Consider the following 115400-nt stretch of genomic DNA (forward strand, 5'->3'; position numbering starts at 1 on the left):
TGCCATGGTGACAGTGCTCATCCAGCACTTTGTCCTGTATGAATTATGACTTAACTTCAGACAGAAAGTGAAACAGCATACAACGCATTTGCACAATAGAATGAATGAGCATGATTGATAACGGACTGCTGTGCAAAACCTCAAACCATCTTCGCTTTTTGGAAAGTTTGATTAAAACTATTTTAAGACTATTTTTTTCTACAATATCTGAGAATGGCAACTGTGGTTAAAGGTGCCGCTTCCTGGAACATTCTGAAACTTGCATTGTTTACTAGCAAGCAGTCTTGTTTGCTGTCTCTTCTTCCCTGTTTATGTTGCACTACAGCAGATCTTCATCTTTATTCAATAACAAAACTGCTCCATAGGGCCACAAGAGGTCACAAACTGTACAGCGAACCTTTAAGTTTAGGGAAAGATTGCGTAACAAACAATGGTTAAGGTGGTTAAAACACCTGTTTAAGGTTAGGGAACAATCATGGTTATTGTTCCAAACTGGTTCATATGAACTTGGTTCGGTCTGCAGCGGGACAATGGTCTCACGCCCACCCACCTCTGACCTCCATTTCCTTTCTTTCCATGTCTCGACATAACGGGAACACCATTTACTGCACTGAACTTCAGTCTTTGACCTGCACTGGCACCGTTTGTTCGCTGTATTAGACGCGGGATCATCTCAGCCTTTCAAAGAGCACAGAGTGTATCTATTGTGCAAGCAGTGCTGAGAAAATGCTGTTTAAGTTATCAGCGAAACCTCAGTGGATTCCTGCATTTTATTCATTCAAGACAGTCTCAGCTCTGGAGCTGCCACGAGACTAAAGGTAACGCTCAAAGAACCTCCTGTAATTCTGCGGGAGATATTTGGAAATCGCATCAAGCCTAAGCCTGAGGATGACTCACTGTAAGAGCACGACTCTGAATCACTTGAGGAGCAATAAGCAAAGGAGAGGAGATGAAAACTTGGAAAGGCTTTTTCCGCGTGTTATAAGATTGCAGATGAACAGAGATGATGAGAGATGGGGTTTTCTCATGGGTCCTTTTAGGACACTGTATTTTATTCTAACCTGTTATCAAAGTTAATTGTGTCATATTAGGACTTAGTCTCACCCTGGAAAGCAATTTCCTCCAGAGACCGGGAACATTAGGAGGGGAAATTTTGTAAAAATTTGATCTGCATACCTTAAATTGCTTGTAATCCATCTTGTTAAACAATACCTCATTGAAATTTTCAAGAGGTCCAGAGTGTCTCAAGTTGAAAAAGTTTTGGCTGGTGTGTCCCTGTGTGTGTGCGTGTGTGTTTGTTTTAATCCATGCATGAATCCCATTAAGAGCACGCATGTGGTGCAGAGCTGTGAATATTCATAGGGAGCTATAAGTGGTTATGAATGTGTTGAAAGTGATTTTCAATGGCCACATTATGAATCATGCCCAGCAAAGGAGCTCATTCAGAAGCATCTGTTGCCTGATGCTGTCGCTGCCAAATGAGTGTGTGTGCATATGTGTGTGTGTGTGTGTGTGTGTGTGTGTGTGTGTGTGTGTGTGTGTGTGTGTGTGCGTGTGTTCTTCTATATATTGTATTCATTGTGCCAAAGTGTGGGGAGTGTTCTGTGTAAGTAGATGTGTGCCAAAAGGGGCCCGAAACCCTGTAGGAGACCCTTATCTGTGCTCTATGTTGTGTGTGTGTGTGTGTGTGTGTGTGTGTGTGTGTGTGTGTGTGTGTGTGTGTGTGTGTGTGTGTTTGTGTGGGTGCGCGTGTGCATGGGAGACTTTCTGCATTGCAGAGGTTCGAAGCAAATGTCACTTTTTGATTTAGGGAAACTGTCGGTTCTCCATTCCCATGAAGTGTGTGTGTGTGTGTGTGTGTGTGTGTGTGTGTGTGTGTGTGTGTGTGTGTGTGTTTCCATGCATCAAAAGAAGAGGATATAAAAGGTGAATGTCAGTCTTTGATGTAAAGCTTCCCACTGTTAAACTTCAGCTTCAATCAACATCTTAACTGCAATACACACACACACACACACACACACGCACACACACACACACACACACACACACCAGCGCAGCCACTGTTTCACATTAAAGACTTCACAATGAGAATTTAAAAAGATCGAGACTGAAGAGACAAAGATGAGTCGGAGAGAAAATGATCCAATTTAGATCGATGGTGACAGAGCGGTGATCATCCCACTCACCTGTTTCTTTCTCTCTACAGGTGTCTGCATATGTGTGTGTGTGTGTGTGTGTGTGTGTGTGTGTGCCCTTATATGTTTGTTTATGTCTTAGTGTACAACTCTAGTTGCAGGAGTGTTTGTGTTGCTTTAGTGTGGGTGTGCATGTGATCATTTACATGATCACACAGTGAATTTGGCAACAGACCACCAGCCTACCATCTGCTACTAACCGAGCATGCAGACTGCTCGTGAGCTCACGCGCCCGCGCGCACACACACACGCACACACACCTGTCAATCTATTCTGTTTTGTGTGCACAGTGCTTCGATACGCCACACTGACTTGTTGGATTAATTGTGTGATTTATTCAGTTGGTTCCTGATTTTGGGTGAGGCAGGCTTTTCCAAAGGGTGGAAACCATCATTAAATCTGACATCACCCCCCAGACACACACACACACACACACACACACACACACACACACACACACACACACACACACACACACACTCACACACATGCACACACTTACTCTCTCTCTCAAATGCATACACACTCTAACAATGCAGCTGTTGCATAGCATAACACTGAAAATGAGGAGTCTTGAGCATTTCCTGTGTCTTGAAATTTTCATCATTTTGCACAGAGAATCGTGTGTGTGTGTGTGTGTGTGTGTGTGTGTGTGTGTGTGTGTGTGTGTGTGTGTGTGTGTGTGTGTTTGTGTGACCTCTTAGCAAAGGTGTCATAATAGCCCCCTGCTGTTCAGACCTCAATTAACCCCCTGCAACTGCGCAGCAGAGAGACAGAGCACGGAGGAGGGCAGAGGGAGGGAAGGATAAAAGAAGTGATTGGATGATGGTGGCAGAGGAGTGATAGAGAGATGGAGAAAAGTGGATTTCGTGACTGGTAAATTTCACTGTCTCTGAGGAGTTGTATTTTTCCTGTCTGCGCTTTCATCTATCCATCTACCCCCTTCGCCCCCCTGTCAGTCTGAGAGGCGCCTGGGGGCAGATGGAGAAACTGAATTCAGGAGTGGGACTTGGACAATGGCGGGTTGAGCCAGCTTTACAGACCCCGAACGTCGAGTGGACGGCCTGTGAAAGCCGCTAGCCTTGAGGCTCGCTAAAATACTAACCATTCACACACACACACACACACACATACGTACACAGGGAGAAGAGGGTAGAGAGCAAAGGAGATCTTTGTTCTCTATATTGATAATAATAATAGCTATCAAAGCGAGGACGTTTCACAAAAAGTAGCTCGGGGACAATCTGAGAAAATCTGGCCCACAGCCTGTGGCTTGTGAGTGAATGTGACCCCCTAGATGGCGGTGACATAGATGGAGTTAGTGAGGAAAGTGACTGCGAGCGACCGTAAGCAACAATCAACACATTCAGTGCCAGTTAAAGCCGGTAGAGCGTCCATCTGCGGATGTGACAGCCTCATCCTATTTCAACTTTGCTCAGAGTGTTTGTTCGATCTGTCCTCTCTCATAAAGTTGATCGAGGGAGAGTAATGAACTTTTATCCCATTAGCTTCCCTGGCATCGTTCTCCTGCCCCTCAGCAGTCATGCCAATAAAACATATTTGAGCTGAGGACAGCAAACACAAGAGGAGAAAGACACACACACACACACACACACACACACACACACACACACACACACACACACACACACACACACACACACACACACACACACACATATGATTCCAGCCACACATGTCTGGCTGTACATATTGACGCACAAATCTGCGCCAGCTCAAAATCAATGCGCAGGCATGTTGCTTACAAACACATACAGGCATCTGAGAATTAAATGCATGTACACACAAACATACACACACACGCAGTCGCGAGCACACACTCACACACACACACACGCTGACACCAAGGGGAGACGAGGGTCAGACAGGACTGATTGTCTCTTCCAGTCGCTCCAGAGAGCATATTGATTTTTCCCACACTCCTCTTTCTACACACCTCCCTCTCCGTCTCTCGCCTCCTCCGTTTCTCTCTCTTCCTCTCCAAAGGACCCTTCATATTTTTCTTTCTTTCCTTTCTCTGCCCTGTTGTCCTTTCCTCAAACCTGACTTTTTCTTCCCAAACTCCCCTCTATCACCCCTCCCACTTTCTCTCCCTCCATCCATCCCACTCTCCGCACTCCCCCTCTCTGTTTTCTGCTGTTTTTCAGCCTCCCCTCAGCATTGAATGGACCTGACCCCTCACTCTCGGGATAACTCAGAAACAGACTTTGATTTCTGTACAACGGTGTAACAATGAAACACATCTCCAAGGTGCTGCGGATACATACGCTACTGCGAAGGAAGATCTTTCAAGCTTCAAATGATTTACTTGTACACCTTATACTCCTTATATAAACTCCACTCTCACAGGACGCAGGAATCCGCGCATCATTCCTTGCATCTGACACAAAGCAGGCCTCTCCTATAAAGCCCCATCTGCAACAAGATCCCTGTCCTTGTCAGCTGATCATATACTGTCAGTATTTAAGGCCCATTTCTTCAGCACAGCTTACAACCCACTATAACTCACTCACTCACTTCTCCTTCTGCGGCACTGCCGGGGCCTTATTTCACCGTGTTTGTGACGCACAGCGCTCCTTCTGCCTCTAGCTTTTGTTAGCGGTTTTGCTCTGTGGCAGATTAGGTGAAAAAAAGGTATGAGCAAATCCTCAGACAAATTCCTGGATTATGCACAGCGTGATAAACAGATGAAATATCTCCTGCATATTGCTAAAGTATGTGTGTGTGTGTGAATTTGAGAGTGTGTCAGGACGCAGTGTTTTATGGCGCAAGTTATTAACTCCATGTGGCTTTTCTCTGATTCAGCATGCAGGAAAAACAACGACAGAAAGGAGAGAAAAGAAGCGAAGAGAGTGAGCGTTTGTTGGTCTTTTCTCTGATTTATCTCAGCGAGGGAAAAGAGAAGAATTTCCTTTGTTTTTATCTGTAATCTGTCTGCTTCTACTCGCTCGCTGTCACCTAGACTGCATCTTCCCCAATTTGGCGAGACAAGGGATCTATGGGATATATTCTATTTCCCTTCTAATCTCAATTTGGGTTCAGCAATAGGTTCAGACAGATGTTTAATCTGTTGTCACAACAATGCTCCTCAACAAGCCAGCTCTGCACAACGCACAATTAGTTTCACACACATGTTTATCTTGTACTTACAGGCTATTTTAGGATAATGGCGGTTGAGTTGTTTTGGTTCACGTCCATGGAAAAGCCACAGTCAGAGTAGCTGTGCTTAAACACACAAACACTGAGGGATAATTGTGTAAAAGGATTAGAGTGGCGGAGACTCTATTGTTGCGCCATGAGGGGAAAAATGCAAGACTATCATGTCTGGTTGGATACCTTCTTCTTCTATCGTTGCTAAACACACATTCAAATGAACCAGCTGCCCTGCTGGAGCACACACTCACAGGTGCAAAAAACATTTTTAACAGGAAAATGCAAAATAAAACTATTTAAAAAACAAATCAGTTTAAGTTGAAGTAAGTTCAAGGAGATGCTGAGAGTTTAGAAAAAACAAGGCCTTCTTGCGACAAGCACAACATAATAAACTTTAGGTTGTATAAAGTGAAGGGAAAATGGGGTAAACAGACATTCTGCTTGTTTCAGAGGAGGCTGGAAGTCAGATAATAGAGCAGATTGGTCTTTAAGGGGACTAAAATTTAAGTCACTCATAGTGTAATGGTTTCACGAGTGGGTCCCCATTGAGTTTATTTGTTTTGTGCATTAGCATGTAGGTGACAAAATACACAGTCCCACCAATTATTTCATGCTCTTCTACTGATTTACAGGTGGTGGTAATGTGCCAAGAAATGCAAGATGGAAAGAGATCATGCATCTAAACAACACAATAAAAATCTGCTCTTTAAACTTCCACGTGATGAGGTCAGCAAGAGCGAGACAGCAGAGCTCCTCATGTGTTTGTGCAAGTAGATAAAATGCATGTGGACAAAACATCCGCCAAATGTCTGCAATGTAATGATTATGCCCCAGAATGCCTCAAAATAATTTAGTTAATCGTGAAAGAAGTTAAATTGTAAATTTTTTAATCACATTTTCTACCGTTTGCTAATTTTCAAATAATTACCGATAAATACCTACTTTTTTTAAAAAAAACAAAAAACAAAAGTGAAATAATGAGTGCTGTCTAGCTTTTGGATCTCTTCTGTCTTTGTTTCTCATGTCATATAATGATGAATCCTTTTCCCCTGCTACACACACACACACAAACAGCAATATACACACACCTGACAGTGAAACCAGACACACCTATCTGCAGCAGCAGACGAGTGGAGCGTTTCCAACATACCAGTCCCTTCATGAGATCCTATTTACCTTCTCAGCATCTCCCCGGCCCTTGGCGACTGGGTGTGGGAGACACACAACAGCCTCTCAGTCCCATCACAACAAAGGCAGGCAGCCACCTCCACACCTCAGGGCCTCAATCCAGTTTCCATGCACCTCATGGACGGATCACATCAGCACGAAACTGACAGCTGGGAGTGAATGGAATCCGAGACGGGAGGAGGAGTTTTTGTTTTTTTAATGTCGCTGTTTGTGTATTTTGGTGTGGCACTGTGTGTTTATCCCTGTGTGTGTGTGTGTGTGTGTGTGTGTGTGTGTGTGTGTGTGTGTGTGTCTCAGTGCAGCTGTGTAACCAGCCTCTGTGTTGACAGTGCCAGTCCAAACACAAACATCATTGGTTTTTAATAATGTGATTATCAGGCAAAACACACACACACACACACACACACACACACACACACACACACACACACACACACACACACACACACACACACAAGGAAACTCACAATATATTTGATTAATGTGGTTAATTAATACATTGATGGAATAAACTGTTTGAAATGCTCTCGCTCTCTCTCACTCTGTGTGTGTGTGTGTGTGTGTGTGTGTGTGCGCGTGTGTGTGCGTGTGTGTGTGTGTGTGTGTGTGTGTGTACAGTAGGACGAGCTCTGTGCAGCATGTGTTTCAGTAGCAGCTGTCTAGAGGCCAGGTGGCTGAACTGACCTAACTCTCTCTCTCTCACACACACACACACAGACACACACACTGACCCCCACACCTTCAGCTTTACTGCATGGCCATAAACCAAAGATAACACAAACAGCTCCTAAATCAACAGGCCGGATTGAGCCGTACCAACATCACAGCCGTCAGACAGATTCACTTCTCATTAGCAGCTCTGCAGCCCTCCTAACCTGCCAAATCCAGCATCCATGGCTATTCTTTAAAGTTGACTTCATAATGACCGCATGCTTCTAGATGTCTTTATTTGTATGTGGTATCATTGGGAGACATTAAGTCCTCTGTGGGATGAGACGTTTAAATGGTATGACATAAATGAAAATTGAAATCTCCATTCATTCATTATTTGTACAGTGAACAAAGACGACTCAGTGTAAAATGAAAAGGGATTGGATTTACCACAGCTCACCTGCTCGCTGGTGCAGATACCTGTTGTTGTTATTGTCTGAGCCCTGCAGGTGGCCTTCATTTAGGCTCATTTGTTTTATGCCTTTAGCACAAAAGATCGTTTTTAACACAAACTGAGAGCTTGGCGGGGTCTAACGGCTGAAAGGGCTTTGCTTCGATGATGATACATTATGTGCTGTTTTTTAACACTCAGATGCGTTTAAAGAATTTGAGGAAAAATCACATATTTCTATCTGTTGGTGTGGTGCAGTGAGCTAAAGCGTTACGTAGCGCTGTGGCTGAAGATGTTCTCTGTGCTCCCCTTGTGAGAAATCAAGTTACTCAAGTTGCACCCGTCTTCAGTGGCAATGCTATCTGACTTCCTGAGCTCTGAAAGTACTAGATCTTTGTTCATGTTGCCTGCAGGCTTAATCACATTTTCATTTCATGAGAACAACAGCAACATAATGACAAAACACAATAGATGCTGCGCTGTTCACTTATTTAGCATATTTTCCACAATCCAAACAGAAAAACAAATGTTGTGCAGATGCAGACTCTAATGTAACATGCACACTTCCTAATTTTTTTCTACTCTGTAGAAATGGAATCAATTGTCGGTTCACCAGCCCTGTGAGGGGATCCGTCCTCTGTTGCTCTTTGTTCTTTCTTTGTTTTTGCATTAAATATTTGGGGTTTTTTTTGTTTGTTATGTTGTTATTTTGCTTTTTTCTTATCTGAATCAAGGATCTAAGGACTGAGGGGGCGTGCAAACGGACCCAAATGCTATAACTCAGACAGAGGAGGCTGAAGTCGAGTAAAAAGTCAATAGATCGTTTCAGATGATTCACAAAACACTGGAGAGATGACTGAGGGGGAAGAGGCCGGAAGAGTGCCCAAATCCAGTAACTCAGACAGACAGGGCATGGACTGAAACAGGTGACGGTTTGAAAAGGAAGGAAGACAGGTAAGGTTATTACACGGATAAACTGACGATTCGACGAATACTGGGTGGAAACACCGGTGCTTATATTCTGCGGCAGCAGGTGAGTCTTGATAGTGCGATTGAGAGCAGATGTGCTCAGGAGAGGAGGAGGCCGGACCAAACCTGTCAGCTGCACCCTGCAGCGAAACATACCCATACAGGGGGGAGACAGACAGGAGACAGAGGTAGGGGGAAACACAAAGACACAACAGGAAAAGGAGGGGAAAACTGCAGCTCCCCACAGGGTGTACAGATTGGCAAGCTCTTTGGAGCAAATTTGTGATTTTAAGTTATATATATATATATATATATATATATAAAACTGGACTGCTTTGTCATTAAATTAACTGCGAAAAATTCAAATATTGTTGACAATTGGGAGAAAATATTACTTGCAAACCAATCCCACAGGCTGCACTGCCCTCAACAACATTTAAACAATCCTGTAGCTTGACCTGGACTTTAGGTGTAATCTGAGGCAATCTGAGTGTGTGTGTGTGTGTGTGTGTGTGTGTGTGTGTGTGTGTGTGTGTGTGTGTGTGTGTGTGTGTGTGTGTGTGTGTGTGTGTGTGTGTGTGTGTGTGTGGAAGAGGAGGGCAGGTCAGGGTAGCTGTGTCTAAACAGGCTGTGTGCCCTGAAGCCTCGTTGTATTGCAGGAGATAGGGGTCGCCCTCCTTCCTCCTCCCCTTTGCTTCCTTCCGTCTTTTCTCTCTTTCCTCACTTCAGCCGTGATACACCGCCATCAACGACTGGCCTCTGCCCTCCTCCTCCTCCTCTTCCACATGTCTGCTGTCATGCTCCTCTGTCTCCTCCCCTTTGATCAGCAGAGTTCTCTTACCCACCACCCACAAAAAAGAAGCCGAAAAAAAGATTTTAGATTTGCTGTGGGATATTTCTCTGAGTAGACTGTGTGTGGGTGTGTGTGTGAGGGGTGGAATGGGGGATGCAGGGGAGGGGGGGGGGGGGGGGGGCAGTATAAAAAGCACACACACACGGCCTTTGAGGCAGGACATAAATGTTTCAATGTCGGAGTCTGTCATAAATTAAGAGGCTGTTCTGCGATGTTGGAGTCACAACATGACCGTCAGCTCCAACTGTGGAACAGCCAGCAGCTTCAGATCAGACGACCTCAGAGACCTGGAGGAGGCTTGGGCCTTCAAACGGTCTGATGTATGAGACTGGGTCACCTCAATGAGTGCAAACCTATTATACTGATATATGGCATATTCCTAAATGTTTTCACAATCTTGCTATAGCAAATGATATTCCAAATTGAATGTGACTGAGGCAGTTATCGGTCCTGAGTGACAGCTCTCGGCTTGTCAAACAGCGGGGCGGCGACTGCATGAAGGGCACACGTTGAATGGTGCTGAGAGACCGGATATTCACCGCGGAGAGTGTAGACTTTAAGTAAAATCTATAATGAAACATCAGACAGAAAACAGTCAAGCCGAGTTAACTTTATCTGTATTGCCCAACATCCAAAGAGACTGTACAACTGACCTGTTGAGTAAAACAATGACTGAAATTGTGATGTAATTATATTTTAAGCAACTGTGATATAGTAAACACCACATCATACTTCTACTTTGGAAGAAGTACTCAGCAGTACCACAGAGCAGAAAGGCATTCAACATTTTATTCATTTTATTAAGCAATAGTACAAAAGCATTGGCATGAACACATAAAGTACAAAAAGCAAAATGTCAAATGGCCCAATACAGAAAAATGATTAAATCTTTGAATTACAGTTCTAATTATAGTTGAGGCATTCATATGTAGATGACTTTAATCTTGCTAATAAGACATCTAAACCTCTAATAATGCCTTACAATTTATTTCTATCGTGCATTTTCTATTATTAATCTGAATCTGCAAATTAACTAAGAAATGTGAAGTAAAAAGTGCAACATGTGCCTCTTAGTTGCAGTGGAGTAGAAATATAAAGTGGCAGAAAATCGAAAGTAAACTACAAGTACTTCAAAATGTACTTGAGTAAATGTAATTAGTTACTCTCCACCTCTGGTATAAAGCTCTGGGTTCACTTCATTTACTCCATGGATTCCCGCCAGTCCAGAGCATTATGCACACACTGTCATTATCAAACGTCAGTAGAAATCAGAGGGTTAATCCTTTGTTTTGTTTTGTATTTAACATTTACTGATCTTCATCCAAAGAGAGGAAGGAAAAGTTTCTGACAGTTTGGTATGAGAGCTGGAAAGTCTACAGGCTTTCAGTGTCTCTCTAGTTTTCTGACAGAGAAACTAATTTACTATATCAAAGAAACTCATAATTCTTTATTTATGAAGCTACCGTTTGATAACTGAAGCTGGACGCTCATTCTGTTTACAATGATTAAAGATAACTTCATCTCACATCCACAGCTGGACATGAAAGTCGCAGAGCATCAACAAGTGTGTGTGTGTTGATAATGGGACGGGATGGTGAACGTTTAAATGTGTCTTTTGAAACTGGGCACTGAAGCTTTAGCCTGCAAAAATAGACGTGGAAATGTAAGAATGAGAAGGGTTTTTCCCATTTCGTCCGCGTTAGGTTTTCACCGGGAAGCTCTGTCGCCTTCCTGAGGCCAGATAAATAAGGCATCAGGTGACCGGGACACTGCAGTGAGAATGAAAGTCCCCTTCCGAGGTCAAACTGTTGCTGTTTGACTGACGGCCAGTTGGAAACCTGCTGCTACCTTGAGGGAAAACGCAGTGCGTGTGTGTTTGTGTGTATGTGTGAAAGAGACAGAGTTGCCTGGACAGACGCAGTAACAGACGTGCCCGCTCCCGTCTCTCTCTCTCTCTCTCTCTCTCTCTCTCTCTCTCTCTCTCTCTCTCTCTCTCTCTCCCCACACACACACTCTCTCTCACACACACTCTCGGGAGCAGCGCTTTGACGCACCACGCAGAGTTGGATTATAGTATTGCGCGCTGGTCTTTCACGGGTTTTTTCCCCCCTCCCTTACATTGCCTACACCTTTGCCTCTGACTGGCAATTGATATATGATCGGAATCAATATCTCCACCACGGTGACCTCTGCTGAGCTTTTGGGAAAACCGAGCGCCGCCGCTGCTCCCTCTCCGGACGCGTGTTGTGAATTAATAACCAAGACAGCCTCACCTGGAGTGTGTGAGTGTGTGTATGTGTGTGCACTAAAGTGTGTGTGAGAGTGTGTTTCTCTGTATCAGATCAAGGATCGAGGTGTTTCACTGGCTTGGTTCCGCAGGCGCACGTATACATACACTGACACAACACAAACCGGGGGGAATTGGGCACCGCATGCCGGGGACATGTGGAAGTTTGCGCCGCTGTAGCGCAGCCAGAGAGCCGGTCCATCGCCTCGTCGACCTCCCCTCTTCCTGCCCAGGGGGAACAAATTCCCGGTTCACAGCCTTCACACATCGAAACCCCTCTAAGAGGACCCAAATGTAAATTCAGAACGAGAAATATCAGAAGCACACGTCTGAAAACGGAGGACAACGAAAAGCAGGACGGCATCCCGTTGCGTGCAGAGTTTGGTGAGCTCTTTCGGGGATTTCAGGGCTTTTATTTTTGAACGCCCTTGTATTTTCTCAGTATTTTGTGGGTCTCATATTGGCCCCCACTTGCCGCAGTGATGGTGGGAGCTGTGAGCCCCGATGGCCGCTCCCCGGCGTCTGCGCCGGGGCTGCTGGCGGCTGTTCTGGTTCTGGTCCTGTCCAGCGGAGCGGACGGCCAGCCCTGTCCGGCCCAGTGCTCCTGCACCGGGACTACAGTGGACTGTCACGGCCAAGGGCTCCGCAGCGTGCCCAGGAACATACCCCGCAACGCGGAGAGACTGTAAGTACCGACAGCGCAGTTTGTGCTTTAATCTGCGCACAACATTTCTCAACAACACTTGACAGGGAACAAACCAGAATGTGACGCGTTTCATCGTGTGTCAGAGATGTTGATTAACAAGTGACCTTCTCTTACTTATGGCATTTTTAATGGAATATTTAATAAAACTGTGCTTCTCCTAAAGACTTTACGCCAATCTTATCACACTTTCAGGTACCTGATAGCCCAAATGATATCGCCACCTGTGCTTTTATGACGATAGAGGCTAATGTTTCTGTTTTCTTAATTAACGCTCTAGTTAGATTTGCATATTCCGTCCTTTTAAACTGCATGTCGGTGGCGTTATTAGGGGCTTTGCCTGAGGGACTAGATCTTAATAGCGCAGGGGCTTCACATTTGAACTATACTCAAAAACTGCACCTCAGGATCTGTGCACGCTGCCAAGTCCAGTCCGTTTAAATTCTGGTTTGTCATGTAAACTGCACAAACACTTATTGCTCGTGTTCCATGTGGGGAAGCGCTATTGCTGATCGCGGAGCTGAAGTTGGGGGCACTGCTGTGGTTGTGTTGGTGGTTTCGCACTGTTGCATTAGCGCAGCCTCCGTAGACCGCATCGGTTTGTCTGGAGACCAGCAAGTTAATCAAAAACGGATTTGGACGAGTGGGCTTTGAGTTAAACAGGCCGTATTTTATTAGTCAGAGACCTCTTGATGAAATCCATTCCCCGTTTCTCTGACGCTCAAATGACAATTCTGCAGTGGCCACGGCACACCAAGTTTCAACAAAGAAAAACCCAGTCAGCCGACCTGCTCACCTGCTCTGCCTTTGTTTTATTAACAGATCATATCTCATGTACTTACAGTCCCTTCTCTCTCTCCCCCCCCCCCCCCCCCCCCCCCTTCTCTGTCCAGGGATCTCAATGCAAACAACCTCACTAAAATCACCAAGGCGGATTTTGCAGGACTGAGACATCTGCGAGTGTTGTAAGTTTTCACCTATTTTAATTTCTCCTTTCTTTTTCTCTCCTCTTTTGCAAAACGCCAAATAAATACATACTCTAACGCACAGCTCTGACAGGCTGGTGACAACTTTCTCCCCCAAATGCAAACAACACACACACACACACACACACACACACACACACACACACACACACACACACACACACACACACACACACACACACACACACACACACTGAAGTGTTCCCAGTCCTGTCTCAGCATCAGACTCATCCAGCCCTGGAGCTGCCGCATGCAGCACTGCGTCTACAGCCGCGAGAAGCGGCGGTTTCACTGAGTCTGGAGTCCGTATGTGTGTCTAAACAGACTACCAGTGGCACCTGTTAATGCTGTCGTGTTAATCTGCCAGTGGAAGTGTCAGGAGGGGCTTATTTTAACCACCGGGCAACGGGGGAAAGAGATAGCGGTCATTAGGTGGAACCGCGGAGGGAGGAATGCAGCTGGAAGGGAGGGAGGAAGGAAAGGAAAGGATAGAGTCATGTAAGAACAGGTTTCCTACCTGGGATGGATCCAGGTTAACAGTGGGACAGGGATAGCCTGCTCTCCTGTGCGCGCGCGCGCACGTGTGCCTGTGCGCTATTCAGCTGCAAAAAGTGAATGGCAGGGAATACACATTGTTGGAATTCCTCCAGAGATTATGTCCTTAATTGAGTGTGTGTGTGTGTTCCACTCTTCATCCTCGCTGTTTCCTGTGTGTTCATGTCATTAGCAGATCTAAAAAACATTTTTTGGGGGGGAAACTCTCTTGGTAATCAATTTATCATTTTTGTAATTTTTGGAGCAGAAATGATAAAAAAAAAAAAAAAAAAAAAAAAACTAGATTAAAAACTCTGCTCCAGCTACTCACCTGTGTATGATATACTTTTTTTTTTGGCATGTATGATTGCCAATTATATATCTTTGGGTTTTGGCCTGTTGGCTGGTCAAAACAAGCCGTCTGTTCAGGCGTAAATATTAGCTGCAGCCTTAATTTCAATGCACAAACCTGTTATATGTGCTTATCCTGAGTGTCCATCCAGCCTGTAAAACTCTGTGTGTGTGTGTGTGTGTGTGTGTGTGTGTGTGTGTGTGTGTGTGTGTGTGTGTGTGTGTGTGTGTGTGTGTGTGTGTGTGTGTGTGTGTGTGTGTGGCTGCTTGGCTTGGTCAGCACAGTGCTCCTGCGGGAGTTGTGCTAGTGTAAGTGAATGAGTAGTCACAGCTATGTGGTTAGATAGAGAGTAAATTGGATGATAGATGAGTCGCTGTCCGACTGATGGGCCAGTTTTAAAGTCAATTCTGGGTCTCTATCGACCCGCCGCTGATTGTCCTCTCTCCCTCTCTTGCTGTTTCATCAGTCTATCACTTTCCGTCTCCACCAATCCGTTTTTCTTCTTCTTTTTTCACACCCTCTGCCACCTATCTTCCCCATCTCTCCCTCCCTCTCCTCTCCAATGTCAAATCTCTTCGCCTCTCTCGTGCCCCGTCTCACCTCCTCTTCCTCCTCTCTCTCTCGTATCTGTGGCCCCATCTTTCTCCTTTTCTTTGGCCTCTCGCGGTGTCATCGAACAAATCGCTCTGTCAGCTCTCACACTCTCTGCGTCTGTTTTTCTCCCTTTCGTCGGCCTTTCTGTCCAGTTTCTTATTGTCTCACTCTCTCCTGGTGTCTCTCCTTCAGGCAGCTAATGGAGAATAAAATCACCACCATCGAGAGAGGAGCCTTCCAGGACCTGAAGGAGCTGGAAAGACTGTGAGTAACAATTTGTAGTCGAAGCAGCCGCCATTTTATGCCTTGACACATTTTCTTTATAGATACATGTTTCGGGATCCTTGAAAACGTAAGCACACCAAGCAGACACTCCTTTCATACATGTGGGAATGCACAGATAGTAAGGGGGCCTCTTTTGTAGGGGTGGGCATCATGGTCTGTCTAAAGGCCCTGACACACTGTGCCTTAACAGCGATGCTGCAGGCATATCAATATTGATTGATCAGATTGTGCTCTGAATACCTGGTGAATCGCTGTGGAGGAATGTTATCAACTTGTGTCATCCATCTGCATTGATTACAATGTCACGCCGGTCGGTGTTTCACGGCTTTCTTTGATTGGTTGGTTTGAATTTGGTCCTGAATTTCGGACACTACCAGTATTTTGACCCAGGATGTCTTGGCTGATCGAAGCCCTCAGTTGGCCTCTCTCACGGTGCAATTTAGGATGATTGATTTGGCTTCAAGACCAAAGATTTCATCGCGTCTCTCTCATGTTTTTTGCTGTTTTGTACAGCAAGAAAATACGCAGAAAAAAACCTTAATGTGTTGGTCTCTTAAAGGGGTTCAATTAGGTTGACACCTGGTGATTTTGAGTCAAATTGCCCCCCCCCCCCCCCCATCCTTCTGTATGTCTCCATAAGCGTTTAACCTGATCATCATGACATGCGGCTGCCGTCGTCTCAGTCCAAGAGGAAAATTTAGAAAATGAGCCACAGGGCAGCGACTGATGATCAGCCAAAGGTTGTTATGGCGCTGGCCTGGAATCACTGGTATTCAGCATCCAACCCTAAGGCAGTTATGGCATAATTAAGTCCTGGTAGTGTGTGAGAGAGCAAGACAGAAGGGGGATGTGGACCCCTGACTGCTGATATGTCCATTGTGGCGACTGTCGACTTTGCTTGATGTGGGAGCTGTCCATATACGTGGGTGTGTGTGTGTGTTATGTGGCCCGACTGCCAGCCAATGACACACTGGAATGCAGCAGACTGTGACAGAGTCTGAGCAGGTTTAGACACAAGCTTTTAATTAAAGACACATAAAAATCCTCACCGCTTACGCACACATTTTCAAAAACACAGACATACCTGCAAACACACAGAGATATCCACCTGTACACACTCACAGACACACATACGGTGCACAGTCAGATGAAGGTGGTTAATCTTTTTGATGGCTGTTTTGGATAAATTCCTCAGGAGTCATCGGGATGAAAAGGATGAAATATCGTGATTCCCCGGCTGCTCTGGTGTCGGGCGTGTCGTGCCTGCGTTTCCTCCGCTCTCTGCTGCACTATGGCTGCTCTTTGTTGACAGAGAGAGAAGCTCTGTGGACCACTATAGGGAAGCTGTTAGTGTTTCTCATGCAACCAACGGTGGGGTCTGTGTGGGTTAGCAGATCTGGGAATTCCTGCCCAGAGCTGCAGACAAAGAGGGCAATATTTAACTGCGTATGGTCCGGCTTTGACTGTAACTACTCTATACAAAGAGATGGCATATGCTGCTTAATACAGTCTTTCACGTGCATGTGAGCAAACAGGCTTCAGCACACACTTGCGCTTGCAATATAGGCAAGTCCACAGGAATAGCAAATAAAGTCTGTTTCGCTCCGTCTTGTGTCTGATTGCAATGAACACCTTTGACAGCGGCTTACTTTCTGACACAACATGGCTGTTTTCTGTTGTCCTCGTGAGGGTTTTCTCAACTGTAATTCAGCGTCTCTGGCGTGGCATGTTCACAAACACAAAGATGGAGTCAGTCATCAATGCCCCCCCGCGGTCGCCGGACAAAAGCACGTCTCCGGAGTCTGGAGTCTGGTGGCTCATTTCAAAGGCCCCTGTCCTCTGGGGGGCTAGAGGGGGCCTGCTGGGCACCACTGCCCAGAGGAGAGGGCCCTAAGCTGGGCTGACTGATCCACAGTGACTGCCCCCCACAGGGGTGGAAAACGGTTCCCCTTCTCATCCCCTTTTTTTTGCGACAGGCCCTGCAGGGATGGGCAGGGTGGGGTCAGGTGTGGGGCAGTAGCTGGGGGGCATGGAGGAGGGGTAGGTGGTCCAAGGAGGTGTGGAGGAGATTGGCATGTCACAGCACACACGTGCACATACACAAACACAAGCACGGGTATGGTTACACTCATGCATGCGCATTAACTTCCACAAGGCTGCTCCGTCAGTACTGGTTTTATCTTGATTTTGCCCCCACCTCTTACACCCGCTCACACCTTCTTCCATTCAGTCTTTAACCTCTCCTCATGTTTTTCATCCATACCCACCCATCTCGTTCTCGCTCTCCCTCTATTGTCCCTTGCATACAGGAATGTCATACATCCTTCCCTCCCTGCCTCTGTGAATGAAGAATAGGACAGAGAGGAGCTCCTGATCCTCTTATTTGACTGGTTTACAGCCCCTGTCCAATTCAAAGTCTGTGAGATAACAGCCACAGATATGCAGAGAGGAACAAAACAGTAATTACAGGCATTGAGACAATGATTTCAGAGAGCAGCAATGAGATAAAGCCTCAGATAATTAGCCTGTAATTGAGTGATCACATTGTCAGAGATAATTTTAACAGCGATGAATAATTGTAAAACTGATTACAGGTAGTGATATGTGTGTATCAACAATGGTTTCAAACTAGATAATTAAACTGCAAACTAAGCAGCGGACCAGCAGAAGGTAATTGTAACAGCGATCCCACATAGCAGAATATGGATGTCAAAGAAAAGCACTGGATTAGTGCTGAATGATTAGCTCTAAAGCCGCTGAGCGATAACGCTCTCGATGATCATTTCAGGGAAACGTTTCAAATGCTTTCTTTTTTTTTTTATTCTTTCATTTTTATTGAGCAGCAGAGCTTGAAATGATCTGCTCTGCGAAGACACACACAAAAAAAGCCATTTTCACGACAGCAGTTGTGTCTGAAAAGTAATTTGTGATAGATTTTCCTGGGTCCCTGCCTGTCTGTGCTGCACTCTGTGGCAGCCAACATTTGTTATATTTGTTGGTAAACACCAGTTGGAAGAAGAGACCGGGGCAAAGCTCTCCAAAACTGCTGGATGTGAATGATTTTTGGGTGAGAGTGAAGGAATTCTCAGGTCAGGGGAGAAGACTGAATTTCTGCTTTGCTGCTTTTATAGGGCAGACCCGGTACCTGTCATTAGTGTTTAAAAACCGTTTAGAGTGTGTAAATCTTTGGTGGACAATGGCTCACTTCAGATGAACTAACTGTGACTCCAATACAGGACATGTCGGAGTGGATACACTCACATAAACACACACACTCAGTCTGGTCAGTTTGAAGTGGTGTCGGAGTAAAGACGGTTTCTCTGGCTCATGGGAATGTCCCCGAGGTTTCAGTTATAACTATGGTAACAACAGAGTTTGTGTATGTGTGTGTCTGCCTGTGTATTTCTCACATTGTGGGGACATAAATCAGCGTGCTCAGTCACATTGCAGGGACTCGTCTTCCTTGTGGGAACAAAACACAAGTCTCCCTAATGTAAATGTCATTAAAATTTAGGATGAAGGCTTGAGTTAAAGTTAGAGTAAGGTTAGGTTGAGGTGGTGGTCTGGTTATGGTAAGTCTCCGGGAAATGAATGCAAGTCTATGTAATATCCCCAGAAGTGATGGAAATGCGCCTGTTTATGTGTTTGTGTGTGTGCATGTGCATGTGCGTGTGTGTGTGTGTGAGACAGATTGTCAGTGTGAAAAGTGTATTATGGCAGCGGTGGCATCGCTGGAGTAATAATTGGTTTCTGAGGTGGTTTGTTATTTCCTTCCCAGCCAGAGTGTGTAAGCCTGTAGTGCTGCACATCTACAAGCCTCTGAGGTGTTAGGACTGTGTGTGTGTGTGTGTGTGTGTGTGTGTGTGTACGCATGCATGTATGTATAAAGATTTGGCACACTGTATGTGTTTGTGGGACTGTGTGTGTGTGTGTGTGTGTGTGTGTGTGTGTTTCGGCTACTGTGTGGTTTGTGGCCCTCTAGCATCTGTTTATGACTGCAGGGATTATCACCATGCGGCGGTGTGACATTAGCTCGTTGGAGTGACTCTCGCACCTCAGACTGCTCACTACTCAATCCTCGTTCACTTCCAGCCAGACTTTGACTAATGAAACGCGACTGTGGAAGCACTTCAAGGGTGTTTATATGCATGCACTCACACACGTTCGTATTTCTATTCTTGTGAGGACTCATTGACATAATGTGTTCCCTAGCCTCCTACCCTAACCTTAACCATCACAACTAAATGCTCCAACCCTGAGCCGAACCCTAGCATAAACCTGATTCTAACTTAACCCTTAAAACCAAGTCTGAACCCTGAGATAGCCCTTGGAAAGTGAAGGCTGACCAAAATGTCCTTGCTGCCAAAGTGTAAAACTCAAATTGGTTCCAACAAACATAGCTGTACAAGTACACACACACACGGATACATTCCTTCTGGTCCAGTAAAAAAAACCACAAAACCGCTCCAGGCGACTAAATTATTTGAGTCAGAAGCAGTCGGTGCTCTTAGATGGACAGATAGAGGTGTTCAGTACATGTATGAGCGAACCTATAACTCAGCTGACTCTTCAGGCTTTTCTTCATTTCTGACATTTTAAGTATGAAATGATTAATTGAAAAAAGAATCAGTAGATCAGTAGAAGTCTAGCATTAGCAGAGGAAGCTGCAAAATGAGTGCCGTTTCGCTGTCCCTCAGAGGGAATAAAAGACATGTCTGCCTCCAGTTTACTCCGTGTCCTTTGTGTTGCATTGACAGAATTAAAGCATGAAAACAATGCAGTGAACATGACAAGGCCCATTCATAAAATCCATGAATAATCCAGTTTTCTCATGTTACATTCATGACCTAACCTGAGCGAGATATGATGGTTCAGGCGTTCACATGATAGAATCATGGTATAGAATCAAGTTGAAACAATCAGACTCGAGCTACGAGCACAACAGTTAAAAGCATTTAAATGCGCAACACCTGAGAGGAACCAGACTGGTTTTGATCGTCCACCATCTTCACTTCATTCTCTCAGTCTCCTAGTCTGACAGCATTGCATCTATTTTAAGAGGATGAGCTCATACCCCCTCTCTGTCCTCCTTCCTCCTCCCCACCTCCAGCACCAGCCAGTGCACTCACCCAGGGGAGGTCTAGCCCACTAACGGGTGCTCATGGCTGGGCAGGACCTGCAGGAGGAGCGGGCCTCTCCGCGGGACCACGTGGGGCTCTTAGCCGCCAGAGCCCGGCGTTAACGGAAGAGGAGTGAATAATTTAGAAACATCATTTCTGCGGGATGTTAAATATTTAAGCGGCTTCTGATGTAACTGTGGGGTGTGAATGTGCGTGCGTGTGCGCATTCATATATTTGCGCGCTTGTGGGCGGAAGATGGACACAGAAGGGGTGACGTTATTTCAGGAGAGTCCACAGCGGCTTATAGTGGAGCTAAAAGAGGTGTAAGAGGAAGACTTTAGGAGTTTTCAATGGAGTTGGTGACATTTTTGGAGTGTTTGTTTGAGTAAAGTCTTCTGGGATTAATATGTGTTTGTGTGTAAATCATGCAAACTGTGGATTATCAGTCAGGGTTTTTGCACTTTTCTTAATGTTTGAAGTCATTCTTTCTCCACTCTGCCTCCACCACTCATGTTCTTCTTCCCTCTCTTCATTCTCCTCCAGTAGCAGCCAGCACAGCATCCGTCGCTGGGCCTGTCAATGTGTGTGTGTGTGTGTGTGTGTGTGTGTGTGTGTGTGTGTGTGTGTGTGTGTGTGTGTGTCAGGGTTAAACTGTTTCAGCAGCCTGTCTCTCTTTGTGTCACTCAGTTGCCTCGCTCTCCTCTGACTCACATCAAGGCACAATCACACACACACACACACACACACACACACACACACACACACACACACACACACACACACACACACACACAGTGGCACACAAACCTCTTCACTCCACTCAACCAGGGTTAAATGATCGCACCCAGATTATTAAACTCACCCGAGTTCTCTCGACTCCTCTGTTTGTGTGTGTGTGCGTGTGTGTTTGTGCGTGTGATGACGGGTTGTTGTGAGCTCTTCCCCTGTGAGGGCCTTGTTTACTCAGTGGGGTCCTTTTCACACATTCGGTAGTCCGGCCAGACTGCCTGTTTGTTTTTCCCACATCATCTCCTCTCCTCCGCTTTTGTGGTAAAAAAAAAAAAAAAGCCCCCCCTTCATCCGAACCCTTTCTCTCGTCTTCCTCCCCCTGCCTTCCCTTCTCCTTCTCGAGTTCACTGTTTGTCTGGCAGCCATGTTGCACCCCTTAAATCAGGGGTAACCCGGAGTCTGTTTTTTGTGTATGTGTCCATGAACATGTGTGTGCGTGTTCTTGTTTTTTTTTGTTTTTTTGTTTTTTTTTTTAATTAAAGTATCTCCATCAATCTCCTTAATCTTTCATAGTTCCTCTGACTGCACTGGATTGTATTACAATCAAAATAGCGTAACATAATTTGATATGGTGATCAGGAAACACAAATCTCACTTTAAAAGGCTAATTATACACACATGTAACCGCTTCGCCCACACTGTCTGGAAGGGTCTAGGTAAAGCTTATTCCCTAATTTATGCTGTGTTTTTCCAGGCGCCTGAATCGGAATAATCTGGCCGTCTTCCCCGAGCTGCTTTTCCTGGGAACGACGAAGCTCTACAGACTGTAAGTCCCATTTTCATTTCTCTTTTCCGATCCGTCATTCAATTTCTCTGCTTTGGGAACCGAAATATTGTTCATTTTCTCATGTGTTGAGATCAATCAGCTGCATTGTTTCAATGCTGTGTGTGTGTATGTCACCCGAAGCTCACACAGGTCATTGGTTATGACTTAAAATGACATGAAATATGTTACAGACGTTGTAAAGAAGAGAAAAAAAATGACGCAGCTGTGGTGTTTCACTGGGATGAAGGAGTGAGAGAGCAGCTTTTACATGGGCCTCTCCATAGAAGCCAGTTCAGTAGCTAATGGAGATTAGCGCTGAAACAGCTGCTGCCCACTGGGAGAGATATGTATGTGTGTGTGTGCGTGCGTGTGTGTGAGGATGGAGAGGAGAAACTGAGCAAGACGGTGCGAGGGAGGTAGAAGCAGTGAAACACAGAAACAGGTTTCTCTTCTAAAGTTACGCTGTGTTTCACAGTTAGTTTCAGTTACAGAACATAAATGTTCAAACCAGTGAACCGCTGTTTGTTGTCATCAAGCACCTTCCTCCCTTCACTCACAGCCTGATCGTCTGTACTGTACACCAAGCTGTGGATTTCCAGTACTGTAGGGCTGGGCTGCAACGCTGCTGAAACTGTGGGAACTAACTTCCCGTCATGGTCATTTGTGGTCTCGGGGAATAATTATGGTTGCTTATATTTATATGTGCGGCTGAATATATTTATCTAAAACAATATTGAAATGCTCAGATGATTCAGAGAGTGTGTGAAAGTTGTTTATGTTCTGCGGCCGCTACGGTGGTTGGCTGGGCTTGACCTGTCGTGTCTAAGGGTGTGTGTCTGCATGTGCATCTGTCTTTCTGCAAGTGTGTGTGTGTGTGTGTGCGTGCCTGTGTGAGTTTCTCAAGGCCGAGAGTTGGCATATTGCTCAGCGTGTGGGCCGAGGTAAAAATACAACTCGGATATACTCCTCTCTACTCTGTTGTTGCAGACAAGCGGCCTCTGTGTGTGTGTGTGTGTGTGTGTGTGTGTGTGTGTGTGTGTGTGTGTGTGTGTGTGTGTGTGTGTGTGTGTGTGTGTGTGTGTGTGCATCAGCTCTATCTGTAAGGTGTATCCGTTTAGCAGAGGGTCCCCTGTTGGCTGCACCAGCGCACTTCATTCAACAATATGGTATGAAATTAGATCCACAGACAAAGAAAGAAAACTCTGAGAATCAACAGAAAGTTGCGAAGTGACTGGATTGAATTTCTGGCGCTGTCGCAGCCACAAAGTTTCGAGCATATTTGTCAGATGTATGGAAGCCGTTCAAGACGAACGACAACCACGGAGGCGAAGCCAGCGGTATTTAAGGGCTGTTTGGTCAATATTAAATCTTATGTCTCCTTCTGCACCCCCTACAGTGTATTTTTATTTTTAGAAAACACAACAAGAAACCCTTGAGAACCTCTGAAGTGGAATCTTGTTAAGTTTTATATAGAGGTCAGAAGGCATGTGCGAACTGGGCCGACGTTGGTTCTTGCAACAGTACGGCTATAAATGAACACTTGCTCAACCTGCTATTATGAAAATTATGTTTTCACTTTTTTGGGGCTTGGAAAATCTGTGTATGTATGTGTGCGTCTGTGTATGAGAGTATTTACTGGATGTGTTTAACCTTTGCTCAGCACCGTGGTTTAGAGCTTTGACGGCTAAATTCAACCGGGCTGAGGTCAGGTGTGAGATATATTTAGAGAAAACGTGAGAAAACACAGATTTCTGCCTGCAGTGTGCTTACATTTGTTTTCAAACCAGTAATGGCGCATTTCCATTACACAGTTCCAGCTCTACTCGACTCGGTTCTACTCTACTCTACTTGGTTTGGTTGAGTTTCCATTACAATTGAGTACTTCATAGTACCTCCCCAACGTAGGCGGGGTCGTCATACCACGACTGCGCGAAACTGCCATGACGTCAATTTGTACGCGACGCAAACAGAGCCGACAAACAATGGAGGACATCGAGGCGATGTTGTATTTGCTGCTCGGTTTGTGGCTTTTTGTCACACGCAAACCCAGAAAAGTCTGGACCTCGTCGACGGACCACGGTGATATTTTACGAGCAGCCATTTCCCTCGAGTGAGAATAAAGAATAAAGTCAGCAGTTGCTGTTGCCCGGCGTTACAATGGAGGGGGCGGGATTGTTTTTCCGGTGTTGGACGTCGCAGACCAGTGACGACACTCTCCGGCCAATCAGTGGCCGACAGGCTGTTGACGTCACACATATAGTATCGCTTCTACTCGCTTGGAACCTCGCCAGAGCAGGTACTAAAAATAGTATCGGATACCAGGTACTATCCCTAATAGAAACACAAAACAACCGGGTAGAGTAGAGTCGAGTCGAGTCGAGCCGCGCTAGTGGAAATGTGGCATAAGTGTGACATATTTACTGCAGCTTCAAGGCTTTAACACTGGGCAGCTGGGATTGCATCCTGCATGTGTTGAGAAAACCGAATGACTTTCAGATTAGGAAAAAGTCCCAGGGTTGAAAAAGACAACACAGCCGATCTTGAACTTCAGCTCAGTGTTGATTTTCTTCTAAATGAACCAAAATCCCAATCTTTTAGTTTAGTTTAGCTCAGTTCAGTTCATTTGATATTATGAAAATGAGAGCATGACGTCACACATAACCACAGAAATGTGAAGGAAAACACAGTCGAGGCCAGATCTGTTCCCAAAATGACTCCTCGTTTACTACAGCGCACTTTATTTCCCTCCACCATTTTATTTGAGTGTGAAGTGTCAGCGGCACGAGCACTACTTTCTTCTAACCTCTCACAGTGCAATACGATGCCTTTAATAGATGTGGAAATTAACATCCTGTGACTGTACACCTGTTCTTGATGACGCAACATGTCAGTGACTCATAACTGTCTGAAACCTCAATTTATTGCTCACAACAGAGTAAATTATTCAGCAGTGAATGAGTGAACAAGGGAGTGATTTTAGACACAGCTGGAGACAGTTGATCAGGTGACGTCATACATCACCATCATAAACCAACACAATAAATTATACTCAGTTGCCAGTTTATTAGGTACACCTAGCTAAAACTAATGCACACTGATAGAACAGTTCTGCATTAAGTCCTGCCTGTATGAAGCTATATATATATATATATATATATATATATATATATATATATATATATATATATATATATATATATATATATATATATATATATATATATATATATATATATATATATATATATATATATATATATAGCTATATGCCAGCTATATATATATAGCAATGGAAGACAGCATCTCAGACTGTAACAAACTTTCTGATCATCATAACTGAACTTCCAGTTTATTAAGCTTTAAATCAGTATCTTGTTTACTCTGCTATACTTTCCATTTGGCTCTATTTATGTGTTTTGTTCCTGTATTGTCACTGTATTAGCACTCGTCTGCAAAAGGCTTTCCTTTCTTTTGTTCTATTCATTTTCTTGCCTGATGTCTACGTGGTTTTCGTGCCTTTGTGAACAGTCAGCCGCTTTAGCATTTTGCAAAAGGTGAACAAATACCGTACGTCCGTGCAGCATTTCCTCTCCTCTCTTCTCCCTTTTCCCTGCCAGCCCTTTCTCTCTTCCCTCTTTGCTGGACAGAAATCAGATGAAAGCGGGAGAGATGAAAGAAGGGTTGATGAAGGGATGGGGTGATGGGAGGATAAGAGAATGGGTCACTGCTCCCACAGCTGAGAAGTCTGGTTATGCTTCACTATGAGGTTAGATTTATGGCACAGTGTTTGTTTATGTGTTTATTTTGCTGCTTGGTCTCTTCCGGCTCAGCAGCAGTTTTCCAGGTGACTTTATCACTTTCGGTGTGTTTTGAGGTGCTTTGTTAATTAAAAGAAAGTTAGCCTCAGTCCGTCATCATCATCCTACGGAGAAGGAGAGTCAACATGGGCGAGTTGAAGAAGAGTTGAATGAGTCAACTTCAGGCCTCTCTCTCTCTCTCTCTCTCTCTCTCTCTCTCTCTCTCTCTCTCTCTCTCTCTCTCTCACACACACACACACACACACACACACACACACACACACACACACACACACACACACACACACAAACACACACTTTAAATCTGAGTTAAATCAGAATGGGGTTTGAATTAATGAGTTGATGAGGCTTCGTTTTTACTGTGTGTGTGTTTATGTGTGTGTAATAGTCCCTAATCCTTTGCTAAACGGTGCCCTGATGAGGCTTTACCAGGCAGCATTGTTGCTTAGCAGCCTCGAAGGTTGTGGCTTTGTCTTCTGTGAGAGCTTAACCCTGCTGCACACACACACACACACACACACACACACACACACACACACACACACATGCGTACCACCTCAGCCGAGACGACAGGCGCAGCACAATGCGTCATAAGAGCGCAGAAGATGTGGGCTTTCCCAGCGTGTCGACTGTTAACCGACACAGAGGGAGGAGGACGAGGACGAGAAAGGAAGAGGAAGAGAGGGGTCAGAGGTAGAGAAAATGAAATTTTCTCTGAGTAAATAATGCTTTTTAATTAAGACAGAGAGCGCTGAGCGTTTTTAGTTGCCACAGTGACGATGACCTCTGGGTCCCACACAGGTCAAAGGTGAAGAATTTTCCAGTCAAGAGATCTAAGCAGGAGGTGATCTATGAGAGGGAGGAGGGGGAAATCTCCTCCCTCTCATTAACAGGAATCATGATAGATTTAACTTGTAACAGCTGTTATTTGAAGGGAGATTTTTTTTTTTTTGTTGTGACATCAAATTATTGTAGTATTTAGGACAATTTGGTCTCCGTCAGGGTCGTCACACAACACTTTGCAAAGAACCTTTAAATGAGACAAATAGAATACATGAAACTCTTCCAGTCACATGTACACAGAGGTTCACTGAGCAGTAAGTCCTTGTATTGTTTACTGTAATTGAGGAAAAGACCCCCTTGCATGCACTAACAAGTGCTAATTTGTTATGTTTTTAGAGAAATGTATTCGCTACTAGGATGATTCAGTTCAGTGTTCATTTTTCAACATTGTCGATACAAAACATTGATAAAACAATGCGCATTTGGCAGCATTATGTTCCTCTCAAAATGCATTTGCAAGTCCAAATTGGCTGCATATAAACACTATTTTGAGGAGATATGGTTGGTCAATATAGCATATTGATGGTGGTGAATATGCTAGATGTAAAAATGTGCTTTTCAGTTGTGGTATACTTTAAAAATCCCTATTTAAAAAATAGAAATAGAAATAGAAATTAAATGCTTACTCTACTGGCTGATGTGTGCAACTAGAACTTTTTTCTTCTACTTTGCATTGCAGAATTATTCAGATACTCTTTGCAAAGTGTTGAATGACAAAACTGATGAAAGCCAAAACATGTCCGTCTTACGATGAAGGCGGTCTCAAAACTACAATTAAAGAAAGTCCTGCAGGAAGTTTTGGTTGCAGTCTCCATGCCAGAACCCATACTGTCAGTTTTTGTAATGATCTTTTTTGGGCCATACTGTCCTATCCTTCACGATATTCCAGGGCAGAGAAACAGCACAAACAAAAACACAGCCTCTAGTTATTCCATCGTATGTTGAAGGGGATTATTGGGCTTTAAAAAGATCAGTATCTGCTGGCAGCAAGGTTAGTTGCAATATTTTGGATGAGAAGATATTCGGCCACTGACTTTGTGTACATAGGATATGCAAATATCTGCCATTATGTCTGTCCAAGGAAATGAAGTTAAGTCTTTGCAGCCCGAGGCGTCTGTGGATGGGCCTCTCTCTCTCCCCCCGTTCCCTCTCCCTGTCTGTTCCTCTCTCTCTCTTTCTTTCTCTCTATCTAACAAACACAGACACTGGCACAAACACACCGCTTTACCATTCAGCAATATTTCCTGCCCCCTCCTGTTTCTCTGAATGCACTTTAACAGATATAAAAACCCTCACACACACATGCACATCAGTGCACACATACACAAGAGAAAATAGCTCTTTTCAACATATACAAAGACATATTGTCCAAGAAATGTTTTCATTAGGACTCTTGGATGGCGCAGATTGCGTCCAGCCAAACAGGAAAAAGCGAATAGCGTTTTTATTTTTCTTTCTTGTGGTCGAGTTTGTGTGTTTTCAGATATTTCCATGTCATCTGTGTACACATTATGAATCACTTTGAGTGCGAACAGCTACAACAGTGTGTCGAGGTGTTGAGTGTCAGTGACTCACTCGCTTGCCATCGTATGAATCACATGACCGCCTATCTGAATTGCTCAAGGCCACTCATTCCTAAGAAGTGATTTGGCCATTCAGATCCCAACACAATGCTGTAATTCATTCTCAAGTGATTCGGAGAGGGCTTGCCAAAAGCCGAACTGGCATTATTCAGAGGGCACCAGTACAAAAGATTATGCTATACAGACAGAATGTAAAGATATGAAACGCCCTGCTTGACTTTTACCACGGCCAGAGCTAACTTGTTTCTGAGCGGAGCCGGGAAAGTGTGTGTGTCTGTGTGTGTGTGTTTATGGATTTTGCTGAGGCGCCCCACGCAGCTTTATTTTTTTTTTTTACTTTAACTTGACTGATCTAATTTAACTGCAAACAGTTGTACATAGACGAGCAGAATAATATACAACTGAAGCAATGGAAGACAGCATCTCAGACTGTAAACATATAATATTATAAAGAGCGCGGTGTACACCTGCTCTATATGAAAAGCGCACTGAGACAGCTGGCTTCTGTTATGGTTGGTGCTATAGAAATAAAATCGACTTGACTTGACCCAGCTAAACCATAGACAGCATTAACATGGACGCAGTTCTCAAGAGCCATTGTGAGGCTCAGTGACAGCTGTCGCCATCTTCTTCGAACTCCTGGCTCATCCAGAAATGGACAAAGAGGTGGAGTGTGGCTGGAGCTGACATGGGCCAAATGAAGCCTGCTTGTTGAAACCTAGGAGTTAGCTGTTATGCCCGTAATGATGCATAATTCTTAGCCTTAATATAATTTAAATGAGCGAGTTGTATAAAAATTTACCCCTTAAAGTCGTCAAGAAATTAGCTTTAGAGTCCAAAACCTTAATTTGTACCAACCTGTTTGTTTCTGCTGTAAAGTATATTAATATGGGGGTCTATGGGAATTAACTCGTCTTTGAAGCTAACCTCCAGTGTTCACATGAGGAACTGCACTTCTTGGCTCTGGCTTCATTTTTCAGCTCCGGAAGTTGCAGATTGGTTAAAACTAATACAATAAATCCTCCTGTCATGGAGGTTAAAATGTTTGCTTTTTGTTTAAACTGTTACACAGAGGTGTTGATTAGTTTGTATGATTATTTTGGAAGCTCTAGTTTCAGATGCTTTTGAGTTGCGTCGTTTCAAGGTCTTTGTAATATTGTCCTCCCAGTTTTAATCAAAGGATGGATTTCAACTTATGTAAAGAGTCTGAAGTCCAGCCTCCATTCTCCTCGCTGAACAAAGACTTCAGACATATCACAGCTGTGCTTTGACAAAAACATTGTCAACATGACATAAAAAAGAACATTAAATCATAAACTTTTATTTATTCAAGGGGGAAACATAAATATACTCCCACATAAATCTTTGCTGTCTCTCTTTTGTTCTTTGCTCCAAGTTAAGGATGTTCCCCTCCATTTGTTTGTACTGGAACTAACTCACTTTGTTGCACATTGTCAACAAAGTCGAATCTAATCTGATGTCATCTTTGGAAAGTGAGATTCTTTTGTGCAGGAAACAAACTCTTAATATTTACCATACATGACTTTAAAGGTGGTGCCATCCTGCCTAACTTTTGGGCACATATTAAGGAAAATATTTTACAAACTCTGTTATTTTTGTTGCTATTGCAGTGAATATGAATTGGCTGTAACTCAACTTATAAACTGATAAAAACACTTCAACAAAAAATACTTTATACATGTTTGAAAATGAAATGCTTTCAAAATACTACTGATGAACGGTTCTTTCAGTTTCAGTTTTACCTCTAAACCTAAAAGCTAAAACTTCACAAACAAATTCACGTTTTATATGTTGCTCAGTTTGGTTTTCTGAATGCAGCTCAATTAATCACCTGTCGCCCAGGGTGAGTGAGTGTCAGAGGTCAGAGCTCACAGGTGAAAGGTCAGGGAGCATCGGTGTCAGCCAATGAGATGTCCAGGATAATGGACATGCCAGCAGTGACGCGCTGCTCTGCCCATCAGATTACAGCAAGAGCGAGAGTCACGCCTGGAAAAACGAGACAGGGAGCGAGAGAGGAGGGGCGGATACGGGCAGAATGAATGAAGGGTATTTAAAGGAAAGATTAGAGATGTGTTTGCTCTCTTAAATGGTGTGGAAAAAAAAGGAGGAATTTACTGAGGTGAAGACAGAAGTGTTTTCTTCGTTGTGAGCTAGCTGTGAAAAGGGAGAAGAAAAAAGCTGAGCAGAGGTAGAAAGAGAGCGACAGAGAAAGTAAAGAAAAGAGGAGAGTTATGGGGGAGAGTCATGTGGAAAGGAGAGGAGAGGAGAGGTATGTCAGTGCTTACTGTAGATGGCAGGTAGCCTGAAGCCTGGAGCCAGCATGTCTGTCAGAAAGAAGTGCCCAGGTGTGTGTGTGTGTGTGTATGTACCGTAACCTGAGTGCGTATTATTGGGGGGGGGGGGGGGGGGGGTTACATACCTATCCAACGCCAGGAAGAGCTTACCTGGAAGCAGGTAGTTACGATAGCAGCGTGTGTGTGAATCTGTGTGTGTGCGTGTGAGGTCTTCTCGATCATCAAAGCGTTTCCTCGCCTTGCTTGTGTGTGATTAAGGGTCACCGTGTGCGGTAATACCTCCCAACAAAGCAGCTAAGTCATCCTGCATCCTCTCCACTTCCCTCGTGTCTTTGTAAGTCTGCTTCCTCTCCTCACCTCATTCACGTTAACCCTCAGTGCTTAACTTAATAATATGACGTTAGCGCCGGCGTTACGCAGATCAGAACCAGCAGGATGTTGTTTTCTTCCTCCTCTCTCCTCTCACTCTTCGTCGCCCTCCTTCTCCCTCTGCGGCGGTGCATCTCTCCAGGGTATCTACAGGTATGGATCCAGGCCCTGTATTGATGGATGAGTCGGCCTGGCCAGTGAATTATGGCAGGGATTACGGAGTAATCAGGTCAATTCATCATGCAACGCTCTTCTACTCACCCCAATCACAGCTACTCAGCAATATTGACCCCTGCTTGCTGTGTGCATCCATGTAGAGGAGTGCTGTTGTGTGTGTGTGCATGTTTTGTGTAAAGCAGTGAGAAGGCAAGTTATGAAGAATGAACCCGTTCACAAGCAGAGGTGGGCCAGCTCAGATTGTGCAGCCAAAGATTGTTTATATCATCATACAAACTTTATTTATACATAACACTAATTTGAGTAAATAAGAAACATCAGTAAAAAAAAAAAAAAAAGAAAGCCTTCATTATGGGCAAAGACTGTGTAAAAGAAGTCGACATCACCACCATGACATCAAGCATAGGTTTGTGAACTCGAGTTTGGCATCATGGCCGTCGCCATCTTGGTTCATCAGAGCCAGAAGTGACCATATTTGGATGAGAGGGTGGAGCTGGTGAGGGTCATAGACTTTATAACAGAAGGTTTACATTAACATTGCATTCATGCATGGGCTAAGGCCCCCACAGTACATGATTAACACATAGCAAACACTAAGTTATTGACTAACACAACCACTAGCTAGCTACTTTGGTTAGCAAGGTGCATCTAATATAATTATGGTGTTAATTGGAATACTAACGTGGGTCATAAAAAACAGGTTTAAAACAAAATACAAGGCTACAACCAGAAAAAAATCAGCAGGTGACTCTTTAATGTCATTTAGTACAACTGAACAGTCAAAAAGTCATTTTCAGGCAACCAAAATGTTAGAATTAACTTTCATGAACTGAAAACAGTGTGAAAGGGCCAAAAACACAGACGACACAAACAAGTTCGCAGCTATTTCAATGTTCACACTGCTATAGATATGCATTGCTATGTCTCTATTCTAATTGACAGGTCGCCATAGTAACAACTTGTCAATCACAAGGGAGCCACACGCTAAATCATACCCAGCTTTTACATCTTTTTTTTCTCTAAATGGGACCATAAAATACAAAAAGAACATCATGCTGTATTGAAGAAGACTTGAAACCAGCTATTGAGATTCTAAACTTACCAGGAAAATGTTCACTGAGGTAAAAAAAAACAAGTGATAAGTAGAGTCATTTTCTCATAGACTTCTATATGACTGGACCTCTTTCTGCTACCAGTGAAGTCGCCCCCTGCTGACCGTTAGAAAAAAATGCAGGTTTAAAACACTTCTACTTTGGCTTCACTTTTGAGACCTGGAATCGATGGTGAAAAATGCACAAGACATCTAGTGTATGTCCACTTGTGTCTTGTGTTTGAAATGTTGCTCACTGTAAACATCATATAGCTTCAGCAAAGAGCCGAAACATGATTATACTGAATATATTGTGCTGTCACTTTGTGGAATCAAGAAGAAAACTGTATTTTGAGGGCTTGTTAATGCTGATCCACAGAGAAAACCCTCTCTGGCTACCAAGCGTACACTCTCTCAGAACCTAGAACAAAAACTAGAAACTTTGTGCGCTCACGGAGTCTCGCCCGTCAGATGGAAAACAGAGCGGTTTCAGTTTATGTCAATCAGTCAGCAGACCTAACATGGCTGTCTGTCTCTGCCCTGGGTGCCTCCCTCCCTCTCCTCTAATCCTCCATCTTGGCTCCGTGTCAAGCCGCCTTGTCCAGTTGCACAATATCCCTCCTCCGGGGCAGGCAACTGCATCCCCTCTCTGGCTCCATTAGTGCCACTCCACTGGCATAGTCGGCATTCTCCAGTGGGACCGTCATCGCTGGCCACTCTATTGGCACCCCTGTCACTCTCCAACTACCACAAAAGAAAACCTCTCGGCCCTCCCTCTCTGCCTCTCCTGCTCGCTTCGTCTTTTTTTGCGCCCCCATTTTCTTCCCCTCCTTGTCTCTCTCTCTCTCCCCGCTCCTCTATAATCTTCCCTTTCTCTTTCCAGCACCTTTCTTTTCAGTCTCTCCCCTCTCATACTCTTTCTTGCCTGCACTCCCCCCCCCCCACCCCCCGCTCCCCCCTACCCATCTCTGTCCTAACACACTGATTTGGAGAGGCTTATGCAAGACCCTCATCCAGGGTAATGATGCAGTAGAAACCATGAGAGGAAACTGGGAGCTGACCAGTGATTCCTCCCAGAGATGTTCCTCACAAGTTTAGAGCCTCTCACATTATTTTACCAAAAGCTGAGTGTGTTTGAACTGACCACAGCGACCCAGGCTCATTAAAACGCACTATGTTTACATAATGTGAGGGCCCGGGCCAGGAACAGACCCACAACACATCAGCCGCTGTCGCTTTAAGTGAATTCCCTGCTTTAAAAATCGTTTTAAAAGCAACTTATAGCACATCGCAGATATAAAATTGAAATTTAAACACATTAGTTTGTAAAATAAATGTTAGTGTCGGAGCAAAGGAGAAGAAACGTGACAGAATTATGAAGAAAGAAGGAGAGAGAAAGTGTAACATTGTAGGTCTGTAGCTGCAGGCTGGTGATAGATCAGCAGGTTTGTAATCACAGGTTGGTACCCGACCTGCATGTGTGTGTGTGTGCACATACCCCAGTGTGTATGTGTGCGCTCCCTTGCGAGTGTCTAATGACAGGTTCCAACCCTGATGTGTCATTATCCAATTACAGTTTTCTCTCATCTCTACGGTAACACCATGCCCCCCGTAATTGGACGGCTGCTCTCAAGAACTCTGACCTCTCAGCAAGTGTCAGGCAGGGGGAACACGCACTCTCATGCACACACACACACACACACACACACACACACACACACACACACACACACACACACACACACACACACACACACCCACACACACACACACACACACATACACACACACACACACACACACACACACACACAAGAAGATGCCAGGAAGATTGGGTAATGCAGGATAAAACAGATGCTATCTGAAAGAGTGATCAGCTAAACTATGCAAAGACAAGTTAGGACTCTGATCATATCATATCCTCCCTCCTCACACTTCATCTGTCTGTCTGTCTGGTTATAACAATAACCGGGACTCATGTGCTTCCTCTCCTCATCCCATTTCTCTTTTTTTCTCTCCTTCAGCCTCGCTCTCTTCAAAGTGTGTTGCCTCTAAATGGGCCTAAATGGGCCGAGTTGAAGGCGAGCTTTTTGTGGTTTACGGTTCTCCTGAAGCTCTCTCTCTCTGTCTGTCTCTCTCTCTCTCTCTTCACTTTTTCACAAAAACAAAACACAGCATCACCCCCCAGCACTGGTCCTCTTAAATATTTCACACGCTTAGAAGGCTTCATGCCCTCTGCTCTGCTTGTGTGTGTGAGCGCGTTTGTGTGTGTGTGTGCAAATTCTGCCTTGTTGCAAAACTTTACGAGCTTCAGTCTGATGGTGATCCAAAGACAGATCCTCATCGTTCAGAGAAATTCAATTAAGGACTATTGGCAGACGTGCAGAAACACAGAGGGGGGAGACTTGAAGTGAGGCAGGGACAAGAGGAGACGTGTGTGTGTGTGTGCGTGTGTGTGTGTCTGTGTGTGCAAGTTTCTTCCTGTTCCTGGGTCAGAGGTCAGATATTAGAAGTTAGGGTCGCCTGCATCCTGAAAGCTCATTGGCGGACGAATTTATGAGTTCAGATGGAGGAATTTTAACAATTTGTTTTTCTCAACACTGGACCAGATCATGTTTTTCATTATTCAAGCTTCAGCTTTCGTCAACAGATGTGAGTTTTTCTTTTTTGACGTTTGTCCTACTTCTGTCTCGCTCTCTGCGTCTCATCTTCGCTGCAGCAAACTTTCAGCTAAGCTCCCTCTTTCCACTGAGGCATTTCTTCTTTTTTCACTATCGTACGGCGAATTGTCACCGCATTTTTATGTGTCTTCATTCGAAATTCTGACTGCCTTTCACATTTCAGCCCAATAACAGAAGCAGCTAAATTGATAATGACGACGCCTTCATGTTTACTGCTTTGGCCTTCCTTGAATTTCCCCCACATTTAATTCCCTTTCTCTTATCATCCTCCACGTCTTTGTCTGTCGCTCTCTCGGCCAGACTATGAGTTCACCATTTAGTTATTTCGCGAGTGTGTGTAGGAGTGTGTGTTTGTGTGGAGCAGCTGATTAGAGTGAGTTAGGCAGAAAATAAAGCTTAGCTTATCATTTTGGGAGGAGCTGGGCTGTTAACAGGTTGTTCCAAGCACAAGGCAGCAGTGAAAGTTAGTCGGCAGCCTAAACACCTGGACGCTTTACTTCTGAACACGCACGCACACACACAGAGTATGATATAGTTTGAAAGACAGGGAACAAGGGAATGAGCAACCCAAGGCTATGATGTCAGCCTGTTTTACAGCTCTCATAATTACAAGCAGTGCTCGGGGTGGGTGGGTTTCTGCCAGCGTGTGTGTGTTCATCAGTGCACAGAAGATTCCTGTCAGAGTTGCCTTAGTGACCCGCTAGGTAACAGTTGGTGTTTCCCAGACATCTTAGCGGCTGAGGATATCGTCTGCTCTTGTTGAATCCGTGTCATACAGTACCGGACAGTGCAAGAAGAGAGCGTGGAGTTGCGCTCATTGTAGGAAAGCATGTAATCCATTGTGTTCCTATTATTTTACTGAAAGTCACTGGAGACAAGCTGACGGTGCACCTGCCCGTAACTCCTTTTGTTGAATCAGAAAATGTTTTTCTGCAAAAATCTTTTGCATTTGACAAAATAACCCACACGTCTGAAGTGCATCTGGTGGTTGATTTGTTCTTACACAAACAGCTGAACAAAAAATTCCTGCAGAAAAGACAATATATGATAAAATTGCTCTTTATTTTTTTTCAATTTATTTAGCAAAATAAACCAAGTTACCACAATTATTAATACAATAATGTTTTTCCACAAATATAACATTTTATAGATTAGATATTAAAAAAAAAAACTATCACATATATTTGTGCTAGCTGTACACAAACTTCTCCCATGGGAAATAAATGAGTTGATATGATTACCAAATTAACTACTGTAGTTAAGTTATTGAGACTTAGTGATGACTTTTTGTAAAGTTTTATTTCTTTACATTGATTTTTTAGCAAAGATTTCAATGCACTAGAGTCACAAAGACATCCAACCGCACATATTAAACGCATCTGACTGCCATCGGCTCAATACCATCCACAAGTGGCCCCAAATGAACCAGCAGTACAGCACCTTGCTTTGAGCAAGCTAGAGGCTCGGTGAATATGTGTGTGTATGAGCGTGTGTGTGTGTGTGTGCACATGCGAGTCTGTGTCATGATCCTTCAGCACCTGGAATAAGGAAAGTGGGAAGAAAAGAGAGGGTGTGATGGGATGGAGGGGAAGGGAAGGAGGGAGGAGAGGAAAGGGTTATTACCCACAACACATTACTGCCTGGCAACCTGCATGTTCAGACAAAACCCACAAGTAATAATACCAATGTCACGTGTGTGTGTGTGTGTGTGTGTGTGTGTGTGTGTGTGTGTGTGTGTGTGTGTGTGTGTCTGCGTGTGTGTCTGTGTGCTGCATGCTGGTCCCGTGCAGGTTTGTCGGGGTTCGTAAGTTCAGCGTTGCAGACATGACAAGCCTCGTTTGAACTGAATCCATGTATATGCGTGTGTGTGTATGTCACTGTCCTGGTGTGTCATCCTGCAGCTGGTATGAGACAGAGGGAGGGAAATACTTCGAATCTGCATTTCTAAAATTATGGCGCTGCCTCCATCTCCCGCTTCATTTCCCTCAATCAGCCATTAGCACAGCAGCCGCTGGGTTGGCTTGGCTGACTTTTATCGCATTTTGACTGGGCTTCTTTTCTCCTTCTGCTTCACTTCTGTGACTTCTCTAACCATCACGCTCTCTCATTTATTAGTCTTTTTCTCTTGCAGCCAGGTTTTTTCAGTGTTGCCAAATTTTTCAGAATATCTTGCAGATCTGCAGTGGTGGAAAACAGCTAAGTAGATTTACTCAAGTATTGCTCTTTATATTTCAGATAGAAATGTTGTACCATTATATTTATTTGGCAGCTACTAATTACTAGTTTTCTCTTCTAAACTTCTCAAATGTATTCATCTCGGTAACTGTTCAAGGCCCAAAGAGGTCAAATTATCCAGTATTTCAAAAAAAAAACCACTGGCTTGGATTTTGTATTTTTGGTCAAACAAATGTCTCTTTTTTCAGCTTTTACTGGCAGATTAATCAATCATAAAAACAATAAGTAGCTGCAGGCCTAATAGATTTAACAGTGTTTCAAACTAGCTCCACCTCGACCAGCTGCAAGTGTTAAATGCTTCTTACACACTGATGCTATCAGCAATCTAATAATGTTACATTTAATATATCAGTCACAGGGGACATTTAACTTCAGAACAACTACTTTTACTTTTGATACTTCAAATAATGATAATATGATAATATGTCTGTACTTTTACTTCATTTGAATTTTACTGTAAATGTGGTATTTCTCATGAAAAGCCCTCAGATCCTTAGATAAACAATCCGAGGACTTTTTCCACCGCTGCAGACCCTCACCCATTTTTAAGTCCTTCACATTAATACCTTCCACACTTTTTTCTTGGTCTCTTTGTGTGTCCCTCCTCCTCTTCGCCTGCAGCTCCTCTTCATCACTACGAGTCGATGGGGCAGAAACAGACACAGACAGGTGATATCTGATGGGCTGATGGTGATGACTGTTGCTAGTCAAGCAGAATGGATGGGTCTAATTGAACAGTGTGTTTGGTGCGTGTGTGTGCGTGTGTGTCTTTTTACACGCACGTGTATGTGTGTGTATGGGAGAGATCTGCAAATGGCAGCCGTTTCCATGGTAGCAATTAAGCGCTGGGAGGTTTCAGGTCAAGGTTAATTAGCATGCAAAGATGAAAGAGAGTCAGAGGAGAGGGGCTGAACGTTTGATCGCTGTTTGTCCTCCATGACCACCGTGTGTGTGTGTGTGTGTGTGTGTGTGTGTGTGTGTGTGTGTGTGTGTGTGTGCGTGCTTGTTTCAAAGAGTCCACTCATTGGTCAGAAATAATCAGAAATACCAGACGCAGGCTACAGTGTGATTCATGAAGCTCAATGCAAATTATTCTTTCCGTGTAAAGAAAAGATGGTTTGTTGATGTTCGGTAGGAATGTAAATGACAAACGTGTCGTCTCAGGGAAAAGAAGTTTAAAGCCTTCTGTGAAGCAGAATTTAACCCGCAGATCTGCGCCGTTTCATTCAGTTTCATCCAGGTACATTATAATAAGAATGAATCAGGCAGCTGAGGAGAAAAGGCTTTGATATGTGATTTAGGTGCCACTGAAGACAAAGCGTTTAAATGTTCAGTATGTGATGATTTAATGTGATGATTTGAAGCCGTGTTCTTGTTGTATATAATAAATGGCTGAAATGATTCGTTGATTAATCTGTTCGTTAATAAAGAGGAAATTTATCAGCGGCTACGCAGATAAATGGTCACTGCTAAACATTCAGCTTCTACACTGTGAGGATTTGCTGATAGTCTTTTTATTATATGTGAGAGCAAACTTGATATTTTTGGTTTTATACTCTGGGTTGGAGAATACAAATAATGTGAGGAAAAAATATATTTTATTGACCATTAATGATTAAAATAATGGCTAATTAATTGTCAGCTTTATGTAGGCTGGACACTTGTGTGTGCATGTCACAGTAAATACTATTACTAACTACACCAAGAGTGCAAATCCTGACTCTGCAGACTTCACTACCTGCCTGAAGTTGTGCAAATTAGCAGATGTAGTGTAATCTGCAGTAACTCTACATTACATATGAGAAAAGACTTACATGAGGTGATAGTATATTTGCTCAACAACACTATAAACAGCACCTATAAATAGACCACTCAGGGAAATCATCACCTCTGACGGGCTCAACGAAAATCAAAGTATAGGAGCTTCACTAAATTTGTATTTACTTCAGGGCCAAAGGGTGTTTCTGTTATTTTGTCCAGCCCTGTAATCACCTGAGTGTCGCAGGTACTTCTCCTCTTCTGACTCACTTTCTCTTTTCCTTTCCTTTCGCCTGCTCTCTCTCCCTCTGAACTTTAACAGCTCAGTACTCACTGCCGAGGCTTTCAGCTCCGTTATTCACAGCTCAGTGATACAAATCCCGCTGTATGTGCGCTCTGCGTGTGTGTTTATGGTGATTGATATGCATTAATGATGTAAGGCGTACAGCCATTAAAAGCTGGGAAACTGTAAGCACTGCCTTGAGCTGTGACTATTAGTCTGAAAGTTTCCGGTGTTGGCAAAACACAAGGGACAGCAGTGGCAGATGTTAGGGAGAAGTGTGTGTGTGCGTGTTTGTGTGTGTGTGTGTGTGTGTGTGTGTGTGTGTGTGTGTGTGTGTGTGTGTGTGTGTGTGTGTGTGTGTGTGTGTGTGTGTGTGTGAACTAACAGTAGCAGGTGGTAAGTTTATTTCACCCTGCTGGCCCAAACTCACAGTCACAGGGGATTTTGGAGCAATCTAAAGCTCAGCTGTTCTCGCGCTGTAACTGCACTTGTGTGTGTGTTTGTGAGAGCGCTTATAAGCTCTGGGACAGATTGTCTTTTTACATGAGCACGAGGGTTTCAAAGTAAGAGATTTCCCCCTCTTTAATGAAACACACACATACTGTAAATCTCTGTATCATCGTCCTAGCTCCCTCTGTATAAACTGACTGAACCGCGGCAATCGCTTCTAAGCAGGTACTTGAACACTTTTCCAGGTCTTTGCTTTAGTTAAGCTCAAGTGTTTCTTAACCTTTTTCCAATTCAGAACCCGAATGAGATCGTTCTGCAGTCTCACCTTCTGACCGAAGCTCATTAAAGCTAATTGCTAATCTGGTCATGTGGAAGCCCAGCAGCAACCAGCAAACAATCTGCGGTCTTGACACAGAGTTTAAGTAGCCGGGGCCTCAGGTTTCTAACTCCAGATGGGCAGGTTTGCTCAGCTCAACGTAAATAAGGGTCCGACAGCTCGGGAAGGACAAAGGACAGCCATTACTGAAGTGGCTGTCGGCAAAAGAAAGGTTGAGGGGGGAAAAAGAGAAAGGAGAGATTGTTTGTTATTAAATTCTCCCTTCCTGAGGTCAGTGACACAGAGGCTTTTAGTGGCTGCTGGAACCACTCTCCTGCAACACCCCGTCTAATTGGTTAACGACATCTGATGTCATAACATGCCCCCCTTTCCTCGTGCCAACCCCATCCTTCATCCCTCGCTTCATGTCGCTCTCTCCTCTCTCCACGTCTCAAACAGCTCGACCCCTTTGTTCTTGGAACTCACCCATTTCTCCCCCTTCAGCTCTCCTTTACTTAGAGTGGGTATTGATTGAAGGACAGAAAATGATAGTGAACAGATCTTTTCCTGCTTCCTCTTTGTGCTCCCTGCTTCGCTGCTGAATAGGCCGAAATGTGTTTGTGGCCATGTGCGCAAGTGTTAATATTCCACCCTGCATACGACTTTTTATGGTACAACAAAAGACACAAGACATCGATTTAAACGCTTGTTAACAGAACGGAAGGTGCAGAAATGAAGACCAAATGCTGAAAGTTCAAATCACGAAGTGCAAAATAAGCTGTACTTCTAAGGAAAACATGTAAGAAGTCGTCACAGATAAAAACACTCATGCATGCAAATGAGGCTGCAACTAACTAGGCCAATCATTTTGATTCATTAATCTGTCATTTTGATGAATATATGAATTGATTAAAGTAATCAAAGTCACACTTTCCCAAAGCTTAAGGTGATGACTACAGAATGCTTTTTCTTCCCACCAGACCCACAAAAAACAAAGATATTACATTTCCAATTACAACCCCAATACCAAAAAAAATGCAATGCTAAAATGAAAATATAAATGAAAAGAGAAAACAATCATTTGCAAATGAATTGTTTTTACTGAACCTTGCTCCATCCTCGCCTGTGAAGGACTGAGCCTTTCCAGGATGCCCCTTTCATACCCAATCATGATACTCTCACCTGTTACCAATCTACCTGTTTACCTGTGGAATGTTCCAAACGGGTGTTTTTGGAACATTCCACAACTTTCTCAGTCTCTTGTTGCTCCTGTCCAAATGTGTTTGACACGTGTTGCTGCATCAAATTCAGAATAAACATATATTTCCAAAAATCAGTAATCAAATATATAGTCTGTTTACTGGTTTCAGAGTATTATGTCAAAAGTATTAGTAATTCTGTTTTATTTGTTTTACACATCATCCCAACAGTTTTGGAATTGGAGTTAATAATAACATTACGGTCGGCTCTGGTGCCTTCAGGTGTCCCAGTAAGCCAGCATGTACAATAACAGCAGTGAAGCAGCTAAATGTAATTCAGCTGTTATTAATTGTTATTTACGCCTTTGCTTTTCCTACTGTCACATGTCAAAATGCAAGAAGCCTATTAATTGACTAACCTTTTCAGTGTCTACACTTTCAAAAGCATAAGAGTGCTTATAGTGAATTCACTGCAAATGACACACACACACAGTTTAATCGCAGGCTGTTCTTAAAAGTCTACACTGAATGGCCACTCAAGGTGAAAGTTGATAGCTCATCGTTTTTGCCTGGAAAAGAATAAATCTAAAAGTGTCGCCCACAGTGTGCTAAATTTAAAAAAAAATTAAAAAAAGTAGCCTGTACAAGATTCAGTAATAAGTTAAAACTTTGCTAAACGGCTGCTATGGTCCTTCATGTTTCTTCCTGTATGTCGACGCCCGGCTTGGCCTTATATCGGCCTGTCTGTCCGTCGGCCTGTCTGTCTGTCAGCCTGTCTGTCTGCCTGGTCTTTAGTTACCAAAGAGCCCCCAGACCAAAAATAACAACACACTGTTCGACCTCTCATTGCTACCTTCTCACATAGCCCATAAACTTAACAGCTCTCCGCGCCGCCTGCGCTGTCACTGTACACAGATGCAAAGTACAAGCCAAGTCGGGAGCGCTTCGGCGGTGGTCTGTTTGCCGATCTGCACTTAACAGTCTTCCATTTGCTCATCATCACTGCAATTCGTTCACGAGCGACTGAACTGGGCACAGCCCTCGCTTGGCCCGCTAGTGAACGACTCGTCTCTTAAAAGCTCAGTGAACCTTGTTCATAATACTGATTTAAGACTACTGATGGTGCTTGTCTCCCCCCTCCTCAAAACCCCAATCCCTGACCCCTCCTACACCCCTGGGGGACAGCAGCGCTGACCCATATGTGGTATGAAGCAGCAGAAATACATCTGAACCCCTCAAACCCAACGTACACCCCCCCCCAACACACACACACACACACACACACACACACACACACACACACACACACACACACACACACACACACACACACACACACACATTTCCCTGCTTAAACAGTCCGGTCTCTCCCCAAGGAAAAAGCCTAACAGCAGGCTCTACACGTTTTCATCCTGTAGAATGTATTGAAGCAGACATGCATTCATTCACTCAATTGCACACACACTCATATGCACACACGCGCACAGACAAAAGATGGAAAAGGGAGTAATGGGCTTAGTGCAGCAGAGCTTCATGTGTGTCATAATCTTGTCATGATACTGTCCTAATCCTCCTCTAATCCACTACCCTTCTGGAAAGATGAAATTGGGATTACCCCTCTATCTATCTCCATTACACAATCGTCTTCCCTTTCAGTGTGTGTGTGTGTGTGTGTGTGTGTGTGTGTGTGTGTGTTATGAGGTATTGCAGCATTCCCTGGAATGTCAGCTATCGTCATGCTCTCAGTTTTTTTTCCGCTGATCCCAGGGCTCTGATTTTCCTACTGCTGCTATGAGTGAGTGTGTGTGTGTGTGTGTGTGTGTGTGTGTTTGTGGCTGACTGCATATGTGTCCATGTTCAAGTGTGTGTGTTCATGTACTGATTCAGGGAAAATATCTTTCCCACAATGAAGAGAAATGTTTCATCAATGTTTCATAAACAATACCGACACACACACACACACACACACACACACACACACACACACACACACACACACACACACACACACACACACACACACACACACACACACACCGGCATGCACACACACGCCAGCACACATTAACGCACACACCTCAGTGGAGCAGATGGCCGCTGTGTGTGTTTGTTTGCGCTCAGATGATCATTCATATGCACAGTGAAAATTAACATACTAACAAGTTGCCTGTGCATATGGGTGTGAGTGTGTCAATCCTTGATTACCACTGTGGTCGTGGGACAGGAGCTGAATCTGTGCCCATGTGTGTGTGTGCGTGCATGTGCGTGTGTGTGTATGTGCGTGTTAATAACACAGGCTCCACTGACCATGACCAGGGCAGGAAGAGGCAACCCGCTTTCACTTAAAAGCAATGGCATCTTTGAGACTCCTTCTCCCTCAGGGCTAAAAGAAAAAAACAGGGACAGACAGAAAGGAGGGAGATGTCGAGGGAGACAAGTTAGAAAGATGGAGAGAAGAAGTTCAGGAAAAGTCCCAAAATGGAGGAAAGGACGGAGATAGACGGAGAGAGGACAGGGGGATGAGGTGAGGAAAAGAGGGGGAGAAAGATACAGAAGAGTGGTTTTAAAAAGGAGGCAGTGAAGTGATGGTGAAAGAAGATGAGAGGCAGTTAGGAGGGCAAATAAAAAAAGAGGAAAAGGAGGTTAAGGACCTGCAGACTGATGGAGACAGAAAGAAAGAGGTAGAAGAGAAGGAACCATAGTACACTGGTATGGAAGCATAAAAAGGCTGCTCTGACTCTACATGCTCGAGGCAGATATGGTCTTAAAAGACATCCAAATGAACAAAGCTCAGTGTGTGTGTGTGTGTGTGTGTGTACTTGCCCTCAAGCTTTTGGCCTCTAATGTGCAGCAAAGTCTTTGTTCCTGAGCGACATGGTTTTTGAGTAGCGGTGCGCACAAAAAACACACTCGAGCACACAAATACACACATATGATTATTCACCTTTTGTAAATAACAGCCTTGCCTGTATTGCTGCCCTCCATCCTTCCTTGTGTTTGCGTGTATTTCGATGTCGCATATCTGCTTCTGGTGGTTGATTGCGATCGCTGCGAGTCAGATTCTTGCAGGTCATTGGCTAACAGTTGCCCAGGGAGACAACTCAGCAGACAGTGATTGGAGGATGATCCTAACACGGTGTGACAGCCTTGTTAGTGCAACCTGATTGGTCAATTAGTAACATCACTTGCGCTGAAATCCCCAGAGGGAGAGAGAACTAGAGAGAGAAAGAGAAAACAGGAGTGATATCAATTTATTTTGCTTTCTCTGTGTTGATTGAATTCAATCAAACGCATTAGAGCAACTTTTCAAAAGAAGCCCTTTGCTGCTTTGTGCTCATCTCACAGTAAGTGAAGTGTTTATTGGAAGAGGGAGGGAGGTCGACGGAGATGGGGGCAGTGGGGGAGAAGATTGGAGGGTTGGGGGTGGATGTTTTGTGGAGACAGATCCAATCTCTCCATAAATTATGAATGTGTTCCGGAGGAAAGCATTCAATAAGCAAATGCCACATGGTACTGAGTCAAGGAATCCAACTGTGTGTGTGTGTGTGTGTGTGTGTGTGTGTGTGTGTGTGTGTGTGTGTGTGTGTGTGTGTGTGTGTGTGTGTGTGTGTGTGTGTGTGTGTGTGTTCCCACATGCTTGTGTGCAGACATGCTCAGTGCACTCATGTGATTTTGTGTTTTTTTTTTGCCTGGACTAACAACAAACAACACACGAAATGCATCATGAATAATATGTGGTGTTTGGTGCACCTGTGGTTTTAAGGTGTTTTTGAGTTTGAATAGCAGAAAACCATTTACAGCACAAACACTGTAATTTTTAAAATTTGCTCCAAGGGAGTACGCAATATTTTCTGAGCTGTACTTGTTGCCGGCAGCCGGAAAGACAACTGAAAACTGTCCAAAATCAATCTTCTCCTTTTAAAGAAATCTGAGTTTTTTTCTGTCAAAAATAACAACACTGAGCTTTTGGTGTACACGACTTATTAAATTCAGCTGTCTGTTTTTTGTGTGGGATGTGCGCGATCAGCTTCTTATATTGTAACCCAAACCTCTTCTTTGGCAGCTGAGGCCACGCTGTGTTCATGTCTGGCAATGCTGCAAGTAATAAAGTTGTGTTGTTTTGAAGGCCAGCCACGAATGACTTGATGAACATGTTGAGCTTGCGTGGAGGCTGTCTGCGACTGTGTCAATAGACTGGCTAATAAAGTTATGTTATCGGGACGGCAGGCAGCCTGCACGGCCTGCTGCTTTCAGAGACATGTCATGCTGTGTGTGAGTTAATAAAGTTATGTGTCTTTTGAATGGGTGTAATGCAGTTGCCGGGGGTGCTGCTGTGTGACGATAGCATTACAGGAGGCATTTTGATTGTCAGTGCAAAAGGCTTGAACCAAATGCCTCTCAGTATGACGAGGAAGGCCGGAGCGAGCAGAGTGTGTTCCATTTGCTCTGGTTCTGCCTCTCAAAGCCCAAACTGCTGCGTGTGCAGTGATTTCGCGTGTCTGCACTATCACGTATTAACACGGCGCACAAACAGAAACGGCAAATAGGAAGGTGAGAACACAGGCAACATGCACTCCCGCAGATACACACAAACAGGAAGGAGGATGTTTGGTATGTGGATTCTGTGTCAGGTGGAGCTGAGAAGGGTTGACACCTCGTCAGAGAGTCTGGGAGAGGAGACGGGAGATCTCACTATGTGACACCGGGCTTTTTATAGACACAGGGGAAGTAGAGATGGATCCAAATGGATCACCTCTGCCTCGCAGGGCCCCTCCACCAGTTTGTGCTTGTCATGTAAGTTATAGATCCTTTTTCCGATCAGCTGGTCTTATTGAGAAACATTTCTGCCTCAAAAATGTCTAAAAAAATGCATTTACCTTTGTGCATATTTTGTTCAGTTGTGTACTTTCATTTACCCCAGCTCTTTCCAATTATGTTAAAACCAAGAGAAATCCAAGATGTTATTCAAGGTAACAGTTTCATATCCCGTTTGCTAAGTCTCTTTTTTGCCGCTTATGCTTTTAAAAGCGAGTCCAGGGTTGCCATGGTGAATAAGGAACATATGAGGCCAAGTGTGGCATAATTGCATTGAGTAGAGATGCTGTACATATTTTTTTTTTCTGATGCCATGCACGAGGTAATTTCTTAAAGCTACATGGAGTCAGGAGGAGGATGTGCACTTTTCCATAACAGAGCAATACATGTATTAGCAGTAATCATGGCCAGTTTCATAAACCACAGATTGTTTGCTTTGGCAAGAGGGATGTCAGATATGTTCCCATAGCAAGGCTAGTTAAGGTGAACAGGGGATGCCAAACATATAATCTTTTTAAGAATTTCCGATATTGAACCACAATAGTGTTTTAATTTATTAAATTTCCACAGCATGTGACCTGAAATTGATTCGTTTATCCTATGGAGCTTTTCTGGTGTAAAATAGGCTCTGTGGATAACGTTGAATGGCAAAAGTTGATGGTGACTGTTACATGAGATGTTTAATGGCTTTCCACATAGCGATTCCCATCCACTGTCTTTAAAAGTCGTGCTTCAGGGTTTAGTCTCTGTCAAGGCCAAAATTCGACGAAATGTTAAGGAAAAAACGCCTCTGGAGTTTTGATATCTTTCAGAATTTTGGCAGTTTGGGAGGGTCTTTAGGGGAGTAGAGTTTCCTCCCTGAAATGTACTCATGAAGTGTCTGACCTGCAGAAATGAGTAGTTGGGAGGTGGAAAGCTCCACATAACTGCTCAAAGGACATAAGAACTTAATGTTATTCTCAAAAAGTTTTCCCCCAAATTTCTGAATCCCCCGATTGTGCTCCATCTTGCTTATTCTATCTCTTAGTAGATTTGGTGAAACAGTGCTGAAGGGAGTACTGCTGTGAAGTGCATTAAGCAGAGTTATAAGACAGTTAGGAGGCTTTCAGAGTAGAATTTCATTGGTTAATCCGTCTTCTCAAAAAGGGAGTTCATCCAACTTGACAAATGACATGTATTAGAATTGTCATAATGATTAAGCACCGTGCACTGTGATATACTGTGTTTAACAGCTTGAGTGTATGTGTGCATGCAGAGTTGCATTTTGTGCGTGTTCTCATATTCTTTTGTGTCGGCATGATAAATGGATTCTAAAAAAACAAGAACGTCACACGGCCTGAAGCTCAATAGGTAGCAGAAGTTTATGTGTGTGTGGCAGTGCACATATATGCATACATAGTTGCGTGTGTGCTGATGAGTGCGTGTGTGAATGCTCTCTGTGCTCAGCATGAGTGCATGAAAAAGGGTGAATGGTGCACTGCAGGGACGCTGGCCCTCTATAGGAGATGAATGTGCTGATATGACAGTGATACATGGAGATGTTTACAGTAAACTGAGAGGAGAGAGAGGAGAGAGACTCAACCTCAGCGGGATTAAAAGAAAGAAAGAGGGGAAAGTGAAAGGAGGACCTGGCTTGCAGGATGTTTTTTACTGAACCCTGTTAAGCACAAGAAAATTGGCAAAGTTTACATGAATGAATGAGTGAATGAGGACAGTTCATCCATCTCTCTCCGGCCGTACAGTGAAGCTGATCTCTGTCCGCTCGGTATGATATCACCAGAGGAATGTAGTTATTATGTGAACTGACAATGCTCACTGACATGGTTGGCTCACGTTCAGCGCTTGTTCAAACAGCCAACATACACAACCCCACCCCACCCCACCCCACCCCACCACACACATACACACACACACAAAGGTGCATGTGCACATTGAGCCTGCTCATCCCTACCCATTACTGCAGACAATCCCTACAGTGTTTGTGAACTCGTACACGCTTATGTTGCTCAATGCAGGACAAATCTCAGACCAGTCACACAAAGCGCACACACAAAGCACACACACACGCGCACTCACATGCACATACTCATATGCAGGGCAGGAAACTCAGCAGTAAACACAAGACTACTGAGAAATTAAACTGTTTCCCTTCAGCAGCATTATGGACTCTTTAAGATTTCCTTCGTTTACAATCGAGCTCCTTGTGGACTGCGTACTGTAGCAGTAGCAGAAACTCTATCCTTTTAGGTGAATTGGTTTTACAGCAGCACACCACTCTGTGTAGCTCTGTATACCCAAGCACAACTAGCGTATAATGTGATATTGGCTGGCTTTAGGAGACTTAGCGCTGCTGCTCTTGATTTGTTGCAACTTTGTGGGAAAGTTGACTGTGAGTGGGATAAGCCCTTATTGCTTGCCCTTGTGTGTTTGTGTGTCTGTGTGCGTGCGTGTGTGCGTGTGTGCGTGCATGTGCGTGCATGCATGTGTGTGTGAGCTGATGGATGAACTTGCAGTCTGGTAAGCAGGGACATTCCCCTCTCTGTTCTCGCTCTGTGCCATGGAAACCAGACGGGAGGGCTATGGTGGCCCACAGGAGCCAAATGAGGCGGCAATAATGCAGCGCTTAACCCCACATTGAAAAATGACTTCATTCTCTCATCAATAGAGCAGTTCCGAACGCCCCGCCACGCTTACGCATGCACATGCACACACACACACACCTATGTATAAACACAAACGCGCACATGTACATAATTGAAACGTGCAGTGGGTATTTCCCATGGTTAAGGTATGATACAGTTAACTATTATGCGGTTGGTTTAGACACACATGCACACACACACACACACAGATGCACAGCCTCTCATGCATACACAGTATGCGGTATGCTGCAGTGCAGAGAAATCAGTTTGCTCTTTGGGTTGATTGAGGCTGCTTTTAAATATGCATGTGTACATTTCTCTGTTTCTCTCTGGCTGTTGTGTTAATATTCAGCCATTGTGATGCTTTCTGCTTTGTTAGGATTCCTATTAGCTAGTCCAGCTGATACTAATCTCCCCGGGATCCATTAGTATTAAACGGAAATACAAAATAAGCAACAGAGACGACCGAGTGTGACAGATCTGACTACACATTCCAGCTTGTTGTAAAACTCCAATCATTTTCAGAGCAACCATTGTTTCCTAATTACCCCCCGAAACGCTCATTAATTCAAGGTCATTTTAACACATTACCATTTGCACACATGCTTCATAGAGCTTATTGATCTGGCCAGAGGTCCAAGACGTTAATCCGACCACAGCTGCTATTTATGTGTGACAGACAGAGAGAGACCCAAAGGGCTCCTTAAGATGCTCCCTCTTTCTGTGTCCAGTGGCTCTTTGCTCACTTAGTGCAGCTATTGTACGTCTTTCTTCCATTAGAGTATGAGTGTGTGTGTGCATGTCTGTGTGTGAGAGAGAAAGAATGGCAGATAGAGAGAGAGAGAGGGATTTGAGGTGTACTGTAATATTATAAGTTGAGCCCTGAGGGCAGCTAAGAGCTTTTAGAGAAAGAGCAACAGGGACTGATGACAGAATGGCAGCCAGGCGTGACTGACAGACAAGACTCAGACAGACAAGAAAATGAAGAAGAAGAGAGAGAGACGAGGAAGAGAGACTAAGGACGGGTGAAGAAGAAAGAGGACAGCAGAGGTTGTAAAGGAGAAAAAAAAGGCTTATTTCTATGGAGTCAACACAGAATAATAAACGCAGCAGTCAGGGATTTCCCTCCCTTGCTGTTTGTGTGTGTGTGTGCATGTTTGTGTGTGTGTGCATGTGTGTTTATGTGTTTGTGTAATTACTGTTTTCTCGTAGATATCACTTAGCATCTGTATAGTTACCTGAGAAGAACGGTGTGTTTTCATCTAAAAAAAAGTTTGCTTGCATGTGTGTGTTCTGAGTTCATTTACATGTGCAGTTATTCCCTCTGTATGTTTGTTTTGCATGCGTCCACTTGTGTGTGCGCGAGTGTATTTAGGTGCATGTGTGTGTGTGTGTGTGTGTGTGTGTGTGTGTGTGTGTGTGTGTGTGTGTGTGTGTGTGCGCATGTTGGTGCATGCTCGCCCTGGAGCAGCCTCTTTATGCTGTCTCCTCTGTAAGGAGCTCGAATTGAAAGCCTTTTGAAATGATAACCTAGAGTTATGAATGGTTGTATACGCTAGAGAGGGAGAGTGAGAGACATACAAAGAAAGGAAGAGGAGGGGGAGAGAGAGAGATGAGAGTCGGACAGAGAGATATAAATGGGTGATGAGCAGAATAAAAAGGAAGAGCGTAATTCAATAAAAAAAGAAATGTGTAGGGGGAATAAAGTCATTATTGGAGGTGAGAAATCGCTCCTTTATTTCCTCACTAGTGAATTGTTTTCTTATTCACTGCTCTGTCTTCTCTCCTTTATCTGTAAAAAGAGAAATTGGAGGCAGGAACGGTGCAGGGAGAAAAATTAAAATAGATAAAAGGTTATGGGGGAGCATGTATGCGGGTGTGTGTGTGAGAGCGAGGCCGACAAAAGAGGACAAAGTGCGCGAGCCGTGAAAGACAGAGGTTAGAGGCTGGTGCAGTGTCTTGTTAACCTGTGTGGTGGGCGACAATAGCTCAGTAGGACCCCTGCACTCCCAGGCCTGTCTCAAGTGCTGCCTGTCAGTAGTTAGAGTGCTCTCTTTCTAGTCAGGCAGCCCGCTCCAGCACCTCACTATGGCCTCAACTGGGGCCTCCCAAGACCCCCGCGGTAAAAAGAAACAATGTCACAACACCGACCTCTCCAGTCCGCTACTACCAGCCCCACTGCCACTGGCACGATGAATATAACCAATGTGGTTAAAGTTGCACCACTTTCCTCGAAAGTGGTCTGTGCTGCGTTCAAGTGGTGGTCTTGTGAGGTTTTTTTACAGGCAGTCATTTCTGTGTTGCAGGTCCTGCAGGTCACCTGTCAATCAAGCAGTCAATTAGCCAGCATGGGGTCGTCTTTGCATTGCATTCCCTGTTGGTGCAGTCGCAGTTTCTGTGGGTCAATAGAACCACACAGTTTTTTGGGACCGTGTGGTTTTTCAATGCAGTCAGATCTTTCGAAATGGTCAAAACCATTCTGTAAATAATACGCCACGAAATCTAGCCTTTGTACATTGCCCAGTTTCACCAAGTTGTGAACCTGGCAACCCTGTAGGTAACACACTTTGTCTGTAAGCTGCCATGCTGGCTCTTCAGTTTAGTCTAAGCCAACTGCTGCTGGACACATCAAACGCATGTCTTACTGAGCTACAGAGGTCTTATTCCTGGGAAAAAGTCACGTTGCTTTCAAACAGAACTCATGAGGTCGCTTTGTGGACGTGGGGAGTCGAGTGCGCAATATGATTGGTGTTCAAGTGGTTAAACGGTCGCTAAGTAACCAGCAACATAAATGGACGTCGTCTTGTCCTCTGGGCAAACATTTTGAGTGATTTTGTGGTTTTCACCGCTCTCTACGTCATTGTCAGGAAAAAGAAAAGACTAGATTAAAAGGTCCACGGGCTGCATCAGATGTGTATGATATCACATGGACCTGGGATACTTTTTAATACTTTATTTCATTTATTGGTTTATTTTGGAGGGACAAAAGCTGATAGATAGATAAGATAGATAAAGTTTTGAAACAGAGGTTTTAAACCTGTTTCAAAACCTGGACCAGACAGTGTGTGTGTGTGTGTGTGTGTGTGTGTGTGTGTGTGTGTGTGTGTGTGTGTGTGTTCTGCCCTGGCCACCTCAGGACAATAAACTGTGGTGGGAAATGTGTGTTTGGAGCGTGAAATAGACTGAGACTATTTGGTAGAAACCACAGTGGCTCGTCTTCTTAAACTACATCATGTTTGTTTGTGTGTGTGTGTGTGTGTGTGTGTGTGTGTGTGTGTGTGTGTTTGTGTGTGTGTGTGTGTGTGTGTGTGTGTGGATGTGTGTGTGGGTGGGTGCATGTGTGTGGTGGTATTTTATTGCCCTGCTTAATGTGGAGGACTTAAAGGAAGCATGCGCGTCCTCTTTGGTATTCACTGAGAGACAGGGAGAAGGACGGAGGAAGGAAGGGAGCGAGTAGAGGGAATAGAAGAGAAGAGAAAATTTTTGAGAGGAAAAGGTAGGAGAGAGGACTCAACGGAGGGAAAGAGGAAGGAGGAAAGAACATGGAAGGAGAAAGTAAAAGGGACGAATGAAAGAGGGTAAGTGAGATGGAGGGAAAGGGTGTTTAAGAGACTGTAAAAAAGAAGCAAGTAAAGGAAGAATGAAGGAAGGAAGAAGAGAGGGTAAGAAATGTGTGTAAAGGAGGAAGGAAACAGGGAAAGTAGGAAAAAAGGAAAATAGGAAACAGGAAGTGAGTGGAGTTGGAAAGGAAGGAGAGGAGGAAGAGGTCAAGGGAATAGGTGGGAAAAATTAAAGAAAAGGAAAGGAAGGATAAAGAAGAGGAGGGAATGAAAAGTGGTATTGGAAAAGAAGGAATGTAGGGGCAGGAAAGAGAAGGAAAGGAAGGAAAGATGGAAGGAAATGGGAAGGTGGCAAGGAAGAGAAAAGGTAAAAGGAAGGAGAAATGTGAGAGGGAAACAAGAAGGGAGGGGATTGACGCATATGAGGGGAAAGAAAAAAGGGTAAAATTTGTGAGTGTGTGTGTGTGTGTGTGTGTGTGTGTGTGTGTGTGTGTGTGTGTGTGTGTGTGTGTGTGTGTGTAGGCAGGGGTGAGAGGTCTATGTCTGTCTTCACTAGGATTAAGCTTCAGCCTTATTACAGCCTCATTACATCAGTCCACTTCTTCCATTACACACACTGAATGCTGTGTGTTGCTGGTGCACATTTACATACACACGAACACGCACGCGCACACACACGCACGCACACATATGCATTTAAAAACAGTCACTGTCTCAGTCAATCTCTTAGAGGTCAGGGCTGGAGTTTGGTATTCTGGTAATGTTAATCAGTTTATGTGTATGCAAGTGTGTTGCTATCTTTGTGTGTGTGTGTGTGTGTGTGTGTGTGTGTGTGTGTGTGCGTGTGTGTGTGTGTGTGTGTGTGTGTGTGTGTGTGTGTGTGTGTGGCGGTAGCCTTCAAAAAGCAGTCTGATGTGTCGGTGTTGTTGCTCACATAGCGCCCCCTACGTCCCCTCCGCTGGAATGTATCCTGTCTAAAGTCACTCATCAAGCTCTGACCTGCACATATATTTGGGACACAAACCTCATCGTGGACATTGTAGAGCGCAGAGTCGTATTTAGACCAGCTCGTGTTGTGCCGCGGTTAGTAAATGGAGCGGTGGCATCGCTCAGGTCTGAACTCAGCTCTCAGCCTGTGAGCTGAAATGTCTGAACTTGTCCGGTGGAAGATCAATGTGCTGCACTAAATAAGGCCTCAGCTGGTCGGGATGTGTGTGATCAAACACCACAAAGATAGGGTTGGGTTTTACAGGAGAGCTGCCTTTTTTGGATATGATCAAAAGAACTGAGCACAACAATCGGTATCATAAAAATCATACGATCTTAACGGCGTCCTGATTACCCGTCTTGATCCACGTGTTTTGCTGAAGTTGAGCAGGCCGTCTGGAATACTGTAAGGGCAATGGTGGCAGCTTAGTTGGCAAATAGAGTAACATTTGCTTGAGTTGGCAGTTTGACACGAGTTTTGTTCAAAAGTGAGATATCACCTGTGGTGGGAGAAGTACCCAGACTTTTACAGAAGTAAATGTACCAGTACTATAATATAACTTTCCATTACAACAAGCCCTGCGTTTGGACTTTTACTCAAAGTGAAACTATTATGAGCAAATTGTCTCAGCAGTTAAAGTAGTCATAATGCAGCAGAATGGCTGCTGTCAGTGTTGTAGCATTATATCTTGTTATTAGATCGTTATTACTGATGAATACACATGTAAGAAACACGGAGGTAATTTTAAATACTTAATATGCTGATGGCTAATTTAATCTAGAAAAATTGATCATATTTGATTAAACGATTAAATGTTTAGTGTCTGAATCTGAACTTATGAAGTAGGCAGTAACGACAGCTGTCAGATAAATGTTGTTCAGTATGTAATATTTATCTCTGAAATGTAGTGGAGTGAATACTCAAGTAAAATATCTGAAAATTGTTCTTTATTACTCTACTTGAGTAGATGCACTTACCGTTGATACTCTCCACCACTTGACATCAACTAGAGGGAAAAAAAAGAGTAATATAAATAAACTCATAACCTCAGAAATAATCTTTTTTTTTCCTTTATTAGATGGTAGAAACAGTAAAGAGTGAACAAGAGATGAAGGATGACATGACGACAAAGGTCCTCGTCTGAACTGGAGATGTTCAATCAAAGTAAACCAGGGAAATCCAACAAACATCTTAAGACTTCGGTGATAAACATCAATGAATTTTGTTATTATAGCTTCTTTTAATGAACAGAAAATCACTGAGAATCAATCCCTTTAAATCCAATCACCAATACGTTTTCACTGGTGGCACGTGAGTGTGCTTACATGTATGCATGTGTGTGCGTGCGCATGTGTGTATACATGTGTGTTGTCTGGCTGGTGTCCAGGAGACTTAATGGCCAACACTGTTTGCTTTCATGGTCCGTCTCTCCAACCCACTGCTCACAGGAATGCAGAACACACACACACACGCACACACACACACAAATTTTGCTCACACATATGGTGTTTAGGCCGACACAAAAGGCCCAACAACCAATCAAGAGAGCGTACAAGTAGTCCAGATTATGCATGACTTCTCATATTCACTGCTGGCCATGTGGAAATGGATCTCAGCCTTTGTTTGAAAGTGTTTGCTCTCTTTTTTCTCTGCGCCTCTCTTTCGCCTCTCACCCTCTCACTCTTTGTTTTTCTCCTATCATTGTCAGATATTGTATTTATTTTGACACAGCCCAATAAACATAAATTGTGCTCAGGCATGGTGCCTTTGCCAGTAACTGCCGCATTTTAGCGCCAGTTGCGGTGCGTGTTTGTGTGTGTGTGTGTGTGTGTGTGAGAGTGCACAGAGCGGACAGTGGACAGATGGTGCAGGACAGCTGGTCCAGAGTGACAAGTGTGTGCGACCCAAGCCTCTACGGTGGTGAAAGAAAGAAAGACAACATTGACGGAGAGAAACTATTTGAAGAGGAATATTTCAGCTAGCCTGCGATTGCCAGGAGCTGGCAAACAGAGGGGTGGGGGGTGGGGGGTGAGCTGGGGGGGGGGGGGGGGGGGATTCTGGAGACATCTTGAATAGGTTTGGAGCTAGAGAGAGAGAGAGAGGAGGAGGTGGACTAGTGATAAAAGAAAGCAGAAACTATGCCTTTCTGCCAATTTGTTCTTTATTTATCTGAATGGTGCTTGGATTTCTTTCTGATGGCAACAAATGTTGTTCTGCCATCTTTTTGTCCTCCCCTCCAGCTTTCTCTCCTCCCCCTGCTCTCTCTCTCCCCCGCCTCTCTCTCCCGCTCTCCGGTCTAAAAGCATTGTGCAGGTGTTGGGTCAGATACTGTAAACTGTCGCAGCCTTGTCGCCCTCCCAGAGCCGAGCGGCTGACTGATGAATCCCTCATTTCCCTAAACAGCCCCGAGCAGACGATTGACAAGAGGTTCATTCTCACACTGAGTTCAAGTGAGAGGCCTCAGGGGAGGAAACGCTTTCTGTCTCCAACATACACACACTGATACACACCCTAATAGAGCCTGACGGGAGAAATGTGATCTGTCGCTGCGATTATTGAACCGACGATGACCGCCTCTCTCTTCCTCACCCTGTGTGCGAACGTGTCCGTCCACCTGTGTTTATGTGCATTTTGAATTAGCACATGATTAAAGAAACTAGAAAGAAACGCGAGAGAGCCTGATGAAAACACACTTTTTGAATAAGCAAATGACACTGCAGAGCCTGATTTCACTTCTTCTGTAGATCAATAGTCACATTGTTGCCTCTCACTGTTACATGCTTCCACTCCCTCAGCAAGATCAAAAGATCAAGTCAAAATGAATGAAGACGAAATACAATTATTACCAATATGCATGTACCAAAGCTAAAAAAAACAGTTTGTTAAAATGTTTAACTTCTCAATGACTGTAACGCTTGTTTTCATTGTCTTCTGTCACAGTAAACTAAATACATTTTCAGTTTTGGACTGTTGGACTGAACAAGACAAGTGCATAACATAAAGGAGTTTGAGCTCTGGGAATTTGTAAAGGGCGTTTCTATAGAGATAAATCTATAATGAAAATAGTCATTATTTGCAGCCCTTGTATTCACCAACACTGTCTCCCCAAAATTACTATTATGTACAACTACTTTACAACAGCATATATATTCTGAATCACATTTCCTATTAAAATAATGAGAAAATGTTATTAAGTTATCTGCCAAGTTGCAAACTGTTGATGTTAAATGTTTCAGTAAAATGTTAATTGAATGGCATTTTTTATTTGTTTGTTTTCCTACATATCCGCTTTTACAGTAGCAACAACAACATGATAAAAATTTTTTATTGTCATGTGAAGGCAGTGAAAACACTTCAAGGTCAAGAGCGAGCTGAGGCGCAAGGACAACATGTTTATTTTATTAATATTTAACTGAAACTGACATAAAGTTAAGCAAAGTGCTTTCGTTTCCTAATGTAACTACAGGCAAAAGTCTGGATGCAAACCATGAGTCCTCAGGGTCAAAGTCCAACCACCTCCTTATGACTCCCATGTTGGACATAAAGCTCAATACACAAGAAAAAGCAGTGACTATGTGCTTCCCTCCAAATTAGTATTATATATTTGTCTGTCTGTCTGTCAGTCACTCCATCTGTCTGTGTGTCTTCTGTGTGCGTGTATGTGTGTATGCATGAAGAGGCCTCACCGACATGTCACTCCAAGCTGATGGGTAAACACAGGGAAGGAAGACAAAACCGCACATAGTGCTGAATTGAGAGATGTGTGTGTACGTGTGTGTGTGTGTGTGTGTGTGTGTGTGTGTGTGTGTGTGTGCGCGTGTGTGTGTGTGTATTACACATATTGTGGAGACATAGATCTGATTACATAGTCACATTGTAGGGACTCGCCTTCCATATAGGGGCATAACACAAGTCTCCATAACGTAAGTCTTTAAATTTTAAGTGATGGAACCACGACTGTGTGTGTGTGCGTGTGTGTGAAAGAGAAAGAGGGAAAGTGTGTGTGTGTGTGTGTGTGTGTGTGTGTGTGTGTGAGTGTGTGATTGTCTTGGCCTGTCTTGTCATGGTTTGTAAACTGTGAATAATGACACCAGGGTGAGTAAGTCATCGCCACTGCAGTCCTGATACGCACACACGCACACAAACACACATTTTATGCCTCTTTCCACTGATGCACTACATAACTCCTCATTCCTGTACAAACACACTCCCCATGACCACAAACGGTCTCATCTGAGGCTCAGCTGTCAATCACGCTGAAAATGTTGTTGGAGGGGACAAAAAAAACTGACCTCTTTATTTCATAGTTGTTAAATTGTTTATGAGCTGTTTAGTTGTTTATTTTGATGGCGGTTCTGGTTTATTTTCCACATCGAGCCTTGCAGAACAGCAGATGGGCTGTTAGTTTTTAATGAATTCGATTTAACGGCGTGAATCAGACTAATATAAGGCACATACAGGATGACTTGTTCGCTCACGCTGTCTCTATGTTCTCTCCCCAAAGTTAAATGTTTTACTTCTAATCTGCCGCTTCTGGTCGTCTGACGGAGCCGCGTGATAGATGTATAGGAAGAATGAATGATTGATGGATGAAAAGAGTGATGCTATGATTGAACGATCAGGAGAATAGTGCAGCGATTGATGGATGAAGCGAATTGTTGGGGAGAAAAATAGATGGAAAAGCTAAGTCTGAAAATGACAAAGGATCGTTGGGCGCCAGATTGATACATTATCCCGTAGTGAGAGACATTGGGGTTTTTAAATGGAAAGGAGGCAGACAAGAAGGGAGGAGGCTGCTTCAGCTTAGTGGGTCATGGAGTTTGTGGCAGATCAGGTCAAAGACGTGGGTGAAAAACTTTCTGACCTGGCAAGGCATGTGCAGACTGAAGCGCGCGCACACACACACACACAAATAGACCCAGACACGCGTCCATGTGCTGTCACTTTCTATTTATCTATTCTATTTATTATTGTAAGGCAATGTAAGAGGCAAACAGGAAAAGGATATGATGTCACTGACCAAGAGTTTGTGGCAACCAAGTGGTCTGGCATCACATCCAGCGGTGGTCATTTTAGCTGTGGTGTGTGTGTCTGTGTCTACATCTCTTGTGTGCTTTGGACGCTCTTCCAGGCAAAGACTGCAATAAATTTGGTCACAGTGCTGAGCTGGTTTTAAAATTCACACAACACACACACACACACACACACACACACACACACACACACACACACACACACACACACACACACACACACACACACACACACACACACACACACACACACGCACACACACAGCCTATCTGTCATAGGCAGTGTGTAGGTGTTAGAGCTGGGGTTATTGACTCGTAGAGACGGAGACAGCAGCGAGCAGCGAGTGAACACACTGCTATCGGAATACGATTAATACTGTCTGGCTGATGGATTAGACTCATTACACAGGGAGCAGGGCAAAGGAGGGCGGTGGAGGGTGGAGAGGATGTGGGAGAGAGAGAGGGAAGAGAGGGGAGGAAAAGAAAAGGGGAAAAAAGAAGGATTTCAGATGAAAGGTGTGAAGAAGAGAAATATCAGAAGGAAGAGAAATGTATGAAGTGTGGACTGGGAGGAATCAACGGAGGGGAGGGAGAGATCTAAGGTGTGGCGTTACACTAAGTTCCCATGTGTTTAAAGTATCAAAAGAGGATGAGGAAAATCGAAACTTAGGAAAGAATTACTTTCTTCTGTGTCTGACTACGCGCTGGGAAGACTTTAAACTCCAAATTGACCACCAGAGGGTGCTCAAGGCATCAAACGCAGATGTACTCAAAGTCAGTATTTATAACAGTGTAAGTAGTTATGGAGAATATTCTTTTTTGTTTTTGTTGTTTTGTTTATTTGTATCATATAATGGGAACTTTTTTTCCCACAATTATTAAGATAGCTGCTGATTAATTTTCTGTCAAATTACCAATCTATCAAAACCTCTTACCATTCTGACAGCCCGCTTGGGGGCCATAGGAGCATTTCTGGTTGTTAAATGATTTTTCCGTCTATTGACACAAATGCTCCGCTATGCTTTACATTCATGCTCATATTTTACACCGTTACAAAGCTTAGATTCATATGAATAAACTGATGCAAGTCACTTTAAGATACAATCTCAACAGGAGGCACAGTAAACAACAAACAACCATTTTAAAAATTGCCGCATGGCCCATCCCGTGTGAAGATCGAGCCAATTACAGCCAATCTTTACCAATTACATCCAGATGACTGATGCTTAGAATAGCTAGTGAAGTTTTGAACATGCTGAACAAGGAGTATTATGCACAGTTTGAAGTGATAGATATAGTAAAAACCTAACCCTATATCCAAAATATAATAGTAAGTATACATAGCTTAGATATGAATATAGATGGCCTAAACAATCTCATGGATATAAATCTAGACGTGTGTGGATAAATATATAGTAAATTGCTTTTTTGGAGAACACCTAAATATACCATGAGAGAAAACATGCAAATGTTCAGTTTCTGTGGTATTGTTATCAGTTTTTATTGAACTTGGACAGCGGTAAGGCTTTGTGTTGTGGTCCCATTGTGTACCACATACAGTCATCTGCAAGCATCTATTTGCAAAAACATATTGAGGTGGAAAAACAACAACATACAGTGATTCTGACTGCAGGGCATAAAAGTTCCAGAGTGCTAACTTTCAAAACAGATTAAAACCATGCATGTAGTCCAAATAGCTATAAATTAGCTGTGGTTATGCCATGGATTGGCATTTTAGACAAATTTTTGCTGGACTGGTAAGGAGTTTTCAACCGACTAATTGTTGCAGCTTTTAGATGGATGCTAATTTATTCTGTGATGGTTTACATTAGAAAGATTATTTGTTAGCTGAGCTCACTAGCACAACCTCCTGGGCCGATCACTGCAGACAACTTGGCCAATAGGCACTAATTTGTCACGGTGTGAGGGAGGATTTATTCAAGAATGACAAATACAGCTCATGCAACCATGCAATTAGCTTAGAATATATTTCCAAAAGCACAAAGATATCCGGGAAACCCTTGTAGTCTTATGAATTGCTACTTTAGATATATAATTCCACTCATCATTTTCCAGTAGTTTAGAAACACTGTTAGTAGAGGGCTCTGGTCTGGACAACATTCAATCAAATGCAGGTCCTCTGCCAGCTTTTAGCCACATGAATGTGTGTTTGCTTGCCGTACACAGTTACTCTCATTCCTTCCTGTGTTTTTTTCATTCTTATAATGAAGGGCTCCATTATCAGCAAAACCTGCTGGAATTAAAAAGTTCAGCATGACACTGAGAGGGTTCGCATGTACCTGGAGACTGATAAGCACGGGCCTGTGCAGATCAGTGAACTCATGTGCTTGTCGCACTGAGCTACAAGCGAATCGGGATGTTATCACTGACAAAGAGCTCAGTCAGCTGCAAAGCGTATGTGTGGGTAAGATGTTTTCCTACAGCTGTGGCATCAGATATTACTCCCCCTTCCTTTGCAAAAAAAATATCCTGACTTTGTCACAAAAAGACATGAAGAGCAACATTTTCCTAACATGTAAGCTGGAGGAGCACAGGTGCGCCGTGTGGCCGGCCTTTCTGTTGAGGCAGCGTTAAATCTAAATATCATCATCAGATGTTTGGAGGGAAACCGTGTCCCTGTTCCTAAGCGCTTCTCAGCTCTCCTCATATGCAATTACTGTATTACTGCAAGCCGCTGTCCATTGCTCCTCTGTGTGTGTGTGTGTGTGTGTGTGTGTGTGTGTGTGTGTGTGCAACAGATGTATTCCTCACTTGTCTATAATTACACGTGTAAACATTTCTGATGATGTCATGGTCTCAGACCGCTGACTAATCTGTTCCTGAGCTGGAAAGCAACGTAATCAGTCTGGTTTTACACGTGCATGTACATACACACACACACACACACACACCCACCCACACACACACACCCACACACCCACACACACACACACACACACACACACACACACACACACACACACACACACACACACCATGACCTTTATTTTTTCAGCTTTGTTATTTCACTAGTTAATCTTGCTATACACTAGATGTGATAAGAAATATCTGTTGAGTATGTCGTCTCCTCAGCAACAGGACGCTTGTGTTACACGTTTGGCGAGCGCCTTGCAGCTGGCTTTGTTCACTACAAAAATGATTGGTAGCTGAATGGAAAGAGCAGGAGCTATTTACGTAGGAAATCAGTAGGCAGAGTGTATCATTTCGACCAAGCAATCATCTTGGCTTCCCTGTCTGTACTCAAAGTATAAAGGAAGAAAAAATAAAACTCCTTACCAAAGCAGCAAAAAAAAAAAAACATGGCTGCTACCACAAGAGCTTTTGTAAACTGAGCACTGTGTAATGTTGCAACTCATAGAGGCAACACACACACACACACACACACACACACACACACACACACACACACCTTTTCTGGCAGATTGCCATCCCGGTAGCCAGACAGGCACACTCACACACACACACACACAGGGGACATCCTCTCTGTCAAGTCAAAATGTCCCTTAGGTGTCCACCCTGGTCCGGTAACCATAGCAACCATCTTACCTGGCATTTAAAGTATGTGTGTGAGGCGTGATGGCGAATAAGGGAAGCAGACAATGAGATGGGAAGAGGAGGATCTGCAGATCTGTCATTCATGAACAAAGTCAATATTAGTTTAGAAGAGAGCGACTGAAGAGAGGCTGAAAGACGTGTGTGTGAGAGTGAGTGCGTGTGTGTGTGAGTGCATGGGAGGGTGTGTGTGATTCTGCATAATAAGAGCAAATAGTAGGATTTCTTTTATCATGCACACTCAGTGTTTTAAATTCTGCCACCCAAGATTTCCAAGATACACTTTAAAAGCAGAGATTCACACACACACACACACACACACACACACACACACACACACACACACACACACACACACACACACACACACACACACACATTCCTCCACATTCCCAGGTGCCAGTCCTGGCCCAGTGTGTTTGGTAATCCTCTGCATTGTCTTCAGCAAGCCTCCTTTCCTCCCGCTCCTCCCACTCCTTTTCTCCCCCCTCATCTCCTCTCTTTTCTTTGGGAGTCTTTCTCTTCCTAATTGCTCACAGAAGTGTGATCTTTGGGGGTCCACTTCATGGCAGTGCTCCCTGAATTAGCTGAAGGATCCACACACACACACACACACACACACACACACACACACACACACACACACACACACACACACACACACACACACACACACACACACTCCCAGAGTCTCATTTTAGTTGTGGTCTTTCTCCATGACCGTCTCGTCCTAAACACTCCTCGACCCAAACCAAAATTCACTTCGTCTCTCGCTAAGTATGCGTCTTATCTTCGGCCTTCACATTTTTCTCCGTCTGTGCATCTCTTCCTCACGTTCTCTTCCTTTTTCCTTTTTGACTCTTTCCAGCTCCGTCTTTGCCCATTCACACATTCTTATATGTAATAGGATTAAGGTCTCCAAAAGGGATTTGAACAAGATGATTAGTTTACTTCTCTGCCAGCTCCCCATACCCTGCCTCTCTCTCTCTCTCTCTCTCTCACACATACACACACACACACACACACACACACACACAAACACAAACACAAACACACAAATGTATATGGATCCACAGGAACCCCCAGTTTGCTTGCTGGACCTGGGAAGAATCTTGTGGCAGTGGGGCACGTACAAAAGAGTTTCAGAAACTGTATAACAGTAGGTGTGTGTGTGTGTGTGTGTGTGTGTGTGTGTGTGTGTGTGTGTGTGTGTGTGTGTGTGTGTGTGTATGAGAGAAGAGAGGAGGGGAAGGATGAGGGGTGCATGTGTGAGAATTGAGTGCTGCTCTTTCATGCTCAGGTCTTCTTAGACACGCAGGGCGTCAAAAGCTCCTCTCACTCTGAAAAGACCCTTTAGAAAAGCAGCACTAAGCTCTTAACACTGGAGACCTGACTCTGCCACGCACACACACAGGCACACACACACACACACACACACATCCTGGGCCACCAGAGGTGAGAAAAACAGACAAAAAGGAAAGTCAGAAGAAAAAAGCGACTTCCCCACAATTCGGACTCAATCTGAAAACAGCGGTTATGTGTGAAAATGATGTGCATCCGTGCTTGTGTTCATCTGGAAGTCCACAGTGAAGCAGCAAAGTAATATGAAAGTCTCCTCTTCTTCCTCTTTTGGTCGTCAAACGACATAATTGCTAAAGTCAAAGTTGTTCCCATTTACACGTTTTTCTGTTTCAGACCGCTGAACGGCCATGAAAAAGTTTTTTGATCATAAATGCCACCTGTTCAGCAAAGCAAACAGTCTCCAACAGCTGTGTTTGTGATGCCAGTGGGTTCATCATAATGTGTGATGAAGATACATTCTCAGATTTATTCTGGAAAAAGAGAGGGAGTGATGATAAAAAGAGTGAAAGCTTGGCTGAAGAGGCGCACAAGATTTTTAGTCTACGCCGCACCTGTGAACAGTTAATACAGAGACTGTACTGTTTATCATCAGTGTGTAGCACCGTGTGTGTGTTCAAGTCTGTTTTCCCACTTTGCATCATGTCACTTCACTGTCAGCTGTCAGTCGTCACCAACACTGTGTCTGCTGTTTGTGTGTGTGTGTGTGGGTGTGTGTTTCAGACGATTCCTAACTTAGCAGCATGATATAGTTCCTGTGTGGATTCAATACCTCCGGCCCCTTCAAACAAAAACACACACACACACGTGCACATGCACACACACGCACGCACACACACACTGACTGGGACTCAGCATGAGCCTCATTTAATGAAGGTAACCTCTCGGTTTAGGCACAGGGGCAGAGGTGAGGGGTTAACCCTCGGGGAAGTCCAAAAACAAGACCGAAGAAACGGAAGAGAGAGAGACAAAAGAGGTTGTAAAGGGAGAGGTCGACGGGAGAGGAAGCCAGAGAAGGATATCGGGAGAACGAGGGGATAAGTGGTGGGTGGGACATCTACCAAACGATTTAACTAAAGATGAAATTGAATCAGGTGCCTTGGTGCCAAACTGAGGAAGAAAATCCACTCCTAAGTCCCAGAGAAGTCAATTTCCTACTCAGACTCAGACTAGAACTTTCTATTCACCATCTCTCTCTCTCTCTCTCTCTCTCTCTCTCTCTCTCTCTCTCTCTCTCTCTCTATTGCTCTCTCTCTCTCTGGTGGTCTGAGTGATGAATAGGATTTAGAGTGGCCTCTTGCACTTCCTTAAGAGCCCCAAAACTAACTCAAACTGCCAATCACATGTTTGCACATGTACTGCATCTATGTATGTGTGTGTGTGTGTGTGTGTGTGTGTGTGTGTGTGTGTGTGTGTGTGTGTGTTTGCATGTGTCCGTGTGCTGTCTTTCTCTCTGTTGTCGTAGATCACAGGGATGTGAAAAATCAATTTCCAATCATCTCAGTGCATCTGAAGATAAATGTGTATGTCAAACACACTCACACGCCCATGCACACACATCTGCACACACACGCACAAACACAAACACTTAGATACTGTGCTTATGCATAACTCCGCCTCTCTTGTGCACTTAAAACCTCTGTCTTCTCTGTGTTTGCCATAGCTGCATTACTATAATTGTGGCAGATAAGTGAGTTTTAGGTTCCCATGTGAATACGTTAAGTGTGTGTAAACACACCCCGGCCAAGATCGACTGACCATGTGCTGCCGTTCACAGTGAGGTCTGTGTGCAGCTTTAAACTCAGACATGCAAACTGTCAAACTGTCAGCTCCTCACAGATGACACATTAACAAGTTTTTACTGATTTCTGCATCTGATAGGCAGATGAAGTGGATGCAGACTCTAAGTTAGACACTGTGTGCGTGTGTGTGTGTGTGTGTATGTGTGTGTGTGCATGTGGGGTTAAGGAGCACTTTCAGAGAGTTTATTTGGTTTTAGAGTTCCAGCGGTTAAAGGAGCATGGCTGTTTTCAAAAACCCCCCGGTCCTGTAAAAACAGTATCAGGATACACTCTGTTTGATTCAGACCAGCCGCTGTGTGTCTGTACGTGTGTGTGTGTTTGTGTGTCTGCACGCATGAGGAGAAGCACACGCGTATTTTGTGGTGCGTGCGTAAAACAGCAAAGCCTGTTTTTCATCTATCTCTGTTTGTAAAGTCTTACTCCAGGATCATGTTGATTGATCTAGGCATCAGAGAGCACTGGAACATGATGTGAACTTGCTGCCTGCCTGTGTGTGTGTGTGTGTGTGTGTGTGTGTGTGTGTGTGTGTGTGTGTGTGTGTGTGTGTGTGTGTGTGTGTGTGTGTGTGTGTGTGTGTGTGTGTGTGTGCAGTTACAGGTGCACATGTGTTCAGGTACTGACCCAACTGAAATTGAATTATTAATCCTTTCCTTATTCATTTCTGAGGAAGTTCTGTTTTACATTTGTCGGTCGCTTGAATTCTCTGCATATAGCCACCAAACGCATTCTGGGGCTGCCACTGACGATTATTTTGCCCCTCATGAGTTTCCAGAGCCAAAGTTGCTGTCTTCAGCTTGCTCGTTTTTTCCAACCAAGAGTCCAAAATCCAGAGATGTCCAATTTAGCACGATTCAAAACATAGTAAAGCAACAAATCCTCACATTCGAGAGGCTGGGATTCTTGCTCATTGAATGACTTTAAATTCTATTGAAGCACTTATCAAAATTGTATTACTTTTTAAATGTGATCACATTTGCAGAAACGAGCACTGTTTTTTTATTAGACAGTTGCACTGATCGACATTATCAATCAAAAGTTTGGAGTCGTCTCCCACAAAAGCTTCATTCAGTGCACTCAGATGGTTGAGAGGACTGCTTTAGATTTTTTTCTTTCAGGTTTTCAGTTGTAGAGACAAGTATATGTTATTTTGTATGAAGGGTTTGCATAAACAAAAGACTGGACAGTGGTTCAATCAGACTGACAATTGAAAGGGCAAAGAGAGATAAATATACGTCTGAGCAACAGCTGAATAAGAATGTAAGAAATCACCAGTCACTGGTAAAAGAAATAGGAAGCTTGGTATCAAAATCTGTGCAGGTTTCAATGTATTTTATCTATGTATGTAAAATCAATATAACAGCTGATTCCAGACTGTTACCTGTAGCAACACCGCACTCCTCTCTGCAAGGGCCGACACATATTTTTTGACATGGCTTGCTATTGAAGACAAACTTCCACAGATGTGATTCTTGCAGGCATTTACTTGTCAGCATTTATTTGCACATGTCATGGTCAGTGGGTCTGGATGCAGAATGGTGAGGTCCCTTTAATCCAGCACCACTGCTCACATCTGTTCCTTTGCTACAAAGCCACAGTTACCAGAGAAAGTTTGTTTACGTTGCGCCTTCGTGCCCCTGCTGTCTCAGATGCCAGAAAATGTCAGAAACATACACCAGCCCACGCTCCCACCCCAGAGGGTTGCAAAATCAGGCTAGTTTTGACCCTCTCTGTCATTTTTTCCTATAAATGATCACTCCAGATGTTGGTGTGGAAGCAGCAGGTGGTAAACACGGGAGATGGATGCCACCTGCAGCACTGATTATATGATCACACCCACAGGAATGTGAGGAATGTGGCTGGGCATTAGCTGTTAGCCGATTAGCATGGTGGAGGTCAAGAGCTGGAGGGTCAATGGTGAAAGGTCACATAGTCTGTCTGGAGTGGCAGACGACACGCGCGCGCACACACACACACACACACACACACACACACACACACACACACACACACAAAGGCAGTCTCAAGCAGGAATACCATTAAAATAAAAGCCCTGTTTCCAGCGATGTTGAGATGTTTCCTTGATGACGTCTTATTTCTTTAGTACTTGCATTTAACATCCCATAATACATCTGCATCCTCCAGACAGCTGAAGTCTTACCTCTACTTATTTCATTTATGTTAGCGCGTGTGAGCACGAGCTTAACACCTCATTTCATGAAACTATTTGCGCGCACATCCCTCAGCACCTGAGTGAGTGTGTCTTTCACTAAATCAAATCGCTGTACCAACCAGAGATGGCATGTCTTTCATTCAGCTGCAAGCAGTAGATTTAGTTTAATGTGAGACACCTGTTCGTGGGTTTGAGTGTATTTTTGTGAGAGAAGAGGAACATGAACACAGACGACTGCGGTAAGTTTAGTGTTTCTTTTTGTTGTTGTTTTTTTTTTTCAAGCTGCAGCTTAGTGAAAGTGGCTGAAAATTAAATCTGTGCAAACCCCAGCACTCATCCTCACACGCACGCACACACCACTCACTCCTTAAAAGCGGGGGGGGGGGGGGGGGGTTGGTGGGGGCGAGGAAGAGATGAGTGGGAGAGATGAGAGGAGGAACAGAGCGCGGTGAAGGAAGCGGAGGTCACTAGCTCCCCCTACAGGTTCCTGAAGCATTTCTAGCCTCTCGTACCTGAGTTGGATGGACGTTCAAAGCAGACAATTGAATTGCGTCTGGCTCTGGATATGTGGATGCTTGTCAGAGGAAGCGTTTTTTGTGTCATTGAGAGATGAATAGAGACAGCTGATTGTATTTGGCGGAGGATTGCTCTGTGTGCAAGGAACTCAATTTTGCAGATGATCTGTCTGGCTCTGAAGTTCCCCCTGCTGCATTTTAGTGATTACATCAAGTACTTGTGCTGCAAAGCAAGTGGCTCTCTGACAGCTTGGTTTAACTCTGTGCCACCTTATTTCTCTTTCTTCATTCTTCTCCACGTCTCTCTCTGTATCTCTCTTGTCCAGTGATCTCAGCGAGAACCAGATTCAGGGAGTCCCAAGGAAAGCCTTCAGGGGAGCTGTGGAGATCAAGAACCTGTAAGTGGCACTTCTTGCAGTGCTTTCCATGTGTGTGTGTGTGAGTGTGGTGTTCGTGTGTGTGCGTTTGTGCATATATGCATGCACATGTGTCACTTGCTTTTCAGTGTGTTGCAAATGTGCACAACCCCCATGTGCCTGTGCATCAATATTTCATTGTGTTAAATGTCATGCGCCTCCTGCTTGCTGTATTGACCGGCACCGCTGCTCATTAGCAGCTATGTGTGTGTTTGTGTGTGCTACGGATGCCACGTCATGTGGCATTTCTGTTGTTTTCTCTCTTTGTTTTGCCTTGGTCATAGCAATGATGATTGAGGATAATTGTAGGTCATTTTGCAGGTAAACTAATTGCCCAGCAGTAATTCTAGATATATGGATTTTTCAACTATTTTGCTGTATCCTGTTTTGTTTTTTTTTCCACATCACATAATTTTTTTTTAATTCCTTGCAATTATTGTAAAAGGACACGGCAGTGTGTGTGTTCCAGTGTGTGTGCGTGCATTAGCGTGCGGGTGACAGGACATGATTTACTGTCCTTATGTCTTAATTAAATTGTTTCAGCAAAACGGTTCTGAGAAAAGGAGAGAGAGAGAGAGAGAGAGAAAAGAGGTAAAGAGCAGCGCATACAAATTAGATGTCAGATAGGAGAGAGCAGGAAGCGGGAATGGATACAGAGATAAATACATTCAGAAATACATCTCCGAAGAACAATGAGCTCAGGAGACAGAACTAAAGCGAAAGAGAAAGTGAGTGAGTGCAGGGGAGGCAGAGAGAGGTTGCTGATGTGTTGGCCGGGGGGAGTTGATGCATCTTCTTCTGTAGCTGTCTGTCTGGCTTGAATTTCACCTGAAGATATATCGAAAGACAGTCTTACATCTTACAACAGCTTCCTTTTGTCTTTCTTTGTGTGTGTGTCTGTGTGTGTGCAGCCAGTTGGACTACAACCACATCAGCTGTATTGAAGATGGAGCTTTCCGAGCATTACGTGACCTGGAAGTGCTGTGAGTACTTGTTTGTTCAGCCGCCCTGCTAACAACAGCAGAGCTTTGGTGAATGATGAACGCTAACAGCAGTGGGACATGGAACAGCTAATATCCTCATTGACCTTTAAAAGACTGCATTGCTTGTGCCGCCCCTGAAAAATGACAGTTTCATGTATAGTCACTATCTTCTGATTAATTTAGCTGATCACCGCATCATTGGTGCCACTGTACAGAGCCCTTATCTGCCCTAAAGTCAGCCTGAGAAGCTTGTTGATGTCCTCAGCGACAGATATTCATTTTCATCGTACTGTGAGGCAAAGCCAAAATGCTTTGACTTCAGAGTCAATAAGTATTGTGAATGAGGAGCGAGCATTTAAGTCAAGCTAAAATGAATTAGCTTCTGTGTCTGTAAATAGATGCACAACGAGTAATTTGAGTTATGAGCAAATAAATTCATCTCAATTTGTGATTTTCCTTGCGAGATGTCACTGAAAGCACATTTTTGGTATGTCGAACCTGCTTCTTTAATATCAGTTACGGTCTGTTTTATGTCGTTATTTCTTAGATTACAGGGGTCGTTGCAATTTTTTTGCTGGGATGATCATTTTGTTAGCGTACAAAACACTGTTTTTAGCGTCTTTTCTGCCAATATCTCAAATATCAAGTGAATCTGTGGATCAGAGAGCTGTGGTTAGTTAGCAGAGTCTTTAGGGGGAAGTGGCAAATCTTAGTCGTGACTTAATTGAAGGATGGTTTAATTGTCAGGATTTACATCTCAGCAGAGTTAAAAATGACACTGATTAAATGACACTCAGCAGAGTCCATTTCCATACCCTGCTTTGCTGACTGAGGCACTTCTCTGTGTCTGTGTACAACAACCTTGTGACTGCGGAAGAGTCCAGTGAATCTATACAGCGTTGTGTTTTCTGCTCTTTTCTCTCCTCAGCACCCTCAACAACAACAACATCAGCAGGCTGTCTGTGGCCAGTTTCAACCACATGCCGAAGCTCAGGACCTTGTAAGTGGCACCGTCGAGCATTTGGTACACATTCCCGCCCGGAGGAGAAGCGTTCCTCTCATCCTGCCCGTTTGTACAATTGATTGATCGATCTCTCCCTCCTCCACCCCGCTTCTGTCTCCCCATCCTCAAATCTATTATTTCTCCTCCCCCCGCCGACCTGTTCTCGCCACTTGTCTACGCCCCCTTCCCTGTAATCACCACATATTCCCCATCCCCTCTTCTCCCTCCTTCCGCCCCCAGTCGCCTGCACTCCAACAACCTGCAGTGTGACTGCCACGTGGCCTGGCTGTCTGAGTGGCTGCGACAGCGCCCCCGTCTGGGTCTTTACACGCAATGCATGGCCCCGCCGCACTTGAGGGGGCACAACGTGGCTGAGGTGCAGAAGAAGGAGTTTGTCTGCACAGGTAGGTTGAGTTGACGTGTTTGCTCCTTTGTCCATTACGTGACTGACATCCGCCTGCTGTTCCACGGTGGCAAACCCATCTCTGTCTCGTTTGCCTTTTCTCACTGTCTTTCGCTCATGCTTTTCAAGACGGGGACGAAGGCAAGTATTCATCTTCCATTGCATGGCTTGGCTTTCACACCCACGTGCTGGAATCCTGCAGAGCAGGAGATTAAGAGTAATACTGTAGATACACAAGGTCACTGTCACATTAAGGGGCAGTACTGTATCTCTTTCTCATCAGCACCCTTTGTTGCCTTCACACTTTGATTTTCTTCACTGAATTCTGCTCTCTTCAATACCCCTCACCTTTGGGATTCACACCAAGCATAACTTACATCGATGGATAATGTTGGCCCTCTGTCCCTGTGTAGGTCACCAGTCGTCATCATCTTCCTCCTGCAGTGTGTTACAGTGCCCAGAGTCCTGCACCTGCAGTAACAACATCGTGGACTGCAGAGGGAAGGGACTGACAGAAATACCCACCAACCTGCCTGAAACCATTACCGAGATGTAAGCCACACATGTATAAGAACAAGCGCACACACCTGCTGTACTCTGCATGCCTAAAGGCTACATGCACGCACAAACTCCTGCGTCTGCGCTCAGTGCAGTGATATTTCTCTCGCTCTTTCGCTGTGCTTCTCTCCATTTTCCGTCTTTGTCTCCTGCCACCTTTCTGTTTCACTACTTCTCTTTCTCTCTGTGCAGTGGAATAAAACCACACATCTGTGAAATGAGAAAGCCTGGTCATGCAGCTCTTCCCTGCTTAAGAAAATAATGAAGGAGTGAGGGAGGAAGAATTGAAAGATTAATCTGAAGGACAAGACAGATCATATCTCTATCAAAGGAGCATCAAAAAAAGAGGAAGACTTAAGTCTAGACGTGAGACGCTTAACTCTTAAGCATTGACTTGAGAGCAAGAACATTAAAATCTCAAGTTATGTCGTGGTAAAATCCTTGAAAAAAATAAATAAATAAATAACAGCTCAAGATGCAGGCTTTGCATAGCCAGCATCTTGAATATTGAATTATGAGGTCTAACCATCAAAAGGAATTAGCGTCAAAAAAAACAGAACACAGCTTTGAATGGAAAATGTTTAAATGCTGAGCCAGTTTAATGGTAAGCACTCAGAGACATTTGTTTCAAACCAACACGACAACCCGCTGACTTGACTTGAACTTGTCTCGACTGATTTGAGGCTTGACTTCAGACGGAAGGCTTGGAAAACGACTTGAACTCCTCTTGATTGATTGTCTAGACTTCACACTTTCTTTGCATTTATACTGTATCTGTTGATTTTAGACTAGACTTAGATTTGTCTAGACTGATTTGAGACTTGACGTGCTTTGTCAGGACTTTACATTTTCTTGCTTTTCGGCTTGACTCTAACTAGTGACGGGTCACTTGAGACTTGACTTGAGATGTTGTTTGACAAGACTTTGAGACTTCACTTGGACCGAGGAAAAGTCTGAACAGAAGAGAACAGCAAATGAAAAACAAACTCATTTTAGGGAAACGTTTCACAATGGAATGGTTGGTTTGCAGCTCATGTTCCACCGCCTTTCTTGTCACGCTGACTAAACATGTGAAATATTTAGAGAACGGTTGTTTGGGTCTCTTTTGTTTGCCTCCTCCCACCCCCTTTCTGTCCTGGCCTGGCTTGGTTTGTTTGGGCCTGACTGACGCGGAGTCAGACTGGCACTTAATGGAACACTGCCCAGACAGTTAACAGTGTGTTTGCTTGTGTGTTTGTGTGTACGTCTGACTGTACACATGTTAAAGAGGGCCAAAGATCACAGAGACGTGACAGACTTTGGCAAAGGCCATCAAAGCGCCTTATCTTGAAATGTTCCCCCTAGCCAGAGCCCCCGGGAGTGAGCAGCAGTCAAGGATACAGCAGAGATAGCTCTGTGATAGGGGAATGTTAATGTCGCTCCTCAATGGTCTGTGTGTATGTTTGGTTCCAGACGACTGGAGCAGAACGCCATCAAGGTGATTCCAGCTGGGGCCTTTTCTCCTTATAAGAAGCTGCGCAGGATGTGAGTAGATGAGGAGATACATTTATTGTGCGCCCTGTCAGGCACCTACAAAAACTTTGTGTTACTGTCCTGTTTGTGCTGCGTTTCACTTTTCATACTAACCCTGTCTTCGGTTGTCTCTGTGCCTCTCTGTGTCTTGTTTCCTTCGGCCCTGCAGAGACTTGAGTAACAACCAGATATCGGAGTTAGCCTCGGACGCCTTCCAAGGTCTGCGCTCCCTCAACTCTCTGTGAGTACTGCGTGCTGTGTTTGTATTTCACATGCAGTTTACACAAAACATTCAGCCCTTTGAATCTCACCAGGAATATCTAACATCTCACTGTTCCAAGATCTGTTCAGCCCACCTTGTTTATCATAACTTGATTCGTGTTTGCAGTTTTAGCCGTCGCTTCTATCTGTTATGTTAACACTGTGCTCATCAAGTTAATTTACGAGACCCGGGAACACAATAACATCGCTTAAACCAAGCGAGCAAGAAGGGCAAGAAACACAAGCTGTCAGACAATCAGACAGGCCAACCGTTTAACCGGATTATCTAAACAACTTCAGCTGAAGGAAACAAACAAAGGCGAGCATGAAATGATCCCTCATCATCATTCCTCATTTCACAGGAAAACTGCGGCACTTATGCCAGGTACAAGTTGAACCAGGAAGTCGGCCTGTGTATTGTGATGGATATGTACAGTGGGAACGTTTGGGGAATAACTGACTGTTTGCTGAACCCATCCACCGAACAACAATGGTCCAGATATAGCTTAGCATGTGTAACAAGGCACCTAAGGCCCATCAAGCTTTGGATTTCTCCACTTGCTAAAACTGCAGGCGTGGGACTCTATAGGCTGCAGATAAAGATTTTTTTTTATGACCCGTGCCAGCCTCCTCCAACATTAACTCAAAACTTTAGCATCCCTAGATTGCTATTTAGCTATAGTTGTAACATAGCATTACTTCCATGGGTGAGAGTTAGCATATTGTGAGCTTAATGCATCATTATGTAATGTTATATGTGAAACAGTCCCATTGTCCCAGTGTGTGGGAGCCTATGTAACTCCTTTTCAAGGATTTAATTAAAAGAAAGACAACTAAAAAGTTACTGTTGTTGCAAAAAGAGTCAGTTTTTATTGTAATAATTTCACCTTCCTTTCTGTTTCATAAGTTTAGCTGACCTGTGGGTTTGATCACCTGACTGCTCATGTTTCTTCCCTGTTGATCTTCTTGTATTATAATGGTTAGAAATAAGGGCCAAATCTGACGGCCAAATTCAGAAAAAATTTTGTCCATGGCCATATTTGCAGTATAATTTAAAAAACGTGCGCATGTGTCAAACACCAAAGCAGTCCAACACAAAGCAAGAACATGATGCACTTTCGACAAGACCGGCCGCGCTGCTGGCTTCCTCTTCGGCCTGAATCTCAGGTCGGACCATCTGCTTTGCGTGTGAAGCTTTGGGAAGAAAGACCGAGAGAGGAGCAGGGGAGGGAGTGAGGGATGTCGAGTTATTTCATGAAGGAGTTATATTAAGGTCTCGTCTCTCCAAAGTCAATAATTCATAAATGCTGAATTGCTGAATGGAGGCTTCTGCCACCTCATTACACATTCACCACAGAGAGAATGGGACACACACGTTCATGCTGACACACCACATACAGTAGGCCCATGGCTTTCACATCAAGCTGCACTGTGTGTTCCTTGTGTGTCAGAGTTTGGTAAGAGAGGATGTAAATGAGCCATTGATTTTGTGTGTGTGTGTGTGTGTGTGTGTGTGTGTTTGTGTGTGTGTGTGTGTGTGTGTACGTCTGTTCCTGTGTATGTCTGTGTGTGTGGGCGTGCAGAACAGTACGTGCTAATATGTGTGTGTGAGACATAAATGAAGCGTCCACTCCCGGCATCATGTGTTTCCCAACCTCAGGTCTCTCAGGGACAGCCACTCAGCACAATGAAATGAAAGCCAATCTAAAACACATGTCTTTAGACTGCCTACATACACAGCTCAACTCAGCGTGGAGTGTAAAGATGACTGATAACTCTGTGTGTGTGTGTGTGTGTGTGCGTCTAAGGTATTCGTTGGGCTAGGCAGCGGCAGCCTCAGCCTTGACCTGTTTGTGTATGTAATCTGATGTGTTTAAAAAAAGCTTTTCTCCGATAACGGAGTACATTGCTCACAGTGTGAGCCAGATTTATGTAGCCTTGTTTTTATAGTGACATTTAGATGAAAAGTGTTCATAACTAGTTCTGCTAAATGTCCGTAGTGCTGACATACAGCCAAGTGTTGGCACGAAGTCACAGAGACGCTGTTTTCACTGGTGTTTAGAAGCCGAGGAGGAAGAAAGGAGGGTGGTATTGTTTTGATTAAGGTCTTATCATTTCAGGTCTTGATGTTTTTCTCTGGATGTTTCAGCGTTCTCATCTGTAAAGCCAAAGTCCCACCCCTGTTTTATTCACATAAAAAGCTGTAAAACTTCCCGTTAATCTAACTTGCGAGCATTAAACCTTATTCCAAGATAGCTGCACCCATAATTTGGGTTGTAGTCACACCAGATAAATAGCCTATATTTGTTTTATTGTGTTACATATTTGGAGTGTATCAGATTGGTGAAACCCAAAAAAAAAAAAGTATAAATATCAAATTTAATTAGATCAAACTACTAGAGATGGAGGATTTGCAGCCATTTTTAGCTGTCAGACAGTCACCGCACCTTTGACTCAGTATTAAAATAATTTTTCCCACTGGCTGCTTGTAATTAGGTTTTTTTTTTGGTTTTTTTTTTTACAATTTGACATGAACTTGGCATTCACTGGCACGCTGTCATGGATTAATGAGAGCCGCGCTTTTCTGAATACTAACGAACTATTAATTTTATGTTTGAAAGGGTAATTATTCCAACAGAAACAGGTGCCAGTGATAGTGAGAATAGTGAGAATTGGGCTCTTTTTATAGTCTGACTGAGTGTTAATATTAACAGCATTGCTGGATAATATGTGTGGTTTTATTCAAGCTTTGATGGAGTGTTTGTGCTCTACAGGGTGCTATATGGGAACAAGATCACTGAGATCTCCAAAGGACTGTTTGAGGGATTGTTTTCTCTGCAGCTGTTGTGAGTACACACACACACATACACACACACACACACACACACAGTAGCAGTTGTAGCAGCTAAGAGCTCACATCCGCATCTCATTGATATTCTGCTGAAAAGTGCTTACCTAAAATATTGTCATCAGAGTGGAGACATCGTGATTGAAAGCCATCATCACTGACCTGTAACATTTGAAACACTCATTGAAGAATGACAGCAGGATAAGCCCTCATCCCCCCCGTCTCTTTCTCCCTCCTTCACTCTGCCGCTTCTTTATTCCAGGTTACTGAATGCTAATAAGATAGCGTGTCTCCGCGTGGACGCATTTCAGGACCTCCACAACCTCAATCTGCTCTCACTATACGACAACAAGCTCCAAACCATCGCCAAGGGGACCTTCTCATCGCTGAGAGCCATACAAACACTGTACGTACGCACACGCACGCACACACACACACACACAGAGCTCGGTGTACACGCAGCGAAGAAGAAGTTGTTAAACTTAGAGCTCAACAACTGTGGAAATAAACAACAAAAATCAATGTTATTTTCAGAACAGCGCGGTATAAAAATCTTCAGTCAAAAGAAAAAGTCTTGAATATTGTAATAAAAACATCCATTGTTTATGCATCTTGGATGTTTTGGGGGCATTTCGTTTCTTGTTCTCACTTGTTAAACTCAGCAGTAAACAGATTCTGCTGTCAGAAAATTATAGTATCTACTTCTTTTAAAATGCACCATTTTTCACTGATGTTTCAAATTGCACGCAGAGTGATCGATCACAGGAGCGGTAGGTCTACATACTTTATACTAATTTAACCACTTTCAAGAGCCTCAATAGACTTTGGTCTGACTGAAAAACATCTTGTTCTAGCTCTTAGTATGCTCCCCTGGGTCGATATTGCTCTGCATAGCACATCACAAGCTGATTTATAACAGTGTTCAAGTATTCCAGGGAGGACTTTTCCCTCAGTAAGTGACATCTTGCCCTTTAAGGGCCCTGTCCTCATCTAACATAAATCAGCTTGATGTTGGACTGACGAACACTGTCAATTTATGTCGTAAGAGCAAGAGTTCTGACAGACTAATGGGTCATAAATCCTGCTCATACAAAGCTGTCTGAACATGGGTTTCTCTAAACACACAGGATGGTGGTGGTACAGAACATGGCTGATATGTTTTCCAGGGTTTTTACTCTATATGTATCAGCCAATCTGAGAGCAAATGATTGTATTTGTAATCGATGCTGGGTTGTTGTAGTGGTAGTAGTGTAACAGACTTAATGGAAACGAACAACTGTGCATCAACGCCTTCGCAGCTGCTCGCTCACTCGTCGCTGCGGCCGCGCCAGTGCTCGCAAACTAGCGAGTTTGCTTGTTTGCAGACATTTTTCAACTTTTAGCACTTTGTTTTTGTTTGTATGTGTCAGACTGGAGACAACGTACATCCATGAGTGGGATCTTGGACTCTCTGTGTACAACGATAATTTCCTCCTCCACACACATTTATCCACAGGAAGTATAGACTAAGCTTCCTGTCCCACCATAGGTGGCATTGACCTGTCAGAGGTCTGATAACAGAATGAAAAGCCTTGGTTTATGGATGATCAATTCTAGTGTACATAGGCATACATAGGTATAAGTGGAAAGGACAAATAATATAAAAAAAGGTCTATAAAAAGAGTTTTATAGATATAAAAGATGCATTTTTTTAAAGGTTTCAATTGTTCTTTTTTAATATATGTTTTAAAAAGGTTAAAAAGATTGACAATACTGCAGTTTTTTCTATAGGAAGTCTTGTAAATGAGTCCAAACTAATTCAATATAACAGCAGTTCCAAAATAAATGAGATGACACTTGATTTTATTACACATCTGCCATCCAATCACAACATGTTCTGTGGCCATATCCACGCTCAACATGCTCACAACGATGTACTGTACTGTACTGACAGCTGACTTGTGTGTTTTTGTGTGCTCTGTGTGTACATGTCTGTGTGTGATGCGTGTGTGGGTGTATTAGTCACTTAGCCCAAAACCCGTTTATCTGCGACTGCCATCTGAAGTGGCTGGCAGACTACCTGCAGGACAATCCCATCGAGACGAGCGGTGCCCGCTGCACCAGCCCCCGGCGGCTCGCCAACAAACGAATCGGACAAATCAAGAGCAAGAAGTTCCGCTGCTCAGGTATAAACACGCCGCGCTGTAAACAGATTATTTCTGCTCCTGATCATTCACACGTGGACGAACTGCTGCACATAACACCCAAACAGACACACTGTCCACTGTCCTGTGTTCTCATTCTGTGTCTTCCTGCTGGGATTTTCCCTCAGCCTCTCTTTACTAACCTCAACACCCCGTTTTCAGCTTTTTCTAGCTTCTCTCTCATTTGACCAAACAAACACACACACACACACACACACACACACACACACACACACACACACACACACACACACACACACACAGCCAGTGAGTACCTTCTTTTAGGCCTTTTGTTGTTTTTCACTCTCACTCTCTCTGTCTCTGTCTCTCCATTAGCTAGAGAACAGTATTTCATCCCAGGTATTGTAAACGTATGTGTGTGCGCATGTGTGTGTTCGACAGCGCGCGTTTGTGTAATGCACCGTTTGGTCCATCACGGCGGATGCTGCGCACTCACACACTCGACACTTTGAGTGACTTGCCTTGACTGACACCTTTTGAATGCCAAGAAATTTCCTTTTAATGATCGAACTTACATCATAATGCATCACGTCCAACCAGGCACCAGATAATGACACTCTTGTCCTTGCACTGGGTTTTCAATGGTAGCCGTAACGTTGACGATGGAGGGAGAAAAACAACTGGATTAATAAGCTCAGGCGGCTGTCGGCTGGGCGCTGCATGTGAGACTAAATCAAAGTATATTGGTACAGCGATCACAGAGACTGTATTTAATGCTAGTCCTTCTTGCTTCTTAGCACATCTAATGATAGCTAATGTATGAGCGTGTGTCCGCGAGCATCTGTGTCTGTTTCGCCCACTGCAGAACATCAAAAGGTCACACAGTTACCATGCTCAGAGGGGCGCTGGGAAATATGTAAATCAGACATGCATATGAGATCAGTAGCAGGGCTAAAGGCGGTCATTACCACAGCAGCACACAGAGGAGGTATGGTGTGTGTTGGATGAGAGCGAGCGCGCGTGTGTGTGTGCGTGAATGTGTGTGTGCCCACTGCAGTCATTAACTCACCGGGGGACAGGGGTTTCAAAGCCCAGTTACCACATACAGGGCAAAACTGAATAATTTAAGAACATTTGTGGTTGAAAAGTTGAATAAACATCTTTTATTCTGTGCTACAACCTTGGTATTGCGCCTTAGATCAATACATCTTAAATTCTCTACTTTAATTTGCATCGTGTCCCCTATTTCACAGCGGATTATTATCGATGCTGTCTCATATTTCTGTTTGAACCAAAACTTGTGAGTGTGAATTCTGGGCGCTTTAAGTCCAGCGTTATCCCTCCAACCATTTCTGGCTTTAGTCTTGTGAAGATTAGACCTGCTGCAAGTGATTGATGTCAAAGAATACACAAAACAAAATGAATGTATGTGCGCATGTGAGTGAACTCGCTCAAAAACTGTACTGCTCACTGGCACTGGCGCTTTAATCTGGTTATGTGTTCCTGATCTCGCGATGCCCCCTAAAAACGAGTTTGAGTCAGTCGTGCTTCAAGTCAACGAGGCCAGAATGTGTGTTGGATGAAAGCACCCACCGAATGTCATGTTATGCCAGCACGGTTCTCACTATTCACGAGTCATTACCCCTTTAAATGAATCACTGCCTGGGGGCTGAACGCGAGAAAATTGCAGCATTTTTTTTCCGTTTTTCATCAGCTTTTTCCCTCCTGTTCAAATAAACGAGTGAAATCCCTTCTGCTCTCTCCTACTGCCTCTCTCACACACTCAGGAGTACACCATGCCGGCTGTAAGTAACACACACACACACACACAACAGATACACACGGTTCTTGCGTCAACTCCGAATCCCTCACCTCTCGCCCCTTGAACCGGCCTCTGACCTTTGACCTGTACCACAGTGACCCCTCCTGTGACTCCTCTTGTCTGTTTACAAAGAACAACAATAAGAAGATTTATAGGATTTTCATTTTATCACACAGAGGTTCATGTGTTTGTTTTCTCTTCATGCGTGTGTGTGTGTGTGTGTGTGTGTGTGTGTGTGTGTGTGTGTGTGTGTGTGCGCGTGCCCATGTTTGTTGGCATACGTGTGTATGTGTGTTCCTAGAAGTCAGGGCTTCTCTTGCCTTCAGTGCTGCTGTAACTCTCCTCCCACTGTCTGTAACAGCTGCTCTGGTCCTGCTCTTGTCCTTAGATTTATGTCTTTAGATGTGTCAGTCTCTACTTCTCTTCCCCTGCTTTTCCTTTACTGTACCTTCCAACCTGTCTGATCTCCTCTTCCTCTTCTCCTCCTCTTCCTCTTCTCCTCCTCCTTATTAGCGTTCTCCCTCCTCTCTTCATTCCAAGTGATACAGATTTTCTTTCTCCTCCTTTTCAGTCCTCATCTTTCCATCTTTCCTCCTTGAACTCCTCCTCTTCTTATCCTTGTCTTTACCTTACCTCCTCCCCTCCTGTCCTCTGCATCCTCTCCTCTGCTTCTTGTCCTTGCTGCTTCACCCTCTCCTCCTCAGCCCCCATCTCTTACTCTCCCCCTTTGCTTCTTACCCTCTCCTTCTTACCCTTGCCACTCCTCCTCCTCTCCCCCTCTTCCTCCTCTTGTCTCCTATTTATTTCATCCTCTTCTTATCCTCTCCTCTCCTACTCCTCTACTCTCCTAATCCTCTCCCACTCCTCTACTATCCTCTCCTCTCATCTCATCTCCTTCTTATCCTCTCCTCCTTGCCTTTTTCTCCATGGTCTCCTCTCATTTCTTTCTCCTCTCCTTATCACTCCTCTCCATTCCTTTCATCTCCTCTATCTCTTATCCTCTCCTCTCCCCGCGTACCTTATTATCCTACTCGTCCCCATTTCCTACTCTTCTCCTCCTGCTCCTCCTCCTCTCCCTCTGTCCTTCCCACCCCTGTGTTCCAGCGGAGGAGCAGTCAGTCAGCAGGTTGTTCCTTTGTGCTTGATCTAACCATGTGGCTGCCAGGTTCCTATAGTGGAACATGGTTCTGTCAAGCACCATGGAACGGCCTGCAAACCCTACAGCATGGCCAAGACACAAGAGACAGCAATCTCCTGTCACCCCCCCCCCGCAACCTCTGTGCGTGTGTGCGTACACGTGTGAGCACAGTATGATAGATGACCGCCTGTGTGTGCATAAGCATTTTTCTGCTGTGATCTAATTTTTGATGCTGTTTTGTTTGTGCTGTGGTTTCTAACACTAACAGCCGCTTTGTAGTCTGACAGGACTAAAAAACGACAAGATGTTTGTTCGGTGTGGATGTGTGCGTGCCTGCGTCTGGATCTCCACAGTCTGTGTGTCTTGTGAACTTGGCTCCTTTTAGGCCGTGATGCACGCGAAGCATTTTGAAGTAATGCTCATGGGGAATGCCGCGTACGCTCATAATCAGAGATGGTTGTAGAAACATGTTTGCTTCATTTTGACAATCCCCGTTCCAAATGAAAGCGGCACAGCCCCTCCGCATTATCTCAGAATTCTTCCATTGGATCGCGACCTTCACTTTGGTCATCCGCTGTGTTTTTGTTGGAGCTGGTACGGCTAAACGCTGGGGTTCGACTCTTGCGTGATGAGGGCGTTCGGTGACGTCCTGCTTGTGATTGTGACCAGGTACCGAGGATTACCGCAGTAAGCTCGGAGGGGACTGCTTCGCCGACTTGGCCTGCCCTGAGAAGTGCCGTTGTGAGGGCACCACAGTCGACTGCTCCAACCAGAAACTCACCAAAATACCAGATCACATCCCCCAGTACACCGCCGAACTGTGAGTCACGCTGTATTTGTCTACTACAAAGTTTATCTGCGTGTGGTGCGGACCACCCCGCTTAGGCCTTGATCTCCTCCTCCTCCTCCTCCTCCTCCTCCTCCTCCTCCTCCTCCTCCTCTAGAACTGTCTCTTCTGGTGTTCTCTCTTTGTTTCTGACCACCACGTCTCCTCTCGGTTCCTAGGCGTCTGAACAACAATGAATTCACTGTGCTGGAGGCGACGGGCATCTTCAAAAAGTTGCCTCAGCTGAGGAAGATGTGAGTCAGACGTGTTGTAAACGTGACGGGAACAAAGCGTCACATGTGGTTGTGAGGAAGTCATACTGAGGTCACGCAGAGAAAACTATGAATGTACACAGACATTGAAATGAACCATGTGTACTTCTGTCTGCATACCTCACCTTCTCCTTCTGCTCCTCATTCTCTCCCTCTTGTTTTATCTCCTTTCATTCTTACCGCTCTCTCACCTTTCTCCCTCCTGCTTCCCCTGCCTGCAGCAACCTGAGTAATAACCGTATCACTGACATAGAGGAGGGGACATTTGAAGGAGCCTCAGGGGTCAACGAGCTGATTCTGACCTCCAACAGACTGGAGAACATACACCACCGCATGCTGAAGGGACTGGGTGGCCTCCGCACACTGTGGGTACACACACTCACACAAACACACACGCACACTGTTACTTAAATGCATATGCAAGCAAATTATCATATCAAGTATGCATACTCTCACATACTGCGACAGTGTGCATACAAATTAAAATCCGTGAGAATGCATAATTTGCATGTTTATATTATCATAAATATATCAGCTTTTCCTCTTGTAAAAAACAGTGCATTTAATCATTTGAGCCTGCGTGTGCGCCTTTGTGTGAGCAGCATGCTGAGGAGTAACCGGATCAGCTGTGTGAGCAACAGCAGCTTCGTGGGGTTGAGCTCCGTGCGTCTCCTGTCACTCTACGACAACCAGATCACCTCCATGAACCCCGGAGCCTTCGACACGCTGCACTCCCTGTCCACGCTGTGAGTACGCACGCTCGGACGCGCACAAATGCAGATGGACAAAGGACGCACTCGAAAACTCCTCTTGTTTTTCTCCAGCAACCTTCTGGCCAATCCCTTCAACTGTAACTGCCACCTGGCTTGGCTCGGTGATTGGCTGAGAAGGAAGCGGATCGTCACCGGCAACCCTCGCTGCCAGAGTCCTTATTTCTTGAAGGAGATCCCCATCCAGGATGTGGCGGTCCAGGACTTTGCCTGCGAAGATGGTGAGACTGGGGCAGATTTACGCTTTACACTTGACGCTCTGCAACACCTGCAGCCCTTACAGGCTTCCATCCGTCTCCATCAGGTAACGATGAGAACAGCTGCTCCCCAGTGCTGAGGTGTCCGGCCGAGTGTTCCTGTCTGGACACTGTGGTGCGCTGCAGCAACAAGGGCCTGACCACGCTGCCCAAAGGCCTCCCCAAAGAGACCACTGAACTGTGAGTTAGAGACCAACACGTCACACATGATTTGATCATGTTTTATCATGTCTGTCTGATCTGTTTTCAGCTTTTTCAGATTGGCTTTTAAATGGCTTATGTAGCTCAAGACATCCATCCATCCATCCATTATCTATACCTCCTATCCCTTTCGGGGTTGCGGGGGGCTAGAGCCTATCCCAGCTACAATGGGCGAGAGGCGGGGTACACCCTGAGCCGGTCGCCAGCCGATTGCAGGGCCACATACAAGGACAAACAAACATTCACACTCACACCTACGGACAATTTAGAGTCATCAATCAACCTAATGAGCATGTTTTTGGTCTGTGGGAGGAAGCCGGAGTACCCGGAGAGAACCCACGCATGCACGGGAAGAACATGCAAACTTCACACAGAAAGGCCCCGTCTGACCCGGGGATCGAACCGGCAACCTTCTTGCTGTGAGGCACTCGCACTACCTGCTGCGCCACCATGCAGCCCTAGCTCAAGACATTTTTCATTTAAATCAAGAAGTCATACTCTAATCCTGACAAAATTTCACACAAATGTCTGATCAGTTAAAATTATATAGTGATGATATTTTATATCCAAAAGGTCAAAGGTCAGCTTGATTGTGACATCACAATGTTGTGCAAAAAACACTTTTCTGGCCATTATTCCACACTGTAACTCAGGAAAAGAAGGGGAGAATGTAATAAAATTCATTGGTGACACTGATCCTGGGTGTACACTTTGAAACTCTGGTGACTGTAAAGAGCTCCTGTGCAGCCCGGTTGAAGGTGTGAGTGTATCTGAAGCTTTGTAGTCCACCACAAACGCATTGGTTCTGCTGATATTGAGCTTCAGGTGATTGTTGTTGCACTATGTGATGAAGCCCTCCGTCAGTCCTCTGTACTCCTCTGTAAAAATAGTCTCTAAGTGAAGACAGCATGTTACTCACTGGAAATTATTCTCTAGAGTCATACATGTCAGTACAGTGATAACTTCCATTTCACCAAAACAGACATACATATTAAATGAGTCTGGTCAGACATAGATGGAAATGCAACATGACTGATTAGCGGAGGCAAACAACTGCATGGCGGTAATTTTAAGTTTATTTTTTGCTCCGAGTCCTTTTATATATCTCTTCCAATGATAGTCAAATCACACAGATCTCCCACTGTTGTTATGTGGTGAATGCCTGAAATACATCTGTGATGATTGATAAATGACTTTTTCCAGTTTTACTTTGGACGTGTTGACAGGGGTGAATATATTTTGCCCATTGAATTTCTAATATTAGTCAGCCTGGTGAAGACAGGTAGTCCACCTGCTGTCCTGTCAGCGCCTTAGGATGAGTCTGAGGACAGTGAAGCTATAATGGAGGTCAGAGTCAGTGTGGATTGCAAAGCAGCACTGAAGTCTCACGCCTGGTCTGAATACACGATAAGACCGAAGTTTACGCCGAGTTGCTGCCATTAAAGGATGAAAGCTGTCAGCCTCAGGAAACTTCAAACTTTGTACATTAGGTATTCTAATCAATGGTTTAAGTTACTGAAGCTGCACTTGGTTGAAAACGTGAAAAACCACAGCACACAGGCTGAGAGAGACACAGGTACACAGACTGAAGGCTCACAGAGGATTATATTCCAGTAACTCGTCTCAACACACACACACACACAAAATCCCTGATGATCACAAAATCATAGCCCTAAATTAAACATCAGACAGCAGACGTGGTGCTATTTTCTATCATTTCGCTGTTTCTCCTGTGGGGAACGTGCTTTTTCCAATATTAACAAAGACTTAATTAATAGGCTGCATTAATAGCACATTGTCACACGGTGGAGGAGATAGGATGTCAGCCGTGCATGTGTGTGTGTGTATGTGGGTGGGTGGCAGGGTGGTGGTGGGGGGGGGGGTTTACAGTATTAGGATGCCTGTGGGGATATTAAAATCCACTGTTTATTATGGCTGTAGGAGTAATGACTGCTCACACTGCTGGAGATGAGGAATTTCCCACATGCTTAAATAACTTCATTTTCTGCCTTCTCGTTTTCTCTCTCTTTCCCAAACCTCCTATATTTGTCTTCTTACTCTTGTCTTTTGTCTCCAAACCTCTCTCTCTCTCTCTCTCTCTCTCTCTCTCTCTCTCTCTCTCTCTCTCTCTCTCTCTCTCTCTCTCTCTCTCTCTCTGCCTCTCAGGTATCTGGATGGTAACCACTTCACTCAGGTTCCTGTGGAGCTCTCCAATTACAAACACTTAACACTCATGTAAGTCTCACCCACATGACCTGAGCAGACAGACACTACAGGCACACACTCAGACATTAATTTTCAAATCATAAATCTTTTTTTTTTGCACAGTCTAACACACTTTTAATCAGGATTGTGACTTGGCCTGTGCTCCCTGCTTTTAAAGACTGAAACTAACGATTCTAGCAGAGCTCTGTGTGCTATCACACTTCATGTGTGCAGCACAGAGTAGTATGTATTGTATATAGTCTGCATGTGTGTGTGTGTGTGTGTGTGCATTTGTTTAAGCATGTGTTGACAGTGCTGCCTGTGTGTGTGTTTTATGTATCTGTTATTGTTTCCTTTTCAGTGATTTGAGTAACAACCAGATCAGCACGTTGTCCAACCACAGCCTCAGTAACATGTCCGAGCTGCTTACCCTGTGAGTCTGGCTTTACATCAGTGCCTTTGCAACGTGTGTGTGTGTGTGTGTGTGTGTGTGTGTGTGTGTGTGTGTGTGTGTGTGTGTGTGTGTGTGTGTGTGTGTGTGTGTGTGTAGATGTGTGTGTTGGTGAATGTGATGAAAAGAAAGTGGAGATCATTAAGGAGTACCTTCTGTTGCACGTGTTTTTTGATGTTACACATGAATACTGTCCCATGTAGGCCACCATACTCATGGGAACCTCACGCAAACCCCTGTAAAAAATAAAACAATGGATAATAACCAGTGCAGAAAAAAACAATGAAACAGTTAAGGAATGGAAGGTGGACTGCTTTGGGACCGTGAGGAAAACAGCACATCGTCTGTATATCAATAAGTCGAGTTTCCAGTTGCAGACTTACGATGAATGTAGAGTAAAACTGCCCCAACAAAAGATCAAAATGTGCATAAAAATCTGATCAATGGGGCAAATATCCCCTCTTTGCGTGCAAGAAGTTTGTGTTCGTTCTTGTAAGACCTGCATATGATCACGTATGTGCGTGCTTCTGACCGGATGGATGTGTTCGTGCGTGTCTGCTCGACTGCTTTGCTTGGTGGAAAGTTGTTATAAACAGGACTGTGTTCTGAAATGCCTCGCTGCATTTGAAGATGTCTTGAAAAAAACATTTCTGCGTTTGTTTCCATGCCAACATGTTTATTCTGTGTGTAAAGAATCCTGAGCTACAACCGCCTGCGGTGCATCCCGGCAAGGGCTTTCGACGGGCTCAAGTCTCTCCGTTTGTTGTGAGTATCCGTCCTGACACACGCAAGGTGGTGTGAAACTCGGAAATGTTGCACCCAGACCGCTACTGCTGAAGAAGCCATGCAGATTTTTAACATCCGGACTCCTTTCTCCATTTCTGTGCCCTTTTCTCTCTTTCTCGCTCCATCTCTCGCCCTTTCTAAGGTCTCTCCATGGTAACGACATATCACTGATACCAGAGGGAGCCTTCAAAGACCTGTCGTCGCTCTCCCACCTGTGAGTAACATAAACACGCACGCTCACATCGCCGTTCGTGGCTTTCCCGAGGATTGAAGTCTCCATCTTTTTACCTCATAGAATTGCAAAATAAGGAACACACATTATCATGACAGAAGAGCCTTTTTCTCATCGTCCGAAAGGAAAATGTCATTCGGGGAGGCTTGTCAGTGAACGCACAGGGCTGCCAAAAGAAACTAAGCTAACAGACCCATCTATAGCTACTCCTCCTTCTATTCTCCTCTGTTTACGCCTGTATCCAACACTGGCCAGTCATTTTTTCTGTAGAACTGGCACAAAGGCCACATATTTACTATTGAAATGAAAGTTCGGTATATATGGTGGGATTCTAGATATCTTCCTCCTCCTCTGAGCTCCACTCTTTGTGGCTATAGCAGCAAAACTGGATCTGAAGTTTTTCTAAATAATGGACCTAACCCTAACCCCTAACCCTAACCCCTAACCCTGCCAGTGCCTCGGGGGCTTCTTAACTGTCTTTTAACTATTTTTTAGCCCCCTTTCTTTAAATTTGTACTAGCTTTAACCCAAACCTAACCCTAAACCTTTTGGGGGAAATCTCTTAAATTGATTTAAAACAGGTTTTACAGCATGTACAGCATATTATTATTATTAAATACTATTATTACCATCCATGGTATACAACCAGAGTTAGTACCCAGTCTAGAAGAACAACAACTCCAAACACAAGGTTTTAGTCAATACGTCCACACAGCGACTGTCTCCAACGAACCGTCCTAAAGGCCCAGGGCAGCCAAAGAACTGGGACAGGCAGCCCACGACCCATGACCTCAAATTGATTTAAAACAGGTTTTACAGCATGAAAACAGCCACACCTGAGGACTCCAGTGAAATTCAGCACATCTTTAATCGATCGTCAAACAAGCAGCATGTAACAGGAGACTGAGATAACTAAGAAGGGAAAGATTGACTGGACACTGAACACTTTGCTGTTAGAGAGAGCACAGAGGTTATATTGTTTGCACACAAGCGAAGGATGGAAGGGAAAGACGATGCTAATAACTTGACTTAGCTGCCGCTGGGGATGCCAGTGAGGGAGTGCCTGTCCGCCCCAGGGCGCTCACTACGATCAGCACCACGGATAGCGCTTGTGACAGGCTGCTGCTTTTTCCACTTATGTCCCAGCGCAGAGCAGTAGTCTAATATTATCTCTCCCCGCAGCAGAACCACAAGCCTGGGGAAGGCTCTAACTTCCTTTTTCACCACTCTAGCAGATCTGTTTTTAGAGGGAACCTGAACGTGTAGAACTTGGTTAAATCACAATACCAAAAACTGAGCAGATAACGCAGAGGCTGGGGTGGTGGGTGGTGGAAGGAGCTGTAGCGGCAAAAGGTGTTGGCATTGAATTGTCAGCAGAGTAATAGTGACAAGGCAGAGCTGTATGTCGGCACGAATACAATTGGTTAGTAGTCAGATTGTAGCCAAGTAGCTGATGAATGGGCCATTGTGGAGCCTTAATAAAGGAGCTGATGCCAATAAGCCAATGCCTCAATGCTCTGCCTGAATTAATGTAATGCTACATTAGTTACCTTAAAAAAAACACATTAGACTTTAGAGGGACATTAGGAAAAACCAGGGGAGATAAAATGTTTTGTTTAAATACAGGAAGTGACAAGAAGCTACACAGTTTATAGGAAGGGTTATACAGTCTGAGAGCTATTTCTACCAGTGCTGCTGCCAGCATGAAGTAGATGATCCCAATCATCTCACTTAATTTGACAGTGATGTACAACTCTAAGTATTTAGACAGTGACACATCTTTTGGCTCTGTATTCCAGCACATTTGATCTGAAATGAAACAATCCTGTTAAGTGAGTGTCTCTCTCTGGCTTGCAGGGCTCTGGGTGCCAACCCTCTGTACTGTGACTGCCACATGCAGTGGCTGTCAGACTGGGTGAAGAGCGGCTACAAGGAGCCTGGCATTGCCCGCTGTGCCGGGCCCGGTGACATGACTGACAAACTGCTGCTCACCACGCCTTCCAAGAAGTTCACCTGCACAGGTAAACATACACTGTAGTGCTGTAGCACAGGAATACTTGTACATGCCAGCAGATATACAGTACATATATATACAAACACGTGTTTATGTTAAGTGTACCGATGCACTTTATACACTTTCCATCAGATGTGCACACACTTGATGAGGACTCCTAGAGGAGACCACAAGTTGCCATTTACAAATTTTCGTTGTCCACTGAAAACCATGTATGTCCAAAATGTGAACTTGTCATGTAAAAAAATAAAAACAGCCTTGTTTTACAGTTGTGACGGTGCATTTTGCAATATTTCAGTGAGTTTTTATCAGGTTTTGTTAGCCTAAGAAAGGATAATCATCTTCAACTACAAGCTTTATCTGAAAACCTAAAAACCATCAAATATTGAGATACATGGTTTCTGCAGGACAGCAGTGAACATTAATATTTAAATTCATTGTGAGCATGATTGTGGCTGTAAGTCATCATACTGCGAAATGCTACTGACTGTTGATCTTAACCTTTAAATCGCGTTAACTATGAACACATGACTGAAACCTATTTTTAACCTAATCTAACTGACGCACTGTAGAAGTCCCGGGGCCTTGTGGTTTTCTGGTGCCAGGTAAAGTAGCCAATCATATCCCAGTACTTCCTCCTCAGTCTCTCCTCCTTCAGACAGTCCCAGCTTGGTTTTCCACCCCCCTTGAGCCCTGACCAGACTGAATCGCTCATCTTCCCTTTCAGCCCTCATGTTCTGACCAGCATTGTGTGCCCCGACTGTTAGAACTTGATGTTCTGTCATGACATTTGGGAATAAATCCTCTGTACATGTCAAGGCCCTGCAAAGCGAATCTAATTTTCTCATTTATTACCCAGTAACACACCTGCAGCTGTTGCTCATTACACCTATACAACTTTCAATCATCTTGTACACAAGTTTCCAAATGTTTACCTTATATTTCATGTACATGTAAAGTGATTTTTTTTTTCTTTTTTTCTGTTACCACAACTTAGCATTTTTTTTCTCACAAACTGACAACATGTGTCTCAAAAGCACAAAACGTTGACGTCTGAAGAGCTTCATGCAGGACCCTGATAATGTACGGCTGTGTATGTCAACCCGCGTATCGTAGCTCCTCTTGCTCTCCTACATGTAGAGCATTAGATAAGTTTCTTCGTGTGTGTGTGTGTGTGCGTGTGTGTGTGTGTGTGTGTGTGTGTGTGTGTGTGTTTGCGTCACACAGGTCCAGTAGATATTAATATCCAGGCGAAGTGTGAGCCCTGCCTGTCCAATCCCTGCAAGAATGACGGCACCTGCTCCAATGACCCAGTGCACTACTACCGCTGCACCTGCCCATATGGATTTAAGGTACACACACACACACGCAGAAAGCCAAAGCGTACAAAAAAGTTTCAGTCATTAATTCAATACCTGTAACTCACAGGTGTTCTGTGTAACTTTCACCTGCTTTTTACAGCAGTTTGAGGAGAGCAAGTGAATATGACCCTTTTCACTTTCTCTACTCATATGCAGTACAAACACACGCGCACAGATAGACTCGTCCCGTTCTTGTTCAAATGTCATGGGGATAAGCGAGTCCTGTCTCTGAGAAAATAGATGCAAATACTTGGCAATCATAAGGAGCTGCTGTTCTTTGAAGGCACTAAATGTACGTGTGTGCTTGCTTCCATGCAGGGGCAGAACTGTGAGGAGCCCATTCATGCCTGTATCAGTAACCCGTGCCAGAACGGTGGCACCTGCCACCTGAAGGAAGGAGAAGGGAGCAACTTTTGGTGAGAGACTGTTAGAAAGTATTTGTATCTTTTACAGCCTGCTTAGTTTTGGATGCTTCTGCCTGCATGGGGGATGTCAAAGAAGCTTTCTGCTTATTTTACACTTGGATGTGAGTTTGTTCTGTGAATTCTCTCTCTGATGGCGTCTTTAAAATTATCTTAGATTGGTTTTGAAGAATTCAAACAGCAGAAAGCCTCAATTACAAACTGAGTGTGTGGAGTTTAAAAGTCATTTTCATTCACCAGACAAGAAGAGTCACACTTAACATGCTATTTTGCTGTTTTATAGGAATTGTAGGATCCATCCTTTTTCGTAGCTTGACCCATGTTTTGGACTAAAGGTCCAGATATCTCCTGTTGCATTGGTCCTGTCCTCTCTTTTCTTATATCTGTGTCTCGTGAGTCCCCCTACATAATGGAAGTGTGTTGCTAAATTGCCCAAGTGCACCTTTAGTATTCTAATTGCCAGGAGGGCAGCTCTCTAAATTACTCTGTGCCACTGTGTCTTCTATAATGCTGCGACTAGGGAGCTGTTAAGTCCGAAGTTTTCTAATTCTACACATAGTGGCTTTAAAAAAATACTATGATTAAACCAGTTATTTAAACCCCCTCTGTGCAAGTACCAGCAAATGTGAAAGCAAATGTCTCTGTGTGCCTGCACAAGTAGTGTAGAGTAAGGAGAGATTGAAGGAAATATCATTCATGCTCAGCTTTGTTCCAGTTCGTAAAGCCCTGCAGTCTTCCTTTATGGTCACCTAAAAATAAACATATAGATACATCCGAGCACACACCTACAGAGCTTGTTTAAAACCACAGAGATTTGTGAACACCAGGCATCAGTTAACAGATATTAGATAGCAATAAACCAGAGAACATGTCAGAGGATGTAGCATGAGATATGTGGACCCTGAGAAGATAGTTCCATCAGTGATGCTGCTGCTGCACCGTTAATGACAGGTGGGAATGAGTGTAGAGGAGGTAAAGGGCTCAGGGGACCACTTGTGTCCTCAGTCTGTCTCCGAGCTGGACAGCCCTGCTGTGAGAATCCCTCTCTTCATTAGGCTGTTTAGTATTAACAGGAGGGGAGCTAACGCCTGTCTGCACGCCCTGAGCAGATTTTAACCTCCCACACAGACAATTAGACCTGCCTTCCTGCACAGCTCCTCCTGCTTCTCTCCTTCTGTCTCTTCCCTCACCCTCTCTCTGTCTTTTCTGCTACTGTTTCATATCCATCTTCCTCCTCATGTCTGTGTTTCCATCTCTGCACACTGTCTTTTCCTTCTCCGGCATAGAGGGGTGGAATATTCACTGTGAAGAGCTGTCGTTGACTATATAATGAGATATTAATCCATCCGAGTGTGTGCGCTGCATAAGAGCTCTTTATTAGACCCATAATATACCACTCTGTGCGTGTGTGTGTCTGTATATGCAGTAATAAACCTGAGTAGTAGTTACAGAGTTGAGGCACGCTCACATTAACAGAATAATGACTCTCTACTGGGAATATGTAGATAGCGCTGACACTGCTGTTATGAGCTGCATGCATGGATGGTGTGTGTGTGTTGTTGGGACATAAATTGTTTACACATTGGGAATTCGCCTTCCTTATGGGGACAAGATGCAAGTTGCAATGTAATGTCCTCTGAAGTGACGGAAACAAATGTGTGTGCGTGTGTGCGTGTGTATGTGTGTCTTTGTCATCCAGAGGTTGTTCAGAGGTTGTCTGTTGACAATGTTCTCCGTGGTCCTACATGAGTTACCCTGTGATATCTGCTTATGGGTGTGTGTCTCTGTGTGATCTCAGGTGTGTGTGTCCGGAGGGCTTTGAAGGTGACGGATGTGAAATCAACATCGATGACTGTGAAGATAACGACTGTGAGAACAACTCCACGTGCGTTGATGGAATCAACAACTACACGTGCATGTGCTCACCAGAGTACACAGGTGACCTTTTTCCCCATTCTGTATTTTCCCTTGAACCACACTGTCAGTATTATCAAAGAAACATGGGACTCTGCAGGATCATGTAACCAGCCAGTAAGTTTATGCTATGGCTACCAGTTTGGATTATTTCAACTGTTTCGGAGAAGTTTGTGTCTGAGAAATCATGTTTTGGTATGGCAGATGGCTCAAAGGACTCTTCTACCCATGGGCCTTTGCCGCCGTTGGCAAATTCAAAACGGTTCCTCTGTGCAGTTGAGAACAAAAGATGCCGCCATGTTGCCGAATCCGAAATTTACCCTAAAATTAAAACTGAATAGACTGAAGCAACAGATGGGGTTTTTCACCTCAATATTCTCCCACTGTTAGCAGTACACATAAAATAATTTCCAGCTCCATGATTGGTTGCCTGGTGCCAAAATGCACTTGTGGAGTCGTAGTTAGCGCCTTCCTTGAAGTTTCTACGTACCCATGATGCATAGGTGCTCCAACTGTGAGCCACGTAACATGGACAATGGGAAAAACAAATGGGACTTTTACTTCCAGCTATCATGAACTGCAGACAAATCATATTTAGTTCTATCTAACACGGGTCTGTTGCTACTTGTTTGTCTGCTTTTGCACTGTGCTAATCATCTCTGACTGCTAACCTTTGTGGCGGTGTTCTCTCTCTGTCTCTCTGTGTCTCGCTGTCCTGTGTCTTTTTTTTCTGTCTCGCTCTGCTTTCTATCATCTGTCGTCTTTTTTTTTTTTTTTTTGTGGTTGCAGCTGCTACCAATGAGGTGGAGAGAGGTTAGTCTGTTCTTCTCTCTGTCCCTCCTGTCCCTCTCTCCTTCTTTCCATCCTTTCCTTCCTTCCCTCATTTCCTGTGCTTTCTCCGTGCTCCTCAGAAATGTGATATTCAGCACCACAGATTTAACACACTGTATGCAGTCATGCTCCATGTTTGCAGTGCATGTCCTTGATGTTCAAACAGACCGCTCAGATATCTGGGGTTATTCTGCTTGCTGCTTCGTGCATATATGTTTCTACATAACTAAAGTCAAAGTCAGCTGTGTCGTGATGTTCCAGGTAAACATTTTGACGTTCAAGGCGAAGGCTGGTGATCTTCTTAGTTTTTGTTATTTTCAAAAATTCCCATGAAAAGACCAAAACCAACAACAGTTTGTCTGTTTCAGTACTTTCCAATTTCCCCCTCCCATCTGTGGGACTCTATCCATTAGTTCCTCCAGAAGACATAAATCTTAAAAAAGGGAGATCACAAATATGCATATTAAATAAAAAATAAAAAATCAGCCATTTCCTTTAACAGGCAGACACTTTAGTTTTTATCAAACTTTACTCAGACACAAGTAAATTGTCCGTTTGGTGGGGACTATTTTCTTCCATGGATCTGTTTTATCTGGCAGCGGAAAATCAATGTGGAATCAATTCAAAATAAACTGCAACGCTTCGGTTTAGTATACGGAAGGGTTTTTTGGTTTGTTTGTTTTTTGCTGTGTTTTTTTATTTTTGGACGAGGGTCTATGGCTCAGAGGAGGGGAACAAGCCACGTCAGGCTTTGGCTCTTGTTACTTGGATGAATCCATGGCTGTCATTTGCTTACAGTAAGAAAAATGTAGAATATCATTAGCCTTATCGTATAAATAAATGCCATTTTGATTTCCCACCACATCAAATGAAAGTTGAGACGACTGTTGCCTTTGTGGCCAGCATTCATGCAGAATTGCAGCAAAATTACTTTACTTTAATTACTAGTTACTGACATGTTGATGGGAAATAAGAAACAAAACAGCAAATACAAATAAAACATTTGATCCTAAAAGCAGTTTTTTCCACCCGCCCCTACTGGCACTTTGCAACTTGTCGACTGATCGACAAACAAGCAGTCACAGTCTTTTAGATGCAACTCAGCACTACTTAATGGCAGCTGGGGCCTCGTTATTAAAGCCATTTAAAGCCATGCTATCAACCTCTGTAAAACTAATAGACTGGGCAAAGAAGACACGCACTGTTTAATTAGTAATTATGTGAGCATTTGAAAATAAGAAGCTAATAAGACTTTCTTGAAAAGCAAGGCAGCGCAGTTACTATGTAATTATTCCCAGAGTGGACCCCGTGCTGTCACGAGTGTTGGTTTGTTCCCTGATGACTCATCAGTGATTTGTTTGGACTTCAGAGTTTCAGGAATGTCGGGATGCACGCGGGAATATCATCAGGAATATGACATTCGCAGAGATGAGATCATTTATCAGACCACTGTGTTGGTCCTGGCCACAAGAGAGTCATCCATCATCAGAGTACACAGCCATACAACACACACAGCGCAGTACTGATACACACTTTACAGCAAACACACACAGAGACGCTCAATCATACTAAGATGCACAAGCAGAGTGTGTGTTAGAGTTGGAAAATATCAAGGTGTTCGGTGCCATAATTTCACTTGATTTATTTCTTATTTTTGTTAATGGTATGCAAAGTATTGAAAGAAATTATTTTTGTGTGTGTGTGTGTGTGTGTGCATGTGCGCGCGTCTATGTGTGTGTGTGTGTGTGTGTGTGTGTGTGTGTGTGTGTGTTCCTAGGAGAGCTATGCGAAGAGAAACTGGATTTTTGCGCTCCAGAGCTGAACCCATGTCAGCACGACTCGAAGTGCATTTTGACCCCTCAGGGATACAAGTGAGTGGAAGACACACACACACACACACACACACACACACACACACACACACAGTAATGCACCTACATATATGCAGAGTTGGTGGAGTTTGCAGTGATTTCTTGTTTCTCTCCTGCAGGATTTGAGTACTAACATTTTTCACACTGTGTGTGTGTGTGTGTGTGTGTGTGTGTGTGTGTGTGTGTGTGTGTGTGTGTGTGTGTGTGTGTGTGTGTGTGTGTGTGTGTGTGTGTGGAGGGGAGGTGTTGGCAGTGTCATTTGGGCTCCTTCATAAGATTTCCTGTCTAGATTGTATCTGAATTTTGCTTTAGTTTTACTCCCTACTGGGGAGGGTACTGGGTTCAGTGTGTCCTTGAGTTTGTGTGTGTGTGTGTGTGTGTGTGTGTGTGTGTGTGTGCAGTGTTGCTAAAATGTCAAAAAGTTATTAACACTTAAAAAAATGATGCCAGGAAGCCAGTGCTCTTCATCAGGCATGTTGAAACCTTCATTGTCGTGATCCGGCTTTTCTTTCAGTATTCTGCCACTCTTCAGGGGCTTTGTGTGTGTGTGTGTGTGTGTGTGTGTGTGTGTGTGTGTGTGTGTGTGTGTGTGTGTGTGTCATTACTGTGTTTGCTACACCCTCCAGATGCATTGTCTGCATTCAGGGGGAACCACTACTGTTGAAATGCCTTAAACTTCAGCAGTTAAACCGAATGCACCCACAGGCAGATAGTGTATGTGTAACAGAGAGCAGCGAGAAGACTGCTGCTCAGTCTGAAGTTCAGCATCAACAAGCATTTCTGTCTCATTCCTGCATGTGTTCACATTTCAGGTGTGAGTGCACTCCGGGCTACGTAGGTGAGCACTGTGAGCTGGATTTTGACGACTGTGAGGAAAACAAGTGTCAGAACGGAGGTCAGTGCATTGACGCCGTCAATGGATACACCTGCGTCTGTCCAGAAGGATACAGGTGAGAGGCACATCCCAGCAGCACTGCTGACTTTGTCTGCCGCTGTGTTTGCCAGAGAAAACACTCCTCACACCATGCCGAATGTGTAGTCACTTGCAGTATGTTCTGCAGAAGCAAAAAAGAGTTCACACTCACATAGACTATAATTTTCAAGACAGTTTTAAGCCTCAAGAAGTTCATTATATATAGACAAAATTTAGCAAACAATAGAGAGCACCTCCGAGGTTGTTAAGGGTTAGGGTTACAGAGCTGAAACTCATAATTAATCTCATCATTACACTATGTATGTAAGGTATGAATGTCGCACCATTTCAGACATACTTGCTGTATTGAATGTGTGTGTATGTGTGTGTGTTGCAGTGGACTATTCTGCGAGTTCTCTCCCCCGATGGTCCTTCCTCGCACCAGCCCCTGCGACAACCACGAGTGCCTCAACGGGGCACAATGCGTGGTCATGGGAACAGACCCCCGCTGCCAGTGTCTCCACGGCTACGAGGGCGAGCGCTGCGAAACGCTCGTCAGTGTCAACTTCGTCAACCGCGAGTCTTACCTGCAACTTCCCTCCAGTCTCCTCTCTCCGGAGACAAACATCAGCCTACAGGTGCGAGTTTGCTGTTTAGCTGTCCCGCCCACTACTTTGCTGCATGCGTTCACTCTCATGGTGTGTTTTCCAGGGACTGTTCTGTCACTTGCAGTGACAAAAAAGATGTGAAAACCAACTGTACACTACTTGAACAGCACCAAATAGACGCTAAACAGCCAGGAGTTGGTAGACCTGGTAGCATAGCCCATTTTCATGTGTATTAGCCTACATTCCAGTCACAGAGGTAATGCTAACCATCTGTTTACCTCTGTGACCCAAATGAATGCTACCAGGCACACACAACAAAAAGTATATAGAGATGGACATGTCTCTGCTTCCTCCCACTGTAAAAAAATGAAGAAAAATATCCCAGATACAGATAGATCTTAAACACTTGGCAGTGTGATGAGAACTACCTTTGGGAAAAAAATATTTTTGTTGGTGCTTTGGCCAATGTCCCATTAGCTAACATGGAGGTGGTGGGGTTTATGACCTATACTGCAGCTAGCCACCAGGGGGCGATCAGTATGTTTTGGCTTCACTTTTGGGTAGCTGTCACATTGTCCATCTTTATATACGTAGAGTCAATGTCATGCAACTGGACTTGTAGAGATCGAAAACATCGCGGAAAAAGTAATTATTAAGTAAATATTGGACTTGATTGGGTCCTATCGGCTTGATAAGATGATAACTCAATGTTGTGAATCAGCTCATTTCTGCTGCCCCTGAGTGGCCAAAAATGTTGTTGCATAATTCTTGTCGTTTTACTTTGCTGTTTTACTTACTAAATGTCCTCAATATGAAAATCTCCTCCTGTGTTTTCAGATTGCTACAGATGAGGACAGTGGTGTGCTGTTGTATAAAGGAGACAATGATCACATTGCCATGGAGCTGTACAGAGGACGCCTCAGGGTCAGCTATGATACCGGATCTTACCCTCCTTCTGCTATATACAGGTACATGCACATACAAGCAGAAATGCCCAAACAACACACTCTGGGATGTCATATACGCATGATGGATGATACACGTGTTTAGACTGTGTCTCCATTCTCTCCCTCTCTCTCAGTGTGGAGACAGTGAATGATGGCAGCTTCCATGCAGTGGAGCTGGTGGCATCAGACCAGACTCTGTCTCTGTCCATCGATGGCGGGCCGCCCAAATCCATCAACTCCATCAGCAAACAGTCCACACTCAACATAGATTCTCCACTTTATCTGGGTGGTAAGGACCTGAGCACAGTGTGTGTTTCTGTGTGAATGACTCAAGCCAAATACATGCAGGTCAAAAAGGATAACACTATAGATTTATGTATTCACGTATTCATGTATTCAAATGCCCCAATTCACATTGTTATGTGCGATTCATTTTATCACAATGATGGGACATGAGTCAGATTTTTTTATGGCTCTCCTCAAATTTGTCATCCTGCTTTGTTCCACTTTTTGAATATTTACTGGTTCAGTGCGTTGATCATCACACAATACAGTGCAGATGGCCAAAAATGAGAAAAAGATTGTCTTCTATTGGAGCAAAGGCCCAGATAAACTAACTTAAAATCTCTGGCACAAAACATCAAACCACAAGTAGCATTGATGTGCATTTTGATCCTGATTACTAAAAGTAACTTGATTCATTTCGCCAGAGTTCAGCCATTTGTCTCACGGAAAGGTTCTGAGAAACTAATCCACCCTTTTATCGCCGGCTGACTTGATTACTGCTCTCTTTACCCAAGAAAAAGATAAACTGCAGACTGTTGAAAACACTGCAGCACATGTTCTGGCTGAGACCACAAAGAGAGCACACGTTTTCAGTTATTTCGGTCGTTGGTTTACAGTTTCTGTGTTTGGTCTTCAAATGTGTCAGTGCAGCAGAATGTGTGTAAGGCGTGTTTCATTCTTGAATGTGTCGTCTTTTAATTGATCCTCTTATGTGACCTTTCATGACTTTGTATTGTTCCTCTGTGAGACACATTGCAATCTTGCACAAAAAAGCCACAATGTAAAGAAATTGTGATTTGATGTCTTTTGTGGCCTTCTGATATACACTCAGTCATGTACCTCTGCACCTCCTTTCTTCCTCCAGGTATGCCAGAACGTGCCTCAGCCTCCGGGGGTCTCTCCTCTCTGCAGCATAGCGCAGGCGGACGCAACGGCACCAGCTTCCATGGCTGCCTCCGTAACCTCTACATCAATGGGAAGCTCCAGGACCTGGGGGCCGGGCTGGGGCCAGGGGCTCCAGGCTCTGGGACCGCACAGAGCACCACCAGACAGTGGCTGGGCCACGGGGTGGAGCCAGGCTGCCAGCCCTGTCAGAGAGGCGCCTGCGTCCAGGGTGACTGCCACCCAACAGGGCATCGCGGCTTCACCTGCACCTGCCACCCGGGCTGGACGGGGACACTGTGTGACCAGCAAGTCAACAACCCCTGTGATGGCAACAAGTGAGTGCTTTTCTGTCTATGTGTTGATAATTGCGGGATTGGTATGAGTTTAAAACCACAGTTGCTGCAGGATTTCTTTATATCTCCACGTCTTTAATCTTTCCTGTCTCTCCATCCTCCATCCTCAGGTGTATCCACGGCACCTGCCTTCCAATCAACTCCTACTCCTACTCGTGTCGCTGCCAGCCTGGTTTTGCTGGAGTGCTCTGTGATGAGCAGGACCAGGATGCAGCTAACCCCTGCAGTCTGTCTCGCTGTAAACATGGAAAATGTAGAGTGTCAGGCCTGGGCAAAGCATACTGCGAGTGTAACAGTGGATACACAGGAGAGGCGTGCGACAGAGGTGAGAAGAACATTTAATACACACGTGTCTGTGTGTATTAAATGTTTACCTGAAGTCTACAGTAAACTGACTTCTCGCACTCTTCTGAAACAATATCTAATGCAGTTCAAGCTTTTGAATCTAAAGCATGTTTCTTTCAACAGAACCTCTTCTGAGCTTCTGCTTTGCTGTCTGTTGATTGTTAACGCTCATCGATAGTCTCTCGGCAGTGTGTGTGTGTCTAACAGTGTTTAGTGTGTCTGCATTAACGCTTCCAACCCGTTGCTTTTTCAACTCAGCATCCCCTGAGCTTCCTCTTAATCCCTCGCGGGGGATTACTCAGGTGAGACTGCCTGGTCACATTTTACTGTCTGCCTCCCTGTTCTCTCTTTTTTTTTCTCAAGTGCAACTCATAACACGTCTAACCGCCGCTGCTTCAACTTGTCTTTACCTCATGCCACATGTAGCTGAAGTAGTTTGCTTTGCTTTATTTTTCATCTTTCAATTTCTGCACAGCAAAAATGACAATTCAGGAAAGTCATACCATCTATTTATACTATCTTTTTCTATGTGTATACTTATAGTTCTCAGAATATATATACACACACACACACACACACACACACACACACACACACACACACACACACACACACACACACATATATATATATTCTCTCTTCTAATTTTATTCTAATTTTATTGTTGTAAGGAGCACCGATAACAAAAACAATTCCCCCTCGGGGATCAATAAAGTAATTCTGATTCTGATCTTATTTTACAATGATAAAAACAGCATTGGAAGAACTATTTAGATCCTTAAGTATTGCTACAATGCTACAGTAAAATACTGTGTTGCAAGGAAAAGTCCTGCATTCCAAAAAGTATATTATTAAGTATTACAATCAAAGAATACTTACAGTACATAAAAGTACTATTTTTGCAGGATGGCTTATTTCAGAATCATATATATTCTATTATTGGATTATAATTATTGATTCGCTAATGCATACATGACTTTAATGTTACAGCTGGAGATAATTTTAATTATATACAGCTTTGTCACTTAATCTCTAATAATGAAGCATCATTTATTGGTTGTTTCAAATAACTAAAGCTTTAGAATCCAAAAATATAATGGAGCAGAAGAAGAAAGTTGCTTTACAGAAGTAAATGATATCAAAATTGTGCTTAATTGCAAAGTAAATGCACTTAGTTAAATTCCACCGCTGCAAGAGAGCCGATGCTGTCAGGCTCAGTTTGTATCAGAGTATTAAAGTCTTAAAGGTTTAAACTGATCTTGATTTTTTCTTAGTGAGATATGCAATTTATTTTTTAACTAGAGCTGACAAGAAACAAGTCTGAGAAGTGGACTTCATGATTATATCCCAATATCGACAATGCATTAAGAAGCTCAAGAACTTGTGCCTCATTGACTCCGACTTTTAACTGAATTAAAAAACAAAGAATATCAGAAGTTTCATCGTGCATCTTTGTGACAAGGTTTAAGGTCGCTGTGTCGTGGTCGGATTTAAATGCTACTTTCACAAATCTCTCGAAGCAACTTTCTCAACACCGCACAATATTTTGCTTGTGTCTCCTGCATTGTGTCATCCCTCATGGTGTCCTCCTTTTACTGTCCTCTCCGTCCTCACTGATACGTCCACCATTAAGATCACTTTTGTCATTGTGACGTAGTTGCTTTAAATGGTTAAAAGCATGGATCACCTTTAACCTTTCTGTTCCCTCCTCATGCCTGCAGAGGTGGCCTGCCGAGGGGAACGGGTCCGAGATGTCTACCAGAGACAGCAAGGCTACGCGGCGTGCCAAACCCAGGAGAAGGTCTCCCGTCTAGAGTGTCGGGGCAGCTGTCCGGGGGGAGCAGAAGGACAGGGCACCTGCTGCACCCCCCTCCGCAGCAAACGCAGGAAATACACCTTCCAGTGCACTGACGGCTCTTCTTTCGTCCAGGAAGTGGAGAAGGTGGTCAAGTGTGGCTGTACAAAGTGTTCCTCATAAAAAGAAAAAAAAAAAAAAAAAGAGACAACACCCTCAGCAGATTTCCTCCCCTCAGATATGTTTTATGTTCCTGCCCGCCTTACTTGATCCTCGTCCCCGTTATCCAAGTTCATCCTGAAAACACCCTTCACCCTCCACAGCCCCCCACCCCACCAACCCTGTTTTTTTTAAAAACCCTTAAAAAAGGCAAAAAAAAAACAACAACAAGAGAAACAACTAAAAAAAAAAAAAAAAAAAAAAGTTTCTTTTCTTGTCAGTGCTGGACTGATGATTGATGCTTCCTCGGTGGGGATGTTGAATTGTATTGTAAAGTACAAAAACAGACTTATTTTTTATTATGAAGTGGAGAAAAAGACAAAAAAAAAACAAAAACGCAAGAGTTGACTTTTTCCTTACATCTACTTCTCTTTGTTGGTCATGATGACTCCAATGGTGTGCCACACTGTCTCTTCCCTGGAGGACTGACCGCTCGCTCACTGACGGCTGACCGCCTCCTGTAGACTTCCTGCTTCCTGTCTGTGAGTTGTGTGTTTTAGGAGTAACCTTAACTGGTAGTACCACAGACTCACCACTAGGAGGCGCTGCATTGAGGCATGGGAGACGGAGGGCAGTGATAACCCCCTGCAACACCAGAAACCACCACTGTAGTCTGAGGTCTTTCTTAACAGGCCTCCTGAACCCTCTTGAGACTGTGTGCACGATCCTACACACAGCTGTGCTCAAACTTGTGGTATTTTTTACAGCTACTGAACAACACAAACACACACACACACATCCAAATGCTCTCACCTGTAGAAGTTATACATATTACCTGCCAGGTTAAATCCACTACTCTCTGTTTATCTACCCCCCAGTCATGAATGACAAGTATTTATTGTATCATAAATACCTGTACTTATTCAGTAGATCCCCTATGTATCAATCTGATTCTTTTAATATATATTAATTTATATTTGTCCTTATTTTTGTATTAAAAAGACATAATCTGTCAAGATAGCTGAACTAACAAAATGGTGTCCTTTATTTTGGTTGAAGAGAACTTGTTTTTTTGATCACTGAATCTATTGTGCTTGCCAGAGACCTTAGTTACATTTTAATCTGCAAATGTGACGTGAAGACATTGTATATTTTTGTCGCGTTTCCTGAGAGTTTGTACTGTGCCATTACCAGAAGGTCTTTATATTAGAGTATAAATGTATAGATAATTTCCCTACCTATGTATTTCACACACAGATCTTGTGAGTAGCATTGACCCTAGAGGATGCTTAGAACTGTTTTTACCTTTTTAACAAATTTATGCTTAAAGAATACTGTGACTTTTTCTAAATGAAACTACTTTGTTAGCCCCTTGGTCTCCGACGTTAACATGTTGCTGCTAAGTTTTTGTACCGTAGACTTGGATCCTGATCTGTATGTTATATAGAACTTCCTGCTCCTACTGTACAGGGGCACCTTGTGTAACAGATAAATATGTCCCCCCACCTCTACACATGTGCATTGTGCTTTATATTCCCCCTCTTCTCCATCCCCAGACTAATGTCAGTTCCCTGACTGATGTTTGTTTATTAAACACAATATTTACCTCACACTCCTCACCTTTGCTTTTTTTGTCATGCAAAGAGGTCCAAGTCAGAAACGTTCCCCCTCAACATGAGAGAGTGATTATTAAAGTTTCAAAGCACAATAAAGAGGACAGTAATCATCCATTCTTACTTAAAGACACTGTGCATCAAATGGAGAATACAGCAGGGACTACGCGATATGTCTTCATCCACACGTTACCTCTTTTCATCCCTTCTTCGTCTCTAGTTAAACATCTAACCTTCTTCTATAAAGGACAGGGCTGACGATACTTACAAAAACAACAATGACTTATTCCCACTAACAAAGTGTTGCCTTTGTAGCCAAAACCTGACATATTTACTCCTCTGTGTCGAAGACCTAAATTGTCCAAAAAATATTAAAAACACACCAAAAAGGTTCATGTTGCACTGGGTGACGTGGTTCTTCATGATAATGAACGATGGCAATGTAGTTTATTTTGACTTATCCCACATGTCCTGCTGCTGTATTTACCTACTAGCGTAACAAATATGTATTAATCCACAGCTGCAAATGGTTCCTTAAAAATCAATTACTTGGTCCTGTTCGAGTAACATTTCCTAAAAACTACAGCTCTTGTCTTTTCAGAATTTTTTTGCCCGTATATATAAATTAAACTTTATATGTGTGACCAGTTTTTTAAGATTTACATGTTTACTATGAAGACTGCACGGTGGGGCAGCAGGTAGTGCGCGTGCCTCACAGCAACAAGGTCGCCGGTTCGATTCCCAGGCCTTTCTGTGTGAAGTTTGCATGTTCTTCCCGTGCATGCATGGGTTCTCTCCGGGCACGCCGGCTTCCTCCCACAGACCAAAAACATGCTCATTAGGTTAATTGCTGACTCTAAATTGTCCTTAGGTGTGAGTGTGAGTGCGAATGGTTGTGTGTTTGTGCCCTGCAATCGACTGGCGACCGGTCCAGGGTGTACCCCGCCTCTCAACTCAACTCAACTTTATTTATAAAGCACTTTAAAAAACAACCACAGCTGTGACAAAGTGCTGCACATAGGAACATAAATAAATAAATAAAATGAATAAACCTAAAATATAAGACAAACAATAAAAACAATAGACACAATAAAACAGGAGCAAGGTCTCAAGCTTGGTCAAAAGCCAAGGAATAAAAATGTGTTTTAAGATGAGTTTTAAAAATGGACAGTGAGGGGGCCTGTCTAATGCACAAAGGTAGATCGTTCCATAATCTTGGGGCAGCGACAGAAAAGGCACGATCCCCTCTGAGCTTCAACTTTGACCTCAGTACCTCCAGGAGCAGCTGATCAGCTGACCTGAGGCACCGAGCAGGAGCGTAAAGATGAAGCAGCTCAGAGAGGTAAGGCGGGGCGAGACCATTTAAAGATTTAAAAACAAATAAAAGAATCTTAAAGTGAACTCTAAAATGCACAGGCAGCCAGTGGAGGGAGGCCAGGACGGGCGTTATGTGTTCCCTCTTACGTGTTCCAGTCAGGAGACGAGCAGCAGCGTTCTGGACCAACTGGAGACGTGAGAGGGAAGACTGGCTGACTCCAAAATAAAGCGCGTTACAGTAATCCAGCCGAGAAGTAATAAAGGCATGAATCACTGTTTCAAAGTGCTGACTTTGGAGAATAGGCTTCACCTTTGCCAATTGCCTGAGATGGAAGAAGCTCGATTTGACCACTGCACTTATCTGACGGTCCAATTTAAAATCACCGTCCATCTTAAAACCCAGGTTTGAGACTGTTGGCTTCACATAAAGAGCCAAGGGGCCCAAATCAACAGGGGGGGTTTCACAGGGGCCACTGGGTCCAAACATCAACACCTCCGTTTTATTTTCATTAAAATTTAAAAAGTTCAGGGCCATCCAGGCTTTGATGTCGTCAAGACATAACAGAAGTTGTTTAATAGAGATAGCATGTTTTTTCTTCAGTGGCACATATATCTGACTGTCATCAGCATAACAGTGGAAGGAGATGCCATGTTTTCTCAGAATGGAACCCAGAGGAAATAAATACAATGAAAAGAGCAGGGGGCCTAAAACTGAGCCCTGTGGAACCCCATACAGTAGAGGAGCAGAGGAAGATTCAGAACCAGCAATGTTCACACACATAGTTCTGTCTGCCAGATATGACTTAAACCATTCCAGTGCACTACCACAAATGCCCACTAGATGCTGCAGCCGAGATACTAAAATATTGTGGTCCACTGTGTCAAAGGCAGCAGTTAGGTCCAGCAAGACAAGAATCACATAGTCACCTGAATCACTAGCCAGGAGGATGTCATTGAAGACCCTGAGTAACGCTGATTCTGTGCTATGTAGAGTTTTAAAACCAGACTGGAAGACCTCAAGAATATCATGTTCATCCAGAAAACACTTCAGCTGAGCGTAGACAACTTTCTCTAAGATTTTTGAAATAAAAGGCAGCTTGGAGATGGGCCTGAAATTAGCCACTATCGCAGGGTCAAGACCAGGTTTCTTCAGCAGGGGTTGCACTACTGCGTGTTTAAAACTTCTGGGGACAACACCAGAAGACAAGCTGCTGTTAATAATGGTAAGGACCAACTGCCCTATACTGGGGAAAACCTCTTTAAAGAAATGAGGAGGGACAGCATCGTGAGGGGAGCCTGATGGCTTAATATGGCTGACCAGATCCTCTAAATTTGACAGAGTCACAGGTTCAAACTTATCAAACACAGCCGGGCAGGGAACAGACACAGAGGGGTCAGATGCAGGAGCTGAGATGAGAGCCCTTGTGCTAACAACTTTATCAATGAAAAAGTGCAGGAAGTTATTGCACAATTCAGGGGATGCTTCAATACCAACAGACTGTGGGGCATTTAAAACAGAGTCGATGGTTTTGAATAACACATGTGGGTTATGGCGATTGCACACAATGATGTCTGACAGGTGTTCTCTTTTGGTCTCTCGGCCATTGACGGCTGGGTTAGGCTCCAGCACCCCCCGGAACCCCGGAAGGGATACGCGGTACAGAAAATGGATGGATGGATGTTTACTATGAACAAATTGGCGTTAGGCTGAAAGACACAGACATTTTAAGGAAGAACTGTTGGTTTTGGTCATTTCATGGGACTGTTTACAGCAGAACATGTGTGTGTGTGTGTGTGTGTGTGTGTGTGTGTGTGTGTGTGTGTGTGTGTGTGTGTGTGTGTGTGTGTGTGTGTGTGTGTGTATACATATACACAAGTCTTAAAAAACAAACTATACTTGTGTATTTTTGCCCAAAATTATGAACATTTCTAATTTTTCTAAGAGCAATTTGTGCTGTTGCAGAAAATCTACTAGTTGTGTTTATGGTGGTAACTTGAATGAAACTTGCTGACATTATCTAAAAAATGAAATATAAGTAACCTATAATACATACCTCCATCATCAATCTAAACTTCACAGATAAGACTGACTGTACAGCCAGTGAGGTCAAAGGAAATCAGCATGTGTCGTCTGCAGGCTGCTGGAAAATGACACAGTGGACAAACCTGTCTTTGTTTCTCTGAGCTAGGTGACCTCTAAACCAGCTTCACTCCTAAATTGAAGGTGTGCCCATCAGAGTGAGGGTCTGAGTGGGTAGTTAATGGGAGGGGTGACGGCACGTGAGACAACATGGGATCACGGTGTTCAGACAGTCACAGTCTTCAGTTCGGGGCTCTGACAGAACATCTCATTGGACAGAGAGAATGTAAAAGCTTGTGGCTTTTAGCAACAAAGACAGCCTCAACCCACCCACCCTCTCCATTTCACATCCAGCCGAGGACGTTTGTTACATCTCTCTCTCTCATTTTCTGTCATCCCTCTACTCTTTGACACAAAGGCATAAAAATGCTTTAAAAGAAAGAGCATCCAAAGAGCCCCATGTTTGATGTTTTATATGAATACATAGGTCAATAACGCCATCTGCTGGATTGTGGCTTCAGTGCAAAGAATGAATGGCTTCGGTTGTGACGCCTCCCTCTGCCTGTTGCTTGTGTGGTTCGTTCGGCTTCGTATGGCTCCAATACAGCCAATGGGCAGAACGTGGAAGGACTTCAGGAAACTGCCTACACCAGTAAACATAAGTAAAGTGGCTTCATCTCCCCCCCTCTTCCTCCCAGGCCTCCATCAGCTGTTCCCATGTCAGAGCAGAGGTATAGATGTCTACAGGTAATATACTGTATATGTTGTGGGTCCATAGTGGGGATTATGTTTACATTTACTTATATTTAATCAAATCATGAATAACTATCTAATTGCCACAGTCTGAAGAGGCATCAAGGGGAGAATTGTTTCCTTGCGTCACTCAGCACAATATCTGTCATTGTCTTCAATTCATGAGGATTCTCATTGCTCATGAACAAGAGTCGCCCCGTATGCATACAGGAGAGACTAAACAGGGAGTTTACATTGCACTTACACTGGGACACAAACAAGTCACGAGCTAATCACAAGTTTCATCCCCTCCTACTGTTGCCCCAGCTTATCTCATGGAGGAACAGGCTCTGCTTTGTATGCCCCGTCACTCATGTCTTTGTCTAAAACATATTCCTCGGGGTTGATATGTCCGCTCCCTCTGCTTCTCCAGCCTTTACATCCTGATCAACCGTAGTCACGTGATGCTACACAGACACAGAAATAACAGACTTCTTCCAGACATATGCCCTTATGTGGTAATTATTCCTGTTACACGATAATAACTCTTAGATTAAATTCCAATGCATTGTACCACATATAAGCTTTTAGCTCTGCTGTTCCAGAGGTGTTTCTGTTGGACCAGTTCCTGCCTCCATCTGCTAGGTTAACATTGTTGACCTGCTGGCTCAACCAGCAATCGCCCACTGTGCACTGTCCATAAACACTGGTCTCATGAGTGGTCGCCACCAGCGTCCAGCCGCCTCCCGCAGTGGTTATATCACAGAAAGTCTGATACAGCATGCCACAAGCAGTGATCGGGTAGTACAATCCATCTGGAAATATTGTACTCAGTGTTAATGAGCAAAAATACACAGCTTTGTCCTGATTTACTGGACATCAGCTGTTGAGTTTCAGTGAATTCATGAAAGACATTTAACCGTCCGTTGCATTAGAGGTATGTTTATTCAATGTCTGACTGTTGCACAGCGCAGTGGTTTTCTGCCATTAAGTAAACTGACACATGGATATTTCAAAATGTACTCAATGCATAACAACACCAGTACAGAAAAACTGATAAACTGTACAATTAACATAAATGCTGAATGCCATAACTGTAAGAAGTTTGTGTAAAATGAGTGATTTGGATCAATTTTGAGCAGATTATTTCCTGTGTATATTGAATCAGAGATCAGTTTTTTGGGATATTTTTAGGAACTTTTTTTATAATTCACTTGACCATGCAGCCCATGTATTTTTGTAGTTGTTAAAAAGTCCTCGTGCTTCTACTTTTTTAACAAATTCAGTGTTTTCTTCTCCCTGACGCTTGCCCATTGTTCAGTTAGCAGAGAGTGAAAGCTCAGTGAATACAGGTCATAACAATTCAATTTAATGTTCTTCACATAAACGAATGAAATCCTCATTTAGGTCAAAAGGTCAAGTTCTGCAGCTCTTCAACAACTGTACTGATGGTGGAGCTGACAGCAGCTGGAATGGCTTCAGCAGCAGCACCACCACCTACTGGGCATTTCAATTAACTTCTCCAGGACTTTCACCATACACTCTGCAACTTCTCATGTGTTTTTTGATGAAACTGACTCAGAAACTTCAACAAAATATTCATTTGGTCCAAAGAGCATCATGAAAGTCACTGAGGTAAAATTTAAAAGAAGGAAAGGTCGATGTTAATCCATCTTCCACATACAACTTTGAAAACAAACCATTAAATTCTGGATGGAGCAGATTCATGAACAGGCTAATCTTGGCTGAAGACCAGGGGCCCACATATTCAAGACCCAAGACTGGTCAGATTTGTAAAAAAAAAAAAAAAAAAAAAGAAACACTTAGATTCACAGGGTGGATTTGTGAACTGCTGAGTTTTGACCTTTTGATGAGGGGAGAACACCTGCAGTATGTGATACAAACACAGCTTTTCTTGGTTTCCTCCGAAAAGCATCATCAGATGCATGTATTTGGTATGGTAGGTAGGAAAAAAATAACAAAAGTAATGAAATATATAAAGAAATGACACATTTACAGACATTTTTGTATTTCCAAATGTATTTATTTATATTTGCTTATAGTTATTTCCATATTTTCACAGTGAAACTGGAATCAAACTGCAAACTACATTAAACTAAACCAGAGAAGCCTAAAACCTTGTCATTACCTACGTTGTAACCGGAATTATTTTCTGGGCTGTAATCGTTGTCATAACAGGTCTTTGCTGTTGTCGGCTGAGACCTGAATGAGGTGCAGCGGGAGGGAGGACATTTGTACAAACTGAGGCCACAGCCACACATCAGCTTCGCTGAGTATCTTCTTTATTGGCAGATGTCTGTCAGACTCAGCCTCTGTGCAGTTACTCCTGTTTTGGAAGCGCATCAGAGATCATTTTGATGAGATTTTCTTGTCCACCCACACTGCTGGTAATATTCTCCTGTAAGTTTTCAAAATCACTTATTTGTCCATTGACAAACAAACGTATGTCATCTATATTCTCTGTTTCTTGAGAGGCAGGCTCCGGGCAAACATCTGGAAGACAGTAAGTGTGAATTCATTTCATTATGTTGAATGAATTAGTGAATGCTGTTACCACTATTGTGAATTCACTGCAGCTATTATATTATTTCCTGTACAAAAACATTGCAGACATGTTTATACCTGCTGCTGGGTTCAGGTCAAAAGGCTGTCGTAAGTTAAGACATTCTGCCTGCTTCTTAAACTCTTCCAGCTCAGCAGCGGTCACACTCCTTCTCTTGCCTGAGAGACATGAAAACACAATAATGTGAAGAATGATTCGCACATGTGTACAAGCAGTGAACAATGAATGCTTTGGTGACACTGAAGCAGCATTCAGGCTAGAGAAAGCCAAGATTTCAAGTCAATATGTGAAGAGTGACAATGATTGTTCACAGATGATGGGGGTCTGCTGATTAGGAGAATGACAGTTACAGTAATTACATTTACTCAAGTCCTGCATTTTGCTACAAATTTGAGGCACGTGCACATTTCTTGAGCATTTAAATTTGATGCCATTTTATACTTCTAAACCACTTGTAACATAATATGTTATCATTCTAATATGGCATCATTCTTGCATCCACAGACTACTCCCCTGTCACTTACTCATCTCATCGTTCTCCATCAAAGCTTTACAGTCACAGCACATACTTCAACCACAGTCGTTGGTCAGTTATAAAAAAACATACTTACCAACCTACATATTCAACCAAGCTCATGTACATAAAAGATCTTGACTCCAATATCAAAGAATTGTGATGTGAAATAAAAAAAAAACAATGGGGGGGGGGGCATTTATCATTTAAAAATGTAAAAAAAAAAAAAAAAAAAGCACCTGCAAGTAACCAATGCATAAAAGTCGTAATGCATAAAATAACTAGTAACTTATTAAGTTACTAGTTATTTTATGCATTACGACTTTTCATACCCTTTCCTCCCAGTGAAAACTATGTATCTCCAGGTTTGGTGATTCTGAATTTATACCTTTACTTTTGTTACTGAAGGTTTTGAATGAAGGACTTTTACTTGAGAATGTGCATATTTCCACCACTGGAGGAGGGTTAATCACAGGTAGTGGTGAAAGCCTTACATAAGCAACAAGGACCAGATTTTAACATCATTAGTGTATGGCTGTGTTTCCAGTAGTAGTATTGATCTGGGAATTGGTAGCAATTGGAATAACCTTTACAGTTGATATGTGATGACATCACAGTTATCACTATTGTCTTACTCAGTAACAGAAGACCGCTGAGACCTATTTGCAAACGTCCAAGCATATACTCTGGTGTTTGGAGCAGCAGACAGTCAGAACAACTGGTTTTCAGTAACTTGATAGCAGGTGTCGGCCCTGGGGAGCACAGACACACACACACACACACAGAGTCATGTATCCATCACTTCAGAGGACATTACATAGACTTACATTCATATCCCGGAGGCTTATCCTAACCCTTACCGTATTGTGTCCCCTTAAGGAAGGCGAGTCCCTACAATGTGACTGTGTGAACAGGTTTATATCCCCACAACATGAGTAATACATGTCTACGCACACACGCACATACATGCACACAAAGTGCAGTTGCAGTGCTAGACACAAAGTTCACATGTGCTTGTGCAGCGTGTCAGACAAAATGCTTGCACGACATGTTTCATGAGTGGATTAGTTGACTCACTTGGTGGAGGAGGGTCTGATCTTGACATGAAGGCTACTGCTGAGACAAAGAAGCAAAATCTTTAACGGGTGGAAATTTGCAAAGGTCAATGATTTGTCAAAAAAAAATCAAACTTTCAAGGGCCCCATGAAGAAAGACATCACACTGGGCCCCACCACCACCCATCCAACACTTTACATCAGTCTACCTGCGACAGGTTGGATTTCTTTCATATAATGATCATTAGGTGTTTGAATTCTTCTCATTGAAGAGGATTTAATATAATTCTGAAAAAAAGAATTTCCCACAGATCTGACGCTCACCTCCTTCTTCAGCATAGTGTGAGGCTGATTCACTGCTTCTAGTCCGGCGGTGGGAAGACCGGGCCGCTGAGTGTGAAGCTGCATCTGCTCGGCCTAACACTGGGCAGGGGCAGCGGCAACTGATTTAGTATGAATAGCTTTAATTTAACTTTATTTCAGGCTCATAGAGCCATATCAGTGTAAAATAATGAACACAAGCACGACAACGCAGAGATATAATCATCGCAGCTCACAAATGCTGTAGTAAGTTTTACATTTTAACATGAGCTGTCATAATTTTTCACTCTGAGGTAAAAGAATAAAAAGAGACCCATTAGTTGACCCTTTGATTAAGAAAGTTAGTTGAATAACAACTAATTGCAAAGAAGAAAAAAGCATTGTAGCGGGACACAAAGTTCAAATCTGTTTGTGCATGTCAAAACATCTGCACAGCAGGTTTCTTAATGATAATAAATGAACCTACTCACATGGTTGGAAAGTGCCGTTTTCCAAGGTCCCCTTAATTGCAACTGTGATACAAAGGCCAAACCTTTCACAGGTAGAAACACATAATAATGTTACAAACTGAAAAATATACTCAGAATATTTGTATTCTCATATCTTAAATTACCCTTTTGTTGAGCCCATGAGAGTAACGGCATCGCTCCCGTTAGCAGCAGTGATTTTTATCCAGAAGCTGTCCCGAAAAGTCTTAATTATGTGCTCAGCGCTGGGTTGCCTGTGCTTTCTGCCACTTGGATCCACTTGCCCAGCAGCTTAAACAGAAGACGTCTCCCTCAGTTGCACAAGATGACAGACGGACACTTGAAGATATTATTTGGTTTTACAGAGATGGAGAAAGTGATAGTTTGAAGCTCAGGGGAGAGACAGGTGAGAAACGAGTCGAGGGTGTCTCACCTGCTCTCTTCCATTGATTTGAAGAGGTTGGATCAGACCCTCACAGCTGGTGACAGGAGCAGCCTGTGCAGCAGTCAGAAGGCTGAGCACAGCCGCCGCAATACGAACAAACCTCATCGTGGCTTGTCTGCCGATTGTGTCTGTTTCGAGTTTAAAACTGGTGCATTAAAGTTCAGAGGCTCATCCCACATAAAACGACAGAGTCCAGGGTTGTTTACACACGTGCTGTAATCTGGTTTAAAGGTGGATAAAGTTCATTGGCTTTTATTCAGACCGTTGATTTTGGCCTCTAACATCTGAATCAATGTGTTGGTGTTTTCAGGCTCTTTAAACGAGAGTTTTGTAAAAGTCAAAAAGCAAAGTGTTGAAATACTGTGAAGTCCAGCGTCACTGAAGTCGCTGACTGTCAATCATTAAAGTAAAATATCATTACAGGTGGATTTTACCATATTTCATCACCATTTGGTGTGCTGAATTAACATTCATCAGTAAGAAGTTCAGTAAGGTCTTAATGATATATTACATAATAATATAATCCTCATAAGAAACCATTTCAGTCTTTAAACAATAAAAGACACGTTCATATTCATGTAGCATCCTCATTTTTATTGTCAGGATTGTCTTCAGACAGACACGGCCTCCTCACGTGCCATGACATTTTTGACCATGTTAGTTTTCTTTCATTCCAGCCTGACCGCTGGAGATCAACTTGAGGAGCACGTTCATTCCATCTTCACTGCTGGTCATTTTGGTAAGCAGGTCAAAAATATCAGAGCCCATTGTGCTGAATAAATTGGTTAGATCGGTCATCTCTGTTTCTTGGGAGGGAGACTCGTCTGGGCAGAAGTCTGTGAGACAGAGAAGAGTGGGATAAAGGCAAAGGCAAAGAATCAAATCCCATGTCTCTGCTGTGCTGTCTCATGCTGAAGGAGGTGTAGTGAAAACATGCCCTCTGTGATCTTCAACTTCGGCTTTAGTTGCACTACACTGCTTGTCGTAGTTCATGTGAAAAATGCATTTTACTGCTGTCTACTGCCTTTTGTTTGTGCTAAAGTCACTTCACTTCTGACTGTTAAGCATGCAGGTAGCGACACTTTGTGTTCGCATCCATGTTAAAATCGTCAAACACTAAACGTTTCATTCATTCGCTCTTGGAAAACAACACAGCCGTGGCTTTAAAGCCTTGCGGCCAGATTACACGTGTGAAAGTTCATACCGCTTCCTGAGTCCATGATGGCGGGCGGTGGTAAGTTCAGACACTCCACCTGCTTCTTAAACTCTTCCAGCTCAGCGGCAGTCACGGCATTTCTCCTGCCTGAGAGACAGAAGAAGCAAAGGAGCGATACGGTGCTGCTGGGCCTACGCAGGGTCAGCCAGGGCCATAAATAGACACAGTTACGATTGATCTCAGATCTGTGGTTGCATTAGGCCACCGTTGCTTACTGACATTATTTGATTTGCAGGATTTTTGCACTGAAGCGATGAAGTACCTTGATTTATTGGGTTTATCATTCAGTGAACTGGCAGAAAGAGACTGGTCCTGATCTGGTTGTCTTGTCTATAAAGTTTATCTCAACTGAGTTTCCAGAAAACCTTTGCGTCACACCATATTGTCCACCCTTAGTCTGATGTTTAACAGTGCGCGACCTCTAAGATGGTGGTGCAAATATGACTTCTTTTAAATGTATAAGTGGCTGCGTTTCTTCTGCGTTCATTTGATCAGTCTGTATGTCTGAAGGCTTACTCAGGAGCTGCAGACCACTGTGCGTGGTCCTTCCAGTGGTGTATTTTGAGTGGACAACAAGGCAGTCAGGGCAGCCAGTATTCAGCAGGACCTCCGAAACAATGGCAGGTTGCACTGAGGACACATGCATACACAAACACACATAAATACACAAGGTGCTGTTGCAATGCGGGACACAAAGTCCTCGTGTGTTTGTGCTGGCAAGTCAAAATGTTTGTTCACCACCGCTCACCCATGGAGAGAGTGCTGTTTTCCAGGGTCATCTTAGATGTGAGAGTGAAGCAGCGGTCGAACCTTTCATGAGGAGACATTTTTAAAAGTCAGTTTAGTCACTGTAAAGTTTTTATGTCATTAAAACCATCACTGGACAGATCGCTGTGGTTTGGATTAACAATCTCAAGAAAGATACCTGCTCAAAATCTTGATACAACCCTGAAATTTATCTGTGACATTACATTTTCTGTGCCTGGAAAACACTGACGGCGTCACTCTCGTTAGCAGCAGAGATTCTCGCCCAGGCGCTCGTCACAAACATCTTTGTCAGCAGTCTGGACCCCGTGATGTTTGTGCTCTCTGCGACGAACATCCACTTTCCCAGCAGCTGAAAACAGACGCCGTCTCCCTCAGTTACATAAGAACAAAAAAGATCCAACATGCAGAACGTGAGTATTAGAGACAAATGACAGGTGACATGGAAAGCGTCTTACCTGGTCTCTCCCTTGGATTTCCAAATGTTGGGTTAGCGTCTCGCAGCTGGTCACAGGAGCCGAATGGCCACCAGACAGAAGACTGAACACAGCCACGGCGATATGAAGAAACCTCATCATGGCTCGCCACGTCCACTTACACAAAGAACCGAAATGCGAGAGCCTTCACGTGCTGCACTGTCCACAGCTTGAAGCTGATTGTGTCTGCCTGAAAATAAAACTTGCAGGTGAAGTTCAGAGTCTCATCCCTCAAAGAGCCCTGCCTTGTTTACATATGTGTTGAAATCTGGTTGAGAGGTGGATAAAGTGGAAAATGTATTAAATTTTATATAGACGACTACATGAGGAGTCAAAAAGTAGAAAAATGACTGAAGTGTTGATGTCAGAAGCTCTGTGCTTACTTCTTTTCCAGTGATATTATTCACTATGTAACTCAACAGGAGTTAGAAGATGTGAATGGTGGTATAGAAGAAGCTTTAGTATAGCTGAAAGTCCCACTGTGTTCAGCAGATGGCTGCAAAAGATCTCCCTCTGGAGCTGGTGGAGACCGAAATGAGTTAAAAGGAGAAT

General features: G+C 43.8%; 1 protein-coding gene across 7 annotated transcripts; it reads left to right on the plus strand.

Moving 5' to 3' along the window:
* The first annotated feature begins 12158 nt into the window (after positions 1-12158).
* Positions 12159-101659, plus strand: slit2 (slit homolog 2 (Drosophila)). 7 transcript variants are annotated; one of them, XM_070977599.1, is made up of 39 exons: positions 12159-12453; positions 13365-13436; positions 15130-15201; positions 21827-21898; positions 67799-67870; positions 68800-68871; positions 69800-69871; positions 70115-70278; positions 70691-70829; positions 72288-72359; positions 72517-72588; positions 75383-75454; positions 75719-75862; positions 77458-77621; positions 79388-79405; positions 81230-81380; positions 81566-81640; positions 81880-82023; positions 82261-82404; positions 82483-82649; positions 82733-82865; positions 85053-85121; positions 85453-85524; positions 86236-86307; positions 86471-86542; positions 88418-88581; positions 89802-89926; positions 90254-90351; positions 92156-92295; positions 93061-93084; positions 94880-94973; positions 95786-95923; positions 96284-96524; positions 97332-97462; positions 97576-97730; positions 98592-98946; positions 99075-99289; positions 99568-99611; positions 101031-101659. In XM_070977599.1, exons 1-39 carry the CDS (start codon positions 12251-12253, stop codon positions 101121-101123), a joined length of 4596 nt encoding a protein of 1531 aa, XP_070833700.1. In that variant the 5' UTR covers positions 12159-12250; the 3' UTR covers positions 101124-101659. The 7 variants fall into 7 exon arrangements, with proteins under 7 accessions (XP_070833700.1, XP_070833665.1, XP_070833708.1 ...); XM_070977564.1 differs by lacking the exon at positions 99568-99611; XM_070977607.1 differs by lacking the exon at positions 93061-93084.
* The last annotated feature ends 13741 nt before the right edge of the window (positions 101660-115400 follow it).

The sequence above is a fragment of the Chaetodon trifascialis genome, chromosome 2 (genome assembly GCF_039877785.1).
Source record: "Chaetodon trifascialis isolate fChaTrf1 chromosome 2, fChaTrf1.hap1, whole genome shotgun sequence".
NCBI lineage: Eukaryota > Metazoa > Chordata > Actinopteri > Chaetodontiformes > Chaetodontidae > Chaetodon > Chaetodon trifascialis.

Bases quoted from the DNA above. Each gene is read 5' to 3' on its own strand.
- slit2 (XM_070977564.1), top strand. From the start codon at position 12,251: ATGGTGGGAGCTGTGAGCCCCGATGGCCGCTCCCCGGCGTCTGCGCCG. The intron at 85,525-86,235 runs GTGAGTCTGGCT...CTGTGTGTAAAG, and splicing joins ATGTCCGAGCTGCTTACCCT to AATCCTGAGCTACAACCGCC. The intron at 95,924-96,283 runs GTGAGAGGCACA...TGTGTGTTGCAG, and splicing joins GTCTGTCCAGAAGGATACAG to TGGACTATTCTGCGAGTTCT.